Consider the following 144179-nt stretch of genomic DNA (forward strand, 5'->3'; position numbering starts at 1 on the left):
GTGGGGAATGGACACTGCTATCTTGGGACCTGCCGAGGACTCACAGGAGAATTGTGGTGAATTTTATCATGTTTGGGCTACATCCTTTAGTCTATAGTCTTTTTAAACCACTTGGTATCAAAGGAGCCCTTGAGCCTCACTCTCCACCTCCACAAAAACACACAGTTTACTTTAATTTTACCATCTCCAGTCTACCCCACAGCACAAGCAGAGCCCTTGGCTTGTAGACAAATATGCATTCAAACAGTCATTGATCTAACCCAAAACCTACAAGAATTAAAACTCGTAATGTTGACTCTAAGTAATCAGAGGAAAAATCAAGGTCCTGCCGTCCCTGTGTTTGGTCTGTCCAGAAGCCACAGGATAAAGAAACACACAGAGCAACGTCAAACAGTACATTGGATCATTGTAACGCCTGCAGCAATACACTGCATCTTGTCCCAGTGACAACCCATAGGCGTCCAGCTCCGATATTTTAGTCTTGCAAACGTCTTTTCCTCCAAATGGATTGCTCAGCAGTGCTGATTATTCAGAGAAAAGTGGCAGACAGGGTCAGGCAGCAGCAGAATGAAAAGTGAAAACTTGAAAGATGCGAGATGAATATTTATGCGGAGCAATCTTCGCTCTCGCATTATGGTGCATAATGGGATCAGCAGAGCTAACGGAATTCACGCTGCGTGCACTTCCTCTGTGAGAACTCAGTTTAATCTGCACAGAAGACTGACAACCCGTGAACACAGAGAAAACGTTCAGTGGCATGTAAAAACTTCACTGAAATAATGTTTCTGACTACATGAATGTGCCGATGATGACAGAGTAAGTTGTTTTGTTGTGTTTTTTTTTTTTTTTTCTGGGCTGGTTTTAAGTCCATGGGCCACTTTTTTTGAAGCTCCATCCAAATGCTGCCAGCTTAGACTTTGTTCCTTTGTTTTTATGTTGGTTCTGGATATACTTTGGAAGCTGAATGCATCCATAGAGACACAAGGATGAGGGGTTCAGCACAGCCCACCCCCCTCACTAAGCCCCAACCCACCCATCCACACGCGCGGCTGTTTACCTCAGCTAAAAATAGCCGGCGGAGCATGACAACTGCCTTCTGATTGGTGCCGCCTGCGTGCCGCCGGCCAATGGGAGCGAGGGACGCGGCGGGGCGGGCTGCGGGCTGAGCGGGCGGATGAGGGAGGGGAGCGCTGAGGCGCTGAGGCGCTGAGTTGTGGGGTTGTTGCTCGCTGCCTGCTCCGCCGTGAGCGCCGCACCACGGGGCTCTGGGGGCCGTTGTCCCCGGTCGTGCTCAGGATTTACCGCCTGCCCCGCCAGGAGGCGCCGCTGCGCCGTGCGGGGTTCCTCGAACATTGAGCTGGCGTGGGGGTTGTCTGCTGTGAGGGAGCCGAGCTGTGCGGGCGGGTCACTGCGCGCTCTGTGGAGTCTGTGTTGGGATTCTGCGGCGTTCCTTTCCAGATTAGTGTGCCGCAATAACAGGGTTTCGTGTTAAGTTCGGCCTCTTCGCAAGAGTCACAGCGAGGTTTGGGTTGGGAGGGACCTAAAGTCATAACTTCAACCCATCAAGCTGTGCAAAGCCCCATCCAGCCTGGTGATGTGAGAAATTGATTGTGAAGTCAGCAAGGGCCGATCAGCAGGCACAGTATTGAGTCTGGATGTATTCGAGTGCTGTCTGACAGCTCTAGGCCTGCTAAAAGAGGCTTTGGAACTTGTAAAGATCATCATTTTAACATTAGGAAGTATTACTTCTCAGAAAGGGTAGTCAGGCATTGGAATGCACTGCCCAGGGAGGTGGTGGAGTCACCGACCATGGGAGTGTTCAAGAAAGGTCTGGATGTTGTGTTGATGAATATGATTTAGCTGTGAAGTATTGGTAATGGTTGGACTAGATGATCTTCTGGGTCTTTTCCAACCTTGATAATTCTGTGATTCTGTGAATTTTGAGTGACTTTAAGTACAGGTAACCTGCAGTGAAGGAGAAAGATGTTATTTGTCTTGTCCGTATGAGCTGCTGGTGTCAACTTGTAGTTTATATTCTAATTGCGTGCAGTTTTTTTAGCAGGAGAAAAGTTAACTGTCCACAATTCAAAGGGTAGCTTAATTATAAAAGGGAAGAACTCGGTGGCAGCCAATAATTACCTATTGCCAAGTGCCAAAACACGTGTGAGATGAAAGTTAACTGCTTGGAACAGAAGGGAGCTGATTTCCTTGTGCAATGGAAAAAATAATTGTTGTTTACGTCTTCTATTAACTTGAAATGTAGTGGTGCTTTCTGTGTGGTGATGGCAGTCGGGAGAAATAGCTTAGTAACTCTGGTGCTGCTATTTCTAAGGTGATGCAAGTTATATAGATGGGGAATGTTCTCTGTGTGGGTTTAGAGCACTTCTGAGGGTTTGTATCACCCTTGCAGCTGATGAGGCTTTTCCACTGTGCACACAGTCACCCTTCCTGCCTCTGTGCAGCAGCAGAAATGCTGTGGTTTCTAACTAGTTCCATCTGATCATAACCAAAACCTCTCCGGTGTCATCACCTCGCAAAGCAAAGTGAAGAAGTTAAGGCTTTTTAGCAAGATAGATGGCCATGTTTCTCCGAACTTAGCTGGAAGATTTTTCATGCGGGTCATAAATGTGAAACTACTTTAGATTTGCCCTTCTGCTGTATAAGAAAGTCCAGCTGGTTTTGGTTTTGCTGTGTGCAGCTGCAGATATTTCCAAAGTTTAGAGAAGTGCAAAGGCTTGGATATCTTTGTCTGAAGAGCTTCATTCTTACTTTTGATATGACATCTCTACTCTTCTTATCTTTGTGCATCTTATTTTCATCTTCAACCCTGTTTCTTGTAATTTTGTATAAAGCTTCATTCTCCTTTATAACATCTGAATGGCTGATTTATAGTGGCCTGTCTTGCAGCACATGCTTCGTATGTAAATATGATATTTTATGTTGATTAAGGTATACAGTTCTTAAGGGCATCTGTTTAGGGATGCGTGTGTAATTGCCTACAATATTTTATTTAGACATTTTTTGAGATGTCTGTATTAAGTTTTCAATACCTTTCTGCACAACCAGTGCCTCTAGGCTGCTTTTCTGAGGGCTTTAATTGCCCTGCTGTCTCTATGACAATTATATAACTAAATGGCTTTCGTTTTCATTCTGAATTTGGAATTGTTTTGTTACAAGAAAGTGTCTTTCTTATATCCTATTTCCTGTACACTTGTTATTCTATCAAGCAAGTAAACACTCAGAAATGGAGAGTACATTTCATTTGTGGTGTTCTCAAAACCCTGCCCAGTTCCTTGAGTATTCTTTGATTTAGTTCCTGTGAAAACCTGTTTGTCAAAAACAAGTCTAAAAATTAGCAGCTGAGCTCCACTGAGCTCAACAGTAACACTTCTATCAACCACAAAGGGAGCAGCTCAGGCTGGTTTTTCCCAGCTTTATTAAGCACCTCACTCTAAATCCATCGGAGTCACCTGAGTCTCACTGCTTTTAAAAATCAGGTCATTTCTTAAGGCATCTGAGCATGTATTCAGAAGACTGAGGTCCTTATTGTGAAAATACTAGATAATTTTTGCTGCAGTGCTGTGGAATTGAGGTTTCTAGAATTAATATATATATATGTTTGCTCCAGGGAAGATTTGGAATGCTACAAGTAAAATGCATTTTTCTAGCCTCTGGAGTCTGAGTCTATCATACATGTATGTATGAAACGTTATCCATGCAACTATACAGTGCAGGACTTGTGAGTAGAATGGTAGTGACGTCTCTGAAAGTCCAGATGAAAAATGGCTTGAAGCAGTGTGAGGGCCTGATTCAGTCAGAAGTTTCACATACAGTTACACCACCAACATCAGTGGGTATTTAAGTGAGCATTTGTGATCTTTGAGGAGTCTCCGCTTCAACCTGTAGGAGTGTCTGTTCCAGTGCATCAAGTGTATCTTGAGATACTTGCATTTCTATCCGAGTGGTGGGTGTGAATATTTGTAATTTAACATTTATTAAACCCAAAACAAATAAAATTTACATAAAATGTACAATATGTTGTTTGAAGACTCATTTCTAATATACTACCTGTGAAACAGGTATCTTATCTTACTAATCTATAGTAGAGCCTGAAGAATTCTGTATTTGTGTCAGCGTGCTTGTGGATATAGTGTAGAGCTTCATCTTCACCTGGGCAGTCATTCATTGAAGTGATCCTTTTTCCTCATGTGAAATATATCTTAAGAATGCAGTGATCGTAAAGCTCTAATTCTCATCCAAATATAAAACAATAAAATACAGAATGAAAAACAAAACCTGGAATTTAGGGCTTAAATCAATCTCTGAGTTAAACTGAATATCAGAGTGAATTTTAACGTGGTGCTCACAAATGCTTGGTTCCTTAAGTCTTCATAGGATGAAATGGGTCAGATGCCTAATCTAGTAAAACAATTCCACTAGTTTTCCAGGGACTTTCCTGATGAATGCTGGGTTAATTTGAGAAGAAAAACATTAGAAATTTGAGCTGGCAGAAAACAATGTGCACAGTTTAGCACTGTGCTTCTCTAGCTACAAGTCACATAGCTTTGATATGTGGCCCGTGGCTGTGGTGTCTGTTAAATAAACAAACAAGCAAAAGGTAATGCATTCAGTTAAAGGTTTGGTGAGCAAGCTATGTGGAAATCTATACAAAACTTAAAAAAGACTGATGATTGTCCTTTGGCTCCAAAATTTGGGGAAGCTGGTTTGAGGACTGAGGTCTCGTTGGTGTTTTTTTTAGAGATCTCTCCATATTTGTGTCAGGCTACATTCTATCTTGGAAAATTAACAAGTGCAATCAGGTGTTCCTCTAAAGTTTTCTAACAGCCACGTTTTACTGTTTTTTTTCTGATAAATCATACTCCAAATACTGTATTTGTATTCAATTTCTTCCAGCTCACGTTTGCCACTCAACATTCTGTGAGCAGCTGTTGCAGGCAGAGTGCCAGAAGGGTGTCAGTACTAATTCACATCTGAGAAGGCAGAAGATCCCTGAGACATCTTAAGATTCATTATTGATCAGGACTTTGTCTCCACAAGTTGAGGCCATTATTTCAGGAGTCGTACTGCTTTGATGAGGAAGGAACTTGGACCTCATCCAGATATTGATATTTCTAAAGTGATGATCTGGCTCTAAATCTGACCACAGCTATGCGTTGCTTCACCACACAGATCCTATTACATGAGCCTGTCATTAGAAATGCTTCTGATTTTGACTTTGAGTGCCTTGAACGTGGAGCCTAGTGGTTTTAGGTTTAATAGATTTTGTGTGGATGATTGTTCATCCTTTTACTCATATAACGTTGCCACTTGATTGCTTACTTTTCACAGTCATGTGAGAAAGTTGCTGTTTGTGCAAAATTGGCTGCCTGGGGGAACTGTGCAGTCCTAGAATCCTTTTATGTAAAAAGTAATGTGGATTTCTCCAGAAGAGTTTGGAATTTAGTGTTCAGATCAAAATGATGTCATGTTCTTAAAAAATATTTTTCATGTTCATAAATGTCTTTGTATGACTCATTCTGCAGTATTATCTGCAGAATATCTGCTGCTGCACAGAATAATGTAGAGTCACTGGTCCAGAGTTACTTTTAGATGTTGTTACAGCTCTTAGGAATTGATGGAAGTGTCTCTGAGCTACAAAATAAGCAACAAAACCTGGATTTGGTCTGGTGTTTTTCACAGAATCATAGAATCACAGAATCACAGAATCATAGAATGGACTGGGTTGAAAAGGACCACAATGATCATCTAGTTTCAACCCTCCACCATATGCAGGGCAGCCAACCACCAGACCAGGCTGCCCAGAGCCACATCCAGCCTGGCCTTGAATGCCTCCAGGGATGGGGCATCCACAGCCTCCTTGGGCAACCTGTTGCAGTGAGTCACCACCCTCTGTGTGAAAAACTTCCTCCTAACCTCTAACCTAAACTTCCCCTGTCTTAGTTTAAAACTATTCCCCCTTGTCCTGTCACCATCCACCCTCATAAACAGCCGTTCCCCCTCGTGTTTAAACACTCCTTTCAAGTACTGGAAGACCACAATGAAGATGTTGAAGAGCACTGGTCCTAAGGCTGACCCCTGGGGGACACTGCTTGTGACCGGCCTCCAACCTGACACATAACCATTTTTTTGCAGTTTTTGACTGCTGAAGAGCCCTCAGCACACACTAAATCAGCATGCATAGATGTGTATGTGGCACCTGTGCTGAGCTCCAGCAGAGTAGTTCGTGAAAGTCCATTCTCGCCTGCTGTGCTGTGAGGCTGAAGGGCAACCCAAGCAAGGCCTATGTCATGTTGGCTAGGCAATGGATGCTCAGGAAGCCAGGGTATTTTACTCTTTTTTTAGGCATGTACATATGCTCTATTGTCAAGTTGCTGCTCTTGTCTGACTGCTGAGTCAGCCTAGACAGTCAGATAAAGTTGCCTGCCTATATTCCTTTCGTGCTATTTGTACAATGTTTTCCTTAAGTCAGAACTTGACTGCTGAGCAGTATTTGTCACATCATCTGAGATTCTTTGCACTAGCTTTAAATACTTGCTTTACAGGGTCCTAATCTAGATCACAGCTGTCTCATTTTAGTGTACACTTATAAGTTGGACAGTATCTGGTAGATGGTCATATTAATCATTTGAATCCCAACTTCCAAACTAGTGGGGAATATTGCTGCCTTGCTTTTTGCATGCTCTTTTATCAGGAGCACTTTGTTTTGTTCTGATTTGATTCCTGTGAAACTCTTTACTGATGAGCAAGCCTCTTGAAGGGCTTGATTTCCAAGAGAAACACATTCTAAAATGACTCCTTAGGAGTTAGCCAATTTAAGTTGCTTTACATAGATCTCATATCCTTGTGCGGAAAGATATATTATAGATATCATGTTAATTCTGGTCATGATGTATGTTAAAAGAGAAAATGTCAGTAGTTGATTTTGCCATTTTGTTCTATTTGGAATAAGGAACAAAAATCCCCTGACATATTTCTAGTTTTATATACATTTCTTAGCACATCCTATGTACTCAGTATACCCTTTGGGCTGCTTGAAAGGATTTTCTTGTTTGTTCTCCTTCCCTTATTTTAAATGGAGGTAAATTAATGTAATTTAACTCTATTCAGTTGGAACATTTATTAATCATAATAATTCTTTGTATGAAGCCTGAACAATATCTATCCTAGCAATGCCTTACTTCTTGGAGTGTTGTACTTCACTCACTGTAGAAACAAGGATACGGAAGAAATAAAAATCTAATACCAATGAGATAAAAGTAGCACAATGCAAAAGAAGATAATTACATTGCTCAGCTATCACAAGGCCAACGTTAGAAAAAACAAAGTGATTCATCTTCCTTCACATGCACAGCCTGCTCAGACATACGTACATCATTATTTATTTGTATGGTTTTGATTTTTCAGCCAAATGCTGCTACTTTATAATGTGGTTTAACTACTTAAGGATTTTGTTCAAAGTGTGCATTTATAGTTTTGTCACTGAACCACAAAAAAGTATCCTAAGCTCAAATGTGATTAAGTTGCAAGCATTGTCAGTCATTAGATCTTCCTTTGTATGAGTACATCAGTTCAAAGACAGCTCTCCAGCAAAGATAAGATACTGTATGCAGTGAACAGAGGCTCCTTTCTAGGAAGACATATTTCTTACCAAATCATTGTACCCAGCAACAGTATGGTCAAGACAGTAATATAAAAACATTAATAAATAAGTAATTAATATTAATCTTTAATTTTAATGTTAGAGGTAAACGGGCAATTAATTCAGACCCCTTTTTAAATAAATAAACTATGATTTATAAATTATCACTGTTTTTGAGAGTTTTGCCTATGATCTTATTGTATGAATTTGAATTTTCAAGCTGAAAGTGAGTTGTTTACAAACTGTTTGCTTTTACTGATCACCATGTTCTATTAAATATTATTTGCTTCAGTTCAGCCTATTGAATCTAATTAGTCAGTGCCAATTCCAGTATACTCTGTGTTTAGCAGTGCAAATGAGGGGAACCCTTTTGCTTCTCTAACTGACATTGGGAGGTGCTTTGACTAATTGTAATGCACTTACAGACTTCTGCATCATTCTCTTCATTGAAACAAAAACAAGGAAAAGGTTTTTTTGTGTTATTAATAGGTACTATTAGGAAATTTAGTGATCTGTATGAAAATCAAACCAGCGAAGATGGTACTGTGTAAAAGTAAACAAAAATCTTGCTTAGCGGTATCATTTTCTTGTCAGTCTTCACAAATATCTACTTATGGGTAAGCAATGTAAATAGTGACCCACTTCCTAGAACTGAATTTCCCTTCATTTATTTTTTACTAATAGCTTGAGAAAATTAATTCAAAGGAAATAAAAAGGTTGAACATTCTGTAATCTATCTTTAGCTGAGAAAATGGGGCTGTTTAGTCTCAGTTCCCTTCCTAGATAAGGGAAAAATAAGCACTGTCAAAAATCATGTCATCCAGTGCAATAACATGTCTCTGTGATAGGTCTTTTGAGGAGAGCTGTTTTGTTTTTTTAACCTGAGAGACAGAGGTGCAAAAAGAGCTTGCTTAGAAATGATTAAGTTAAATATGATAGAGCCAATGCCAAAAGACATGGCAAGAGGTTGAAACAAAAGAGACACAGACTATAAGTAAAACCTTTTCACAGTAAAGCAAATCTTTCCAGTCTGAATTAGGATCCTATTTCACTCCAAATTCAGACTGTCCAGGCCAAATGTACTGTTTGGTGAGTTGCTGGATCTCCACTGATATCTTTTGTCTCACAAAGTTGTTGAAGTTGTTAGAAAGGAAAGTTACATTGCTGCTATAAAAGTCTTTCCAAACAATATGCTGTTGGAAAATAGTCCAGTCTGGCTGAGAACTCATTACTAGAAATTGGCTTTCCCCATCATTATGAAGGCATGATGTTACAATATAGCTTCATGTTTCTTTCTTTCTCTCTTTCTCTCTTTCTCTCTTTCTCTCTTTTTCTCTTTCTCTCTTTCTTTCTTTCTTTCTTTCTTTCTTTCTTTCTTTCTTTCTTTCTTTCTTTCTTTCTTTCTTTCTTTCTTTCTTTCTTTCTTTCTTTCTTTCTTTCTTTCTTTCTTTCTTTCTTTCTTTCTTTCTTTCTTCATTATTTTCTCTATTATTTTTAACTCGTTTACAGTAACACTAGACCTACACCCTCTACATTTAAATGTGTGTTTTATGAACTGTTTAATACAAATGCAGAGCTGTTGCCTGATTTTATTTAGTCTTTGCACCTGCAGTATCATTATTATCTCAAAGACCAGCTGAAGTAACTCTTTAGATATAGGTTTTGTGACATCTCTTGTTCCTCTCCTCTTTTCTTTCAGATTTCCCGTATTCATCTCTGTTCACTATTGTCAAATTTAGTGCCAGCCCTGCAGTAGATCACAATTAAAGTAAAGCTCATATCCACCTCCCCATAGAAAAAAACAAACAAACAAAAAACCTTAGTTTCCATCCAAAATAATTTGCTAGAAATACATCTAGTTATTTCACTCAGTCCACTAAAGGTATTATTTTTTCTGGAGCTTGTTTTTTTTCCAGAGAGCCAGACATGTTATCTTATATGTATGGCATCTCCCTAATTTCTGTGTGAGAAACCTACTATGTGCATCTTAGCATGCAAAGATGTTAGCAACACAAACAAGCTGTAAGCACCACACTTCAATAGAGGAAACACAAAATGAATTATGAAGGTCAAAATCAAAGTGACAGCTCAACGGGAAATTGTCCATATTCACTTTGTCCAGAGGTGAGAGTTTTCTGAGAGATACCATGCAGTCTTAACAGCCTCGGCTTCATGTACCCCCCCGTGGCGCAAGTGGTAGAAGTGCCGCTCTGCTACACAGGAGGCTCGAATCCCGGGGGTTGGACTCGATGATCTCTAAGGTCCCTTCCAACCCGCACAAGACTGTGATACCGTGTGATACTGTGATACTTAATGACAGCTGAAGTAGAGCAGATAGAGTCAGGGCAAAAAAAGAGTTCTAAAGGTTCAATTCTACCACTCCTTTCATGCACGTTACAACTCGTTTCTCATTTTATGGGTAGCAGAGTAATGAGGGAGGCATAGATGAGAAAGAGAAAAGCTGTCTCATTGCTTGTCTTTCCCCAGAGATATGACTCCTGACTTTCAATGAAAGGTAGTAAATTTTGGTTTGACATCTTGAGAACCTGGAGAAGGGAGACTGAGTCCTGTGTATGTGGGTAACTCTGTGTATTATGCAGGACTATTAGGCATTTTACTTTGCTGATCTCCTGTTGCCCTACTTGCACTTTTCTTGTGTAATTTTATAGGAAAAAGATGGAATCTGGCAATTTTTAAAAAATTATTATTATTTTTTAATATCATCTAAGATCATCTAAAATGTTTGAAAAACATGACAACCACTGATCTCCACAGCCTGGTAAATTTTAATGCTACTAATTATTGATTTGATTGGCTTAGTTTCTAATCACTGTCAATGTGTTCCTGTCACAAGCAACCTGTGCTAATTTCACATTAGATAGAAATGAAACACTTAAGAAGAAAGGCTCAAAGGCTATTAAAATATTTTTGCATAATGGGTCAACAGCTGAGTTTTGCATAGTTAGTTCTCCTTTCAGTCTCCCTGCAGGAACTGGCTGTGTTTATAGTCCCATCAGAGGGCTTTATGTGGAACAAGTCTCTTCTGAAAGTTGTTTGTGCTAAGTCTGCAGGGATTTGTTTCACTTTGTGGAAAAGACACAGAGAAAGACATTTGAAAATGATGATGGAGATTACTGACTTCATATTTGATACTGAAAGCCTATAGAAACTCAAAACATACTTTCTCTTGCACTCCATATCCTCTGTGTCTGCCTTAATTCTAGCTGTTACATCTGATTTTCTGACCACTTTTGTTCTCTTATTTCTTATTGCTGCTATTTCTGGGAGTTACTTGGGGCTTGCTGCAGCACCAAGATGTAACTTCTCCTTGAATAAAGCAGCAGCTGAAAGGTGACTTTAGGCCTAAAGGAATACATCTGGTGGAGTGCCTGCTCCTGGATTAGTATTTGGAGGGCGTAATACTGATTCTCTCAGTGCCTTCAGGCTCAACGCCTGCTGCTTTCATGCGTATTTGGAGGACTGGCATCTGAAGAAATTCTTTGGGACATATGCTCCTTCACACGTGTGATGAAGTTAAAAAATCTGCCGCTGCTGTACTTCCTCTTTCTGATGCAGTGAAGGTTTTTGCACAGGGCACTGTTTTGCAAAATTATCAGAGAGAGGGGGAAAGTTTCCAGTGCCTGCTGGTTTCTACTGTGCTTTAAAAATGTCTCAATATAAGGATTTGCTTTGTTCTGTGCTCTGGTTCCATTCGCATCCAGAGCTCTGCTTACATGCAAAGCCCTGTGAGTTTGCTGGTAGGCAGTAGTTCTGTTCAGGTGTTGGAAGCAATTGATGCTGGGCATTCTATGATTCTTGATTAATAGTTGAGAGGATGTAAAGCTTCATCTCTGACAAACTTCACCTTGCAAAAAAAATGGGACCAAAAATTGCCTTGAGTTTGAGATACAGATTGTATTTCTCTCACTTCTGGTTTATTCATCTGGATTTAGTACTACTGGCCCTTGGAAGTTCAATTTTGCCAAAAGAATCTTAAGAGAACATAGAAATTTAAAAAACTAAGCTGACAGCAATTATTTTCCATTTCCAATAAACATTTCTAAAGATCACTTACAGCCAGGAAATCAAAAGATATTTGAGTCAGAAACAGAAGAGAAATAGAGAATAGAGAAACAGAAATGGGTCTATGTGTAATGTCTGTATGTATTACGTATGGAAAATTTCTCTAGTGTAACCAACAAATTATGGAGACAACCAATAGTTTTGTGTTATAAAATGTAGTATTCAGCACTTGGAATGATGCTTTGTGTCTTCTGGAAGATGAGCTTTTCCATTTTATTCCTTAAATTTGTAGCTGATTTTGTGAGAGTTGTTTATTTTGCTTCACTTTACAAATCCATACAGACCATACTGCTGAAATGGTCTGCTTTTTTTTGCTGAGCCCTGCAAGACATTAAAATATCTAGGGAGTTGGTCTTACACGTATCCCTTGTTCTCTCTTTTTTCCCCTGCAACCCACACTGATTGAGAAGAAGGCCATTCAAGTTGGATGCTTGATGGCTGAGAGATCTGATCTGAACAGACTGGGACAAAGAACTGGAGACAAAGAAACTGAGTCTAAATTGTGGTGGTGCTGGACAAAGAGGCTGGTCATAAAGGCTGGTACATTCTGAGGATGGAAAGACAGACTAGAAACTGGGGGAGAGAATTAATTGCACTGGAAAAGAAAGAAGCAGAGGAGAAAGAAATATCACATAGATGAACATTTGGTAGAGAGTGAAGGTGAACATATGCTTAAAACTGGTAATGTCCAGTCTCACTGAAATAAGATGTCTCGTATTTAACTCTAGTGAGCTTGAAATTGCACAGTAAATGCCCTTGTAAAGCAATTAAGTGAGCATAACCCCCATATACACATACCTTACAATAGCCATATTTTGTGCTTTTCACCTCTACAAATATGTATTGTATGTTAACTGTCCACTTCCACATGTTAAGCTGTAAAATGTGAAGTGGTCTTTCCTGATATATCATGCAATTGCAAGTAAACAAAGCATTGGCAGTTGTAAGAGCTCTGTAGAATAGTCCATTATCAGATTCACTCTTTTTGTTTCCATTGTATGCTTCTGTAGAAAGCTGATAACACATCCAAAAGTTGAATGTAAATTTTTATGTATATACATATACATACACACACACACATATGTATATATAAGCAGTACAATTCGAAATGTGATTTTAAAAGGGGAAACTTCAATGCAGTGCTTTAATAAGCTCAAATAAAATACAAAGACTAACAGAGATAAAAATGTCATGAACTTTTTGGCTACAGAAATCCATAAGCGGCTCAGATGTCGCTGATGTAATGTGTTTGGTCCCTTCATGCTATTAAAGACCTCATTTGCTTTACTACTAAGGGTTTTTTTTTTCATGGGCTCCAATATACCATTTGTTCTGCCTTTTTTTTTTTTTTCTCTCTTTTTTTTTTTTTTTTCTTAACATGCCTTGATCACTAAAGGATATCTCAAATGTTTCATTCTTTCAGATGAGGAACAGTTCTATGGAAGTAAATTCTGAATTCTATTACTGAAAAAAACTGGGAGCCTTGGAATTGGAAAGTTGAAAGCAAAACCTCAGTCGGCTTCTTTCACTTGAATTCAGTCATCTGTCACACGATAAGGAAGACCTGAATTCAGAGTTGAAATAAGGACAATTTGAGAAACACTGGCTTACTGGCCTACTTTCAGGTAGTATCTTCTCAAAAGTAACAGTAATCCCTTTATTTAGTGCATTATCCTTGAAAGAAAGAGCTGAAGAAAATGTAATTGTTTTCTGGGCAAAAAAAAAAAGTACTTAATGTTCCTGTAGTTTTACTTATAATACTCAATAATTTTGATCTTTTGCCTGCTCTTTAGCGTTGGTATTGTAGTTTAATTCAGGCATTGCTACTGTCATCAGAATTCAACAGTAAAATGTTTAAAGAGAATGGCGTAGAGTACAGGGAAATACTGATGTCACTAAGATCTGTCTACACAAGTCTTACACCATGGCCTCCTTGCAACATGCCAGGGGCAGGCCTGTCAGTAGGCCCATGATTGCAAATGACTGCCAGCAATGGCAATCTGAGATGTGGACACCAGACCCCAGTGTATTACTACTGCTTGGATGTGCCTTGCTACTTTCAAAGGGAAGCTGGTAGAATACGGAAGATAGGAGTTGTGCTCAGGTGCCATGTCCAGCTCTGCTGTGGGCTTCCTGATGCCTTCCATTTCATGGCTCAATATTCACTGCTTGGCACAGGCAATAGAAAGGGGAGCCTACCTCATCCCTTTTCTTCTCAAATCTTTTTTTCTGGGGCTCTTTCCAACAGACATAACAGTGCTCATAATAGATGTCTGAGATTACCTCTTATAAATGTCCTTGATTTTAGTGCAGGTCTGTATTGTGTGGTTTTAGTAAAATAGGGATAAAAATGTCATCTTTAGTGTTTCTGAGTGAAAACATAATGTGCTGAGCTCAGAGATGCTGGATGTCATCAGCAGCAAGAAAATACTTCCAGACAGCAAATGGTCAGTCACTGTGAGCTGGAAGTGTATTGTAGAGCAATCCCGCCCTTCTCTTTGAAGAAATCAATATGTCTGTCACCCTGACCTAGTGACATTTTCTGTCTTTTTCATATTGAGCCTAGCATTTATGAAATATGAACATTATCTCTTTCAGTTTTGAAAGGTCTTTTAATACATCCAGGGACAAAAAAAAAAAAAAAAATAATAATAAAAAAATCATGTTATTCATAGTGGTATTTGTGCTTGTAAGTGCAGGAGAAAAAAACAACGGTATAATTCCAGCTATCAACACTACTTCAAGTAAATAAGAGAAAGACAGTGTTGTTTATGAAGCCTTTTGAATGGCAAACTGCTTTCTCAGCAATCAGAACTGCACACTGATGAAAATCAGATGCTTACATAATGCCATTATGAAAGGAGTGTGACAAAGAGCTGGGCTGATTAAGATACTCTTTGTGTGTTAGCACTGTGTTGTCCTTTCACTTTGAAGAAAACAGAGGCAAATTAACTGCTCGAAATGGACCATTCTAAAACCACTCACTATAAGCACATCTCTGTACTCTGCTGACTTTTTGCCCATTGCTTTTTTTTGTTATATATATATACACACACATACATACATATATATTATATATATATATATATAAGTAATATATATATATATATAAAATGAGGTTCTTCACTGAGAACAGCAAGGATCAACCATCTCTTCTCAATGCTGCGTCTTAGGACAGCATTCATATCTCAGATGCTGTGCAGGGTGTCACATGGCTGCAATTAGAACACGGTCTTCTGCTAACATGCTTATGAAAAGGCAGCTTCTAATTTAAGACACATGCTGTGCTTTACTGCACATCCTGACTGATACCAATTATTGCATTTGTTTATCACCTTGAAGTAGATGTTTTTAGATAGATCTATGTCAGGAATCAGGTTAGAATCTAATCTTTATTATTTTATTTAATTAGAACTGCAATAAGTAAATATGTTGTAGCCATCTAAGATTTATTTAAATATCAAAATAGTTTTACTTACTCTTCTCTATGTTCTTCCACTATTATTATTTTGCAGAAATTCTCTGGCAGATATATTGAAAAGCAGATCAAATAGGAAAGGCAGAGCTTTTTTCTTCTATCCAATGACAGTGTAAGTATGCAGTGTGAATTTATTACATATCAGATACTGAATGATATCAATGAACTATTTGTGCACAGTCTAAAGACTGATGATGAAAATGGTAGAACAAACAAATTAGAGACAGTAATATGTATCTTCTTCTAACTACTTTTCAGGTCTGGATAACATGCATAAGCATTAAAGCTGATTCAAACAGATGTAATTATTTTGAGACTGGTTTTCTGCCTGTTTTTTTTTTTATTGTAAAATAATTCTTGCCCTAGTATACAATAATGGGGAATGAATTCAAATAATGTTATCAGGGAGTCAGAATGAAGGCTTGTTAGCTGCTTTGTGATAAAATAGCAGAAACATGAAAAAAATAAATTTGGCAGTTGTGTGAATTGCTACATGTGCTGAATTAGGATAGTTAAAGGCAAGTCACAAGCAGGGGAGATGGTGAAGAAGAAAACATTGTTAATTTGTATTACTTCTTTTTCCTTCCTTCATGTTTCCCCTGATGTCAACAAAACAAGGAATGCAGAGTACTTTTACTGCAAACAAGCAACTAATGAAGTGCTGGCAACTGCCCCAAAGAAGGGAAGGAAACAGGAGGAAAAAAAGCAAAAGAGAAAAAAATGACTCAAAACGTAACATGCATTTATCCAAGTGTTTATACTATGCATTCGGTCAGTGATCAGTATTACTGTTATTTGCATCTTACCTGTAGGTTTAATCTGAGATTCTAGAGATGGCTGTTGAAAAGACATGTATTTAGAAATGAGAGCATGTTTCTAAAATAATGTGAGCATTTCAGACCGAGAGTTGGGAAGAAAAGCAGATCTAACATACCTCAGATTCTGTTTTTGGTTGTGTACTGATCTGATTTTGATTATGGACTGACTGCATGTGAGCAACAGTATATTTTAAATATCTGTTTATATACAAAATGTCTCACCGAATGTCAGAATTCAGATCCGTAGCAGAGCCAGAAATAGAAACCAGATCACCTGGGAAACCAGTTTATTTCCTTATCCTGAGATTAACTTATTATGTATAATGTGGTGATAATTTAGCTGAATGAAATCCTCTTCCAACTCCTCTCCTTTTAACTACTTGGTGATATTAATTGTATTTCCACATTATGAGACCTCATGTATTTATTCCAGTATATTAACAGTCTTCCCAGAGAATTTAATCTCTGCCCACAGGACATCTCCTTGTAAAATAGTGCCCCTAAAAAAAAGTACTATGAATCACAGAATCACAGAATCGTAGAGGTTGGAAGGGACCTCCAGAAATGGTCAAGTCCAACCCCCCTGCCAAAGCAGGTTCCCTACACCAGGTCACACAGTTAGGCATCCAGGTGGGTCTTGAATATCTCCAGAGAAGGAGACTCCACAACCCCACTGGGCAGCCTGTTCCAGTGCTCCACCACCCTCACCGAAAAGTTCTTGTGCACATTCGTGTGGAACTTCCTATGCTCCAATTTCTGTCCATTTCCCCTTGCCTTGTCTCCATACACTGCTGAAAAGAGTCTGGCATCCCCACTTTGCCCCCCACGCCTCCAATAGACCTGGATCAGGCCCCCTCTCAGTAATCTTTTCTCAAGGCTAAACAGACCCAGTTCACTCACTGGGGAGCCCAGAACTCCACCCATCCACCCAGCCAGTCACAACATCATAGAAGGCTACCAGGTTGGTTGAGCACGACCTCCCTTTGGTGAACCCATGCTGACTACTCCTGATAACCCCCTTTTCTTCTAATTATCTGGAGAAGGAGGTTATCAGGAGTAGTCAGCAATAGCAAATAGAGAGACCTTGGTAGCAGCTGTGTCCTGTTATGTCAGATGCATCATCTAACTCATAATGCCAGTTAAATAAATAAATAAATAAATAAATAAATCACTGATATGAGTTACTTTACATCTTTGAATGTACTGCTATTGTAAGTGAAACTTAGATGGAAGACAGTCAAAGTCAAAAGTAAGGACATTCCACCTTTGTCTAAACTTTCTTCTAGTAAAATCACAGATCTAATTTAATTGGGACATTTTAATGTATCATATTTCCCCTTTTTGCATTTAATGAAATATTGAAGCTTTGCTTTTTTATGTGAAATAGACAACATGTTCAGTAGTGGGTGCCTTTGGACACAAGGTACTACTGTGTGTAGCTACTTCTTTTGGTATGCTACTGACAGATATAAATATTTTCATGCCTATAACATGGATGGAAACTCAGGCACTGACTACCTGAAGTATACTGGAAAATGAATAAACAAAGTGTTTCTATGAATGTTGCCTGGAAGTGGGAGGTAATAAAGTAGCAAGAGCATAGCAAAAATTCTACTTTCACATTCCTTCTGCAGCACTGCTTTCCTTCCAGCTGGGCCTTGAGAGAAACCCTGGAAGGGTACAGCTCAAAGACTGGGGACCAGCTCTGCTGTGTTGCAGAGACAAGTTAGCCAAATACACGGCCTGAACAGCTTAAAAACAAGAAAATGACTGGCACCAAACTTAAATCCTATTTGTTGTCATTCTTTAAAGCTGAGTATCTCTGTTGGAGCTGAGACGTGGGCAGAAAGAGAGATGTCATGACTAAAGCTTTTATTGTACATGAATTTCTAATGTTTCCAGACTTCCATTTGCTTTCCATTTCAAAAACCAAGAAATCATATTTTGATTGGAATTTCACTTTGACGAATGAAATTGAACATACACAAAAAGGTTTCCTTTAAATTCAGTTGGTGCCTGAATAACCTGCTTCAGTATTGTGCTTTGTGAACCAAGGAAGTACCATATAAATTGAGATTATAGAAGATATTTTACAGTAGTCTATAAGAGTTATACTTCCTGACTTCATTTGTTTGCAGACTATAGCCTGTCACTTATGCATTTTATCGTGATGCTGCTGTCATTGATATGGCAATGACTGCTAGGAATTTTTGGCTGTACCTTAAGGTTAGCTTTTACCCTAAAATTGATCCTTTATTTATTTGTATGATTATATAATAATAATAATAATAATAATAAAAATTAAGATAGTCATAAAGTGGGTTCTATTTTTTAACGTGCTTTTCTATTCTTATTGCTATCTCTGTCCTCGAAATGAGTCTATAGAAGGAGTTGCTGCTGTTGCAGTGCTGCGATAGCTCAGCATCCAGAGACAGAAATGAGAACTGACAGTGACGCAAGATGAGTCCATTCCCATCCCAGCAGTTCCAATTGTTACAGGAGGCACCACATTTATTTGTTCAGGCTGTGACAGGAATGAGTAATGGGACAAGGGCAACTCCATTTTCTTACAATGTTATGGTTTGAAATGTTTTCAGACCTGAAAATCTGCAACAACAGTTGGTTTATAACACTTTTTCTACCTTTCTCTCTTTTTAACCAAAGTCATCCCTGGGGGGAAAACTAAATATATTTTTCTGTATGGCTCCATCCTTTCTCAAGAATTTCAAATTCTTGAAAAAATAGTGAATCTAACAGAGAGTGTATAGAGAAGACACCAAGGACATGGAAGTCATTTAGAAACAATGTGTAAAGCTCCCCGATCTTCTCACAAATGTAACATCGGCAGGAAAACTTATTTGTGCTAAGAATAGTAAGAAGCTGGATTGAAATGATCCCATTCTTGTCTATCATGTATTGTAAGGATTGTGTGTCTGCATCATCTCCAAATTGTTAAGTTGAATTTTAGGAATTTCCTTGAGTGGTCACATCTTTGGAACAAATTTATGTTTATAGTTACAGATACGTCTACTGTGTTTAGATCCTTTTTTCCTTGACCACTATCATGGCACATGTCAATAGCTAGAGACAGAGTCCTATCCCCATACCTCAGCTCTCTCGCCTTCACAGATAGGTTTTCTGTACTCTTCTTTCAAAAGCATTACATTTAAAAGCCAATGAAAATACCTATGATAATAAGCATACATGCCTCAGGCATCATAGTTTTAAAATGTCATGCTTACACAGACAGCATTGTTTGTTAGAAGTCAGCAATCTCAATAACCCATTATAACATTGTTTACTCAAGGCACACAATAAGTTCTAATTTCATCTCCCAGCCAAATACTCCTTTGCTTAAACCCACATTACCCCATAATGAATTCAGGCTGCCATTCACCTCACAGGCATTGTTTCTGCACACATTTTTTTATGATATAAATTTATACCTCTTGCCAGCCTTGAAACAAAACCATCCTGTGAAACAAAAGGCACAATCACTTCATGGCATTGGTCTGCAATTAATAAACTTTTAATTAACTTGTTCCTTTTGCAAGGGTTCAGTAGTTAGGATCAAGAGAGAAAGTAAATGTTGTGCCTTGAGATACTGAGTGGTAGTGAGACACTGGAGTAGCCACATTTTGAGAAAAGCAAATACTGTTCTTGTAACAACACACCCTGAAGGACCAGAGAACCTCAGGATTCACAGCATTGCAGAATATCCTGAATTAGAAGGAACTCAAAAGAATTTTTAACTCCAACACCTGGCTCCATACAGGACTGCCCTAAATTCAAACATTATGTCTGAGAGCACTGTCCAAATACTCCTTGAACTATGGCAGCTTGGGGCATTATGCACTGCCCTGGGGATCCTCTGCCAGTGCCCACCACCCTCTGCTGAAGAGCTATTTCCACCCGACCTGCTGCTCCCTTGACTCTACGCCGTTCCTTCCAGCCCTGTCGCTATCACACAGAGCAGAGCTCAGTGCTGCCCCTCCTCTCCCTGTGAGGAGTTGCAGCCGCCATCAGGCCTCCATCAGCTCCTCTGCTCTGTGCTGAGCAGACCCAGGGCCCTCAGCCACTTCTCATATGTCTTGCCCTCTAGACCTTTCCTCATCTTTCTCATGTTGTAGCACCCAAAACGGCACCCAGTGCTTGAGGTGAGGCTGCACCAGTGCAGAGCAGAGCGGGACAACCAATTACCTTGACTGGCTAGCAGTGCTTTATTGTAAGGTGGAGTGAATTGTGTGGACTAATTTTGTTAAAGGAGTTGCATATACCATGTTTTTTTTTTCACATCAAGGGAAATAAAATGGAAAACTAGAATTTAATCAGTTGAGTTGCTTTCTGTCCTCCCCTTTCTTATTTTTAGGATAAAATTTTAGGACTCTTATTCAGCAAGAGCCATTTTTACACTCCTGATAATTTGGATTGTTGTCTGGAGCTGTTTTTCATTTGCATCATCCTATTTATGGATATTAAATAAATACCAGGTCATGAATTTTTGCAAACTTCATCATGGCTTATATCTGCAGATAGTTCGTAGTTTCATCATTTTTATAACTACATTTTTAGTTTGCTAAGTGTCAGATGAAGTATTTTGAGGTTTATTTATTTTCTTATGTTGCATAAAATATTATTTTCCCTCCCTCTGAGGAAATTGGAAAGGCAGAGAAAAGTCTGTTCTCAAACTCAGCTGGATCCTGCAGAGAGAGAAGCAGTTAAGAGACTGCACATGGTACTCCTTGAGGACATGACAGCTGGTCATTTAAATCATGGATGACTTCTTGGGAATGATTCACAATTATGTTTTAGGAGCATGCTTGCCTACTATTTTCTTGTAGAAGGGCATCTTTGCCTGTTTTGGACAGTCTCTGTTATTTGCATCATTTTTCATCTCTGGTACAAGTTAGTTCTGAGCGTAACAAAGAAGTGTCTTGTAAAGCTTTTGTGATTTTCAAGCAAAACAAAATGAAGCACATAACAGAGAACTCCATGCTGGAGTGTTTTCACATACCAGTAGTGGCACTGTGACTACCCTTCCTCTTAGCCCATTGGACATGCTACAATTGCTGCTTTTGCACAGTCTACAGCTTTCAGTTCATTCTCCATTAGTTTTCTTTAAAAGAATAACAGTGAACATCCTTACAAGCATAACCAGTTCTCAGGAATATTTCCTCTTCTATTCATGATGAAAAGTCATTTAGAAAGTCACCAATCATTTCCAAACATGAAAGAATTGGAAGCTGTTCTCTGTAATGTTTGAAGACCTCTACTCTTGAGTACATCCTTAGAACATCCTCTGTTCTTCAAGTAGTCCAGAAAGTGGGGTATGTTGAAGGCAGTATATATCAATCGCTTATGATTCACTAAGACAGGAATGTGTTTGCTTAAATTTAGGGGTGACGGGTGATCTGGCATTCTCTTTTTGAGCTGAACTTTTTTATTGCAGAAAACTGAAATGGGGCTTTATGCATCAGAGTATGAAAATAAATAGAAGCTGGGAGGGCATGCATATAATTCATGCTGTGGTTCACCAATTTTGAAAAGCTATTTCTTTACTCATTGAATTTTTGGTGGATATGATGTCAATGTGTCAATTTCAGAAACAATACTCAGGATAATAAGAAGTTAAAAAAGACAAATTGTCACAGTGCTGGATTGATCTTGATTTTTTTTCCATAAAGCATCAACATAATTCCCCAATCTGGTAGAGGGATGAAAACATAGCTCTATGTCACAGCTCACTGGGTGGGGTCTCTTGAAAAAAAACACATCTCCTGGCAGTGGTTTTCAAAGACATTTCGCATTTTATTTCTGTGAAATCAAGAAATCACACATCAGCCATCACATTGTCAGGTATCAAGAGCAAATCCATGTCTGGCTGACGTCACAAGGTCTGTCCTGTAGTTTTATTACTGCCACTAGTTTTATTACAGGGAGGCCGCCGGTAAAAGGGCAGAAGATGACTGATTTGAAGATGCGTGAGCTAAGCCTACCAGAGAACAGTTTTCTTAAGAATGGTAATAGTATCAAACAACTTCTAGCATAAGGTTATGATCCATGTCATTGCATGCCACTTGAAGGCCTACAGATGTTTTCTTAAAAGAGCAGGACAAAAACCAAAAGCAATAACTATATAAAAAATATAGCAAGAAGAAATGTCTCAGGAAAAGTACTTGTTAACAACAAGGAAAAAAAAAAAAGAAATAGACATGAGGAAGGTATAAGACATGGTACTGGAATACCAGGTACATGATAATGAGGAATTCCTAATAGTTTTCACATATGTGAATGGATGGAAACTGTGAAGGCAGAACTGGATTCGGAAAATATGAATAGTCCATAACTGTTCTGAAGCATTAGACGTGTCTCATTTTTCCTGACACCAGAATTCTTCATGATATTATTACCTGTTAGATATTCATCCTACTCTTGTTTGTTTGGCTTTTTTGTAAGACTCAACCAATCCTTCACCGTTTGGTGGCCAAACTTTTGCATGTACAAATTAACAGAAGAATACATATGCTTTATATACCTATGCGTTTATTCTTGAAATATACATGGAATATACTTTAAAATATATAACCATACATGCTACCATTACAAGAAAACATCACATATTATAAGCTTCTTTATGTAATTTCTGATTTTAAAATCAATTTTAAAAAATGTTTCTTTCAACAGTAATGTATCACTGCTCTTGTTATACACACATGTATGAACAACCCAAGGGTAAGCAGGCCAGAAAAGTTTGAGGATAATTTGTTTTCCACTGTGAACCCTTAAAATATCCTGTAGGAGATCCAAACTGATCATGAAGTGCCAACATTGTCATCACTGAAGATGATGATGGTTCAGACAGAAATTTTGCTGCACAAAGATCAGTGCAACATGATGTTTTATAGTAGCTTAATTTAAAAGAGCCCTGAAGCTGTTTTAAATTTATTCCAAAATATCTCTGGATGCCCTTGAGAGTGAAAAAAATGGGAAATGGATAGGAATTCACATTGGAAAGAAATAACAATAAGCCACTGCCTGGTGGAAAATTCAATCTGGCATATCAGAATATGTCTTTAGTTCTCTGCAGAGTCTCCTAGCACTGGGTTAGGAGAAACTGAGGGTTAGAATGAGCCCCCAGAATGGGCACCTTATAGAGAAATTAGAGTCTCTTTTGCAGGGGCTACAAATGTAAAGTTTTGCAAAATACTCAGTGGAGAGCAATCTGGCCAACAACTTGCCAGAAGAAGAAATGTCAAAAGCAGTGAAAAGATCTGTGCTGAACCCACATTTTAATTAGCTGTTCAGAAAACAACAGTGACTAAAAAAGAATACTGCTGTATACTAAATGCTTACTAAGCCCTCAATATTTTTTAAAGGGTACTGCTTTAGTGGTGGAATTAAATTCACACAAGTGCCCAAAACATCCATAGAAACACTTCCTGAAACTGTAAAGCCTGTGCTTAAAGCATCCAGAGCAAAGAGCCTCATTTAACCATACCATGAAAGATGTTTCTGTGGCCAGGAAAGTTTGAATTCATCACTTAGTCCTGGAAGGATATCTGTCAAAAGTCTAGACTCCCACTGTAGTGGAAGGAAAGAAAAAGACATTTCTAGGACATGATTTCTCTCATCCAAAAGTGGGGATCTATGATAGGTCAGATTAGTCATTCTGTTCAAGTACCAATTTCTCTCAATTTTCTATAAAAGGAGCTCAAAAGGAGGCATCTGAATCATAGATACTGAAGCTTTCATGAGATCAGTCTCACCATGTCTGCCTTGGCAAGTCATGTAATTTCAGTGGGAATGTTTGTAAATATATCTGAGAGGAATTTTAGGATAACAGCACTGAAGATAGTGATGCACTCAGGTACTGAGGTAATCAAGCTAGTAGTAGTCTTATGAACAAAATTAAAGAATGATTTGCTTTAACTTAATAGCCTGGATATATTTAATGATGTAGCCTATTGAAACATACTAAAAAATCAAGGTTGTTTTCAGTTATTTTCTTGAGTAAGAATACAAGGGTATGAAAAAAAATAACAAAATATTTTAGTGTTGATGAAATTGGAAATCAAATAATAGACAACTCAGATTTCTTATTTTTCCCTGAGTTTGAATTCATTATACTTTTGTAAAAAAAAAAAAAAAGGTAAATAAATAAATAGATAAAACAGTTAAAATTGCTAAGAAAAGGAAAGGGAGGGGAGAAAGAAGAAAGGGAGGGAAGAAGAAAAACTGTCTGCCTACTAAAGGTAAAATTCATATGAAAATGTCCCAGTCCTCTGAAGTTCTCTTCATAAAATGTGTATGAATTTATGTTGCATACTGTGATAGGAACATCTCCAACCTTCTTAATTTTGATTTCCAGATCTAAACTTCTGAACTCCCAATTGACAGAAACAAACAAATCTAGAGCTGAAAATTAAGCCATAAGATCTTGTCTACAGTAGGTTTTTCACTGAAATAAAACAAAAATGAACTCTCCGCCCCACAAAAAATATTCATGAATTGTAGCCACAAGCACAACTATCCTGACTCAGCTTGGTTTGATTTCAGCTCCTTCATATTATTTCCTTAAGCTTTTCATAGTTTGATTTCCTTTATCCTGCCAAAAGAAAAAAAAAAAAAAAAAAAAAAAAAAAAGAGAGAGAGAGAGAAAGGAAAAAGACATTCTTCCAAAAGAAAAAAAGAGAAAAAGGCATTCTTGTTCAGTCTGTAATGTGAGATTTGTTTAATTTATTACGTCAACAGACACTCCAAAGTGTACCTTGTCCACAGATTGTTGGCCTAAACCACTGACAAAGCATTTTCCTCTTGATTTTTCTGCTTCAAGACTGGTGACTTTTTTTGTTCCATGGATCTACCCATGTACAACAGCTCCTATAATAGCAAAGAATGTTGTAGTGTTATTCTGAGATCTCAAGATTTCTTTGTGACTACTGATTCTGGGATGACCTGAGCTATGCCTCTCCCTTGCCTCAGGCATGTACTGCTCTTGTGTCACCCTATTAGACGCTGCCTAGAGCTGGGTGTTTAATTGTAGGCATGTAGGTGAGTTTTGGTATTTCTCTGTGGATCTCTGCATGGAGGATGCAAAGCTACAAAAGATTATGTTCTATTGTGTGAGATGGGTTGGTGGTTGCCCAAGGCCGTATTTCAAGCAGACAATGTGAACACATATCAGACCATGATGAATTTCATATCTCTCAGAGGTTCTCTGGCTGAAAAATGGTTTTCAGACAGCAGCTAGTAAAAGTTGTAGACTGTAAATCTCTCAATATAAATCACTTGTGGGAAGTGTTAAAAGATGTAGTTGGAAACAACAGTAATTCATCTGAGGTAATTGAATTAGTTCATAAATTTAAAAAGAAAAAAGAAAAAAGAAAACTTCATGACCCATATTGATTTTTTTTTTTTCCTCTTTGGATATAATAGCTGTTGTTTAAATGAAAGAAAGAAAAAGTAGACTTTTTTTGCAAACTCAGAGTGAGAGGACTACAAAAGAACAACAGCAAGGATCAAGATACTGGCAGCCAGAGTATAAGACAGGGACTTTTAGAATTTGTTCACAAGCTTTCTGTGCCAAGGGTTTAATAAGGCAATACTAACTTAAAGGCACAAATCTTTTGTTTTTGGTTAATCAGTACTAGTGAATTCATTCTTAGTCAGATGTCAGTGGTGTTGTCTATACTGTAAAGTAGGTGTACTTAGAGCTCTGCCAAGCATTTCTGGTTGCCCATTTTTACAACCTCTTGGAGGATATCAAAGCACCCCATGTGTCCAAATTCCCTGCTAAAGGGCACTGGAGTGAGTGAAGGTATACTGCCACCAAGATTCACGTACAGCATTATGGAGATTCACATATTTCCCTGTGGTATAAGCACAGCTGCCCTACCATGTAAAATAAACAATTGTCACGTTGTTTTTGCTCATTGTTTCAACACTTTAGTTACAATTTCAGTCTGATTATGTACACTCAGTAATAAGATGATAAAATTAAAATTATGCAAATATTTTTGAAAGTCACTCTGTCCTGAAGTTAGAATTGGGAGTAATGTGCATTTTTGTGTGTATATTCAAGAAATAATATGACCACTTGCTTTAAGTCAAATTGATATGAAATTAATTGGGATTAAGTTAAATTACCTCTTGTTAAAAGAATGTAAAGACAAGTGGTAATGCATGGAGTTCTCTGACCAACAGGCTGAATTTTAGTGGCAGATCCCAAATTCCTTTTGCAACTATACATTCTTCATGATTGCAATTACTGATGTAATGAAAACCTAGTTAAAGTGTAGTTTCTGGTGCCAGTTTGATAAGGGTTATACACTGTGCAGGTTGCTTCTAAAATGCATTTTGAAATCTCCTTATCTTGTTGTCCTTTCTTGTTACCTTCCTGTTTATCTCATTCATCATTTAAGCAACATGTTTTCTTACAGCATTCACCTAACTTTAGCCATCTAAAAATTAATCATCTTGACTAAATGAGAGTAAATTGAGAGTGACAGGAAATTCCTGAGGGTGATTCACTTTATCCTAAAATAGATCACGTAGTCAGATTGGAATAAATTGCCCTCTGGGAGTGGGCCACTCACTTACCTGCAGAGGGAATGCAGAAAACTAGCTTGGAGAAGATGGTGAATCCCAGTTTTTAAGTGGAACTTGTTTGGGAAATAAATTTGGGGCTGCAAGTTAATTTTTCCAAATGTTCCACTGGGAAAATGCAGTGGGATTTAAAATAATAGTAATAATAAAGAAAAAGGAAAAAGACTCTCCAAAACAACAAAATATACACCCAAAAAGACCTATTTGGCTTCTATCAATAATTTTCAATTGCCATCTTCTTGATCGGTTTTGAGAATCTTAGAAAAGCTGGCTTTTTATGTAAAAATATCTGAATAAGGCACAGAAATCTTAGGGCTGTTTGAGACCTGATGAAATTTTCAGGAAGTCCAAGCCTTAAGCATCCAACTGTATTGCATAGTCCCTAGAAATAGATTTCTTCTTACACTGACTTGCTGAAGCTTGTAGTGTGCACATCTGACTTTTTAAATTTATAATGATTTTTGTGCAAATGTGAAACTAAAGATATTCCATAAACATTTTTGTTACATCAGGTGGCTTCTTAAAAGAAAAAAAAAAATAAATTATTTTTGTTAAAGAAAAAAGATTTTTAATTCAAAAATCGTTCTTTCCTTGTCCTTCCAATACAAGGACTCTAAGTTCATTTTAGTTATGAAATCAGAATTTTCAAGTAGAACATTGAATTTAATTATTTGGGTTTTTTTGGTTTGTCAGTTTGTTTCTCAAGGCAAGCTTTTTGAACATGTGCTCATCTTCAGTTGTACGAGCTAAGCTACTTAAACTTACATTTCTCAAACATTTTGATTTCACAAATTACATAGAAAACTGAGCTTCTTTCAGGAAATGAATGTCTCCACTGGCCAGGTTTGGGAAAAACATAGACCTTTTTCACTGCCTCAGAGACTAGAAAGAGTCAGGATGAAGAAAGAGAAAAGATACAGAAATCTGCTTTGAAAATGTAAGCAATGTCTGCAAGAATTATGATGAAAAATTGTGTTTATTCTCTGATTATTTTAGAGGATTATGTCATTACTCCTGTTACAAAGATGCTGTTTTGCAGTGTACTTATTTACTAATCTTTCAGGGTTGTTTCCTTCTAGATTATATACATAAGAGTTAGTAATGAAGAAACAATCTTCTCTAATTTTCTGTGTTGAAAAAATTACAGTGGAAGAATTTTTTTTGATCCTCAAAAGTAAAATAAATATTGCTTCTTACTTCCTTCTTGCATTATGGAGAACATCATTTGTTTAATCCTTAAGCAGAAACTTCTAGAGGCAGAAACATCTATCAAAACCAGTAGCAATTATATTAAACATGTTTATGTTAGTTACAATGTCCCAGTATAATGTACTTGTATGTGCCTATTTCCTGCTCATTGCTTTTACACAGCCACAGGCTCTGAGTGGTGAGACCTTCAAGCAGGGCTGACAGAGGGTGCTCCGTCATCCTCTGCATAGTGCTGAGGACAATGGATGGGACAGGCATTCATGCTTGCATGGCTCTTCTTCTGATCCACTGCAATCCACTCCCATCTTCCAAACCTGGGAGCTAAAGGTTTTTTTGAAAGATTTCATTAAGGCCATTGAACAACAATTGCAATTTCACTCAGCTATTTTCTATTCCTCTAAATTCCTTCTAACTTTCCCCGGCAGTTACAATTCTGTTTTCTACAGGACCATGAGTGTTATCGTTGGGTATTTCAGAATCTATATCTTCCATTCAAACATAAAGGGAATCCTGCAACATGGCACTTTTCAGTGAGAATCCAGCCCCAAGGAATTCATCTGCTATGTATCCCCATGACACATGCACAGTAAACACACAAGATATGACTTTACATAAAAAGTAGTTGTAACTACTTATCACTACAAATTACTTCTAACACTGTAGTGGAAAGGGCAGTTTCCCAGGATGTGTAAGGATCCTGGGCTGGTCGTCTCCTTAGGCTAATAAAGTTCAAAGGCACTGTTCTTGTTTCTGAAGTGGTGACCTTTACCATCATGTTACAAATACTTCTGGATTGGGCAAGCTCCCCTGTTCTGAAGACTTTACATCCAAGACTTCAGAATAAGCAAACATTACAGAGAACCTAAGTCTGCATTCTGATCTTCACAGTTTAAAGTCAACAACCATTGATTAGATTTAAAAAAAAAAAAAAAAAAAAAAAAGCAACCCAAATTCTAATATATAAATCTAGCCATTATAAACAGAGACATTATTCAGGTCAGTTTAACATTCAAGCTTTTATTCTTTTTCTTTCTACGCAACTGTCTAGCTCCAGCAGAAGGGCCAGAAAACATTTCTCCCACCACAGGTCATTTTCTGTCAGGTAACTGAGGTTTTCTTCTGAGATAAAATGTGCTTTTTGAGAGCTCCTGGATGGATGTCTCAGTTATTTGATTATTTCATACAGATGGATGTAAAGAACAGAGGCCCTTACCATCAGGAGAGTCTTCTGTTCCCTGGATCCCAAAGGATGGCGGTATCTCTAAAACCTTGGCTCAAGCATTTTTAGGAATGTGGCTGAGCATTTAAAAGTTAGATGCTACAGTCTAAAATCTGTAAGCATTGAAATCCTTGCTTCACTTAGTTCTTCAACTCCGGTTTAAAATCTGACCCCTGTGAGATGATGTAAAGATATAACACCGGAGATAGGGGTGACACTTTGGCCACATGTCTTTTATCAGCTGTGGGACCTTAGGAACCAGGTTGAAATGGCAGTATCTAATTTTCTTGGAGTTTTTCCCATGAGTTACACCTTTTTGCAGAGCACTTTCAAAATGTTGCCCTCCTTAATTACTGTGGAAAAGTGCTTAAGGAAAAGCACTTAGGGAATATTAACAGTTTTAGAGTGCAGAAAACATGAAAAAATCTGAATGTTGTAGAAATGGATGTGCCGGTCAAGCAAAATGAGTGGATGAAGCCAGGAGGTGAAAAAGCTTTGTTTCTCATTATGACTCTGTCAAAAGGTTCTGATAAAAGGAAATACGCAAAGATACTGTTAGTTAAAGGTGAAGCTGCCTTCATAGAGCAATGCTGTTATTCCCTATATATACGAACAGTGTGATTTGGTTCAGACATTTTTGTCTCAAAGCTCTTGACAGTCTCATACAGCGTTACACAAATTAAATCTTGTCAGTAAAATAATTCATGGATGACAAAATTAAACTCATTGTCTTGGGTAATTCCTTGGCCTTTGTTTTCATTCACTCATTGCAGAATTAGTTTATTTACTTGTAATCTGTTTCCCCTGAACCCAGAAAAAAGTGAGCATACTGTGATCCCATATGCATTACTTTTTTTGTTATTGTTGTTTCCCAGAAACATCAGCATTCCTAGCACTTCTGTGAGAATTTGTACTTTGGAGGTTGATTGAGGCAATTATGAAATGACATCATTTCTTCAACTACTGGCAAGTGGAGTCTGACATTGTGAAGTACTTATGTTTAAGAACAGAGCAAAAAGATGATAAGAGCATTGCCAGGTTCAAGGTTTATAGAACCTTGTTTGAAACACAAGTGACTGAATAGCATATAAAGAATATGATTTGTGAAAAAATGACCTACAAGCATCTGCTGTCATTAATCAAGTTTGTGGTGAAAATCCTAAATTTCTGTAGTTAGCCCTGTTGAAAGCGTTTTACCTACTTTTCCTGTCATCATAAATGTACTATCTGACAGGATCGCTTATCTGCAGAACATCACCTCTCCTCTTTCCCATCACCATATTCGTGCTCTATTGGCCACACAGAATTACTTCCTCTCATCCTTCACTAAATTGAAACATACAAGTACCATGCACAGGCTGACACAAAGATAAGCTGCCAATGAAGAGATTTTTCTGCTAAGCAACCCCTGAAACTAATTATTCATTTAGCTTTTGCTAAATGGGTGACCTCTGCTATGCAGGCCCTAGTTTCATTTCCCAAAGTAGTTATAGCCTTGAGCTCTTCAATATATTTTTCATGTACTGAAACAGCTGTGTATACTCTTGTAGAGTGGCATGAAGGTTAATCTAAGTAAGTTTCTGAGACTTTCGATGAATACTTGGCTTTGATTGATTTGCTTGAATCTGCTCTTAAACAAGATCTTCTAGCTGAAGCTGAATACTCTCAAATGAAATCCCTCAAGAATCCCATAGCTTATACATGATAAGATGTAATTGTTTAAAAACTTATCTCTTTCACATTAGTACTCCCCCCGCATTTACCACATACAAAAGAGAAATCCAGCTGTTCAATTATGAAAAATAATTCCCGTTTTAGAATACAGGTAATATATACAAGGTCAAAAACCGGGCAAGAATAATTTGCAACTAAATTACTCAACGTAATACTTTGACTTGATAGTCCTTAGGAGGAGGCTTTGCATAAGTCAAAGGTCTTTGGAGTAATATGCAAATCAAAATCCTACCACTCTCCTAAATCCTTTTAATCCAGTTGTTAATCTCAATAATGACCTAGTTTTTGGAACCTTTGCTGTGTTCAGCCACTTAATCACATTACCTAGCTTGCCCTTTGCAAACTTTTAGAGGAGAAATACTTGCACATAAATAACATCCTGCTAGAAAATAACTGAAGCCCTGCTGAACAAGTGCATTTATGTAGAAAACATTCTACCACCTGCTGAAGCCTCACATAGTCTCTCACTTCACTGCAGCACTACATTTTTTAGGAGCTAGTAGAGCTTTGAATAATGTAAAGGAAAAAAAGAGGAGGGTAAAAATTCTTAAACTTAGCTGAAGAATGCTACAGAAACATCAAAGTGAAGTATAAGCAGACATTACATAGTCAGAGATGGTTTTTTGTTTGTTTGTTTGTTTGTTTGTTTTTTGTTTTTTTTTCCTGTGTGTTGTATGATCACTGATGTCTGTTTATCTGTAAAAATGTGTGATGAAGAATCACCAAATTCATGTGAGTATTGAAAAAATAGCTGAAAAAAATACCAGCCATGAAAATACACAGAGTAGCTTCTTTTAACTGATTTTCTTGTGGAGAGTGAGAAATGTTTTCTCTTTAGTGCAGGACACATCAGGTATATCAGCTTTGTCAATAAGAGAGGAATAGCTGCGTATTGTGTCTGGGAAAATATGCCAGATGAGTTCTACACATTAGGAGGTTTTTCACTAATGTTTGGTCTTTTTCCAAAAACAAAACAAAACAAAACAAAACAAAAAAACCCTATTAAAAATACATATACATATACATATACATATACATATACATATACATATACATATACATATACATATACATATACATATACATATACATATACATATACATATACATATACATATACATATACATATACATATACATATACATATACATATATAGTAGGTAACTGTTGGGTAAAAAACTGACTCAAAGAAAATGTGACATAGTTACTTTCATGAGGATAATTCTGGGGTCAGGTTTCAAAATGGCCACATTTTCCACTCAGGAAGTTTGTGTGAAAAACAGTTGTAAAAGATGCAGCAGAGAAACAGTCATAGTGAGTGTATGGTAGTCAGCTTGTAGACGTCTACCAGAAATGTTCTATATCTAAGCTAATCAGTCTGATCTCTTTTTATAGCCATATAGTTTGGGAATTATTCATCTCATCATCATCTAGACATATAAGTAGATGGACTTGAAATAAAAACATTTTTGTCTCCTGATTGACCCAAGGGATACAGAAATGAGCCTGAGAAGGATGTGTTTTCTGTGTAATTTCATCAATGAGGTAATCACATACCTGCCTGATTGTCAAATATCTGTCTGTCAAAGATGTTAAGGGCATTTTTGAATGACCTAGTGGAGAGAGAGAGCAATGATTTGTTTTTATTATTTTATATCACTTTGCTTTTGAAAGAAACTTTTTCAGCACAAGCCAGTCACATTTTAAAAAGAAGACGTCCATCTCTGATCTTTTATAGCCACTCTAGACACTCTGCATTTTAAAAATTAAATCATTTTTGAAATTAAATAATATTTCTAGCACTCTCTCTGACTCAGAGAGAATAGTGATGAGTAAAAACTGAACCAGACCCCCATGAAGTTGTCATGAAAACAGAGTAACGTATCCATACTCCATAAATTGTCACAGTGGATAAAAGCATTTGCTAGCTCTCCCAGGTCTAAAAGACCATGACAGGTTTAAGCTTAGGACCTCATCTTCAGTTTCTCTGTTATCCAACAATTAACCACTCCAATGGTGAAGAGTTTTTGTTCCATAATCCACATGAAATTTCCTTCCTCGGGACTTTCTACTGTTGCTTCATGAATGAGTCCTAAATTATCAGTGGAGGGTACAGGCAACTCTAGCAGACAATTCAGCACAGATGATTTTCTAGCTAACGTCTTGCATTTCCTATCTTGGATCAATGACACACTGGAAGGATCGGGTGGCTATTCTTCCAGCACTGACATTTCCCTGCACTACTGCTCTTTCTCAGGAAAAGAAATAGATGCACTACCTTTAGAAATGCTGATACTTCCCTTACCTTTTATAGCAGAATTCTTAAGCTCTGCATTTAAAACACTCAGCCATTCAGTTGTACCTTTTGTGACTGCATTGCTTTTTAGTGCTTTATCTTTTAGAGTCTCTATTTTATCTCTATTTTATCTCAGACATGTTTCACGATTACTTCATTAAAATATGACCCTATTGACTCTACTTTCCAATGCATATTTTCAAGGCTTTATAGAGTTATGCATTCATTCCTGTCTTCAAGTTGGCACTTACTGATGACCCCTTTAAAATAAAAATTTGACTACAAGTTTGTTTTGTTAAAGAAAATAGCATGTTATTGGTGAATCAGTGGAGTATGCTACATGTACACTCTTAACCAGACATTTATCTTCTTGTGTATGACATGGCGAGTCACCTGCAGATTGAATTAGAAAAAAAGGTACCTTAAAATAAATTGATTCACGATCAAGATTCTTCAACTTTGAACTAATTTAATTAAACAAAGCTGTGTTTTTATGAGTAATTTTGGAATTCTTGTGTGTTTGTTTTTTTTCCTTACTTATCATAGAACAAAAATTAAAACAGACCTCAGGGTTATCCAACATCTTTTCCAACATACATATCACCTCAACAAAGAGGATTAGGTCTGGCTGTGTCTATTCAAATGCTCATCAAAGACAAAGAATAGCTTTTGTCTACCACCCAATTAAGCAATAGCAGCAAAACTTTCCCCACAGAATAGTAAATATTTCTGAATGGAAGTGTCTGTGGCAAAAGAAAAAATGCCTGGTTAACAGTGCAGGAGTCAGCCTGCCACCAATCGATAAACTGAAACCCAGTGCTACCAGATTCTAATACAATCTGTCAGAACAAGAAATCTGTGCTGGCTCGTAATGCAGACAGATATGATTCAGACACAGAAAGAAAAAGAAAAGGGGGATAGGGAATCAATATTGGAAAATCTCATCTATAGCTGCCATCTGCAGGTTGGAAAGATTGAGCTTTCTATAACTCGAAACATTAATCTCGATGATGTGCAAAGGCTGGGAAGATGAAAAGGGAGCACTAGATAACAGAATGAAACCTCTTAATTTTATCAGGCCCAGATTGCACTGCCACTAGCATAAAAACTGAAAGGGCTAGCCTTTATATGTGCAGACATTCAGTACTTAGGGCCTTCAGTTTATATAGTTCAGTAAAGTTAGTTTCCTTGTTCAACAAAATAAAAGCTGAGGGAACCTGAAAGAAAGAAACAATTATCACAAATGTCCTTCTGAAAAGTCTAATAATAATAAAGTATTGGCCATTTCACTATCACCAGGGTGACACACACTACAGAGTGCTTTTAGGGTATACTTTTGTGAACACACAGCACTTTTACCAATATATGAATCTTTCCTTATGCTTATCAGAATTCTGCACAGAATGAGCTCTGTGAAGGCAGATACTGATACAAAGAGTAGTAAGAGCTATTGCTGTTTAATATAGAGACAAGATTAATGTATTCAAAATGTCAAAGTAATTTGAAGTATAAAAGGGCAGCAGACCTAAATTTGTAATCATCTCAAATCCTTTATAGGGTGAAAGTCATTCACTCACTGGATGGCTAATTTGAATTGTCAATTGTTTGACTCAATTTTGATTGCATCACAATTGTGTTTTTTATGTGCAAATTTTTCCACTTTTGATTAGTATTCCTACATCCTCCAGGTAGCAGCTATAAATCATAGAACAGTTATGACAAAGTTTGGGTTTTTTTCAATGCCTATTATAATTCCATTTTTCTCATTTATACCCTAGGCAAATAAATCACACTGGAAGTTATCCAAAGGACGGAGCTACAGCAAAGATTATAGTGGTCAATACTTACAGAATTTATGCATGAGTAAGAGTAAAACTGCTTGTGTCTGCAGTCACAGATAAGATAGAAGGTTACTACAAGAAGAGTGTGCCAATGTTCTCAAAGATTAAACCATCACTGTAGAAGCAGATTTCTGAATGTTTGCATGTTTATGATTTTAAAAGCTTAGGTTTCTTCAGAATTAAACCTTGTCTCTGAGTGCTCTATCCTTGAATTGATTACTTGTCTTGCTTGTCATAACTATTTGGCTTTAGTACTTCTGTTAACATTAAAATAGTGTGGGAAATAGACACTAAGATTTGTGTTCAGTAAGAATATTACAGGCACAGAAATATTATGCAGTACTTGATGGTATTCATTGGTTTCACTGTAAAAGGAAATCTCTGCAAGTGTATATTTTAGTTTCAATACACGATGGCAGAATCCATATGATACATTATCAATGCCTTTAACCTCTCACTTATGCTCTGCACTAAGCCATTTCTGCAGGGAATGCAATATTCACCAGTCTGGAACATTTTTTAGTAGAAGTTATTAAAACACTGTATGGGGTACAATAGTCCTGAAGCAAAGACAAACTTTGAGACGTAAGACTTTTTGTTTATTCTTTTGGATTATCTATCTATCTATCTATCTATCTATCTATCTATCTATCTATCTATCTATCTACCTATCTATCTATCTATCTATCTATCTATCTATCTATCTATCTATCTATCTATCGTCTACCTACTTATTCCTGATTCAAATTAATAATCCTAGTTTGCACAGTGGAAAAAAGCAACACAAGATACTATCTTATACAAATTTTACTGAACAAAGGGAGGTTGTTTTGTTGATATATGCATCAAGAAAGTTGGAATATCTGTGATAGAATTGCTACAGTGTCTGTTAAACCTACGCATGTCTGACTCATGTTGATGCAGAGGCTGATTTGCATATGTGCCTGTTTACAAATGGAAATGAAATGAAACACAGAGCTGCAAGACTATAATCCTGTGTTCTGCATATGCAGGCTGGGATCAAATCACTGCACACTGTTATCTAACATTTTAGGAAATCTCTATCATATTGTCTTACTTTGCAACAGCACTGTCTTTTCATTTTTTGGTTATGTTAAAAATAATAAAAATGGCGCACTGTGATGAGAAACACATTGGATTTTTTATTGGCTTTTTTTTTTTTTTTTTTTTTTTCTCCAGTTGCATTATCAGCTTATACCTCCAAGTAAGTCAACAAAAATGGTATATACACATGAATGCTGGTGGGCTCTGATCCTTAAAACCAAATCAATCCTGAGTGGTACCAGAAAAAAAAATATACTGCTTTACCCTTTGGCTCCAGTTTGAATCTCAAGTTCATTCGAAGGACCTTCAGGTTATACTGGATGCACTGAGCTACTCACCTGGTGAAGTTACTAATACATTTACCTACTCTATCTTCTTGAGCAAACTGCCCATCAAAAACGTATTTCTGCCTTAGAGCTGCCCCCTCTTCCATTCTGCTGTCTTTGGAAATACACACATGAAAAGAAGATGAGCCTGGGAGATGCCATAGTCCAATTCTGCACCCTTCAATATGGTTTTAGTTCACTGGTATATTCTTGTGATATGCACCCGTCACATGCTCTTACTTGAAAATAGCAAAGACAAAAATCTGTAGCTGTTTCCATATTTTTGAACTTACAGTATGCTTTCTTCTAGAGGTTACAGTTTTTTGGGTTTTCAAAATTAATGTAAAAATTACATCCTGTTTAGACAGGATTATGAGAATTCTTCAATTTATAGTTCACGTACAGAGCCCACCACAGAATTCCTAGAACTCTAATTCATCATTTAATTTCAGAGAAAATGCTCTTGATATATCAACTTATATACTAGTGAAAACATTGTTGAGCAATAAAAGCATCTATAATTTTGCAAATTAAATTATCTGGCAGTTAACTCCTGGCATGGGAGAAAGATCTACCTTTGAACTGCTCCAAGAAAAGTCCTCATTTTATTGAAAGATGTTGTGGGTGCCTCAAAACTAATGGCTGTAACTCTCAGATTAATGCTTTATTCAATATTCTGAAAAGAAACTAGTGAAACTAGATCTAGAATTACACTAGGTGCAAAGTCAGTGCAATCAGAAGCTAAACATAAATGACCTCACATATATGAGGAAAAGATGGAGAATGGGACTCAGCTGATCAGCTGATGATCTCCTCAGAGATCCCAACTATTAAAAAAAAACACATCACAATTTGCTGCCAATTCCAAAACTGAAAGCTCAGTTGTGATCTTGAAAGTGTTCATGCTGACAGTTAAAAATTTAAAGAGCAAATAAACTCAGTTGGCTTCGATGATCTGCTGTAAATTATGCTCATTCCTAAGGTTTTTGTTTATTTATTCTAGAAGTGGGACATGAGTAATTGAAATCATCCCATGGGTCACTCTCTTGGTCACACAATGACTCATCTGCTGAGCTGGTAACAGAACTGTCTCTGCTGGATCTGTATTACTTTCCCTGTGTTTCTGGCAACAGTCTTACTGCTAGTTCAGTATGATCTGCAAACCTAACATCGCCATCTGCTACCACTCAAGTGGTACAACTCTTTCCCAGCATTCCTGATGTTTGATGTGCCAAAAGCGGAGGTTTTAGAACTTGACAAGTGCTTTACAGTTGGAAAGTGCTGAACTACAACAATTTTATGTCCACTCCACCTCACCACTTGCACACTTGAATTGGATTTTGAGTTTCTCCAATCTGATTCTATAGATACTTAAAAATAAATACAAATAAGAATGCAGAAGTCACTCTAACGGCATATATTTATGATGATTGCCATAAGACACACCACTCTACCCACATATTCTTAGTGACTGCAGTATAACAGAATGACAGAGACAAAACAGTTGACTTAAACCACAAAAAAACAGTGAATCAGATCCTTGCCAGTCCTGGGTGGGAAGGGGTGATATAAACACAGAAGGCTTTAGCAGAAAAGTTAGCATCAGTAAAACAAATGAAATGAAAATGCCATCCATAGAAAGATGGAATACATTCTAGGTAATCCTTCCTGAAGGAAGGCTTAAAAAGACTACACTTCCACTTAAACTGTCCATATGGCAGATTAGGAAGACTGAAAGAACAGAAGAATCTTAAGAAAAACATACCACAATATAGGAAGTGGTTTCTTTTGTTTTGTGTCTACAACTGCTCTTGCTGCCATATGCACAGTCCGTGATGAAGGGGTAAGTGAGTATCTAAAAGCTGTTGACCAAGCTGAGAATAAGGGAATTTCAAAGTACAGCTATATTCTCCAACAAGTGCAAGATCATCCTGTTCATACACTGAAAACATCCCCAGAATGATATCCAGGCAGTTGTTCTACATGTCTCTTCCATCTGACGGGTAAAGAAAGTGAAATGGATAATTATACATTGATATAATAGTTTTAAAATTTCAAGGGAAAGGCCTTGAGCAATGCTTTTGTCTAATGACTGCTTTAACCTAAGAAGAATCCAAGTTACTCAGATACAAAGAAATGAAACAAACATGAATAACAGGCTATAAAAATAAAATCCTACCCTCTACTTGGAGCTACATGTGTTGAAGTGAGTATCAGTATTCAAAATCGCTACTCCTTGAAGAACTGGAAAGTATCTCTAAGTCGACTGGATAAGATCTATAATAAAAGCAACTGGCCCATCCTCAAAGATTTCACCAAACTGGAAAGTGACTTTGTTAATGTCTGATAGGGGATAGGGAAGAAGAGTGGGCAAGCCAGAAATACATTGGTTTTGCTTACTTAGTGTTATGTACAGGTAGCATTTCTGCTTTATGTGAAGATAAAGTGAAGAAAAGCATGCAATTGTAAATAATATAAATGTGCCTACAGCCAAATAAACCTTCTTTGAATGAGTCTGGGCTGAGTTGTAGGTCTAATGTGTGTCTCCATGAAGGAAAGAGAAGAAAAATCTCTAACCATTTGGAGAAGTGAGGGCTTAAATGAAAGGAAAAAGGGAAAGGGAAAGGGAAAGGGAAAGGGAAAGGGAAAGGGAAAGGGAAAGGGAAAGGGAAAGGGAAAGGGAAAGGGAAAGGGAAAGGGAAAGGGAAAGGGAAAGGGAAAGGGAAAGGGAAGAAAAAAGGAAAAGGAAGAGGAAAAGGAGAAAAGGAAAAGGAAAAGGAAAAGGAAAAGGAAAAGGAAAAGGAAAAGGAAAAGGAAAAGGAAAAGGAAAAGGAAAAGGAAAAGGAAAAGGAAAAGGAAAAGGAAGAGGAAAAGGAAAAGGAAAAGGAAAGGAAGAACATTACAGGACCCTGGAAAATCTGATAGTGAATTTAACTTGGCCTTATCTGGCTGGCATCCTTGGGTGTGGGAAGCCCTCCCACAACCATTTTCACTCCTTCGAAGAGGGCCAAGGAGCCAGTCTAACACTCAGCTGTTTAACAAAACACTCAGTGTGCTCAGTATCTGGGGCTGGAACTGGGAATGCAGGTCTTCCATAAGGAGTTCTGATGAGAATTTAAAGTACTTCCAAACAACTGCTTGTCCCACTCTTCCGAACAGCACGGACACAGCAGAATCTGCTGAGGTAACTGGTGGTCTCTGTGGATTGGTTTGTGTTTAGTGGTTTGTTGGTTTTTTTTTTTATTTTTTTGTGGGGTTTTGTTGTTTTTTTTTTTTTTTTGAATGACACTTGCATATGGACATGTAGAAGTGAAAGCCACAGCCTACTGAAGTCAGTGGATGCCTTCCCAATGTTTCCAGGCAATTTTAACACTAATTCAATAGGATGTTAACTTGCTTGGAGAAAGCATAAACTAAAACATCAGCATTTCTGCCCTGGGCTTTGCAGATACAATCTTCCACTCAATGAAATCCTTGTAAACTGCACAAAATCCTTAAGTTTGTACCCTTGCATTTGTTTACTAGTATTCAGCACAAACAGGTCGTGTCATTTAGCTACTACTGCAACACAGAATATTAGTATGGCCATCAAATCAGTCTAAGTTCTAGAAAATCTGAGGCTGGTTTTGTTATTGCCCACTCTTTAAAGTTCATTTTGAATGCTGCATTTTTGCTGCTGAGTACTGCATGCTGTTCACTTTTAACATTGACAGATAGTGATAAAGTGGAACAGTTTCAAACTAAAAGAGATGTTAGGTAGAAATTTTTTACTTGGAGGGCAGTGAGGCACTGGCACAGGCTGCCCAGAGACATTATGTATTCCCCATCTCTGGAGGCTTTCAAGGCCAGATTTGATCAGGACCTGATCAGCCCAGTCTGGTGGCTGGCAGCTCTGCCCATTGCAACAACTTCAGTTGACAACTTTCAGATGATTAAAACACATTCCAAAAAGCGTTATAGCTTTAAAAATTAAAAATTAAAATAAATAAAAGAAAGAAAGAAAAAAAGTTGGAAGAAATTGCTAAACAGATCTTTTACCGAATCTTCTGGGTAAGAAACTTTGATTTATGGTTGGAGATACCCCAGGTTCTTTTCCTCACAATCATAAAATTCAAAACTATGTTTGCCTAAAACTATGCATCTCAGTGATACACAGAAGAGTAATAAGAGACAGAACTTCAAATCTGGTGTTCACTTGTGTGACTTTAGGCTTCAGCTGATTATAGATGCAGCATATAATGCACTGAGTTACCTATGTGAACCTTGTCAGTCCCTTGAAGCTTGTAATTATTTAAATTAGACAAGATCAGGGAATATGCAGTGAGGAAAAAAAAAAAAAAAAGTGGTTTTAGTGCCTTGAGTTCTTGTTTTCATCATATTCCATTGATAACCCAAATTTTGTCATGTCTAGATTTTTCAGCATTGAAATTAAGTGGAAAATACAGTTTGGCAGCTCACTAATGGTTTTCCCATTTGCGAGAAAAGTGGCTCTAGTTAGAGGAAAACAATGTTAATAGTTAATGTTCAGCATGCTCTGAAGAGCAATTTGGCTTTCAAGTCTGGCATGGTTGGTTTTATATTAAACTGACATAATTTTTGCAGATAGAACTAGCATTGTCATAGTTTTCATTTTCCTTTGTTTTTCTATTTATGTGTCTCCATTTTCCATAGTGATAAAAATTGGTAAGATTACATGCAGTACTTTCAAACCTTAAGTGTTTCTTATCAAATTACCAGAGGAAAATTTGTTTTCAGGTAGTGAGTTGATTTTAATAAAAAAGGCCCTGGAAAAATCCAAGCTGGAATGATCCTTTTCCCATGTTCATTGTGCTTTTTACACCTTGCATCTTAAAACAGCACATTGCTATTAAACATTTCTTTATGTCAATTTCTTCTTTTTTTCAATGGAAAAACTTCAAGAACTACAGCTCTGTTTTGACTTTTTTTTTTTTTTCTGATGAAATTTTATGAATATTAGTTAAGAAAAAATGCCTAAGCAATGCATATGGTTAAAATAGTTAATATTTGCACACAACTCATCACTAAACAAGAACTTCATCTTCTCAGAGATGCACTCTCATTTTGCTGCTTGTAGGAGATTCTTCAGCAGCAAAGGTGAGTTGAGATGTGAAGCAGGCAACCCCAGGCAAACCCAAAGAATTAAAGGACTGCTGATAAACAGTGAAACCTGTTGAACCAGAACCTCAAGGAAAGTGATGCTATCATCAATGGTTCCATAGGAAAAATAAATAAATAAATAAAAAACCTGAAACTTGGGTTTCAGCAAATAAATACAGATAACACAATTCTTAAAAGAGGTAAGTCTGTATTCTCAGACATACTGATCTAAAAAAAATATATATATATATATCCTTCTCTGAAGGGCACCCAGGACATAAATACCTGTGAGCATTTTTCCTCTTCTTTTTCATCTTTCTTTCTTTTTTTTTTTTTCCCAAATACTTTCTTTCCTTCTTTGTCAAGGTTTGTCAAACTACCTGCAAAGCTGAACACTAACACTTTATTTATTTTTTATTTTTAAAAGCAAAACAAAGACATTTTAACCAAAGACAGGCAAGTTTTGACACTGTCACAAGGAGTCAGAGAGCAGCCAGCATCTCATATGCAGCTAAGTCAAAATCCAAGAACAAAGGGGGTTTTTTTTGAGACCTCAGGAGTTCAACTCAGAGCTCTGAGATCTCACCTTGAGACATTCAGGCCTTGTATGTAATGCACTTGTCATGCTCTTAGTAAATGCATATATGCTGTTTCACCCCATAATGGCTCAAACATTTATCAAATTGGAGAAAATCTTGAGCTTGTTTCCCCATCATACTAACAATTTCTCTTAGTGAAAGCATTAGGATACAGTGAAGGGAGTTCATATATACTTAAACTGTGTGAACAAGACAACATAGCTCTCCATCCTGGGGGTTAAGTTCAGGATTGGGCAAAACTGAACCTTAGCTTCCTTGACCTCACTGCTGGACTAAATTTAACCTGCAGTAGCAGATTTGAGATGATAGCACCAGCTCAAGTTCTTTTTTATTGTAAAGGAAGAATTTATTATCCTGTTTTCTGGGGCAAATCCTGTGGAGAGCAACCAATAGGTCGAACCACTTTCCTGGAGCTTTCAGCAGGGAGCTAAGTGTGCTTAAGGAGGCAAGCTGTAGAACACATAATTCTCCACATCTTCCAGCTCCAGGCTAAGCCTGCTTTTCTCATGCTGAAACACTCATATTGCCTTTGAACCCAGCTAGCTCTCTGTCACAGGAGATTAAGGTACACCAATGTCTATAGCCATCAACACACTAGGAAATGGCATGTTCAATACTGCATTTATTATCAGAGTGACTGCTGTACTGAGGACCAGTTGTGTTTGCTGGGGAACATAGGAAGCCAAGGAATCTTGTGGGTCTATAACTATAGCAAGACATTTGCTGTAGTTGACAGGGATCTGGACTGGTGATTTGAATTCTAACCCTGGCACAAAGGTAGGTTGTATTAGTTTAATACAATGTGATCTAAGTCCCTGTGTAATGCTATGACCATTACTTCATATTTTTAGTGAAAGAAATACAGACTGCTTCATAGGTGTTACATGTTGTTTGTCCACACTACTTTTGAAATCACAACAACATCCGAATTTCAGAGAACTTACTTTAATCCTGGCTTTCTCAAGGAAGACTGCAGAATTATCAAAGATCATCTATTATTTGAGTTACTGAACATAAAACACAATTTTGGGGGAAAAAAAAAGAAAAAATATTTGGGTTGATATGGTTAGAATTTCCATTCTCAGAGATCCCTCTGAAATCCATGTAGGGAATAGAAGGGAAAAAATCAATCACATTTCAAGTATTTTTATTTTTTTTTTTATTTGAATCTGAGATTACAATTCCTTATTTATTCATTTATTTGAGAGGTGGGGAGAGGAGGATTGTGTAAAATGTTGCCTTAAACAACTTGTTTAATTCCCTTAACAGGCCAGGCCAGTAGACTGGGAAAAATAGTGAAATATAAGATTAAAAACTACAAGTACAAAGGTGTTAATTCTCTGAAGTACAGTGGTTGAGATTCACATCTCTGCTGACTGTTGGGACACCAAGAGAAGAGTGGCTGACATTTTATGCCTCCGCCAACCTGTGAGCCTGCTAGCCCAGCTCCTGAGATGAAGATTCCTGTTGTTCTTGCTTAATGGAGATTAGTAATTGCTCCCCGGGCTGTTTTCTTAGACTTCCAGTTTAAGCAACCAATCATTAACTTGATTTCTTTGGAAGAAGGAATCCAAAATATCAAAAGCTGTCCACTTTAAATAATGACTCAAGCATGGCTTTCTTAACTCCCGTGAGAGCCATGGAGAAGATTCAGTGTATTTCAGGCAAAACAAAATGTCACTTTCAGCACTAATCTGAAATTCCAAGTAAATCAAGTGAAAAAAAATGAAACAAAGAAAACCAATTTTTTTTATTCTTTTTTTTTTTATTTTTATTTTTTTGCCTCAGGATACTTGATAATAAGCATCCTGTGAGGGATACATGCATTTGTAATAACAGTCCAGTGGCCTGCCTTGTGCTCATTCCACATTCAAGCAGGACCTCAGAAATTAGAACTAGCAAACATGAGCGAAGATCTTCAGAATCAGGCATTATTTACTTCTCTCTCTCTCTCTTTTTTTTTTTTTTTTTTTTTTTTTTTTTTTGAGCATTCAGGATTCAGGAGAGGATGAGGTGCATAGAAAAGGGAAAATACTGTGGGGGGCTGTGAAGGTCATCTAAATAAGTAATAAGTGATGAAGCATTTGCCATTACAAATAAATCACTACTTTTTCACTATCCATTTTCCCATTAAATCTCTTCCCAGATACGGCATCAGGTCCAGTCTTTTCCTACCAACACTGATGCTTAACTACTATAAAATGGAAGCACTAGCAGGATGAAAATGTTCAATGTACATTAGTAATAACATTCAGAATCAGTAATCATATTGTTTGGAAATGTGTTACTCTTGATGCGTTCTCATTCCTGCTGACATTTTTACTATATAAAACAAACTATTAACACCTACTTTGCTTTGTACTTTTGGCAAGGTAGCATGTTTCTCTTTACAAAAGCAATTATTATTTGACTTTTCTAAACTTGTATACACTATTAGCAGAAAAATAACACTGTTACAAAGATTTCTAATCCAAGAATTTCAGAGCACTCTAACAATTTATCTTAATTAAAATGTGTCCCTGGAGAAGAATGTTTTCCCTCAAATCACTATTCAAATGTACGGGGTAATGTTATCCACCTCATAATAATTTAAGAATATTCTGCCAATATCTTTGTCTTAACAGTTAATCTACTTTGTCTCCATGTGGATGCTCTTACCTTGTGCCCTTATTGTTGTTTTTGTGATTCATTTCAAATTGCTTTTGCTGAATTATAATAAAGAGTTATATAAAAGGCAATAATTCTGTTTGATCAACTGTTGTTCTTTGTATAACTAGCATATTAATGGTTCTCTTTCTGAGAGGCAGGATATACCCACTTACCAAAAGGATTTGTTTGGATTTAAGTCAGTTATAATACAGAGCACAGAAGTTGGCCCATCACGTACAGTAACACAGAAAGACTTGGGTCTGAAAGTAGATTAAAGATTATCTAGTTCCAACACCCTGCCATGGGCAAGGCTGCCACCCATAGTCTCAGGCTGCCCAGGGCCCCATCCAACCTGATCTTGACTACCACCAGTGACAGTGACACACAGACTCTCTGGGTAGCCTGTGCCAGGGCCTCATCACCCTCTAAAGGAAGATCTTCCTTCTCCTGTCTGATCTAAAACTCCCCTCTTCACCCCTATCCTATCACCATTAGACCGTGTAAAAGACATTTTCTGTCCTGTTTATAAGCTCTTCATAAATACTGAAAGACCTCACTGAGGTCTCTCAGATACTTCTTTTTTTCCAGGCTGAAAAAGCACAGCTCCACCAGCATTTCCTCATAGAAGAGGTACTCTAGCTCTCTGATCATCCCCATAGCCCTTCTTTGAGCCTGTCCCAGCAGCAACATGTCCTTCTTGTACTGGGGGATCTAGAAGCTGAACACATCACTCCAGATGTAGCTTCATGAGGGCAGAGCATAGTAGGACACTCACTTCACCTTTATGTAGTAAGTGCCTAATTGCTAGCATGTGACAGCTGCAGCAACACTGAACACATTAAATAAGAAATGAATCAACACTGGGAACTGTCATATTACATGACTGATTGAAGGAGTGGTTCTGTTCAGTTTCCTTGTATGTATGTACTCTTTGAAACTGCTTATTTCAAGAACTTAAATCCAATTTTAAAAATTACTCATTTTAGATCTGCAAGCAGAGCATAGTTTGCTTGGGGCAAAGAGCTGGGTAGCTTATCTCATGACAGGAAGAGTTAGTGGAATTAGAAGAAACTCACACGGCTAAGGTAGGCTAGGAAATACTTCGGTTTACAGTTTGGTTATGACTGGTTTCTGTTGCCTGATCATTCTGGAGTTCTACCAGAGCCTGGATTTTCTATTTCTGGGGAAACAGATTTGTTCTTACCTACAAAGGGTATAAACTTTACCAAGCAAATAACTTTCATTTTCAGCAGAGCTGTTCACATGCAGGGTTCCTAAACCTTGTCCTATTCTTCTTGTCTGATTCAAAGTATCTCACGGCCTCTTAAGAAATAACTTTGTTAATAGTACACCAGCCCACAACCATCAGTACTTTAGCCCTCAGGGGCAGTGCATCCCACTTCTGATGAACTTCCAGGTGTGAAGCTGACTGTTTACTCTGTTGTCTGTTCTTCCACCTTGGTTGGCACTTTAAGACACACCCTAGATTTATGGCCAAGGAGAGTGACAGCCACAACCCCACACTTTTCTTCAATTTCTCCATTGCATACAGGAGCCGCATTATTTTCCAGAAGACTGACACAGTGTGTGGAAACCTTGTGTGTGTTTTGTTGCTGCACTTGCAAAACACACAAGGCAATGCTAGTAGCTTTTGTGCAGGCTAGGTGATAACAAGACTAACAAATGATATCTAGCTTGGGCCTAAACATCAGTGAAGATGAAATTTAACAGAGCGATTTCTGTAGTTCTGTTCTTAAAGTATGGCTGAAGCTTATACTCTGGATATATTCATGATTCACCTTTGCTCATATACAAAGACAAAATTTTCATTAGCAAGAAAACATGTTGTAGTCTGCTAAAGGAATATACCTCATTGCACTGATAACACTACATAAAACGATTGCACTCAGTGTGTCGGTTAACTGTCTGCAAGAAGAGCAGAATATTCTTTACTAAGCTTGTTACTGTGAAGCTCTGGAAGCCTTGCTTGGGAGCTATATAACAAGTGTTACTTAGCTGTACAATGAGGTTATTTGAAAAACTTACCTAAAGATACTACAAATTGCTTCACAAGGAGTAAAAAAATAAATAATATAATGAGTGCAGTTTATTCTGAACAGATGTAAAGTAAGTAGAAAGTCATTTGGAATCCAGAGCATCAGAAGACCAATGTAAGCATTTCAGAAAAATATTAAACTTCTCTTTTCCACAAATGGATTTTGTGTTCTTTCCCAGAGACTGTTTAGATCATTTCTACCTTAAGTCAGTTTGCCACAGTGTTGTATTTTCAGGGGTATCTTCCACCTTCAAAAGCTCATAGTAACAGATAACCAGCGATCACAAGTCATAAGTTCTGCTTTTCTTGGCTGGAAATGCACCATGCAGTTTCTCTCCTACATTGTATGAAGATCCTTCCCCTGGAACTAATGATGTAAAGTTCATCAGAAGATGGAAATTCAAATCCCTTGCCAGCTTTGATGTTTGAACAATTGCTTTGACTGAAAATGTATACAAGAGTCAGATTGTTATGTTTTCATCAAAAAACATCTAAAATTGTGTTCAGAAAAGTCAACATGTTTCCATCTGCGTCAAGTCAGTGATAAGCTGAATCTTATCATATCTACTGAAATGTCCCAAGGAAGCTGTACATCAAACGTTGAATAGATCTCCTCACCTTTGGGTCAAGTTCCTTAGCTTGATAATATTTTATGTATTCCAGATAGGGACATGGTTTTAGTGTATTGCACTGCCTCAGGGAAAAGTATCTGCTGTCATGAGTCAGGTAGTATCATACCCTGGCCTAATTCACATAAGGTATCCCTGATTTGAATTAACCAATGGAAAGTACTTCAGGAATATTTGTACTTGGAAATATGGGAGAAATACTGTTTTCAGAAACAAGGTAGAACTGATCTGTTATGGAAATGTAAGTGTAAAGCAGTAATTGAAACTGCTGGATAAAATTTCCAAATGCTTGGTATCTATCATATGTTTGGAGCTCTCACCCTTACAAATACCTGAAGTATTGAAGTACCTGTCTCTGGGCCCTGAGATTAAAGACTTGCACTTGAGTTCCTGTCTCCTTTAACCACTGGTTTAGGTTGTACGCATGGAAGTTTAGGCTTGTGCAAAGCAACTTCAGTGGTATTTCAAGGTTACAAGTTGTTCAGTGAGCCTGATACGTCTGACTGGTAAATTACTTTCTGTAAATCAGAAAAAATAAAGTAGTTATGAAATGTGCTTGTGAAACTTGGAGAATGACCCACTCTGACTGACTCACTTCCTTGTTTTATGGTGCTCCCAGGGGCTGTGTTTTGTTTAGAGTTTGGTATTAAGTAGTCTAATTGGGACCGTAGATGGGGGCCTTTTTCATTTACATAATCTTCTCATGGGACTACAGCTGCTAATTTGGTGATTAATTATCCATATTACACACTGTTTATTTGACCATGCCTAGATTAATTTCTCTTTCCAAGCAAATCACATTTAGACATGAATTTGCATATCTTGATTACATTTTAATGCCTTGCCTATCATTGTTTCTTCCCAGGGTACCTCATCAGATTAGAGAAGAGAGCTCAAGCAGAGAATGATGAAATGTCTTAAATGACATTGTGTATCACTGGACAGACCATGCAGAGGACTCAACTTTAATGGAAGGTATGCTCCTTTTGCATTCCTGAGAATCCTTTTGCCATTCCTGAGAATGGTATGCTGCCTTGACTGCAGGTTCTTTGAAAGTTTTGTGGCATCGCTACTTAAAGAAATGTTTCAAGCAGGATATGTTAGCAAGGTAAAACAAAGGAAATAGTTAATATAAGATTGCAAATGAAAAAGATACAAACATTCATAGATTTCATTTGTACTCAAGCTGTTACAAAACTTTTCCACCTTTATAGGAAGAATGAACTTATACAAAAATTTTCTGCAGTTTACTAGCAGCAGTTAAGCACAAGTATAAAATATTTATTTTGAGAATAAGGTACAAAAGGCAACATGGTAAACCCTTGCATATATTTCAATAAAGAGTAAAGAGCCAATTTGTTCCTGACGTGCTTTTGCGAGAGAAGATTTTGCTAGAATTGCATTCTAACACATCAAGAATCTGCTCAAATTACAGGAAAAATTGGATTAGTGTATTCACAAAAAACCTTTCCAATAATCAATTTTGTATCTCAGTGGATGACAGGAAAATTCTCTTTTTAAGGAAAGATGCCTATTCCACACACTTTCAAGTTTATGTAGACTTCATATGATCAGAATTCTGTGTCTCACTGTAGTTTACTTTCAAAACACATGCACTACAGAGGAAATATATCCAGATATTGCCTTAAAAAGAGAGTAAAATTTATCATAGGAAGCATGATTTTTTGTAGTTCTTATCATTAAGGGGATGTTACCTTGTGTACATTTTTCTATTTCATCAGGTCAATGCTACATGATATAAATTATAAAATATAATACATCCTAGTTGTAGTAATTAATTCCATCTTTTTTTTTTTCCTAGAAAACGGAGGCAAAAAAACAAAAAACCAAAAAAAAAAAAAAAAAAAACCTAAAAAAAAAACCAAACAACCCAGAGATCTCCAAATGTTTTTGCATACAACCAGGGGAAACATTATACATGCTAACTTACACAAATCTTTGATAGTAATTCTAGTTGATCTCTTCTGAGTTAAATGTTCTTTCAACACTTCTTGTACCTAGGAAATGAAAGCTAACAAGTGAAACTGTAATTGTTAAAACCTGATAACCCAAATATGTTTCCTTCTTTTGGAAGGGGCTTGTTGGTGTTCAAATTATTTTTTTACAATATGAAAGTCAACAGCTCCTATCTACAAAACATTTCAGGAACTATGTCAAAATATTGGGAACCAAATCCTAAAAAAACCATTCTGTTAAGATCAGTCTGATTATTCATATGAGGGAAGTTACTCACATGTGTTAGTATTTGCTTAGCAGACCCTTGACCTGTGGCTTTACAGGAAGACAACGCAGTTGTCATGATTTCACGATATAAATAGACACTATTAAAAGACCCGAAGTAACAACATAGATTTACTGGGATAAAAACAAAGCTTCATAAATGTTTATGGATGTCACAAAGAAAAGGGCAACTTCAAGTTCATGTGAGCTCGGCACATTTGTTGTTTGAAGTCCAGGTTCACGGGCTGCGGTCCTTCTGGAGAAGTGCCTGCCAACACATGTACGCATATTTCAGCATCAGTTTGATCCTCCTTTAAAAAACAAACTGTGTTTAGTTGCACAATGAAGATGAAAAACAAACCAGAATTAATACTCCCTGAGGAATGAAAACCAGCTTTGGAAATTGCGTACAAACTTTTAATTATTGTTTTACTGTAGCTCATAAAACTTTCAAAAGCCAAATTAACATTTAATAAAGAAGTGGGTGGGTGACTACGTCTCGAAGCCCCCAAACACAATAAACAAAGCAGATCACAAATACAGTGCCTTTCTCCATTCCAAAATAGTGCTCTTTGTGTTATTGTCTTCAGTGAGGCATGAAGGGTTTGGATGAAATTCTTGCCACATTGAAATCAATGGTAAAAATCCTATTTACATTAAGCCAAAGTTTCATCCTTTGTGTTAAATCAAAAAAGAGATGGGGTGCGGGTGGGTGAAGGAGAAGATAATGATTGAAGTGTCCCACAGCACTAAAAGGAGAGCTTGATGTCAGCTGCAGCCTCTGGATGGCCATGTTGTTTGCTCCCCAGGCTCACCCCTGCTCTACAGTGGGTGACTTTGGTCCCTGTTTTTTCTGTGTGGCCCAGAGACTTACACAACCGTGGCAGCCACTCCACCCACTCTCTGGCACAGGGGCTCCAACCAGCAGCAACTTGTCTTTGCAAATGTGCTTTTCTAGCTTGGGAGATCTAAACAGGGAGGAGTACCCTAATGAAGAGATTTACTGAACGTGCAAGTACTTGGCGAATTGTGCTAGACGACCTCAATCTGTCAGGCTGCAAGTCACCCTCAAGGCCCTGGATGCATTTAGTTTGCTCCTGACAGCTGGATGCACAATAGGGGTGGCTCAAGAATGTTTTAGAATGCTAGTGTGTATGTTCTCCTTGTCTAACTGAAAAAAAAACAAAACAAAACAAAACAAAACAAACAAAAAAAGCAACCTCTGAAGAACCTCCTTCACGTTCATCTCACATGGAAGGCAGTGGGAGAGAAATATCATGATAACATCCGTTACTTAAACACACTGCTTTATATACAAAAGGGACTCAGAGAAACTTGGACAGAGGTGGGTTTTCTGTCTGCTTGAAGCTGAGGGATGAATTTTATTTTCCTTACAGGCATAACTCTTCAGAAGACAGGGTATTGTGAACATGGACAAGCTAATCTGATGTGACAAATCTACAAAGGAGTTCAGTAAAAAGTCAATGAAGAAAAAAGGCTGTTATTGAAGAGAGAAGCTGGGCCAAAACAAACAAACAAAAAAAACCAGAAAACAAAAAGCAAAACACAACAATAACAAAAAGCCATTATATGATACAACTCATCTACTTGTGTGAGATTTCTTTCATGGAGTCTCTGAACACTGCTTTTACTGGTGTAATAAATTAGGTGTGTATTTATTACTTGGAAGTGTTCCTTATTTTTACTTTTCTTCTGACTAAAGAAGAGGAAAACTAAAGAAATAGCTGCAAATGGAATAAATTGGGAATGAGTTTCAGAAATTTCTGGAGTTGCTCTCATGAACTAATGTGGAAGTCCTGTTCCCATTGTTTTATTAAGATATGCAGGAAAACTGCCTACGCTTAATAAAGAAGACATGGGAGTACTAAATTTGGCACAGATCACCATGATATTGAATGTCAAAGGGGCTATGATGAAGTTCTTTTGAAAGACTATTGAGCAATATTTTTTTTCTTCACATTAGTGTATACTTCTCTTTAACCAGTAAATATGTACTATACCATTGCTCTGATTCTATAAAAATATATATGAACTCTTCTATCTATGCATTTAATTCCAGCAAAATGTTCTAAAATCTTTGCTTGACAGAAACCCTTAAAGTCCATGAATTTATGCCAATGTTAATGTTGTATGAGAACAACCCATTGTTTGGCTACTAGTTTACATAAGTTGTAGCTGTCCACAACTTTTTGCATATTGTGGGTTGTTTCACTTTTAAACAATAGCTCTGTGTCTAACAGTGTGTTCCCTAAGCTAATACACAGCTTTATAGCCCTTGGAAGCTATCAGATGTATCTTAGTTCAGAAGTATTTCAACAATTTTCTTGTGGTAGTGGATATAGTAAAGAATGGAAAATGAGGAAACATAACTTGTGCCATCCTATTTTGGAGTTTAATTTATTGCAGGCAGAAAGAGAACTTATGACACGAGATGATTTTTTTATAAGCTATTCACAAACGTTAGTCTTCTCATTTATGAGTGATATTGCCAGCCAGAAGAAGCTGATATCTCCCTTAATCAAATTTGCATATGACTCAATATACTAAATGTGTAGAGTTATTTAAAACTGTCAAAAATATTTTTAATGAGTTTCATTTATGAATTACAGTCCTGAAAATCATGATGGTGATTACTAAGAGCATATTTACAGGATTTCTTATATGAACGTAGGAAAATAAATAAGGTTTGTTGTTTGGTACAGATAAACAAATATATTCTAATAAGCAAGCAGGAAGGATGTTTCCTTTCTGCACAGTAACCATCTCAAAAACAAGAACCTGGAAAATTTATGGAAAAGGGCCCTTCAGAAAGAAATGTGAAGTTAAATTTAGTGCATTTGTCATACACCATAGCAGAATGAAAAGGTTAGCCTAGGAACTAATACATGCCTGGCGGGATTATTTGGCATACCTCTTCATCTGCTCTTTTTTAATCAGAGTGAAATTAAATCCTCTGCTGATCAGTATATGACTCAACTGCAGCCTGAGCAGAGCATTTTGCATGACCTCATCAAGATTCCTAGGGAAGAAATTCTCCAATGGCTCTACAACAAAATTCCTAGGTAGGGCCACATCTGCACCTGACCCAGTTTCCCCCACCTTCTTTTGCTCTTCCATCCTGATCACAGTGGTGTGGAGCAGCATTTAGGACCATATCACTGGTGATGGGAGCTAGTGGGAAATTTCTTTGTGTACCAGGGCTTTCTGACAGGAATTTTTTCATCACCTTTCTCTGATTTCCTACGTCATGTACCTACAGAGATGTGCCACACTCTGATGTATGCAACTGTCAACTCACTAACCCCACTGCCCTAAATGTTTACTATTCCTTGAAAGCAAACTCTTGAATAATCTAACATGGTTCAATGGTTCATCAGCACACTGGGCTTATCCACAGACACACACACACACACACACACAAAGAAAAAAAAAAAAAAGAAAAAAAAAAAAGAAAAAAAAAGGGCTCTTGGCCATGTGAAAAAAACAAGTTGCCCGGGATGAGAACTTCTCCCTTTCTCCTTCATTTCTTCTGGCTCCAGGACAGCTCCCATTGGAATAAAAGCGTCTCCACGGTCCTGTGCCTACCTTGGTCCCCAGGAAAGGCCAAGCTGCTCCATTTAGAGGGGCAACTGGACATTCTGTAACTTAACTGGTCATAAATGATTCCCACCAGGAGCCAGCAACCCGTAAAACTGAGGCTGCCTTGGTACTGGAAACAAGTATTGGAAACTACAGCAATATCTGTGGAAAGGTTTTTCAGTCTCCTAGCTCCCCCTTCCCTCCAAAACCTGCAGTCTAGAAAGAGCTGCAGATTGGTGATGATGAGTGGCTCTCTACATCTCATAAATCCACACCTGCCTGCCTCACAGGTAAGATTCTGACTCTGTCCTCCCACAAATAGTCTTCCTTTGGGAGAATTAAGGATGGAGAATCAGTATGCGCATGTTTTTAAAACCCACAGGCAACCTGTGGGCCACAGGACGGAAAAGTGGTGCCTCCCACTGATGCAGAAATTACTCTGTTCATTTTGTCCGAAGTTCCATACACATTCCAAAACTTGAAACATATTTGCCTTGAACTTCTCTTCCTCTGAATTAGCAAAGGCTTTTGTATAAGCATTCTCAACCTGATTCAGCAAGTAATTAACCGTCTACCTCAAGGCCTTCTAAATCAAGAACTTTGTGCTGATGGAAGAGCATTGTAAGCACCTGTGTTAATTTTAACTTACTGTGCACATCAGCATTTCTTTCATGACTTCTCAGTCATAAAGGCTATTAGTTTTTATGTTTTCAGTGCTATGGCCAGTTCCAAAGGTACTAAAATATTTCTCCAAAGAGCAGCATCATAAGGAGCACAAAGCATATCTTTGTGTCATGTTAAGTCCAAGACTGTAATTTGGCTAATCAGTAGCTTGCAAGTGCTAAAGTAGCTGGCAGAGTGTTCATACGTGTAGAGTACGTGTAGAGACCCAGCCTAATACAGGCTAGTTGACATACATATTCAGTAAATTGCATATAATCAATTAAATTGGCTGTGATGTAAAACATTGCCTGTTATGATAAACTAAGAGGTATTAAAAGGCACCAAATATTCATTATTCATACACACTGATAGTACAGTGGAGATGGAGAATTAGATTTTGGAAACTAAACAAACAAAAGATGTTGAAGGAAGTTAGCAAGAGACAGGCAATTCATTTGATTTAAGTATGTAAATTGAATTATTGTATGAGTCATACTAAAAGAGACAAATAGCCTTTTCTGGTTGCTTTATAGAAAGAAATAGTATTTATGTTACATTCCATGAGGCATACAAACTCTAAATAATGCAACTGGTACTGAGATCATATCTATTTCTCAAAAAAATATATATTATATATCCAAAGAAGGCTAGCTTTTTTTAATGAAACACATCAGTGTGTCTGGCATATAGAGATCCACCTACTTGGGTAACTAGGCATGGCTTGCATTAAAACTACCTCAGAAACGAGTGACAAGAGTTTGAATGTTTAAATAGTATTGAGATAAATAACTGAGGGACAAATCTGAAGCACTGGTGACAAAATAAAATTCTTGTCCAAATGAGGTTGAGAGAGTTAGGGTTCTTCAGCCTGGAGAAATCTCCAGGAGGACATTATAGCTTTCCTGTACTTGAAGGGAGCCTATGGGAAAGCTGAGGTGGGAGTTCTTATAAAATCGTATTGAAACAGGATTAGGGGAAATGACTTTAAAGTGGAAGAGGGTAGATTTGGACTAGCTATTAGGAAGAAATTATGTACTGTGAGGGTGGTGAGACACTGGAAAAGGCTGCCCAGAGAGGCTGTGGATGCCCCCTTCCTGAAGGCATTGAGACCAGGCTGGATGGGGCTGTGAGCACCTGGTCTAGTGGGAGGATCCCCTGCTTACAGCGGGCAGGTTGGAACCAGATGATCTTAAAGGTCACTGCAATCCCAAACAATTCTATGATTTTATGCAATAAAAATGTCTATTTATGATAGTCTTAATACAGTCCTAAAAATGTTATGTTATTTATCTGCAGCAAATCTGGATACAAGCCTTACTCTAAACTACAGATATGTTTTGCATGATCATATCGTACTATGTCCTGTACATTTATTTTTCTGATCCTTTTGGCTCATGATCATGGAAACTATGTAGGGAAGAGACTAAAGGGTGGAAGGGCATCACTGTCATGGTCTCCTGTAGGCAGCCTTGTAGATAGGCTTAGAATTCAATATAAAGACTACCAGAAAATAACTAGTTAAGAAACATCAATTGAGCCCATATTTAATTCCTGTGGTAAAAATCATGTATCTCATCAGCTGTAAACAGCCATAATCACATTTGTACAATGAAAAATGTCGTAAACGTTCTGGATTTTGAGAATGCCCAAAAATTAAAATCCTGTTACATTATGATTATTTGATTCAGAGTGGCTCTTGTCAAGTAATTTTATGCTTAATGTGAGTCCTTCCATTCCATTTGTTATCCATTTTCCTTTCATAGGATCTGTTATGGTCTCAGGTACCAATTTAAACTGTCATAAATTATAGATCTTAAAAAAAAAAAATAAAAAAACCATCAATGATATCTCCAGGATTAATGAACACTTTCTCTTAAACAAACAAACAAACAAACAGTTTCAAGGAATTCAGATTGATTTCTGTTTTTCCAAAAGAAAAATCTATTCCAGTGAATTCATACTTTTTCCCTACCTTCAAGGACCAGAAAATGTAGTCAGGATAACCTGTTAAGAACTACATGGTATGTGTGTCACCTCTCCTTAAGTCTGTACGTCAGTGTGAAGTATATCCCATAGATATTTAAGAGTCATACCATTCCCTGTTTGTTGCATCCAAAAACCAATCAGGAGACTGTTGTAGGTTTGTAATTAATTAAGGGAGGGATGCCCAAAGTCATTACAGTGAATGGATATTGGCCAGGAACCATATTCATTTTTTTGCAAATTTCATCTTGTCAAGCTGCATCAGGACACATTTTATTATACTACCTTATCCTTTATGACAGCTGATATGATCACAGCATTACACAATGTGGACTGAACAATGACAAGAAATAGATTGAAATATGATAGAAAATGTGGGCTTTTTGTTAAAAAAATACATTTTTTTTTCTAAATATGAATGTGAAAGGATACAGAATGAAATGTTTGCCTGTAATCTGTAATTTGCATTAAACTGAAATCCCTTGTCTCCCCCACACATGGCATGCATGTGAATAATATGCCAACAAGACAAATGTTGTTTCTGAACCTGCGTATACTGCGACAATCCATGTGAGTGGAGGAGTCACAGAAACTTCCAGTCCAACAGCAGCTACACCTAGAAATGCACTATAAGTCTGCAGAGGTCTATCTAAAAAATGAAATTTATGGTTGCCAATGAACTGAGGGAGCCATAGTTTTCCCTGCAATGCTTAGAACTGAAATGATAGGACCCAACAAGTACCTTGAAACCATACTTTGCCCATGATCTTTGAGCTATAAGCACACACAGCCACCTGGGAAGGAAAGTGGCTCCACTAAGCAGCACCCACACCACTCAAGTAGGTACTGTCCAGCTCTTGCAAATTCATCTCTGTCTTGTGCCTAAGATGGAGGACAATACTGGAACAAGTGCAGATGCAATTCTTGCAAAATTTGGCAGGGATGCAAATACTCATATCCCATAAGACACTTAGCTATCGCTGTCATTCCTTGTGCATAATTCTTCCTTGATGGCAAGTGATAAAGGATGTAATATGTAATATTATCTACTTTACATTGACTACTGATGCCTGACTTGCAGTCACTGAACTGGCATGTGACTGTTCCTCATTCACACCAGGAGCCCACGCCTTTCTTAGGCATCCATTTGCACTGTCTCTTTCAAACTTTACTCCATAAAAACAAAGTTGCTTGAAGAGCATCATTTTTCATTGTGATATGTGAGATTAATATGGTGTACAGTTGATGAAATGCCTAATTTTAGTCACATTAATTAAATACTGGCTCAGTTCTCCTCTGGGAGCCATTAAATGGAATCTTAAGTCTGTATGAAAGAGGCCATCTCACAGCAGTACCCGTATCAGCATCTGACAGAGTTTGTCACAGTTGGGGCTGAGCTTTTTTGGAAGTGGTTTGGCTATGTCTGTGCTTGTGCCACACCACCCCAACAAGAAAGCATTCCTCTTCTCCGCTCTAAAGAGCCACAACCCCTCAAAAGGAAAAAGAAGGCTTTGTTTGCCCCACCCTTGAATTGTTCTCAAGCTTGGTGTGAGGGGAAGCAAAGATATGACTTTTGGGGGCAACAGCAATATGATCCCTGCTTTCTCTCCTGTCAGACGACACACTCTGCTACCCAGTGCCTACAGTGTGCTTACTGTAGCTAAGAAATCCTCCTCCAGGAGATTGATTTGTGCAAATGGAATCATTCTGTGGCAGATGGAAATGATATGCTCAAAACAGCATCCCACCCCCATCAGTAAATGATCCTCTTACATGTGCAAATTCATTATCTCTGTAGGGGCAATGCGGAATTGAGCCATGACATAATCCAAGGTTATCTTTCAGGAGGAGATGAAGCTGCCTGGCGTAATGTATTGATTGATGAAGACAGAGAGTCTAGAAATGAATATATGATCTACTCAAATTAAAAGAAAATTCAATTCACAGGCTAAAATAGCACTGAGATAGCATTACGGGTGAGATAGAAAGAAACCAAACAGTCAGGAAATTCTGCAGTAAAAAGCATGCCCTGTCTTATCTGCAACTTTTCTGGCTTTTGTAACTTTATGCCATAAATGTAAGTATTCAGTTAAAATGTTCACGTGTCCCCATTTTTTCATCTGTGAGACAAAATTTTAGAAAGCATATTTTTAGGATGGAGCGTGTCATCATTACTTCTGGTAAACAGAGCACAATGCATTTAATATATTCTTGACTTGCAGAATACGTACAGTGGGTGATGTTTTTTTGATGTATTCAATAATATTTTGGTGTTAAGTCATTACATAGAAGAAAAATGGAACAGCCTTTTGCAGAAGATAACTCTGCATAATATTTTGATAACCACAAGTGCTTATTTGTTTAACTGCTCTGTATATACACAGATCATGCATTTACCATGCCAGTTCACTACTCACAGAGTAGTGTTTTGGCTTCAGAGGATGCATTATTGCATAAACTGTTTATGGTTCACATGGTGAACGAAGTGTTTTAAATGGAAATTCATAGCTTTAAATTAGGTGTGAAATTTTAAAAGGGGGAAAAATTACTTATTCTGTATCTAATCTTTCCTAGAGTTTCAGCAGTTGCATGCACTCTTGCACACACAGCTGCACACAACCACTCCATTTAATCTTTACTGTGGATAGAATGTTTTCATTAGAACCTTTCCCTGCCCAAGACTGGGAGCCTATTGGTGGGGTTAGTACAGCAGTGGGGTCCAAATAGGACACAGATGTCATCTGTGCATCTAGCCACAGGCAGGGAGCCAGGGCTGCTGGCCTTGCTGAATGGCCAAGGCCTCGGCCAGAGCCCATTTCAGACTTTTGCCATCACTTCCTGAAACAATGTGTGATGTGACAAGGGACTTCAGGTTCTCCAGATGGAGCAGACTGGGGAGCCGAACTCTGAGGACTGCTCTAATAATGATTGTGGATGTTGTTTTGGAGCGCTGACTCAGTCTCTTTGTCTCTTTCTCTGTGTTTTTAACATATGTGTTGGCATGCAGTCATGTTATTGCATCCAGGGGCAAAGACAAGGCTCCAGGATGTTTTTATGACCTCTTCTGAAACTCCTATTGTACAAAAGAGTAACATGCCTGGTAACACAAGGACGTTTGACATCAAAATACCAAGAATGTTTTGGAAATTGAGAATGTATTAAAAAGTGTTTGTTAAGTATTGCATTTTTCTGGTGAAGAATTGCTTCTCACTCCCTCTATTTTTATCTCTTGAACATCTGTTGAATCTAAACTGCATTAGAATTCCCACTTGCTCTAAAGGAGGTCAAAGATATCTCAGGCCTCAAAAGACTTTAGGGATCAGGGTAAGAATGTTCTCCCCCAAGTCAGTTATGCCTGCAGTTATGACATGTTACAGAGAGCCTGTTCTATCAGAGAAAGCCGTGCTGGGGTAAATATCTTGCCAGTGATGAAGGACCTGAATTGTAGCAGACTGTAGAACTGTTGTGAGACTGATTTTTGTTTTCTTATACGTAATGACATTTTTTTCCCAGAACTGTTTCAATTCAAAATTTCTTACTGTTTAAAAAACATGTCTTAGAATGTGCAATTCTGCATACTCTGCTGTATTGATGAAAGGGATTTCATGATAGAAAAGTAATATTGTTATTATTACTATTTTTGGTCATCGGCATAGAAGTGACTAAGGATTTAATGTTGTCAAAAAAGCAGCTGTTCCAAGTGCATATGCCCATTATATTAATTATATTTCTGCTCAAACTCATGCTGAATGAACGTTTTAATCTGATGTGAGAGCTCTAACACTTTCACAAATTTTAACAGCAATAATAAAAATTGTAATCCTTTTATTTACACAATTGTATAAGTCAGGGTCATTAAATTTCAGTCACTGTTCAAGATACTTAAAGGTGATCCTATTCTCATTCATATACTTAGGAGTCCTTTTGAATTAGGTGACTTTTATTGAAATTCCCTTAAGGGTTTGAATACAATAGTATATCAAGTTATACCACATTTTCTTTCAAATGACACATTATGAATTTGCTTATTGCACTATTTCATGTAAAATATGTGTTAACTTGGTTTGCAACTTGATGATCATTGAGATCCCTTCCAACCCAAGCCATCCTGTGATTAACCCATAGAAATGGCTATGTAGCTGCAGGAAAAATGCACTTCAACCTAAAAGTGACATTGAATAGCAAGACAAATGTTGAGAGTGTATTTGAAGTGACAGGCAGAGCTCAGATATATGTCATTCAGATACCAGTATTTTATGTAAGAGCACTACTTGCATAAGCAAGAGATCAGAGCCCCATTACATTTAATGCAGCCCTGCATGGACATGAAACAGTTCCCACCTCAAGAAGAAATTAAGCACCTATTTCTCCTCATTTCCAAAGGTGGTGGGTGTTGGAGCCTGGATTTTGCAGAGCTGACTGTTGTGGTGATCACACTGCTTCAAAGAAGGCAAAAAACTACTTACCCTGAAATGAAAAATGGAACATGCGCTGGCACAATTATCCAGCCAGCTCCAACAAACCAGAAACCACACTGCAGCACGAGCATAATACTTAGTTATGATATTCCCAGCTCCTATTTGGACTCTGAGGTAGGATTTACGCAAACTAACTACAGATTATTGAAAACCTGAAGTCCCCAGTGAGTAAGCTGTGGACAAACATGATGTGAAAAAGAGGCACTTCAGTGCACATCTTACACGGGACATCTTACATCTTACATCTTACATCTTACTTGCTCAGAAACATCTTACCTAAACGTAGAAATTCAAAGCAGATCAGATGAGTTTCCAACTTACAACCAGGTCTATCTGAGTCTTAAAATTAGTTACACTTTCGGTAATATTAACCCCAGCTTGGTACCAAATGAATGTCAGAGTGCCCTAGTCTTCCTTGTGAATCTGCTTCAAAGGCATTTAAACTACTTAAGGGCCAATTTAATATTTATTTCATAAATATACTGCCCATTATTCATTACAAGTAATTCTGTATAGATACAGAAATCTGCATCAGTGTGGTCTTAAATGGACAGTAACATAAAACTTCTCATCTAATGAGTGGTAGGTTGGTTGATAAGGTTTCTATTCCCTTGGTTTTATTTGTTTGTTTTTTAATACCTCTGTCTATTCTATTTTAGGGTAGAAAGTACACTCTTTGGGTGCTATGAACTAAAAGACATAAAGAGTGAGGAGAAAAATCAGTGGTGCATTGTTTTCAAACTTTTTATCCAGTTACATGCTAATAGCATACACACCACTGCAGCACTATAAAAGGGAGCTCCACACACCCTTTCACCCTGCTGTCTATCCATATTTTTGGTTACCTGTTTTTTTGCCTGTCCAGCAGCAGTGGACAACTGAGAACCCCAGATTACATACCTTGGTGCTCAGTTTGCTCAGTGCCCCTCTGAAAATTAGACCCAGTAGAGACCCCATGAGTGCCAGAGCAGGGAGCTGCCTTGACCTATACATCAGGAAACACTGCTGAGGCTTGTGCCCTGTGTTACAATAGGGAAGTCTTAAATGTGGCCAACCTGTAGAGCAGGGATGCTTCTTGCTGCTTAACAGGTTGCTGAACTTTTGGAGACCCAGCCTGGAGAGGTTTCCCAAGACCAGATACCTATAGATCCTGTTGAGTAATTGAGTCTTGTTCACATATCCTGTTTTCAAACAGCAGCAGAGGAATAGCATTCATGCTTTCAAACACTATCTTGCTCGTTATACAGTCCCCAGAGAAAGAATTAGATGCAGGTGTTCCCTTCTAAAGCATCATAATCTGCTTCCTTCTTTGATTTCCTATCTCACTGATTAGGATATTCACCTGAAATACTTGGAAAAGAGGCTTTCCTGCTCAGACAAGAGTATAAACCCAGGTCATCCACTTGCTGGAAGGAAGCCTCAGCAATACTACCACAACATGGAAAACATGGAAAACAAAGACAGAGATCTCTTGGAAAGAGTCCAGCGGAGGGCCACTAAGATGGTGAAGGGCCTGGAGCATCTCCCCTATGAGGAGAGACTTAGGGAATTGGGTCTGTTTAGCCTTGAGAAAAGAAGGCTGAGAGGGGACTTGATCCAGGTTTATAAATACCTGAGGTGTGGGAGCCACAGTGGTGAGGCTGGTCTCTTTTCAGTAGTGCGTGGGGATAGGACTAGGGGTAATGGGATGAAAGTACAGCATAGGAAGTTCCACACGAATGTGCAGAAGAACTTCTTTACAGTGAGGGTGATGGAGCACTGGAACAGGCTGCCCAGGGAGGTGGTGGAGTCTCCTTCTCTGGAGATATTTAAGACCTGCCTGGACGCCTACCTGTGTGACATGGTGTAGGGAGCCTGCTTTGGCAGGGGGGTTGGACTCGATGATCTCTAGAGGTCCCTTCCAACCCCTACAATTCTGTGATTCTGTGATTCTGTGAAAACAACCATCACCACCCCTTCCTTTTCCGAAGTCCTAAAGGCAGAGGGAACTACAGCTACATTTGAACAAGGAAGCTTGCTTGGAGACTTTCCATTCACTCCAGTAACATCTGCAGGATGGAGAAGCTTCACATTCCGTCTCAGTTAGACCTGGCCATACTGTGGCTCTTTATAGGTGCTGAGAGCTTCATCTGCCTGGAAAAGTGTCTCAGCATGTCAGGCAAGCATAAAAGTAGACGCAAGGAAGTGAAGCTCTTTTTGAGCTTGCAGCTTCAGACTTGGTGCAGAGCTACAGTATCTTTTAGATTTGGCTCGAAGTCAGCAAATAATGTTTTAGTTCCTGGTTTGTATTCCATTGTAGCCAACTCTCAGCAACAAAATCCTCACTAGCTTTAACTAGAGGAGGCTAAACTCTCATGCAGACTGTCACTAACTGAAGGGAGCTTACAAGCAGAAGGGAGACTGACTTTTTACGTGGTCTGATAGAAACAGGACAAGGGAAATTGGCTTTAGACTAAAATAGGGGAGAATTAGGTTAGATGTTAGGAAGAATTTTTTATTCAGAGTGTGGTGAGTTACTGGCACAGACTGCCCAGAGAGCTGTGGGTGCCCATCTCTGGAGGTACACAAGACCAGTAGGGATGGGGTCCTGGGCAGCTGAGCTGGTGGATGGAAGTCCTGTCAATCCAATCTAAGCCATTCTGTGATCTTATGATTTTGATTATTGCTGCATATTTCAGTGCGTTTACATTATGGATGGCCTTACTTCACAGTCTCAGGGAGGGAAAACAGCACATTTACTCTGAGCCACCATTAGCAGAAATGCCTACTAGACAGGACAATATTTTCCAAACCAGGCTTTCTTGGAGTCTAAATAAATAACAAATAAAATGAGCATATCCCTTTGTTGCATAAAACCAGAATGGAAAAGAAAGCAGCCCAACTGGTGGCTGTTATGTTTGGTCTCTCTGGAGTTATTATGCTTGAGGGAAAAAAAAAGAAAAGCCTATCAAAACCAGAGCTGCTTAATGGTCTTTCGGTTATGTTGATTACAAAGAAAGATATGAATCACTGTTGTTTTACTACCCGTGAATTGGACCATTAGTTTTAAAACCTTATAGAACAGTTAAATAACAGTCCTTTCTGTTTGTTTTTTGTTTGTTTGTTTTTTTAATGAATCTTACAGATAACATTTTTGTATTGTGTGATAAAATAAGCTAAGGAAACATCTAAAAGAAAAGAGGAACAACACAAATTTGAAGAAACATAGAAAAAATACTGAAATTTCTGAAGTTCTTTATCTCATTAAATTAAAGTTAGGAATGATTTTTTCATTCTCTTTATTGACATGATGTAATGAAAAAGAAAGGGATCAGAATAGTATGGTCTATCTTTAGAGATATCTATTTCATTTTGCCTTGTATGGAAAAGCTGAACAGAAGGGGAGGTTCCTGGCTGTTGTCACTGAAGTTTCAAAGTAAGAGTGAATAAAAGCCCAGCTGCCAGAACTGATACATCGATGCCTAAATCTAAAGTCCAAATATTTCATTTTCTCATTAAAATGTGTTTTTATTGCCAGTGGATGTAAATAGGCTGGGAGGTCCATTTCTTCCTGTCTGGAGAAATGAACAATGGAAAACATCATTTCAGTTTCAGAAGCAATATAAATACATCATGGGTTCTATCTGACTGCTGCAGATAGTGCATTGGTGCTGGTCCAGAGTTCACTGGCACTGCACAGGGGCTGAACGTTGGGAAGTTCTCAGTAGAATTCCCAACAGAAATGCCTTAAATGCAAAAGACTTGTCAGTGAATCAGAATTATCACTATATTTTCAACGTCCTTAAGTTTCAGCTTTCCAAAATGTGGAGTAAAAATATAGATCATAGTCAGTACTTGCTTATCTGATTTTTATTTTTTATTTTTTAGGAGCTTGTGTAACAAAGTTAACAATAGAAATATGTGACTGACAAGCCCAAATTGCGACTTAAATGGTCAAATTTGGCCAAGCTAATTTAAGGTTAATCTCTGTTTTTATTCTACAGTAAACCCCACAGGGGTGATCTTTAAATGGTTTCAAAATGAATTGCCTGGCTGAACTATTGGCCTGCCCCACAGGGATTGAAGGTTGGGACTGCTCTTCGTATTGGCTGCATGCAGAACAGGACCGAGGTGTCTCTGATCTAAGCACTTCACTATCATATCTTATATGTAACAACCAGTTCCTAGCTGGGAACACAGAATTAGATGCCTGCAATCATTGAGGGAGAATTATGTGACTCAGACTGGCAATCTAATCAAGCCTACAGACTGAGCTCCTAGGGGCAGGAAGCAAGCAAACGTACTTTTCCAAGTTTCTTCACACTCACTTCTTTTCTTAACTTATTCAGGTTTCATGAAACAGCTCCACACATGGTCACCAGCATACCTTTTACTGGTGGATGCTCAGAGTCTTTGAAAAACTGTGTGTTCACTGTGACAGCCTGCTGGTAGTAGTTGATTTCCACTCACAGCTGGGATGCAAGCTGCCACCAGACCTGTTCTAGGCCAGTACAGCCATGGGACTCCACACAAACACTGGAAAGCTGCAGTTGAAGACCTATGGATTGGTCATCTCTGTACAGGTTGTTCACCTAAGGCAGGTGCCACTAGTGAACCTCTCTGAAAATAAATATCACTTCTGTCACTTGAGGAAAAAAATGTGAGAAGCATGAATAGAGATGTTTTACTGTTGAAATGAATAAATTCATCATTTAACCTAGCTCAAGGTCTCTAAATACACTGTTTGCTTTTTGTCCTGTGCATGTTTTTATATTTTGTGAGGTAAAACTAGCTACCTGCTCTAAGAATACTGTAACTAATTCACCTTTGAGATGGATGTATCTCCCTTGTATTGCAGGCATGAAAGATTCTAAAATAGCAATGTACGTCAAGAACTTAGACAAATGGCCCATGTTTGTCTCTGTGACCTTAGATCAAAAGCTACACAATTATCCCCCTAGAATTAATGCTTGTTTTTGTTTCTTGACTTAGGAAGAGAGATGGGAGGAGAAAGGAGAAGGGGGAAAAAATAATCTAATTTTTATATATTTAAGGTCTTTCATAATTATATTTTGTTTTTCTTTCAAAATATTTTCCTGGCCCTCCTCCAAACTGAGGGTATGGGAAGAATGAATTGAAAGAAGAGGAACAAACTATAATGGAGACAGTAATGAAAAAAGTTAAGCAGGCTTTTAATTCTGTATCCCTCAAACATCAATTGCTATTTACATTTCACTGACCTCAGAGAATACTCACATCAAAGGACACAAACTTTTAAGTCAGGTATTTATTGCAGTTTTTTCCTTTCAAAATGTTTGAAGAATTCTCTTCACATTTTATACAATATCAATAGATAATAGGAATAAAATAAAACTTGGGAAGTTGTTTGAGATTCCAAAATTCAATGAGATAAAAACAATGAGATGTTAGAAAATTATTTAAAGTTCTTGCAGCCAAAACTCACGTATTTTCTCAATAGAGGCATCAATGACATTACCTTGTCAGATTGAAGCAAGTTACTACAGAATTTCACCTCCAGCATTCCTTCAGTTACCTGCTTTGTGAACAAAGGCTGCATTATTTTCTCTCTCTGCACATACCCCTACCATCCCCCCTTTTCCTTATATCCTTCAGCTCATGAATGACACTCAGACATAGAAACTGTTTCGGTTTTCCCTGAACAATTTGCAATTCCAGTTCCAACAAACAAACAGCAACTTCATAGTCATGTGACAGCCAGAGAAGACCTCACCTGGAGCCAGAACTGAGTCATCCTACACTTAGATAAACTAAAGGTCATCCAACACTAAGTCTAACCATACCCCACAAAGTCACAAGTAGGTATAAACAGGACAAAAGTGGTCATCACAAGCAGCGCCACCTGCTTGATCTCTATGGATTAACTAATAAAGAAACTCGCCCAGGACCCCCCAGACAGCTCCCATTTCAAGTCCTTCTACTTAAGGTTAAAGTTTAAGTTAGCTCAAAGCTTTCTCAGGGTCTCTTGAGTACCACAGAGGTCCCTGGTGAGGTCTGATGGCCCTACTTCAAAGAGAAGCTACTGTTACCCTCTTGCAACCCTGCTCCCAAGTGAAGGGAGCAGTTGAGCTTAGTTAAACAGTTACCAAGCAAAAGTCAGCTTCTTGCGCTGCTGTACAAAAGGTTGTTCTAAATATTATTTTCACTACTTATTAAACTTCACTAAAAGGGGAAACAGTCTCTTGACAATAATCCTTTGACTCAGTCAGTAAATAATGTATTTTGAGTATTGCTGGGCTATCTTAAGTAAGATTTATAATCTAGGTCTTCATTCATTAAGCCTGTGGGTTTTGCTTTATTGTGTTTTACTTTTTTTTTATCTATTTATTTATTTTTAATGGAAAGAAACTACATGCTTTTATAATTCATAGACTTACAAATAATTTATAAAACTATTTTCTATTTTAAAGCCTACCTCATGGCATATAAAAATACCTCTTCATGATTTTGTAAAGTTATTATTTTGTCATAACAAGAAAGTCATATTTTGGTAGGAAAAATCCTCTGTGATTAAAACTAATATTAAAAGTTTTGTGTTACGAAGTCTGTTTCTTATTTATTTCAGTTTGATTTAAAGATCTTTATCAGACTGTTCCATTCATCTTGTGCCTGCCTGAAGCCATAGATTTAACTTAATGAAAAATTTCTATCTCATGTACTGTCCCAATTTTGGACAGCCTTTTTCATATCTACCTGGATCAGGATTCTGGAAAACAGGTTACATGATCCTCATCTGGGATAATTCTTTTAGCACTCCATGGATATCATAGAAACTACGGATACCACTGGAAGACCTTCATCTGTGTTTTTAATGATTTAATATTCCTTATATCTTTCAGCTCATGAATGACACTCAGACATAGAAACTGTTTCGGTTTTCCCTGAACAATTTGCAATTCCAGTTCCAACAAACAAACAGCAATTTAAGCAAAACAAAGCATGAACAAGTTTATGTTCTACAGAAGACCATGAATCTGGCTTTCCCCCAAGATAACTTTTTTAGTCTTAACATATAAGGAAACCCCATCATCTTGAACTTTAACACAGAAGGATATTTGAATTAGCTGACTCATATATTGCAGAATTCTATTTTAGATGTTTCAGTTCCTGTTTAGATTTGGTTAAACTTAGCCTCACATTGGCACTAAGGAACATTACCAAAGTATTTGTATCGAGAGCTGTTTATTATCTCTCAAATACTCATTTTCCAGTTTGAAGAACAAGGAAAAGGTCTGAGTATGCTCAGAGTGTGTGTCTGTCTCCCTGTCCTTTCTGGAAAGGAGAGAAGGAAGTGAAAATCAAAAGGACTGAAAAGAAGTCCAAGAAGGGCAAATTAGTTACTTGATATAAACTATGTCACTGTATCACTGACATTTTCCAGTTCTTCCTGCTTGTCTGTAATCCTTTGACTGTTGAAGAACACCCAGTAATGGTAGCGTGTTAGTTATGATTGATGAAAAGCACTAATAAATTCAGTTATTATGCTTTCTATTGTCATTTACCCAGCAAAGAGCAGACTGGAGAATGACATAGTCCAAAAGCACTAACACATTGTATTGATAAAAGGAATTCGAACGCACACTGAAAAATCAGTCTTTAAATCTTTAAATTAAGCTTTAGTGACTGATGTCTGCTTCTGTTACAGTTTTCACTGCCCTCAAATGTACTAATTAGGTTAGTTATTGCTATGATGCTTGAAAACTTTTGTGGTGAATGGCTTAGTGGCTTTATAAATCATCATCGAGCATTAAAAAAAGCCCCATTCATATTCAGAAATCTGCAGCAAAATGCTATCACAAAGCTCAAACAGAAAGTATTCAAGGCTGATAATGTGTTTTGATTGTTCCCGCTGTAAGAACTGGCAAGACCAGTGGATCCTCAGTACTGAAGGTCCTGACAGAAGAAGGAACTACAAACAGAATTAACATGCGCACAGTTTCAAAATTCTGTATGTCAGACACCCTAAAATAGTAATTGGTTCAATAAGACAGTTGAGTGACTTGTATCTTTTGCTTCTGTTTTCAATGTGACTATACACTGAGCCCTTAGAATGTCACAGATCTGTGTTGACAGGTACTTACAAGACCTGAAAACAGGACTTTTAAAGAACCACTTGTTATGACAAGATCCACAGGACAGTTATAAAAGGCAGCAACCTTCAATTCTTGCATTTTATTCACACCTGAATAATTATTTTGCTGTGTGATTTTGTGCAAGTTTTCCATTCCCTAATGATGGGAGGATTAAGATTAAATATGGAACATCTGTGAATGGTAATAAATTCAGAATGAGCCTGAGGAGTCATACAAAATATGTCAAGAAAAAAAAAAAAGTCAGAAATTTTAATATCAGAGGAAATAGTTCATTCAGACTTAACCAAAAACATAGGAAAATAATTATTTTAGATAGATTTTTTGAAATATAGACATAAATGTGATACCTTTTTATTTCCAGAATATGGACTAGCAATTGAAATATGGAATGGAATGAACACAGGGCATTCAAAGAAAACAGATTCAATGAAAAAGTCTCAGTAAAGAAGACAGGAGAAAAAAAAAAAAAAAGAAAAAAAAAAGAAGGAAAAATGTGCAATTGATCACAAAAGGAAAAGCAAAATGTGTACTGTAATTAAAGTGGCAAGACAGCTACTTGATCTTAATTGCAAATAATTTCTCAGTGTTTAGCAGCTCTTCAAAGGCTGTAACAAATATGGTTGTTCTCTAGATTAAGAATGTTTTCACCATTTAACACAGACATTTCTGCCAAGTGACTAGAATTCTGCAGTCCCAGCCTTTTAGAAATTAAAGTAGCAGATGTGTTGCAGCAGTCAGGGATTGTATGAACTGAGATACACTTTCTAGAATAAAGCTGAAAACAGATTTAAAAGCAGTTGAAAAATAGCATTTTACTTGAAACTAGGTCAAGAATCCATAAGGATCTCTCATTTTCTTTGAGTATGTTATCCTATTATCTCTTCCTTTGGTTTTGGAATCTATAATTTTGACCTGGTTTCCTAGTAGTTGGTTTATTTCTACAGAATGTCATTTCTGCACCACTGGGGCAACTACAGTTTTAACATGAAGATTTTTTCAGAGTTCCTCAGTGGTGATCCACAAAGCCTGCAACACTCAGTTTATTTCATTTTGCACTGTAGTTCTGCAGTATTCAGAGCCTGGATATAAGACCAAAAGCAATGACAACAACAAAACAAACAAGCAAAAAACTTCCTGCTGTGATCTGTGAGTCACTGGTGTTATTTTGCCACAGTTTTACTCCTCAGTATTACCCTGCAGTATTTTGTCTTTTTTTTTTTTTTTTTTTTTTTCACCCTTTATTAGGCTATGGAGAAACCCAATGGGAAATTTGGGATGACTTTGTTTCTGACAAAATCATGCTTTAAACTTCAGTTTGTGTACTTGAGAGAGAATGAAGGCTGCAGAATACACCAATTTCACTGCTTTGAAGGATAGTGGAACAATATTAGAAGCCAAGTTCAGTGATTCACCTCCTAAGGGAGGCAGAGAGGACACAGAGAATGGTTTTAGACTGCTCTTGCAGTCTATCTAGGGACTGCCCTACACTCTGGGCTTGAGAGATTACAGAACATTGCCCACTCTCCTCTTCTGTCCTCTGTCTGTTTCCCCAGAAAATCCTTGTTCTGGGAACAGCAAGAGAAGGCAATTTCATTTTATTTAATAGATCATTTTTCTATTGTGTCAGCTCACCACAGGGGAGCTACTTGGGGCTCAGAAGACATTTGAGATGCTCGTAAATATTTGACAGAAAAAAACTTAAACTCAGAATTGTGCTGTTATCAACACATAGCTTCTGGGGCATCTTATGAAAGTGTCTTTTATTACAAGGAACTTCAGTGAAGGCAAGTAGGCCACCACTGAATGCATCACTGGTAAATCCTTTGACATGTATATTCATAATGATGCTCCTCAGTGTGTGGGAGCAAGGATGCATTGGCTTTCTCAGGGACACAATCTCTCAAACACAGACTGTGAAGCTCATCAGATCAGTGGTGTGGGTATAGCTGAAACTGGGTCGGTGCTCCTCAGGTCTTCCCTGCATGAACCTTACTACACAAGGGACCATCTAGGTCCCCGTGATGTGATTGATATGCGTATGTTCACTACAGATGAGTTTCACTTGACTGAAAAAAAGCTGAAATTCACCTTTATAGTTGCAGTAGTCACAGGAACCATGAACAACTCTATTAATTATGTCAGCACAGCTGGACATCTTGCTTTTCCAACTCTAGTGACTATATCTGGGGTGTCACAGTCAGTGGAAAGTTGGAAATTTCAGCTACAATAGCAGAAGGTACTTAACTGTTCTGAACTGCTAATCTTTTCCCCATAGACCTAGCATACCTAACTCCCAAAGGATGATACTGCTTTCTGAAATCATTGGACTAGAAAAAGAGTTACTGCTATTCTTTACCCCATACCAGCTCCTGGAACAAAGTCATGTGAACAGCTTACTGAGGCTCACAACTGGAAGACAGTAGCTCACAGTTGGCATGGAGGCCAGCAGGCAAACATAGGATGATATCAAGGTGAAATGGGGCTGATACATACTGCATAGGTGACTAGATTCCTTCCAAGGGATCTGGGGGAACTCAGGAGTATGGCTTATGTTGATGCCAGTTGTAAGGATATATCTGTGAGAGGTGATACTGGGCATGCATACAAGGTCCTCCCCTCCTGAAAGCAGGCAACATTAAGGCTGTGTAGTACAAATATGATTTGCTCTTTTATCCTTTTGGGATGAATATCTCTCCCATAAAACCATTACTAGGACAGCCTTTGAAGTAATTCAGACATGTTAGAGTAACAACTTTAGTCTATTTAGTAGTAAATTCACTAGAGTACCGTTAAAATGATTGCTAGCTCAGGAGCAAACTTGTTACATTTGGTAGGGCTCATGGTCATCTTGCAAGTAAACATATTAAAGCATTGGAAAATACATTTTAATAAAGACTTACAGTGATTTTTATTTGTAAATAAGTCACCATACTCAAAACTTAATTAAAAGCAGGACTGATATATCCATCATGATGGACTCAAAAGTCTCCCTGTAGCCTTGGAAAACAAATAGCTTTCATTTCATACAAGTAATGCTATTACAGTTGTCTAAAAATTAGTGGTACTCAATGTAAACACTGACACTTTTAAAATCTGTATACTCATCAAATACCTTGTAAGCCATTACAAATCCCATGCTTCTGTATAGCATCAGTTACTCATTTCTATAACTAATGAATCCAGCGAACTGAATGAGTAATGAATGCTGTATGAGACAAGGTATGCTGTCCACTGCTTTATTTGTATAGGACTAATTACTCCAATATAGATTTAGGAATTCAGCTTAAAAGGATGTTGAACATTTTCAGATCTCTCTGTTAGTTGATTTCACATAAGGCTTCTCATTTAGTTTCCCTTCTTCATGTCTTCGTATTATGCTGATGTCACATCCAGAAAACATACCACCAAGGAAAGCCTTTACATTTTAAAAGGCTGGAAACTTCTCACATTGCAAATCTAAAATTATGGAATTAATTAAAAAATTGGAAAGAAATTCTTCTTGCTCCAATTTCACTGGGTTGGTTTTTTGTGGGGGTTTTTCCAGCTTTATTCTCATGCTGGTAAAATATGGTAAATTAAGTATCATATTTTGGCATTTTACAAATATTTTAATGGATTCCATCCTAGAATGAATATGTATGGAATAATCTAACCATTTGAAGACTTCTCCTGGGCTCACCCAGCATTCTTGAAAACCATGATTACTACTGTTCTTTTATGCATACAGATGCACATTATGCATACGTTTGGGGCTAATGCCATAAACTAGAGGATAATACCAACTGATTTGGCCACAGTTTACATAAAAGCAGTTGTGGTTATTGCACAGAATTGTACTGTCTTGAATGAATTACCAGTGTGCTTGTGTATGGATCCAATAACTGGTCAGTTGCCCTGATCTCTGTTTCTGTGTGACTGAAGAATCCAGCCTGGCTTTTCTTTGTTTTTAGCACACAAGTTTTTGTCCAATTTATTTCCACTGATTAAAAACATTTGTTGGCATATTATTCATCGGGGGCTAGAGTTTAATTCAATGTCACTACAAGGCATGTACATTCAATAAATTAAACAAATGAATGAATGTAGAAACCTTAACAGCTCTGTGAAAGATTGTGTACCATTGTGCTGTACAGAGTCATGTCAACCTAAAAAATCTTTTTCCTTTCACAATATTCAACTTATACCACCCAAGGTTCATAAAGTACAATTTAGAGATAATGGAAAAAATACAGGATGGAACATGTTTCTGGCTGATACTATTGATTCCAGGTGTTCTGAGAGAAAATTAATTCAGTCATATGCTCCAACTATAATACTGCTTACCCCTTTTGTGGATGCCTGTTGAAACAACTCCTAATATACTGCAGACCCCAAACCACAGATGAAAACTAATTACAAAAATTAAGCTAATTGTTTAAAAGCTTGCAGTGGAGTATGGATTAGAGACACCAACAGCTGCACAACACAACCTGATTCTTTCCTCACCCACGTGGAGTCTATGAAAGGAATGAGACTCAGCTGAAACTTAATAAATTTAATAGATATGTTTCGAAAATGCACCTTATTAAACTTCTCCCAGGCTACTATACTTGTACTCTTGGAGACTAGCTAATTCACTACTGTACTCTCCTGTTTTTAAATTTACACGTACCATATGTCAGCAGAGGCAAAACATTTCCATTTCTTTCAATTGATACATTAACCAGACCACTGGTTAGTAGGGCAGCTCGATTATTCATTATAGATGCTGACCTACTTGTCTGCGAATCTTCAGCAACTTGATTCACATTTGTGCAAGTGTAAGAAATAGCATTTGCCAAGCAGTTCATTTGTTGCCAAATCTTAACTTACGGCATGCTTGTGAACTACTCTTTGGCTACATCACTGACAGCTTGCTTTGGTATTCATCATGCCCAATTTGTCATCTCCTGCCATGTGAAGTTATACTTGCCTCCCAACTAACCGACATTGTTTATGAGTGAGAACATCCATACATATGATGGCCAATGAATATTTCATACTGGAAATGAGTCCTTGGATGAAACTACATTTCTGTTGAATAACACAAAGATTTCAAGGCTACCATGTATTCTGTTAAAGTATTTCTATATTATTTCCAAGTATTTAAGAAAATACATGACTCATTTTTAGAAGACTGAAAGGTTTAATCATATCTGACTGTAGAACCAGTGTAATGAACAAGAACTGTTGTAAAAGCTACCTTTGCTTCTGGAGTCAGGGCTATATACAGCCAAACAATGGAAATATAATGGGCAGGGAAAAGTTATGGTTGTCTTATGCCATCCATAGCAGAGTGCATCTCTCACAAAGCTCTTTCAGAATTATAGCTATGAGTGAAAGTACAACTGTGTTAGCCATCAAGCACACACGGATTTTCCAAAACTGGTTTCCTATTGTGCTTAAAGAAAAAAGATTGTTTCTCAGGTATTGCTTAATTAGAAAGGCAATCTTGAATCAGAATCTAAAAATGAATAAAACAAATCTGGGATATACATAAGCATTCAGTCTTTGTTTGCATTCACTCATGCTGGCCCTAAAAAGGGTAATTGACAGTGATATACCAGGTGGTGAATCTGAGTTTCCAGGGTCTTCTGCATAGCAAGAAAGTAAGCACAGTTCTTATGCCATGCTGCCAGAAAGATCTAAAAAAGCAATCTGACAACAGAGCTATTTCCAAGGTCTTTATTTCCAGATTATTTAAGTACATATTGCCTTGTGAGACATAATTCTAATTCAAACTTAATTCTATTTTAGTTTTGCTATGAGACTATTTTGGAGCTACTTCAGAGACAACTAAGTTGCTTGAAATTAGCAAGCAAATTCCACAGCAGAGAAAACAAAATAAGCTATTTAGCTTGTTTTTTGTTTTTTGTTTTTTTCTTTTCTCTCTGAAACTCTGTGGCGCTACTGTTCTGTATCCCTTTCCAATTTGTATTAGAAGTCATCACAAATACTTCTCAGATATTTACATCTCTTTATCAAGCCTATCTGAGAAAAGTGCATAGCATGTATCCATTATCATGGGAGTGAAACTATAAGCAACTCCTTAAAAATTTCCACTCCCTGTATAGGATTCAAGCCTGGGGTCATAAATGGACCCCAGTCCTGCACAGAATTTCTTTCTCCTCATTGGGCTTTTTTTCTGTTACTCTGTAACTCTAAGCCAAACGTGCAGATACTTAAAAGGCCTTGTGCAAATAAATGAAATATATGCAAATAGCAGATGTAGTCATCCTTCACAGAGGACAATGGAAGGTGAAAAACTTGAAATTCACCTTTTTATTTACATTCATTGTTCAAATAATTGAAAATATGTGGACAGAATTTACTGGGTTTTCTATTTATGAATCCTAATAGGTTGCAGGCAAAACCTTTTGAAAACAAACCAGCCATTAACAACTGGAAGAACAATGCTGGTCTCGGTACTGTGTAATAATTTGTATATCTTAACTAGAACAAATAGCCTTATCCTTCAGTATGGAAACTTTAACTGTATTAATACTCAAAGGGAACTGAATTTGTTTGTACCAGGTTTAGAAACATACAAAGCGTACCACCTAAAATTTATCTTAAAAATAAGAAGGTTTAATTCATATTTATTAACAAAGGTAGCTAAGATTAAAAATATTTATATAAATACCTTTTCATGTCAATCCTGTATTGAGAATGGGCAAGCCAGTATCCAAAATATTCACTTTATATCAGTTGTTTCCAAGTATTTAATTGAAAGTTGCATAAAGCTTCCTGTAAAGCTTACTCTAAATAGTATGTATTTTGAATGAAAACAAGTGAATACAAAACTGTTCACTATTAGGATGCCATTGGGAAAAATAAAATTGCCATCGGGGAAAGGAACTCCTAGTGATTCTGAATGAAGTTTGTTTGCTGAGGAATGAATTTCTGCAGAGTTAATAAATGAATATATTAGTATATTTCATATCAGGAAGTTTCTCTGCGAAAATTACATTATGCCAATAACAGCATTGGCTCTCCCCTAATTATTACTTTGTTTATCATACCTGTGGATGACTTTTAAATCAATCCATCACATCAGACTAGGAGCACAAGTATCTTCATTAATTCAACAGCTGAAATAAAACTGAGTTCTCAGGTCTTCTTGTAATTAAATTATGAAAAGTTGGAGGAAACAGGAATGCCATCTGATGTAGGAAGAGGGTGTTGACTTACTGTAGCAAGGAGCCTTACAGGTGGCAGAGGGTAAGATGCGGGGATGGATAACGACAAAGTCCTGACCACCTGTGCATTTTTTTTGAAAAGAGCTACTATTCCCAGCTCTGAAAATCTGAGTTCAGTGCCTGTATCAGTTGTGTGGAGACAACACTCTACGTGTTTGTACCCACTGAGGTCCTTATCATCCAACTAACCAAGTCCCCATTTATTTTATTTATTTTTTTTTTTAGCAAAAGAAATGTAATATCAAAGTTCTGAGAGTGAGGCATAGAGACAGTAACATCCTTCAAGCTATATCCATCTAAAAGCTATACCCCTTGTGTAAAGCAATTGGTTTGCCTTTCTACAGCCATGGCAAGGATGACACCTTGAAAGGTCACTTAATTCCATTCACTTCAGACATACCTTAGCTAGATAGATCATCCTCCAGAGCACTCCCTCTGCTGAGTGCAAGACGAGCATCAGTAACTAATTTACACTAGATGTCTAAGTTCTAAATTGCTAAGGTTGGTGAGCTGAATCCCATTTTGGTTCCACAGTTCCAGAAATGTTGGGAGATGACCTGATTGATCATTTGCACACTGATTTTGCCAGTGCTGGCTCTGAGCAGATGTTTCTATTGAATTGTCCACAATAACTCCAGAGCTTCTCCAGAGCTTCTCCTAAATGTTGCAGTTATTTTAAGTCAGTCATGCATGTGCAGTTTAGATTTTTACTCCCAAAAGTCTGTTATCTTTGTGATGAATAATATTTATCTAAACTAGTATACATATGCTTCAATTTATCTAAATTTCTGAGGAAACACTTAATGTAATAATCTAAGTCTGACTAATAACACTAAAAGCTATGTTTTCTAGCATTTATGGGAGAATTTCTTAACATAGATTTTCAAGAGGTATCCACAAAGGAAAACAAAGATACAGATTCAGATGACGTAATTAATAGATTCACAATTAAATAGTTGGCAGTCTGACCCAGAAATTCTGAAGAACATCTCTGTCATTAAATAGTGTTATTTCAAAGTGTATAAACTCACCTTGTTTTCATCATCAGACCCCAGATAAAATATTATCAAGGCACACAAAGCATGGCCAGATGGAGCACAATCTCAAGAGAGAGTTAACAGATAAATTAGTTACCATTCAAATTACAATAATTACAGTTCTGATTGCATACAAATATTTAGCTGTCAGATCTAAGCTTTGTTTGGAAAGACTGCATTTGCCCATACTGATGGATGGAAGAATCAGAGTAACTATTGATTAGAAAGCTCAAAGTCTCTTAAGCACATGCATCTTTGGATTCCACCCTTTGTTCACATACACATCGGAGTGACATTTGGTTAATAGCTTGGTCTTGATAATATATTTAGTGTAATCTCTCCCACAATGTGATTAACTGTACTGGAAATGCAGATGAAAAGGTGTATTCAGTGTTTTGCAGAGGGTCGCAGATGGGAAGCATTATTACCTTGAACATTTGTAGCTATCTAGGCATGGAAGAGATAATCCATACTCAGTGGCAGACTTCCAGGACTTTTCATTATTAAATGTAATGACCATACATAATAGAATTGAGAATAAAAACTAATCTTCTCATCATTCAACCAAGAGACAATAACAATCCCTAATAATTAAAGGGAACCAATAACTCATTATACAATGCTTAAGATGAAGAGTTGGAAGATATAATTACCAAGAAAGAAACCTCGCTTAGGTTCAGCCATTTATACTTAGTGGTCAGACAAGTATGAATAACCTGGTTTTGGAAAGAGGTGTTTACATTTAAATACTCATGTGCTCATGCACACAAACACATGCACAATCCTATTGTGATCCACTGTATATGGCATAATTGAAGTCAATATACCTACTCACAGGGTCTATTAAATGTTACTTATTACATTATTATTTCCCCTGTATTTTTTCTTGCTCCACTCTATTTTAAGTACATTTTGATATCAAGGAAAATGAAAGTTTGTTAGTTTTTTTGTTTTAAATTACTGATCAATAATCAGTAATTTCATGCACCAGGAAGGCTTCCTCTCCCTTCATTTTCTTTCCAATAATATGCATCATTTCAGCAGTAAAATAGAAATGAAATTTAGGGTCTTTTTCTCTGGACTTTCCATGAAACTATCCAAGCACAGAACTGCTGATGTGGTGTAGGCAAGATGGTCTGTGCTTTGAGACAGCATGTTTTGCAGTCCTCTCCCACATCCACAGTGCTAACCATGAGTAAACCATCAATAGTCACAATCAATGCATGAATAACTTACCACATTCACGAAAATATTTTTTCAGCTTATACATGGTTGGACCCTCTTGTGGAAATATTATTATGATGGTTTGCTATTTGTGGGCTGGATGCAGCAAAGACTTGGAAAATGGTCACATTTCCTCTCATATGGAGAGCATACATGAAGTAATATATCTGCCAAAGCCATAGATTGAATCCACTTGTCTTCAGAATGGAATAATGAGCATACTGGTCTCAATTTAGCTTCATAGGCAGCAGTTTAGTTTGCTGTCACATTTCCTCACCAGAGAGAGCAAAAATTAGAGTGCTTTGCTTATAATGCTATAACTTCCCAGTTGGGGCAGGGTTTCAGTATTATTGAGCTGTGTAAACATGATTTTGTGTGTGTTTACATGCTTAAAACTATAAGTTATTCCCATACTGGGAGGGGAATAAACTACTAGTGTAAGCATACTTATGAATCTGAACCTATGTCCATCCCAGTGAAGCTGTGTTAATAAAAATACCAACATGTCAGCATACAGAAAAATAGGGTAAAATTCTGGCAGATTAATAAATAGACATAAGTAATTTTGGATATGCCATAGCTGTCATAACTACAATGGAACATATGTCAACTTACACCGCTTTTGATGGAGTTTAGCCAATTACATTACAAGGGGATTGGTTAAGCATATGCACATGGTCAGTTGGAGGAGCTGAGATGAAGAAATGGAAACTGGGTATTCTGTGGCAGCTGGACTGTTCCAGGCACTCACTTGCAGTTCTGCATTGTCCATCAAAAGGAACCACTAATGCCAGATTTTTGCCTAGAATTGTTCCAACTGCATAGAAAACACTTTCAGTGTACTTTGGAGCTAATCAAGACTTCTCAAGTCTTCAGATTACAAAAATGAACATCTCCAAAAACTGGATATCACTGCCAGAGGATGAAAGCTCAGAGGCTTGGTGATAACAGTTTAAATGCTTTATTTATTAATTTTGATCCCAGTGGAGTAGCAAGTAAAATATTTGTAAGACCAACACAATATACTCTAAGCATGATTTTATATATATAGACTTAATATGAATTTACACACATACTTTATTAATGCACACACACACACATATGTACATATGCACATACTTAATTCAGTTCTAAACACTATACAGTTCATTGACTGTGGTAAATGTAGCTGTCATTTTCCCACAACAAGAACACCTCTGCATGACATATTAGGAGGCAATATTTGATAACACTGACTTCTCTTTGCAGGTGTTAATGCACTTAGAGGTGCTACACTACCATGATTAAATTTGCCCTCAGGAAGAAAGGAAATATTTGTTCTTCATTATCATTTTTACTAGATGGTATTCCACAATCTAGCCTCAGGAATATATAAGGCATTTTCACTCATCACTGCAGATACAGAATATTTGTAAAATAGATGTTAAGAAATGTAAATTAAGCAAAAGCTATTAAAAAAACATGCAGAAGGAAAAAATCCCAAGCTACTGATAATAAGAGTGCCACTCCTCTTTGGCAGCACGCTCTCCAGGAAAAGCTCACAGTTCAGGGCTTCAAGCAACCACCCTGACTTCGCTTGTCTGGCAGCAAGCACAAATCCCTGCAGTCTAATGCCTGTGTGATTTTAATAATCTATGTAGGTCTCTCTGAAAGTAATGCCTCTTATTTATTTCCATGGAAACTACAACAGATACAAATAAGACAGTAACACTCTGATAGAGCAAATCCTCAGCTACAAAATACTATTTTTCAACATTAGCTGGTTCACATGGATGAGCTGATTGAGCAGCTTTTCATTTCATGGAGTGATAGCTGTGGATAGTCATCCAGAATGTGGTTTGTCATTCACATCACTGCCATCACTACTGAAATGCATCACCCACCACCTCACTGTGCTTATGTCCACTACTTGGTCTCCCTAAATGTTCAGCAAGCATCAGTGGATATCAATGGGTGACATTTTTTCTGCATGGAAGAATTAAATTTCATATGTTTACTTCATATACACTTCTATGTCAGATGCCATTCTGTCACACTGCCCCTCTGCTGCCGTTTATCACATGGCAACAAAATATAATGGAAAATATGTGGGAAGGTTCATACTCAAGTGCTATACTATCAATATGCACTTCTAATGTAATGGATCAATGCAATAAAATGGAGGAACTACTTTTGGAGCAGTGCTTGCGTATGAAGCAAGCTACTGCTTTCTGTTTTGGTGTCTCATTTTTCCCAATGGAAATTCACCACACTTACCACCCTTATGGTCTTAGCAGAGAAGACAGTTTGCAGTGGGATAAAAACTGAACAGCTCCTGGGTGGTGTTCGAGCTTGCATTATGATGATAATGTGGTGAATATTTTTTTCATAGCAAAGCATATCTTCAGTTGTAATACATCCAGTCTGAAAGGCTGGTAATCCATCCACCACTATGGGCAATATGTTCGTTTGATTATGTTTCCAAGCAAATAAAGATCTCTGTTGGCTGAGTCATCATTCTCCTGTCTCCCTCCCTCCCCTCAGCATTTATCGATAATGGAAGGGTCCTTAAGTATGGTTAAGTAGGTTCTTCAAAGAAGAATATTTACATTTATTGAAGAAAAAACAACCAAAAAAAACAGGCTTCATCATGTCATGCAAAGTACTAAAGCAAAGTCTGAGTGTGGAATCAAGGATGGCAGGACTCACAAATTACGATTCTGTGGGGCATATTAATATTGTTGTATATGCCTTCCTTCTGATCAAAACTTTCCAGAATACAAAGTTGAAAAAAATAAATACTGCTTAAAGATTATTTAAGTATTTATTTTCCAGGAAGAAGCAGCTTTTATTTATGTAGCACACAGTATATTGTGGTATACTGTATAGAGGGCAATGTACTTGTATAATGGAAAAGTCTAAATGAAAGGAGATAGAACTAAAAATATGGCAATTTTTGTGTTATTATAACAGCTCCTTGCAAAAAAAATAAAAATAATAATAAAAAAAAAATTACCCTGGAGGATTCCATCAGAACTGATGTATTCTCAAAATATTTCCATTTCAATGAAATTCTGTTTTCTGATGGAGTACAATTTTCCTCACCTTTTAATCACCTCTCTCCAGCTCTTTGTTAAATGTGAAAACATGTTGCTCAGTCTTTTCCTCCTGGAGGCAAGTGCTCAAGTTGCAAATACATTTCCTTTGTTAAACTTAGGGATATTTATAATATTTCTCAGCTCATTTTATACTTGCATTGTCAGAAAGTGGCTGCAGTAAATATATTTTAAAAAGCTATTAGTGAAGAATTTGTATTTAATGAAGCCTCCACATAGTTACTTTAAGCACTACACTTGCTGCCTCAGTTTTATGTGTTTCACATGGGTAACTTCTGAATTCCTTAAAAAACTGAGATTCATAGTTCAGACTACTACTTCTGTTGCCTGCCACAGATATATGTGTCAGATGGAAAATTAGCACCATGTTGCTAAATGTTTCCTTTCATCACACTCTCATGAAATATTGATAATATGCCCTGAAGAGGCTAGACCTTGTTTCTGTGCAATATTTTTTTCTGTGAAGCTGTCAAAAAATTCTTTTCTCTTACTCCATTTTCTCACTGGTAATATCCTGGCCCTGCTGTTTATTTTTCATGCATTCATGCAGTTTTCTTTCATTAGACATGGTTCAGCCCTCCTGCAAAGGTCAGTCCATGGCCCACTGCTAAGGAAGGAGAAGCCAGTGTACAGGTACTTGCCACATTTGCTTTCTTCATCTAATCTCTGTGTTCCCATTGCCACTGCATGGAATGTTTGCCTCTGTCTCAGAAGTACCTGTGGCACTCAACTGGCCGTGGGGTCACTGAAATAAAGTCTAATTTCAGGAGGTTTTTCTTTTAACCATCTCTGTAACATACAGCGTGGTCGCATGTCACTTGAGAGGGTGAGGCAGAGAAATTAGTAGTGTAATAGATGGGAGATGAATGAAACTTCATAAACAAGCTTTGCTGCCAAAACCAGGCTGACACTAGACTATTGCTTCAGGCAACTGTGCTAATGTGGTAATTGATAGTTTACTAGAATCAGGGCTATAAGTCAGCTATTTCATCTTCAGTTTTGTGTTTGACCAGTCTCAAATGATAAAGGGCAAATAAACAAACCAATCTTTTGCCCAGACCTGATTAAAGTCAAACATTTAGCTGGTAGAAATCAGATGGGCCAAGGGACCTATCTTCTGCTTTTGGAAGAAGTAGCACAGTCTTGTGAAAAAGAGAAAAAACAAAAAAACAAACAAACAGACAAAAAAAAACCAGAAATAGAGGCAGGTAAACAAGGGAAAAGTCAGAGCCCTCTTTAAGCCAATGTTAGCTAGAAGAGTGCAGAAACATCACACTGGGCTCTGCTCCTCCCTCTGTAACAGAACATAATTACGTCAGCTGCCATATCTTCACTTACAACTCTTCCAAATTACCTACTTGCTCTGAGTATTGTTAATGGAGAATAAGCATGTGGATTCAAAACCCCAGCAACCCCAGAGATCTATCTAACACAGCTGAGGTGACTGGCTTTTTGCCACCTTTTGTGTTTGTCTGGTCTCCAAGCTCATATGTGTCTGAAATGCCTGTCTTTCTTCAGACAAAAAGTATTTTAACTTCTACAAGGTGACTCTGGGCTGGACTTCATTATAATGGATGAAAAATGAATTAATTGCTGGACCAAAAGTGAGTAGTTGCATAGGGGGTGGTAATCACATATTGCTCAAGAAGTAGGTAATAGAACTTTCAGAAAAGGAAGGCAAAAAGGATTATTTTTGGAAATTGACGCCAGGCAGTTCAAAACAGAAAATAGGTACTAATAATTAGCAAGTTCATCCATCAAATATCCTCTACTGTCTATTTTTCACCCACTGCAAATCCTTCATACTTGAGAAACATTTATAAATAAAAAACTAGGAAAAAGTTATTTGTATTCATTAGAACTCAAAACTTCAATGTAATGAATTGCAATTTAGAAGAGTTAAGGGGAAAAAAAAAGAAGAAAAACAAAATAAAAATGAAAGCAGTAAACAGCATTTTCTCAAAGCTAATTTTATGACAAAATAGTCTGAAATGGCATGCCAGAATCTGTTTGCCTGTCAGCTCCACTGCTATGAAACTTACAAATACGCTATTAGCATTTTAGCACCTCTTGCTAGCACTTACTTTCATATAAAATTAGCCCTGCATACAAGATGTACACACATGTCTTTTTGTGACATAGCAACGCTGATTTAAAAACTGGAATTCATAGTAACCCAATAAAAATGAGGGCTGTAAATTAACCGGGCATAATGCAGTCTTTGCACTTCTCCAGAGTCCTTGAATAAATACAAAAATAAATGAGGAAGAAATGCAAGTGAAAAGAAACAGCCTTTTCTTCAGCTGGTCTGCATTTCTAATTGAAAATTTTGGCTGGCATTAGTTGGCTGGAGTATAGAACACACAACACGAAAGGTCAATAAATGAGTCCATTACATGGAAAACGTGCCTTACTGGAGAGCTGATAGATACCATCAGTTTTAGATTTACACAGCTTGCATGTTTACCTGTTTCAAAGTCCTTTCTAGCACATTTGTGACACAGGTGTATCACATTGACTGTCAGGGATCTGATCACTTCCAGTTGCAAATTAGGAAATAGTTAGTACTTAATGCCTATCTTGTTCACATAGCTGGCAACGAACCCATATTTGTGAAAGGAATAATGCTGAAGAGAAAATACACATCTCATTCAGTGGCACTAATAGGTTGCACCAGGGGTATTTTAATGGCTTGGAAAATGTTGGCATGGTACAAGAAGAGACAAATTAAAAAGAAGCCTTACAAATTGTACCTGAATCATGGTGACACTTCACATTCATCCAGTGCTGTTTTATTTAACAGTTCACAATAATTGTATTTTAGACTATTTTGTGTTTAGCCTCAGGGGAATTCTCTACTGCCTTGTACAATACAGAATGAATATAATTACATAGATGGCTAGGCCTCCAGAGAGGAGGACTGTCTCTTATTGTGTGTCTTCTACCAGGTCTGGCAGAGTGGATTTTGTCTTGATGTTGTTGCAATACAAACAGGTAACGTATTTGAAAGAAGGTGCACTGCAATCACCTGTTTTGATTTCCTAAACAAAATGACAGGGGTTTAGAAAAATCCAACTCCTTCTTGCTTTGGAAGTGATTATGAAGTGTGCAGAGTGAGGACTTTAATGGTTTACTACATGATGAACAGAGGTAATCGTGCCTAAGAAGTAGAATATGAATCCTTTCACATTCACTTCTCTACCCCAAGCCACTCAGTAATAATAATCATAATGAGGAATAATGATTAATAGCATCAGAAGCAAGTGAAGTATATTTAATTTCCTTCCATTTCATGCTTCTGAGAAACTCAGCAGTGGCTCTTTATAAAATTGGATGTTTACATTAGGCTGCATTTTAAATAGTGTTTAAGTTAAATCTGTCAGATGGAAGCTGAAAGGCCATTTTCAATGATGGTAAAATGGACGAAAGTACAAAACAGGAATTTAAGAAGCCAAGGTCTTTCAGCATGGCCAAGGCTTTGCTGTACTTATAAAAGCAAATTTTTCAGATAACCTTTCTCTTCATTTTTCAGTACACAGCTTTGATCTGCTTTATCTGATACTTTCAGTGTTTAAGTTCTCGGGGATTCATTGCTTCAGATTAGCAAGAAACACTGCAGTTACTGAAGCATAGGGAAGGGTTTTGAGCAGGGGATCAGCACTTGCTTTGCAGCTTTCAGTGGAGTTTTTCTTCAGCCATCAGAAGAGTAAGGAATGTGTAATGCAAAACCAGAAACTGCCATCAGAATGAGCAGCATGATTCTACACCAGCAAATTCCTTGTCAAAAAGTAAGTTTCCTTGGTAAGATGTTAAGTAACCCCATTTGACTAAGAAACTGACACTGCTAACTCTGCTTTCAAGGGTTGGTCCTCTCGAATGCCTCGTCAGCTTTTTCATGGTTTCTCTTCTCCCTCCTCTTTACCATCTCTGTGGTTAGTTTAGGCTGTAATGGTGTTACTGTCATTCCTAGAACTGCTGAAATCATCAGGTTTATGGTTCTGCCCATCCACTGCTCCAAAGGGAAAGCTTTCTTAATCCCACAAGAATCACCTATTGGTTCCCAGATGAATGAACCACATTTCTTGTATAACCCAGGTATTCCAGGATTAAGTTGCATCTATGTTGCGCATTCTCAAGGTTATAATTTTATTTCTGTATCACTTATGTTTTGTCTTTATTAGAGCTAGCCTGACTTGCCCAAGGTTTGGAGAATCAGTTTATAGGAAAGTTGGATCTTCACAGTGCCAGTTTCATTCATCAGAGTATGTGATCATGGATATGGAGGAAGGGGATCATAAACTTGCAATGACCTACGATGAATTAATCAGATTATTTGCTTTCTAGTTCCCATCATGATAATACTGACTTCTTCTAATTGATTGCAAGCTTTGGGTGATCAATTCTAAGAATGTCCCTTACCAGCCTTGCATGTCAGCAATATAGGAGAAATACGAGAATGAGAAACAACAAGGTAAAGAGAAGCATGTTAGCCTGGAGGAAATGAAGGAGGATCTGCAAGTGGCTATGTCCATCTGGCCCAGCCTGCGTGGCTGGCAGGTTAGGTGAAGACATGGCAACCCTACTGCCATGCACTGCTTTCACCAAGATCTGGTGGAAAGACATCCTTGTTCCAAGACTCAGATGACAGCTGGAATTTGACCTAAAAAACAGTACTTGTTCTGTGTTTGCACAGATTGAGAATCATCTTCGTCCAGCCTGCCTATATTCAACAAGCTGAATTTCTGTGCAATAAAACACTGTCTGTTTACTATAGAAGAATTTTGCTTTACAGTTAATGTAAGCAGTAAGTCACTTCAAAATAGCAGTGGATGGATTGTGGGTATCAACATTTAAGTGCTGCTTGTTCAGGCTTGTGCTGGTATTTGGTGCTGAAAAGAGCTTTTAGTGATATCTGTGGGAAACTTCAAATAACAGCTTAAAGAATTTGCCTGACAATGAGCTAGAGAAAATACCCTGGAAAATACCCAAGATCTTTTCCATTCAAACTAATCACACACTAATCATATATATTATTGTAAGAGATATCACTTCTTCACTCAATAAAATTTGGTTTCTGTATTTCTAACACTTACACTCAGGCTCAAGTCACCAGTGGTGAATACTATTTACAGTTATCATTCGCTGTAGCTTTTCAGTCAGAAGTCTTTCTTTCAACTTTGGTGGAATGAATAAGGAAAGTATATATGCGCTCAGTAAATGTACCTGTTTGGACTGTCACTCTGTCAGAAAGAAAAAAGAAAAAATAAAAAGCAAAAATATCTGGGAAGAAAAAAGCTAGATATTCCAGATCAAATCAAAAAACTATTTTCTATGGCTTAAGCATGGGATTCAGCTAATTTAATTACTGCTTACCATGTGAGCATCTACAATGGTAAGCAATTGGTTACTTCGGATCTCTTTTCTTGTCAGTGGACAGTGAAGTGAATTATATGCTTTTACATTGTAAAAATCCAAACTATTCTACTTATCAACTTGAAGAAGTAATGAATTTTTTCCTATGGTGTAGTAGACATATACTTATAGAATGACTGGTTCTATTTGAATGGACTAAAGTAAAACTAAGCTCTATTGAACACAAACAATGGGGTTTGTAAGTGTTTGAGGTATTTCTTTGTTGATTCTTTCTTTCTTTCTTTCTTTCTTTCTTTCTTTCTTTCTTTCTTTCTTTCTTTCTTTCTTTCTTTCTTTCTTTCTTTCTTTCTTTCTTTCTTTCTTCTCTTCCTTCCTTCCTTCCTTCCTTCCTTCCTTCCTTCCTTCCTTCCTTCCTTCCTTCCTTCCTTCCTTCCTTCCTTCCTTCCTTCCTTCCTTCCTTCCTTCCTTCCTTCCTTCCTTCCTTCTCCTTCCTTCCTTCCTTCCTTCCTTCCTTCCTTCCTTCCTTCCTTCCTTCCTTCCTTCCTTCCTTCCTTCCTTCCTTCCTTCCTTCCTTCCTTCCTTCCTTCCTTCCTTCCTTCCTTCCTTCCTTCCTTCTTTCCTCCCTCCCTCCCTCCCTTCCCCCCCTTCCCCCCCCTTCCCTTCTCTTCCCTTCCCTTCCCTTCCCTTCCCTTCCCTTCCCTTCCCTTCCCTTCCCTTCCCTTCCCTTCCCTTCCCTTCCCTTCCCTTCCCTTCCCTTCCCTTCCCTTCCCTTCCCTTCCCTTCCCTTCCCTTCCCTTCCCTTCCCTTCCCTTCCCTTCCCTTCCCTTCCCTTCCCTTCCCTTCCCTTCCCTTCCCTTCCCTTCCCTTCCCTTCCCTTCCCTTCCCTTCCCTTCCCTTCCCTTCCCCCTCCCTTCCCTTCCCCCTCCCTTCCCTTCCCTTCCCTTCCCTTCCCTTCCCTTCCCTTCCCTTCCCTTCCCTTCCCTTCCCTTCCCTTCCCTTCCCTTCCCTTCCCTTCCCTTCCCTTCCCTTCCCTTCCCTTCCCTTCCCTTCCCTTCCCTTCCCTTCCCTTCCCTTCCCTTCCCTTCCCTTCCCTTCCCTTCCCTTCCCTTCCCTTCCCTTCCCTTCCCTTTTCTTCTTACTGTCTAGAATAGTCCTCTTAGGCTCTGGAAATGTGGTTATTTTTAGAAAATAGTGCAGAATAGTGGTGCAGAACTTTTGGGCCTGTCAAGCAGCATGTGATAAAGAAAAGAGTGTTTTAAACCTGAAAAACTTTCCAAATGATGCCTAGGGGGTTTTATCACTTAATTATTGCTTACCGTGTGACAAAATCAGCTTACCTCGGTGTCTGAGATCCAACATTCAATCTTCATGTAACAGTTGGTGTAACTTAGCCACTAACAGCTAACACAAAAACCTTTCGAAGGATGATCTTTAGTGTTAATTTTATGAGGAGCAGAAAGAAATTTAAGCCTTACACCAAGTGTTCAGGTATCAAAGCATTGTGTTGAGGAGAGCACTCAAAACATTATCCTCAGCAGTGGATTTATGGCTCACAGGTCACTGAAGAGCTCTAGTTAAATCCCACAGAGGCCTTTAGCATCAATCTGCACCTGAATTTCTGTCTATAACAGTAGCAGATATATTTCCTGATATGAGGTCTATGCCCAAATGTACTCATGTACTCTGTCTGTCACCAAAATCCTAGGAGAGCCAAGAAGGGATGTCTGGGAACACTGGAAGTGGTGATGATGACTTAAAGTGACCTGATACTCCACAGTGGGTTAGAAGTAGGTTAGGCAGGAGTCTAAGACAACACTGACAATCGTGTATAGGACCCAAAAGCCCTAGACAGGGATTTTATTTGTCTATGAGTTCCTGATCAGAAACAGAACATTTTTTCTAGTACAGGAGCTACATCTGACTGCCTGTGAGATACATGCACTCCTGCACAGTCCCTGACACTGGTATCAATTGGGCAGCATGGGAAAGGAAGGGTATTTCATAGTGACCTTAAGCACTGATACCTGTATTCTTCTCTAAGACATGGCAGTAAATATGCTTCAACTTCTGCTTATATATCCCAAAGTTTGAAGCCTCACACAGAATGGAATACTGTTAAAGTTGAGACCTGAGACGATTTCCCTTCTACTAAGTGTCTTCCTCCTCTCCTGAACAGTAAATGAAGAAGTGAGAGATAGTATATTATATTTTATTAATACTTTTGGTTGGCTTGTCCATTCCTTTTCAACATTATACCTTGTGTTTGTGATTTATTATATGTGTGCATAAATGTTCTGCTGGGAAATTGCCTTGATATGACAGTTCCATCATATCAAGAAGGGTTTTACTCATAGATTGAGGCCAACCATGAGTCTGGAACTGAATTGGTATTTTCATTGTTTCTGGAGGAATGGAAAATTTGCATGGCAAAATTAGTGATGGTTTTATCATTTCTAACCACATATTTTATTAGACTACAGAAGTGAGTGTTTGATATTTAGTGCTTATCTGTAAGAAAAAACAAAAGGTCACTGAAATTTTTGAGATCTCAACATTTTCTCCACAAAACTCAGGAAGAATCAAAAGCATTTTCACAAATTCAAATTGCATGTATTCATCTATCTGTCTATCTAATTAATCATTTGATGGAAATAATTAAAAAATATTTTACCTAAAAATCTTTTACAATGCTTTAGTTTTTAAAACTGCTGTCTGCAAATGCATTCTTATATCTGGGTTCATACAATTTAAATTTAGGGTTTCTGATTATGCTGCATTTATGCAATGCTTTAAGACATTTAAGGCTACTTTTTCTGATTAAGTGATTAATCTATTTGATTAACTATGGAAGTAAAAAAATCATCCTTCCTGTTTAAAGGGAAATTAACTGTCAGTCTTCCTCCATGTTCTTTTTGCTCTTCAAATATACACAGCATAGTGATTTTGTACATAGGTGTCACCAGGAACAAAAGGATTTTACAAGGAAAAAATTACATCTGCTTGGTTGAAGCCTCTTAACTTGAGTAACCATTGCATTTTTAGCTTTAACACATTCTAAATGGGTGGAGGTTGCACTTCCTGCTTAATAGCTATTTTTTTAATTTAAAGTCTGGGACAACTATAGTCTCATGCTCAGCTGCCATACTTGTTCTTCCTAAACAAGTATTTCCAGAATGATGGTACTGACCTTAAGTGATGACACTTCGTCTCTTTTCCTTGTGAATCTTACAAGGAATGCAAGCTCAAGAAGATTCAATTGCAAAAGTAAGGCTCCAAGGCGGAAGTGAAAGCAAAGTTTGTGAGAGAGGGAGTACAACTGAAAGGGGGTTGCGTTTCCATTAACACCAACACATTGGTGTTTCTTCCCCCAGTCCCTACTTTGCAGACTTGGTAGCAGCTTCTATTTCTGCTGTTTCTTTTCTGAAGGAAATTCTGAGAAACTAGAGCCAGACTATGAGCATGGATAAGCAGCAGAAGAAAACTATAAGGTCTCAGTGAGGAGAGAATTTGTGACATCAGTAAGGACATAGCATGGACTGGTCAAATTTCTTTTATACTCTTCCAAGAATTTTTTGGATGAAATTCATTCTCATCAGGAAATCAAATGTTCTTTAAAGTAACTTCTGTGTGGACTAGCTTTGGTATCACTATCAGTGGCTGCTGACACTCATTATAGACAAATGTTATTAACATATATACTTTACTAGAATACATCCTTTTTGTGACTACAAACTCAATTTAAGACCAATCTAATTACAAGACTGGGAAGATTCTGTGTATGAACAGCATTTATTTTTATGGGTGGTAAATGTTCTTTCACTTGCCTGAACTTAATTTAATATTACCTTTGGGGGGGACCCTTCAATTAATGCTGTTCCTTTGAGATTAAAAATATCTCTGACAACTCTGAAGTTCAAGGATACGTTCTCAGCTGGTGTGAGGTACTTGTCTTTAGTTTACTGTCTTTTGGCAACATCGATTTCCAATGTGGCTTATAACCAAAGCACGAAAAGAATCAATACAAAATGTTCTTATTTCATAGATATTAGCCCCATGGTATAAATTCTGTAAAAATAAAATTATTGAAACATAACTTGAATTTTCTTTTGTCATGCTTTATTGAAATCATAAAAAAAAAATTCTTCTAGTTAAGTTATATTTCCATTATGAAATCTTTGGCTCAGTTCACCTCAGAAAGTGAGAGACTGTTCAGAAGTTGGGTAAAGATACCCTTTGGACCATGATTCTTTATGCTTCCAACACAATAATGTAATTTGCAGAGAAAAAGAAAGATTGAAAGAAGGCAGGGAGTAGGGGAATTTTGTCAAAGAAAGAATATTTACATGATCTAGCATAGTGAGGACTTGAGGTTTAACTGTACCCTGCATTACTTTTGATAAAGCGGGAGGGATATTAGTAAAAGAATGATTCTTAAAATCCTGTAACTGTAAAGAGAATGTTGAGCTGAGGAGGTATCACTTCAAAATAAATAAATAAATAAATAAATAAATAAATAAATAAATAAATAAATAAGGAAATATTTTAGAGATCTGTTAAACATAATAGCATGCTCTATGGATAAAGCAGTAAGCTCAAAGTATTTGCAAAATCATGTACTGCATGCTCTGAATCAATGCAGTGTTTGTACATGGACTGGCCAGTACAGAAAGTTGATTTTCCTTTTGAATTTTATTCCATTGTAGACATATTTGAAAACAGTCTTTCTAGAGGGTGAATGAATCTCTCTTTTGGATTCTGCTAATACAGTTCTGTTGTACTGTTCTTAAAAACACAAGGTGCTAGGCTTTCATATCCTTTTATTTATATAATTTTTAAAGTGCATCTCCTGTAGGATTATGGTCAGTGCTACAAAGCTGGAGTTTTTGATACAGCATGCTGCATGGGAGATTGAAGGTAGAGAACTACAAGAGAAAATAGCAAATGAGTGGAATGGATACTAGTGGTGGTGTGAGAAATGGTCCCTTCCTTCCAGAACAGTAGCAAATTACAGGGAGAAGAGGGACCTACTACAGACCCTCAGAATGAGATCAATACAATATGATCAGTCTCTGATATTTTTATTGCAAGTCATGTGAGAAGTAGCAATTTCTTTTAACCTTAAGTACACAATAGCAATCACAAATCTAACTTCCTCATTTTCTTTTAATTAAGGTTTTAATTCTGCCTGTGTTTTAACATGGAGGCTTAAAAATATAGGTCTAGAAAAATAGAAGACAAAACACAAAAGCACAGAAAATGCTGGGTTTTAAATGGCATTATTTTTGAACTATTTGGTGATTTTGAAAGCAGAAGTTGACAGCATTGCCTGTGACATAAGTTGGAAAACTAAACAGCTCTGACAGCTTTGTAAAATTTTTTCTGCAAAATTATCCAATTTTGAAAACCTATATATTTGACTTGGTAATGCCAAATTATCCTGCATATATTGGCTATTTTTTTCCTTGATATATATGCACTAGTTTCTTCATTCAGTTTGGTTAAACATATAATAACAATCTTCATCCTCTTTTTTTTCAGGAAGATTCCCTATCAATTCCTTGCTTTTATACTTAACTACTATACATTCTGTCAAAACAAATACAAGAAACAAGAAAAAAAAGTGTTAAAAATTCTTCTGTTAATACTGTTCTTGTCTTTATCATTATTGTAACAACAAAAGCTGCCCTATCAGGGTATTTCTGTCTGTGAGTGTAGTCTGTGCCTTATTTTTGCTCCTTCCTGAAAGAGTTTGTTTTAAACAGTCCCATTCATGAGACGTCTTACATTCAAAATCTTCTATTTTAGTTCTCCTTTCAAGGGAATTACTGTGATTTTAACCTGCTTCTTGCTCCCTTTGCTGTGTGATTACAGGGGAAGGGTGAAGAAGCACATCAGCTCCATCTCTTAATAATCTTATAAACCCTAACAGATTTTGAAGATGAAATTTGGCAAATGTTAATTGTACGCACAGAATTCATGCTGAGAAAATCTCCTTAAAAAAAAAAAAAAAAAAAAAAAAAAAAGCACAAGTAAAAAGCTGAGTGCACAGCCGGTCTGTTATGTAAGATGTTTATTTCCATCAAATGCATCCCGGTGGACGCTATGTGGAAAATAGGCCAAAGCTTGCAGAGCAGTAGTAACACCATATCACCCAAAAGGTCAAAGAAAATATTGGTGTTCTAAGAAATACTGCTCCGTAATTCTGCTCAGTTTGATCTATACATAATATCATTTTCCTCTTACTGGAATTAAACAGGCTGGGTCTCCAAAGAATATGCTTGTGACTGTACATGGGAACTCAGCTGTTAGAGCTGCTCAGTGCTTTGATGATAAAATTGAAAACCAAATTTAAAAAAACAAAAAACAAAAAACCAAAAAAACAAAGAAACAAGAACAAAATAACCAGTAGAATGTAGAAAGTCACATTTTGATAACATTTTATTCTGGAATTTTGCTTTAAGAAATTGAAACATTTCCCATTCAGAAGATCTGATTAAAACTATTGATTTATTTAAAAAAAATTAACTCTTAGTTTACTCATTCAATTCAAGATCAAAAACATGAGTTGCTTTAAATGCCATGAAATTTATTTCTTCTGATGAACAAACTCATGATTGGGAACATTTCCACAGTTCTCACTGCATTATTGTCAGGCTCGGAATAACACTGATGCACAATTACTGTTCCGTTCTGTCCTGCTGTGTTTTGTCTTCTATTATTCCAGCCTTATATTTTTTAAGTTGCCAAGCCTTATTCCGCAAAACATGAGTGAGATTAGAAGATTAATTAAAAGAAAATGCAGTAGCTGATATACATGGTTGCCATTGTGCACTTAAGATTTTAAAGGATGTATTTACAATTTACCAAGGTGAGCCATTACATTTGCATGAACAGTCCCTCTCATGAAAAGCCTAAAATGAGAAAAATTCATGATTAAGTGCATAATATTTTCTATACAGAAAAAAAACCAACACAGTTTTAAATCTAGATTTATCTTAGCTTTCATGACTCTTTATACATGAGGCGTGTCTGAAACAAAAACACTCAAATTTATATCAGATAACTATATTCACAAAAAGATGTTGTATAAAATGATAATTCTAAATAATTATTTACATATTTGTTAATGCCTATGCTTGTTAATGCTCATATATTAAACGGATTTGATTTTGCTATATGCTTTGATTATTCGTAATAAATATAAAATACCAGGATGGTTTTAAATGCTCATATGTCCATATTTCTGTTTTAGAACAGGAGAAGACACTGTTGCGAGAGTTTCACCACTACTGATAACTCACAGAAAAATCCTTTTTTATTTGAAGACATCATATGATGGCCTATCCCTATAAGTCTCTATCTCCACTTCTATTGAGCATTCTAGTACTACAACAGTACTGGGACAGGGCAAATAATAATAGATAACAATTTTTTTTGTGCTTCTGAAATGAGGATTTCAGGAAGGATTTATTTGCCATCACTTAGGTCTCTCTGTTTCAGTTATTTTGTGTTTTATTCCCTGTGTGGAGTAAGCTATTTCAAGAAAAAATATTTTTTATTAGTAGGCTAGTGTAGCAGAAACACAATTAGTTTGACAGCACAGGGAAGTCAAAAGAGGTGCACGTAGTTTTGAGGTTCCATGCGACCATTTCTCTAGAGGTAAACCCCTTGCTGATGGTTTTATCAGTGTCAGGTAGACTTCACAGGAAGAAGTGGAGTCACTTGTTATATCCACTGGATGACTTGCTCAAGAAATAATTAACAGTATTAAACTTGTCCAATATTTATAGCTATGCAGACTGGGTGGCAGTCTTCTGCAGAAACTCCAACTAGGAATTTGGCAGCCAGCCTTAATAACCAATTCTATTTACCTCACCTTGTCTATGCAAAGGGAGGTAAAAGTGTCAAGGCTGAGGATTCCTCTGGTCTAGCATAGATACCTACAGTATAGTTGCCACATCGGCTATTCACCAACATACAAAGAAAGAAATAGACATGGTTAGAAAATTTCAATCCTGAATTAGATATCCAAAACCAGTCAGATAAATCACGCCAAAAAATATCCACGTAAATTTCTCCAGAAGTAATAACTTGTATTTTATTTTATCTGCCCATGACATCAGAGGTAGATGGTGGTGGTATGGCAGTAGAGGCTGAATCTTTTCACCAATATTCTTCTACATTTTGTAGCTGTGCAACAGATGGTAGCAGAGGGACAGAATGACAAAATGGAAGTGAGGATCACAGGATGAAGCAAAGGTGTGTCACTGAATTTCTCCATGCCAAAAAATTGGCACCCCTTGACATTCATCAGTTCTTGCTGAGTGTTTCTGGAGACCAAACAATGAATGTGAGCACAGTAAGGAGGTGGGTGGTGTGCTTCAGCAGTGGTGACAGTGATGTGAAAGACAAGCCATGTTCCAGGTTTCCATGCACAGCTGTTACACCATGAAGTGAAGACCATCTACATAGCTCATATTTGTGAGTAGGCTAATGGTAGTGGGTATGTTAAAAAAATGTGCTTTGTAGCTGAGAGTTTATCAAATAGTGTTACTTTGCTCCCCTAATCTGTTGTAGTTTCCATGGAAATAAATTAGGCATTATTTTCTATATATGTATATTTATTGTGTTTACATTTTTCTACTCCCTTTGAGTCCTATTTCTGTGATGTCTCAAAGATAATACTTAGTTGTTGAAAAGTTCCTTTGCAGATTCACAGAATCTCATTTCATCAGAAAATTTAGTCTGAAAAACCTAGCTTTCCTAGGTACTATTTCTTTCATAATTCCAGCCTGAATAAAAGTAATTGTTCTTCCTGAGATTTAGTAAAAAATATGTCTTCTGCAAAAAAATTTGGACTTAAAGTTGAGCATGATTCACATTTTGACTCTTTGGCAAATGCAGATTTCTCTTCTACAAATTCCCTAATATTTGTTAGTTCAGTTGTTTGTATTCATGCATAATCACTGGTTATATGTGACAGTGTTCTAACTAAACAACATCAAGTACTACACTCTCTTTTCTTATTATTACTGTGATTAAATTGGTGGTCACAGTTAAATATTACTATGCTAGTTTACAGAAATTCGTTATTAAAAAGGGTGTCAGTGCTGGTCCAAAATGTTCAGATGGGTAGGGCATTTCCTGTACCCACTCACTGCAAATGCTGGAGTGAGGTTACCTCAGATGGTCATGAAAAGAATGGAGTGTGCAAACTGAGAGTTAGGAGATGGCCTCTCAGGAGAAGAAAAACAAAACAAAACACAACAAATCAAAAACCACAAGATGACATCAACAACAACAACAAAAAAAGAAACTAATAAGGTCTTTTTGAAAGGAAAATATTATTTGAAGTTATTAAATCATAAGATCATAGAGTCTGCAACTGATGGCCATGTATATTTCACATGTATTGAAAAGTGACATTTGTTTTAGACATCTATGCATACAGCACTGACCTCAGTATTTTCAAATGTTTCATAAAAATCATGCTAGACTTCGAAATAATGGGGTGTAGTTGAGTTTTTAATAGCAATTTCAGAATATAAAAACACTAATCATAAATGAATGATTGCACTATCAGAATATAGAATCTTCTTGTTAATGCTATCACCAATTTTAAATTCAAAACTTGGAGTTGAATTTGATATTCATTCGCAAGTAGAAATTAATTCCATGGTAAAATATTAATTCTTAGTGAGCAATATGCTACCAAAAGAACTGAAATCTCAGGAACAGAAACCCAGTAACAGTTAGCTTAATAGCCATATGTAGGTCATGAACTGGATACACTGAAATTGTGTGTTGCATTTGGTCTATTCTGGTAATCCCTGCGTTCTCAGACATGAAATTCATCTTGATCTTTTTTTTTTTTTTTTCCAAAATAATGAATTTGACTTAAAATAGAAAGTATGTGTGGGAGGAGACTTCTAAAGATAGAGCTAATAATATTCCAATACATTTACAAATCAGAAATGTTACTTGTAATTTTGGGGGGTGCTAGAAGTTAAATATATTCATTAATTAAATAAGACTTTTTTCTGCAAACCATCTGCTGTTCTTTTCCAGCCTGCCAATGAAGTCATGATACAGAAACAGCAATATCACAGGTATTTCTTTGCCAAGAGATGATACCCTCAAAATCATATATTGTGGCATCACTGCAAATTTCTTTTATAAAAAGACATTTATTCCTAAAATTTTTGTTTTGTTTTGTTTTGTTTTGTTTTGTTTTGTTTTTCCTAACATTTTCACTTATTTATTCCTTTTGACGCAAGGAGAATATTAGACTTTTCTACTACAAATATTTTAGACTGGATATACATAAATGTCCCCTAAATACTGAGACCATTCAGACAAAGGTTTGCAAGGAAGGTATCATGAGTTTATATATAAACCACAAAGTATGGATATATCTGCATCACATTTTTTTGTGAGTTTACACTGTCTGTGAAACTAATCTGCTATTAGCTGTAAACTGTCAAATTACTGTAGTAATGCAAGGGTATTTAATAAACAAAATGTTAAGAGTTGGTGCCAAATTCTCATTTTATTTGTGAGGATGCAAATTTGAATTAGATTCACCCATCTTAACTGTTTCAGTGGTGAAACCTTAAAGAATTTCACTCATAAGTTCAACATTGTTGCCTATGCAAGTTATGATGGATTTCACAGAGCAAACAACAGTGAAGGCTCCTGACTTTAGAAGACCAAGTAAGACATACTTGGAGAAGTTGCCATTCAGTGCTTTAAAGAGAGAGTAAAAAGGTGAACAAGAGCAGTAAAAGAGAGACTGGAAACCACAAAGATAAGTGTCAATTGAGAAAGTGTCAATGATCTCTTTATATTGTGAGGACTACACTATAGATCATAGAATGGTTTGGATTGGAAGGGACCTTAAAAGTTCTTCTAGGAATATCTTACACTAGGTCTTACATTAGATCAGACGGTCAGTCATCTTGGCAGTGAACACTTCCAGGGATGAAGCATTCAGGGAGATCTGAGTGTGGCCTTTCAGTACCTTAAGGGTTGCTGTAGGAAGGAAGGGAACAGACTCTAACAGAATCTGTTGTGATAGGATAAAGGGAAATGGTTTCAAACTAATAAAGGGGAGATTTAGACTGGATAAATGAAAGAAGTTTTTGTATGATAAGGGTAGTGAAGTGCTGGAACAGGTAGTCCAGAGAGATGATCTGTGCCTAGTTCCTGGAGACATTCAAGCTCAGGATGGATGTGGCTCTGAGCAACCTGATCACCTGTAATTGTCCCTGTTCCTTGCAGGGGTGTTATGTTAGATGGTCTTTAGAGATCCATTTCAACTCAAATGATTTTACGATGACTCTGAGACTTGTTTCTTTCAGCTTCGTGACCATGGTATATATCACATGAAAAGATGGGTGTTTGTCTCCTCTTCTTCAGCTTAGTTCACTTCCTTGCAATGATAAGAAAAAGCAAATTCAAGATCACCTACAAGAAAGATTTGACAGAGTAAAAATGATGAAATATTCTTTGCACTTAATTCCTTAAATTATAAAGCAAAAATATTTATATCTCAGTGCTTTTTTTTTCTTGTTTTCACATAAAAAGTTAATTAAACCTTTGACCTCATGCCCCTGTTGCTCCTTGGTACATGAGGAGTTTACAGCACTTAGTTTCCTAGGAAACTATCATGTAAGTCCCTGTTATTGTTCCAAGTTATTTAAATTTCCTTGATTTTGTACTGAAAAATACAAATTACTATGGTAGACATCTTGTTTTCTGATACTTATACCTTTCACATAAGTGAGAAAATTATCTTTGCCTGTTTTGATGCATCTCTTGAGATGCTATAGTTAGTTCTTAGGGGAAAGAAAGCCTTTATACTTAAAGGTTTTATTTAACTACCTATGAGATATTTTTCTCATGATTCTCAAATTCTCGCAATTTTCCTACTTTTTTTTTATATTGTAACTTAGTATGCTTTTCTTTCCATTGTGGCTTTATCCTTTGAAAGAGATACCAGCCTTTTTCTGAGTGAATCAATGAGACAGTTGAGTGACTAGAGTAGACAAGAGTGAGATTTCATATTTGAATCACTTGAATATCTCACATTTTAAAAACTGAATAGTAACATTTTCTGAGGCTGTTATTCTCTACTGCAAGCATGTTAAGCTCTAAGAAGAAATACTGAAGTACCTCACACTAATTTTACGCTTAAAGAATTCAACAGGTTAAGAACAGAAGTAAATTAGGGCAATAAAGTGTGCAGCTACAGTGAATCTTCCGCCTTAGTTGCAGCAGGCAGCAGCATACAATCTTGCTGATATCTTCAGTTTGCACTTGCTGAATTTTAGCTCTCTAGTGTCAAAATAACAAGGGATTTTTATCTGAATATCAGATCAGATCCTTTTGGAGTTGATGAAAATAATGGTAGAGAAAATAGATTCTATTGCTGAATGAATTTTAATATCAGTCAACTGATTAGAAAACACGAGTCACCACAAAAATAAAATGTTGATTCAAAATTATCATGTCTTCTAACAGCTATCTAGCTGAGTTTATCTCCAAGTTTGTCTTCAAATGACCAGCCACGTCTTTCAATAACTTCTATTGCTCAGCTGAATTATGTTGTACAGTTACATGTCCCTTAATTAGCTTTACATCAACTGTGTATTTTTATGCATACTTACAGGGAAGAGCTGTACTACACGGAGGAGTGTTTGTCAGTAAAATGCTTTCTAAAAGTATTACAGTTCAATGAGTTTTCAACTGCAATAAATCACAAGAATCAAGATCAGTAAATACAGCACATATGAATTTTGATCTCTTCTATAACATTATATTTCTTTGATTAAAGGATGTAGGAGAAGGTTTTATATTTTGCTCTGATAGAATAATTAACCAAAGGAATACTGAATTAAATGGGCCATATTTCCATGAATACATTCCAGAAAGACAACTAGTCCTCTGGACCAATTCATGCATTTACTTTGTAGGTTTGGAAGTATACATTTCCTAGTGTAATTCTAAGCAGTTTATCATCAGAATACAATTCAGTCAAAAGTCAGTGTTGTGAGGTAGAACTTTCACTATTTTTTATTTACAATAGACCCACTCTTGATTTAAGAAATTAGAAAATGGCATGACTAAGAAAAATCAAATACTTGTACTAAATCTTTGGTTGGTTATAGGCAGGTGTATTGAAACATACATTGAATATCTGGGTGAAGACTTTACCTCAGTTTCTTCAGATCATGTTACTATTCAAAAGGGAAGTACTAGAAAGGGAAATTTTATATTGCTTTTTTCATGATTTATCTTGCATGTAACAGTACTCATGGTCTTAGGCAATCATCCTATGTTTTATAAATAAATGAACAAGATATAATGAACATGACAAGTACTGGCGTCTGAATTCTATGGCTGGTGGCCTCAGACATACTCTTTCTTTTGTGAGAGTATCTCCCTGCTCCCTCTATGGCTGTAAACTGTGTAAGCTCTTAAAATAACTTTTAAATAAGCAGGATTACTGTAGTTTTCATCTGCCGCTATAAATATAGTTCTGGGAACTACGTTCATGTGATTTACCACCACCATTAAATGTAGAATCTTGTGAAATCTCTGCTCATTTTCCCTTGTATGGTTTAAAATGCTCTCAGTATTCTGCTTGAAGAGACAATAATTTGAGGGGAAAAAATGCACTTCACAGGAGTATGTATTCTTTAACCAGTGATCTACATTACCTTTTCTTTGCTAATTCTGTGTAAAATCTGAGGACTCTTTTACTTTTAATCTTCTTATATTCTTAGTGTTCCTACGTATTTTTTCCTTTTCCTCTGAGCAGTTGATTGTTATTTTACATGTCAAAGCTTTGTATTCCTGCATTCATATTTTGTGTTTTATACAGATACAGGTGGGTGTGGGAAGTCTGGGCTCAGTGCTTAGCCCTGGAATTCAAAATGTTTACTCAAGATTTGTCTGGATCTGCAGCTGTCTAATCTCAAGTTAAAGCTGGAATGTGAAGCAGGATTTAAAGTTTTCATCTTTTTCTATTTTCCAAATAAACAAAGTTACTCAATTATCTTATTTTAAAATAACATTATGCATCTATTGTTAAAGCATCATAATCTGTTCATGCAAGCAATAAGAGGGTTGAAGCAAGGGCAAAGGAATACTTTTCAAAAGTCTTCCTAAAAGTATTTCAGGAACTGATCCCTAAAACTTACTAACGATGTACTCTGCTTAAGAAAACTTTCTTATTTTTGTAAAAACTACAAGTTTTCTGTTTGAAATACATTTTGTAGGGAGGATTATCATTATGGAGGCATGCTGAAATTGAATGCTGCAACTCTATTACCTTTTATGAAAAATGTATAGCAAGATTTGGTGGTATATTCTTTCACAAAGGATTTCATTTCTTACACATCTAATTTCCTAAATAACTCAAAACAGATACTTAGAGTTTGGGTTGGTTTTTAGTTTGTTTGTTTGTTTGTTTCCATGCCTTTCATTGTTCTCTTCCAATTGCATTAACAGCTTCCAAGCTCTGGGATGCCAGGATAATAGAATTTGAATTTTGGCAAGAAATGAAACAATAGTGAACATAGTTTGGACTCTGTAGGAGTGATGTTCTTTAATGTCAGCAGAGACTGAAACTGCTTTCCAAGCGACTGAGGCTTTGTAAGATTGTTTTCCTTTAATTACTTTCTGTTTCTCAAAGGACACTGATTTAAATTGCATGTCACATAAGCAGTGACTCCTCTTTCTAGATCGCATTGATATTTCCAGAGCAACCTGCTGGTGCACATTGGGCTGGGTTCAAATTTCATTTTTTTTACTTCTAGTTTAATTTAATTTTACCTGACACATCCCTTCCACAACAAAGGAATCTTAAGTAAAGTTAATAAATCTTTAAAAAAAAAAAAAAAAAAACACACAAAAAAAACCACCAAAACACTAGTTTAATTTTAGCCTCTGAGACTAGTCTTTTCCATATAAATGTGCCTTTGCACAGAGAATAATACATTAGGCTACACATTGCTTATCATGATCAGATATGCTAAGGATTAAGTAAAACTTAAAATTCCAGCTTCTCCAGATAAGCAACATCACTTTGTAGCTTCTTTCTTCCTCTGAAAAATGAACTGGATATATTGCCTAACTCTTGGGTAGATTAAGGGATATTCCTTATCAGTGGCATAGTCAATGGGATCGAGTGTACCCTCAGCAGGTTTGCTAAGCTGAGCTGTGAAGCTAGTAAAATGAAAGGAAGGAACACCATCTAAAGAGATGTAAACAGGCTTGAAAATTGGGCCCATGTGAACTTAATGAGGTTCAACAAGGCAAAGTGCAAGCTGTTGCACTTGGGTCAGGGTAATCCCAGACATGTCTACAGACTGGAAGAAGAACTCATTAAGAGCAGCCCCACAGAGTAAGACTTGGGGGTCTTAAGAGGAATGGCCAGCAGGGAGAGAGAGATGATTGTCCCTTTATGAGGTCCTACTTGACGTACTGCATCTAGGTCTAAGGATCCCAGTGAAAGATGTGGAGCTGGAGGAGGGCCATGAAGGTAATCAGAGGGCTGGAACACTACTCCTATGATGGAAGGTTGAGGGTGCTGGGCTTGTTCAGCAAGGCTGTTGTTCAGGGTTCTGGGGAAGAGGAGGTTTTCGGAAGATCTCATTGCAACTTTTTAGTACTTAAAGGGAGCTTATAAAGAAGGAGCAGACTGACTTTAGCAATAGAACAAGAGGGATTCATTTTTAACAAAAAAAGAGGGGAAAATTAGATTAGATGTTATGAGGGAATTCTTTATTCAGAGGGTGAAAAGGCACTGGAACAGGTTACCCTGAGAAGTTATGGAGGTGTTCAAGGCCAGGTTTGATGAGAGCATGGGCAGCCTGATCTAGGTTGTTAACCTTTACTGGAGCAGGGTAGTTGGAACTAGATGAACTTTCAGGTTCCTTCCAGCCCAATCCATTCTGTGATTCTATGATTCAGTGATTCTATGATACACAACCTAAACAAATACTTCAGAATGAGGACAGAATTTCACATTTGCCATTCAGTTAGCTGGAAAGCAGTCAGAGAGTAGAGTTTAAAATCAATCAATTGCATCTGTTTCATTCCTGTATGACCATTGTTTGCCAGGAGGCAACACTGTATTGAACAAAAATTTTCAATGAAGAATAAACTCGATCAGGGCTGGAAGATATGCTGGATGACCTCTATTCCACCTGCCTGACCTATGGCAAGGTCATGTATTTTCATCCTTAGCAATGAAGACTACAGTTTTGTCAGACTTTACTGTCCTTCATGAACATGGATTCAATAGACTTAAATAATAGACAGCCAAGTCCCTATTAATCCTTTTAACCCTATTTGAGTACTGATCAGCTGAAATACCATTTGTTGCAAATGGGTCCAATATGATATCCCATAAATCTGAAATGACCCGTCTTTAGCCAAAAACATCTCATAATTCTTGGAAAAAGCATACCTTACATTTCTACCATTCCTTCTCTAAGGGATAAAGACATAGTTTAATTTGTTTTGCTATGTCTTCTAGCAAACACTTAACTCTTCTCTGCTCTCCTTGTTGAAATATAGCATCCCTATCATAGGTGTTCTGCAGTACTGCTACCAGAGTGGCAGCTGGCACTGTGATGATTCACAATTTATGACTTTAGTTCCCAATTATGAAATTGCTGCTATCCTGTCCTCGACGAGTGACAGTAAGTCTGTGTCAATGTGCAGAGCTCGTGTGTGTTTCTTCCTGACTGTAGTCTCACAGTGTTTCATGAAATATGTTTTATCTCAGCAGGAACCTCAGCCTTTTTGCTTTCCTTTCCCATTACATGAAGCTTATTTACCCTTACAAGAAAATTAATGCTCTATTGCTATGGAAGTGCCTCCAAGGAATTAAGTCCTTAGGAAAGACAATTAGAAAAACAGAAGTTCATTTTACTCCCTAAGAATGTCCTGCGGCATCTTGAAAGTCCTGCTTATTGCATGCTTTGATTTTCAAAAATCCATAATTTTCATAAGATTGTTGTTGATTTAACATTGTTCCTTCTGAAATTAGAAGTAAAGGTTATACTAACCACAGAGAGGATAGAGCCAGGAAAACCCTGGCCACTCTTGGAAATCCCATTCACAACTATTATCAGCCTGGAACAGTAGTAGATAAAATCCAACAACAAAACAATGAGTTGGAATGGAGGACTCTTTTAAGATTGTAGGCTAGATAACCCCTGTGTTGAGGCAACATTTCTCTCTTGCAATGAAATAATTTAATAAACTAATATGAAATAGTTCTTAGCATCTGTAGATGTAAAATTTTCTCCACAAGCAAAATTGAGAATTGCATATTCATACAGAAGGGCTTCTAAGTTACACTGAAATATTCATTGCAAAGTTCATTGATTATGAACTTGAGGTTTCTACCTGTGGGTCCTGATCTTCCTGCTTAGTTATTACACAGGGATGAACTGTAGGTATATTTGCATGCCAAGCAGAAAGATAAATGCTCTTCTTACTGATGCAATTAAGTTCCTATGCCTTTTAGTTTAAATGTAGGCATCTACTTTGACTAGTTTTATAACTAAAACCTGGATGTACCACTATCTTCTAAAGGAAATATACTTTGTATATAGCCGATTGTATCAAATGTCTTGATATTTCCTAATATCATAAATTCTGCAAACTGTATTTCCTCCAAGGAGCTGTGCTATGATATATGCAACCTCTTTGTCTTCCTCTGAGAACAGCACTTTATCTGGCAATGTATTTCTCTTGGTCTGGTAGCACTGACAAAAATGCTTGCTTGTCAGTATGCAAAATTATATAGACTCTCCTGCTTTCCCTGTTCCGCTGTTTGAATGATATGCTTCTGACTCATAGAATGTACCATAGGATGCGGAGAAATTCTCTGACAGAGGGCCGTCAAATATTGGCAGTGCATTACTGTTGCCATAGAAAAGAAAAGGACCCAAGGCACTAATAAGTACTGTTTATTGAACTATTCATATTTTCTTTTTAACTTTCACCAACATTTTCTGTCATCCAGGATTTCCCTGAAAAGTCTTCCCTGTCTTTCCCTTTTAAATTTTTTCTTGGTTGTCCTCAAAAGATGCTTCTCCCTCAGGGGGAATTAATTCCTCCTACAATTCCCGTACAGATTTAAATCAGTTGTTCTATGCTAGTTTACCTTATTTTATGCTAAACTGCAGATTTTAATTGTGGCTGTGCAGCCAGTCATTTCAAATTGAATTGGAGCTCTGATCATTGCCAGGGTTACGAGACTTTACAAACTCCTAGATTTGTGGCAGGAAGATTGGACTCCTCCAGTTTTGTGGATGCCAGTTCAGGTTTGCTTGCTAGGGGCCGTGTTCATATTAGAGTATGCTGGTTGCCCAAATACACTGGCTTTTAGTATGACTCTGTTCCACGTAGAGGAGCTTAGGCCTCTGGCAACTCAGAAACTCAGGAAATAGGAAATGGAAAACAAATAGATTGTCACTTTAATGCCAAAAGGAACTCAAAACAGCAGTATGTCCACCTCTACACAAATAGTACAAGACAAGGCAATTGGATGTGTGACTTCTAGTGAAAGTACAGGTCAGAAAAATATTGGTGGAGGGAAAGCAATTAACAGGGCACTATATTATGAAGGCTGAAGTGAACTGTGCCAGTGGCAAATTATTGCTATATGCTACACAGAGCCTAGAGCCAAATCAAATTAACACCCTAGCTGCTTCAGTGGAATCTGTATGGATTTATCTGCATGGAATGCAGAATCAGTATGGATTGAAGTCTGAGGCCTTAATAGAGAGAATATATACTGGGTCTATAGTATTGATGGCTCAATCTGGTTGGCAACATTGACTGTAATGTGTGGACATAAATCAGGTCAAAGAAGCAGAAAGGGCAGAAAACATGACTTCTTTGGATTCTTTCAATTACCTGCATTCTAATTGGGCAAATATTGCCAGAAAACATGAAGCAGAGCTGAAATGCTTAGATTCTTTCTGTGACTGCCAGTTGAGCTGATGGCTGCAGTGCTCACAAGAAGAGGGAGCACCCTTGCCTTGATGTCAAGATATGCTCAGAATCTGATTAAAAAATAGGGATTTGGAATTGCTTCTTTGTAACAGTGGGCATGAAAGTACACAGGCCATGCTACAGCAAGATTCTTACAGTACAGATCCACTGCAGCCAAATATTTAAACCTTATCAAGCACTTCTTGACACTGGAAGCACTGTTTAAGGTGAAAATTGAGAAATGCTTAGAAGTGAGCCTTTTAGAAGGCCGTTTCCAAAGGAAGATTGTAGAAGATCTTTCAGTTTGGGAAAGCAATGGCTTAGAGGAGAAATAACATTGTCAAACAAAACATGTAGCACTGGAGGAATGTTGACTGTTTTCATTGCTTCCAGTCAAAAACCACTGACAATCAAATGGATCCAGCAGAAACCAGCTTCAAAAGTGACAAAAGGAGGTAGCTCTTCAGCCAATAGATAGGCACTCCATTGAATTCTTCACCAAAAGGTCTTGCTAGTACAAAAATTTAAACACAGTTCAAGTGGAGACCAGACTTGAAAGAATATTCTGGGTTACTACATATAGAAACAATAGGCTCAGGAAGTCTCTAACTGACTGGAGATGGTAAAACTGCTATGGAGAAATATCAGATATCTACTCTTAGTCTTCCTTAGGCACCTGTTTATGTTCGGTACTTTTTTTCCATAAATACATAGTTTATTGTGCCAGGCAAAACATTGTTTAGTTTGGGGAGGCCCACAAGAGGACCAGCAAGTCACAGGAAGAGTTTATTCTGCCCTTTTTACATAGGAGATGGTTATTCTTAGAGACACAATACTGGCATAGACACAAAGGAGAGTTTGCAGTGCATATACTGTCCCAAACCAACACAACAGTTTTACAAACCCATAAGGAAACTGGTTGTAATTGAGTTTAACAACCTGCCACTATTAGCTGGCTATTAGCTGAGACCTCAGAGGCATCATAAGATACCTGCAAACAAATCAATATATAAAGAGAAGGAAAAACAAGGGAGAAAAGAAAAGAAAAGAAAAGAAAAGAAAAGAAAAGAAAAGAAAAGAAAAGAAAAGAAAAGAAAAGAAAAGAAAAGAAAAGAAAAGAAAAGAAAAGAAAAGAAAAGAAAAGAAAAGAAAAGAAAAGAAAAGAAAAGAAAAGAAAAGAAAAGAAAAGAAAAGAAAAGAAAAGAAAAGAAAAGAAAAGAAGAAGAAGTGTCCTTTTGATGAATCTACAACTTCTGGGAAGAAAAATGCAGGGGAGATTTTCTGATCAGCTGTATACAATTCACTGTGTAGACTTTCAGAAAGCAGAATTTCTGCAGCTTCAGCAAAGAGTGAGTAAAGGAGTTTCAGCCTCTGAATCCAGAGCAATAGCTTTAAAAGTGCTGGTAGTCCTTCAAAAATATTTGCTTATTTATCTGGAGTAATAAATTCAAAGACAGCTTTGTGCAGTATTTCAAACCAATTCATATCAGAATTGCTGCTTAGAATATTTTTTTTCATAAGTTCCATTAAATTTTCCTTAAATTGATTGAAGTATCAATATATACTATTATAACAAGCTTACCTGACTATGCATAGAATTCAATAATTGAGCACTAACTCCCAGATAATCTAAGAATGTTCTTAAAAAGGGTGGAATCAGTAGTGTTCTCTAAAAATTAAACTTTTGGTTGGAGAATATAGACATCAGCGTCTGTGCTACAGTGTTTTATATTTACCTTTGAAGTTGTAAAGGAGATTATAATTTTCAATTAAACTTAATGAGGATCCGAGAGTCCATAGAAAAGTTCTTTTTTCTTTTAAATTGAAACCTGTAGTGATCAAATATCAGACCACACACTAATTTGGTTTCTCAAAAAGCTATCTTGCATCCCAAGGCCTGGCGAAACAAACAATGAAAATGAGTATTTACCTCTTGTATGTTTTACTTAATTGTTTTGTAATAAAGCAGTCTGCATAAAAGCCTGACCTTTAAATTACTTCAAAGACTCAATGGGCAAGTTGAATCTGATATTTATGTACTTCTAAGAGCTCACTTCTTTACTAAGAGAATCATGAAAACCAACAAAAGCATTCAGCAATGAGATCTGACATGTTCTCTTGTTAATTATGACATGAATATAATTATCAATCTTCGTGAATGCACAGATTTACATTCTTTTTTATGAGAAAGCAAACATCAGTCTCTGACCACACTTCATAACGTTATCTGTAGGGCTTTTTCTTTACCGATGCTGATTTAAGTAAAAGACAAACTATTAGAGATAAAACATTCAAGAAATGAACCTCTCAAGAAAAATACTTCATGTTAATTACTGTACATCTGAACTGGAGGGAATTAAAGAAAACAAAGCTCTAAATCTGTTTTATTACTTTCATCATATGAAAGGAGATCCTTATAAAGGCTATAACCATATAAAGGCTCCTCTGTAGTCTTTATAATCCAGTTCTCCTTAGATGAGCTGGTAAAACTCACAGTAAATTCAACTAAATTCCTGCCAAAATCATATGCCATAAAATATGAGATTCAGTTTGTAATTACCACTGATTTTGCTGACCTATGTTTTTAAAGAACATTTTGTACACGGAAGATGTTATCTTTTCCTTCTATTCCAAAGGAAAGATGCTTTTAGTTTTTAATATACTTCCATGTAACACATTAGGACAAATTGAAATTCCATAGAAGTAAATGGAAATGATTCCACTGCCTTCAAAGACTTTCGACTAAGTTTGTGGTTTGATATCACTAAGATAAATGTTTTAAAAGTTTACAGTCATGAATACAACAAAATGATCCATGAGACAACAAGAGAGCAAAATGGATACAGAGTGAAGAAAAAAAATTACCCACTAAATTTGTAATGTCCAGATTCTCTCCCAGTTAGTCACACTAATTAGAACCTGATTGTTGAATAGACAAATTCATTTCTTTGAGATTATTCAAGCTGTTTATAGTACTCCTCAGTAATAAAGGCAGCAGAATCTCCAAATAAAATTAGCCTGGAGAAAAGAACCTGCATTTTTGCTTTTATTGAATTAACTTTCCGTAAACACTTATATGAGCAGCACTTTGTTTTCAAGGATGTCTGCAGTTAGAGAGTCTGAAGAATAATCACCTCGCTGTTCTGTTCTCTTGCAACTTTATGCAGGCAAATTTTGCAGTCCATGAATGAATGCATGAATACCATCCTTTTTGATTTAACAACAGGTCTTCTGAGGTTAGAAAGGTACACTCATGTCTAAACAGGTAGATTCTTTCCCAACATTTTATCATATTTCATTCAACTAAAAAATTACAATATACGTCTGTTAGTACAGCAAATACTGTCCGTTAGAGACACTACGTGAATTTCATTACTGAATTTCAGATATTTTTTTAGATATTGTTTCAAATTTTAAAATGTAGTCTTTTATTATCACCTAAGCACAAATTACTATTTCTAAATAAATAAACATCATGGAAACACTCTCTGGCTGAAGCACATAGTAAAATTCAGTCCAGCTCAATCTCTCTAGAATAACGAAACCATTGCCAAGGATTTTTACGGCTACTTATTTCACCTGCCTAGTTTGGAAGCACTTTATGCTAGAATCCCACAGGATGAGGTAGGATTTAAGAAATCTGCTGCTTCCAAAACTTGGCTCTCACACAACACCCCTTTCTCCACTGTCCCTGAGTCTTGCTTATAAGCCTATATTTCTGTGAGGATATCTGCAAACTCTGGAGGAATTTTAAGGCTCCACAAGCTAGCCTGGGGAGAGCTGGTGCTGTGATTAGGCAGTAGCTCACAATAGCTTCAGTATGGGTCTGGTAGCTAGAGCACAGTGCCCCCAGTGAGGCCATCCTTGGGACTTCACCATCATGCTGAATAGGGTAGAGTGGAGCAGACAAGGAACAGAAGGAGAAAGAGCTCTTTGTATCCCATGTTTGTAGGTGCAAGAGCCAGTAGACTTATGGCACAATAACTGTTTTGAAGCAGCATATTTCACCTCTCACTGGTTCAGTTAGATACACTTAAAACTACCCTTTCCAAAAGAACCATCTATTCCATTTGTTACAAGATTTCCATCCTTACCCAACCTGTATTCGATCTCCTCAACATCTTTTGAATGCTTCCCACAAATAAACACTGAGAGCTGCTGAAGAAAACTCAGCTGAAAGTTCATGCAGCCACGTGCTGCTGAAGGGCGTGCTACAGGCACTGTGGAAGATGTATGCAAACTTGCTCTGCTTTCTTAGAGGAGCAGACAATCTTGTCTGAGGACATTTGCATTAGTTTCTTGCAGATGCATCAGTTCTGCCCATAGTGTATATGCAGTGATATCTTCCACACCAGGTGCCTTCTGCTTCCTGCAGCCTCAGTCTGGGTGTCCTTGTCAGATTTTGTCTTAATGTCTTCGCTACATTCATGACACTGCTTGTTCCTGTCTGCTGTATAGTAATGCAGACCATCAAAGAAAGGCCTTCTTTGGCCTCCAATTCTGCTGCACACCCTTCCAATCACCAATGTTTCTTTGAAGTTGAAATCATAGTCTCCTGAGAATCTTCTTTTCCCAAGACTTAGATCTCAAGTTACAAACAGATCCAAAATTATATAACCCATTTCTCCAATCCGTTACAGAGGTTTCATAAATACATTTTTATGTCAACTCATACCTTTCAAAACACCCTTTCAGGGAGCATTATATTTCCGCAGCAAATTTTTCTGGCCAATCATCTTTTTAAGGAACAATAATAACAACAATCAGGATTCTGTTGCCTTACTTTTCCTCACCAGCTCAATTCTTTATCATTTTATGCCTGCTTCTGCTGTTATTCCTTCTTTCTTAACAAAACCTGGGTGATACTATGTCACATTCTTAGATGGGATTCAAGAGATATCTAAACTACAGACAAAAAACAGCATGTGTTTACTGAATCAAAAATGATAGAAAATGAACAGAACAGTAATAAAAACCCTGAAGCCACCTTTCAGTGATGGCACTAATGAATTTCCCCAAAATCTGCTGATTTGAGGCAGATTCTCCCGGACTTGCACTGGGCCTACGAGACTGAAAAATAATTTCCTAATTTTCCCTCAATAACTTTCTTTAATACCTGCTTCTCTCTTACCTTTGGCAGCACTGAGCAGCCCAGGAGATGAGGATTTCATGATTTATAGACCAAATGTAACACCATATGAAGAGTATAGCTCAGTAGCCATTTTCAGAGCATGACTACTGGAAAAGACCCTGAAATGCATCTGTTCATCTCAGATTATGTTGAGAAAAAAAGATAGGAAGAAGAAAAACCATAAAACAACAAATAAGCAGCCACCAAAACCTACCCTAGCTTTCCACATATTGACCAAATTAGGATTCTTTTTCTGTGTCACGTAACATTTGTCTTTTTATAGAGCAGTGACAATTATATGGCTTTTCCTTTGTCTCGTCTTGGTTAGACCTTGTTGATTTGCAACAAAACTGGTGTTTATATATTCATTCTCACTCCAAAAGCAGAGTGCTGCTGTGTCTGAAAGAAATGTTTAAACTTCTCACTTGCCATTTTTCTATGGTTTTTGGTTGGATATTTTTTTTTTGCTTTTTGTAGTTCTTTTCTTTGTGTCTTTTGTTGTTGTCTGTCATACTGGCTCCCTACTTCAGTATTTATTATTCTTTACAGTTTTGTTTTGTTTTGTTTTGTTTTCTTTCCCTACAGTTCGACATTTCACCTCAGATGACTGTTTGACCAAAATGTTTCTCTGTAAAAGATGTATGTAGCAGTTTTGAAAAGTCTACTTAGGTCTTACCATGTGTTTTATCAGCTAAAATGCTGATGGTTATGCCTGGATTTCATACATCTGTATATACACAATCGATGCGCCTTCCTTTCTTTTTAGTGACAGAATTAAATCTAATAAAAAGGTAAAACTTAGATAATTTGATGAACCATGTGTTCAAATGCCTATAGCCAAAATACTAAACCATCACATCATTTGGTTCAGGGAACTAACATGTATGACAAACTCTGAGAAGTCATCTCATTTGATGGGAAAAAAGTACTTACATTTTTGCTGAAATGCATTACATACAAATATTGTTTAAAATGTTTATGTGTGTATACTCTATGCATACTTTGTTTATATATCTGCGTGTAAGTGCGTATGTACACGTATATGCTGAAACATCTTGTCTGTGTGCATATGCATATGCGTGTGTATGCATTCTCATGCAGGGTGAGCATATTTTGGCAAATTCTGAGACTGTTTGAAAAACATAGACTGCAGTTCATGTACATAAATCCGCCATCTGAGATACATGTTTTATTTGATTTTAGCAAAAAGCAGATTCTGAGCTGTGTGTTCTCTTTCTTAGCAGGAATTCATTTTCTAGTAGTTTTCCTGTCTTCAAAACACAGGCTTCTATTCACGTTACACATTTAATTTGAGTTCAAATCTGGTAAGAAATGTCCAAAAATAAAGGCATTTTCTGCTTAACTTGAAATAAGAAATTTCCAGAACATACCTCATTACAAGCCTCTTCCTTTTCTTTTTTCTTTATTTTATTTTATTATTTTTTTTAATTTAATTTTATTTTATTTTTTAATAATAGTAAAGTATACAAGCACAATAACAGTACATATTCACAAGCACTTAGGAAAAACATGTATTTCTATTACAAGCAGTTGGACTTTCCTCATAAAAAACAGTTTGGAAATATTGTTCAGCTGCTTTGAAATGTATTGATTATGTATGTCAACTAATTCTGAGGAATATATGCAAGTTACCAAATGCTTGTTTTGTTACTAGAAAACCTCATTAGCAAAGGAATAAAATAGCTCATAAGTGAATCTCATTATTTTGTCTGTCTCCTTCTGCCATGCCAATAACATTTAAATTTGCAAATAACATATTCTGATGTGAGGCACGCAGCAGGTGTGTGTGTGTGATGGGACTACTGTTGGATGTTGATTACTCTCTGTGTAATGTGAAAAGCTTTCTATTCCCACAGCTTTATGCAATATATCAATGGTAATGGATTCATAATCATTATCAAGCTTGATAGAGGCTTGACTACCGTGACAGATGTCTTCTCAATTTTCCTGTTGCATATGTTCTTTTCCCTCTGGAACAATGCTTACATAAAATTCCAGTATTAATGTATCTCTTTTATGTTGTTTTGTATCAGTTGCTGACTGCAGTGATCAATCTTTTAATTCAGATGAATAGGTAATTACAACCAAATGTCAAACACATCAGCAGAAATTCAGCAACTGTCAAGCAAACCATAGTGACCAGAATTACTGGTCTGTTGTAGAGGTTTCACGGGGATGTTACTGCAGGATCATACTCCTGAGCAGTATTTCCATTGGCAGCAATAATACATTTCTGATACTTTGTCTTCGCAAAAGGCAGTAGGTAAATTTGTTCTTTCTCATGATTGTCATGATATGAGTGTGTAGCGCTGCTGACCATGTGCTGTATCCTCACTGGGACAAAACGTGAGTTTTTTCCTAACCTTGCTCTATTTTAGACTAACCTAGAAACAACCCCAAAGTAATGGGAGACAGGAAACAAGAAGGCTTAATTTTTACAGTAAATGCTATCGTGTTTTTTCCAAGAAGTTGTAAAATACTTGCAAAGAGCTACCTGTGTGTACTCATGGTTCTGTTCTGGTACAACAACATCACAGAAAATTAGGACCAAAGAGTTTACCTAATACATTCCTCTGCTGCAAGGCAGAATCAGCTGTACCTCAATGATTTCTGATATATAGTGATCTAAATTGTTAAAAACTTTTGCTAATGGTGCAACCATTACATTCTTGGACATCAGTTGTAGTGTTTTGTAATCCATCCATGTAAAGACTTCTAATGTCTAACTCTGACATTTGTTGCTACAGTTTAAACTTATCCCTTTGTGCTTTTTATCAGTCCTCTACAAGGAGAAATGTTTAGCAATAATATTTACATGTTAAGTCCATTTTTTGTTGTTTTTCTTCCCTATTTTTCCATTAGCTCCAGTTTTCTTTAGGCCAGAAAGAACAAATTATTTAAATATTCAAACAAAAATCAAGATGAGCAGCCTTTAGTCTCTTGATTCCTTTATAAAAAAAGCACTATGGTTGTACTTACCTCATCTTCAAATATGTCATCATTTCTCATCTCTTTTCAAAGACAGTAACTTTGTGAGTGCTTTAGACAGTGCATATCCTAAAATGTAATTTATCCAGTCTGATCAATTTGAGAACTCCTAAATTATATATGAACTCCATTACCTGCTTTTATTCCTTATTCTTCCTCTTATTTCCCCGCATCTCCTTTTTACACTAATTCAGTAAAATTTTAAAAGGGAAATTTAGCCCACACAATGTAATTGACTCTGTACCTCATTGCTAGATTGCATACTCAAACCAGGTAACATGCCAACAGAATTCTCAAATCAGGCAGTGAGTTGCCTGGGGAGTGTAAGTAGCTCCAGGGTTAAGCAGTCCTGGAGAAGAGGCAGGTGTGGCTCACAGGGAATTACTTGCAATCCAAGCACCTAAACTCATTTGGGTAAAATCTGAGGACACTTAATCCCTGTACTTTCTTTACCAAGCAAGATACTTTTCAAAGTATCTCCTAAGAAAAGTAATAACAACAACAACAACAGTAATAATAATTATAATAACATTAGGGAAATAAATAAATGTCATCTGCACATAGGTCTCTCTTTTAGAAACTATAGTACTCATTCTAAAAACTGACTAGATAAAACTAAACTGAAAAAAAAAATACTATAACTCTACACTTGGAATGAATACAAGATTTTTACTGCTGGTAATTGTTTTAACAGGGTTAGTTTCAGACTTGCTGATATTTCTAAATAACTGCAGACCTGGAAAGGTTATAAACGTTCAGAGAGACAGGGCTGAGTAAAGGTGCAACTTTGAAGTGATGGTGGCCCTGAGGATTTTCAGGTAAGTAGGCAAGGTTTACTGTCAACCACTACCAAGTCCCATAAACAATGAGAGAAAATAAACAAGATACAAAAGGAGAGTATGGGAAAATAACAAAGGAGCATCATCCATTTCATGAAATCAAATCTATTTCCCTGTTGCAGTTTTTCTAAGATTGTTCTTTTGGAGGATGTAGAGATGTGACAGGAAAGGGTTCAATATTTATTAACTCTTGGTTGATTTGAAGAAACTCAGACTGTCAGAGCTGAAGATAAGGAGCATTTCCGTCTGGAGCTGGGCTCTCTTTCAGGGAGAGAAAAGAAGATTTGGACACAGATTCCAACTCAAAGAAACCCAACTTGTGCTCAGAGATGGTAACTCAGAAAACAGTAAATTCAGTGCTCCTTGGGTTGGAGCTACTGAGCATGCACAATGGATCTGATGGGCAGCCACTTGCCAGACCATATTCCTGGCCTGCCAGGGAGGGATATGCTGCTTCTTGAGGGAGTGATAAATTACTCTCAAATTTAATTCAACTTGTTCAAAAAACAAGCAGAGGCTACAAGAAGACTTACTATCCCCTTGATGAAAATCCATTACAAGAGAGATTGTGTTTCTGCATGGCCTCCCTCCTCCTTCCTCACGAAGTGGCACTTTCTGGCAGGAAGGCTGGCAACATCCTCTTCAGGGTGTTGGTGGGACAAACCCACCTTTCCAGCACCAGCAAGGATGCACTCCACCCCTATAAACAGCTGGATGCCAGAATGGAGGTTTAAAGCCCTACCACTCATCTGAGTCTGGGTATATGTATATACAAACAGGTCTACAGGTTGTGACACAGTTTTCATTTAGTTATTGAAATCACAAAATATACTTTTAATTAAATACATATACATTCAAAAAAATTCAAATGAATTTTAATGAATTATTCCTCTCATCCGTAATAAAACTGTATTCTTCATTAGTACAATGAATCTTCACTTCCTGTTCAACTGTAAGAGGGCATGTGCTATTCATTTTGTTTTATTTTATCTCTTCCTAATCAGCTTTTCATATTTCTTTAAGAAGTCGCTGGCATATTCCAAAAGAGACTGGTGAGACAAGTGAGATCTTAATGTTTGAATTGAAAAAGTAGTTTGTTTCATGGTTCAATCTGAAAAAAAAAAAAAAAAAGAATGAAAAACATTATCAGTCATAACTGTCAAACCATCAGGAGCCTTCCAGTTTGATTGCTAGCAGGGACAAAATGATGATCAATGAACTTTCCCACAATACATCTAAATTAAATTGTAATTAAACTACTAGGTTTAAAATAAGGAGGAAGTCTAGAATTTGCTGTATAGTTATCTACTGGTTACTAGTCTGTTGTACGTGTTGGAGATATATGTGTAGCCTTCCCTGGGGCCACATCACTATTAACTGAAAATGCAGTTCTGAGCACTAGGTTGTCCCACTGCTTCTTCGTTTCTGATTTGCAGTTCTAACAGCTCTCTGGACTCCTAACACTAGATTATATCAAGGAAAACTAGAGAAGAAAATACGACATTATTCCCTTACACAGTTTTAACAAGCCCACAAGTGATTTTTCATGCATTTCCAGGACTAGGGATTTTTGATTTAAAATGTTTTTTGGTTGTTTGTTTGTTTGTTTGTAATTATTTTGTTTTTTAATCACAAGATATTTAGGATATATCAACAAAAGAACAAAGAAAAAAGAAGAAAAGAAAAAAAAAAGCATGATTTTGGTGTTGTAATGCTTAGCTCTACAGTGGCTGAAAATTAGGTGCTGGCCTCAGATTGAAATTCATGATGCAGCATACAGTGCCTAGGGGTGTAGTTCCACACTGCAATATCTCTGTTGGCAAAGCTGGTTTGAGAGGTTCCCAACCCCGGGGTTCAGTTCCCACCACCACCCTCCTGAGATTTCCTTCTGCTTGTCTGTGTTGATTAAGCTGTTTGTGAAGCTGTGCCATGAAGCGGTATGAGCAATCAAGTGGCAGCTACAAAGAGCTGCACATACCCAGGTTCAAGGGCAGGCGTGCAGGAGTAAGGAAATGTGGGACGTTTTGTAAACAGGTTTATCCCTAGAGGCAATGGGTAGGGCAATCAATACACAAGTGGTAAACGCATGTTCACTGCAAGGAAGCTGGACTAGATGACCTATAAGGGTCCCTTCCATCTCAAACAATTCTATGGTCCTGTGGTGCAATGCTGGAAGTAAGACATAAGGTAATTAAGAATTACCATATGTCAAGGAATGTAAAATACATATATATTTCTTCTCCTCAGAGACTTCCCTAGAAAGATCAGTTCCCTGATGTGGTTCACATCACAGCATGAGTGGTAAGGACTTGGGTAAGTAAACAGTACAGGCAATACAGAGGGAGGAGTCCCTTAAGCCAGCATTGCAGCTATGTTTCAGATGGTGAAACCATGGGGCAGGCTCACCATGGGAAGTGGGAGCAGAGCAAACCATCAGGAAAAACAGCTTCATCTCACAGCCCACCGCTGGGATGACAAGCAGGGAAGGACCACAGACAATCCTTCTCCAAGCTGTTCTGCACCTTGCACTGAACTGAGGGTCAAAACTTGTGGATCGTCCTTCTGAACTCAGGCATCCAAATTCTGTCTCTGTCATATTTTAGTGCAGGGGACAGGGTTGAGTCCAGCTATTACGAGTCTTTTGGGATGTGATCTCATTGACAAAAGCTGTAAAAGTGGTTTTCTAATACAATAGGTGGGTGTTCATATTATTATGGTGCTTAATCACAGTTTACACGACAGTTTATTGCACTTGTAGCTATTATCTCAGATTCATAATTTAAAAGTGCCATATGTTTAGAAGGATTAAATTAGCATTTAATTAATGCAAGGGATAAGGTGTGAGGGTTTGGGTTTTTGTTTGTTTTTGTTTGTTTTTGTTGTTGTTGTTGTTCTTTTTAGTATTTACTTGGGGAAAAATATGCAAAGCTTTGTTTTTAAAAAAGGAACAAAAATATACATTACAAAACTCTTATAGGCTATTTCTTATTTTTCAAATCTCTCTCCAATAAATAACTAAATAAATAAATAGAAGAAATCAAAGTCTTTTCTCCTCATTCATTAAGACAGCCATCCCCTAAAAGAAAATGAGTGAATATTTAAAAAATTCAAACACAAGAGCTTATAAATATGCCAGGCCAAATTTCAAACAAATACAACCTAAGTGAAATAAAATCCAATTAAAAAATTCAAAACTCAAACGAACCCTTTAATTTGCAATATGGAAAAAGTATGCTGACATCTGATGAATACATTTCAAAATCCTCAACCTGTTACACTGACGTTTGCTCAAATACCATGGAGAACAAAAATTATGCTTATAACTGCAGTTTCAAGATAGTGGCAAAATAGACAATTTAACTGATTCTTGGATTCCAGCACTTCTGAGTTTTCCTGGAAGTATTCAGTAACTTGGCAGTATTCTGGGTCAGAGGTGACACAGGTATCACCTTAAATTTTGGAACACTTTTTTTGCATATACAAGTCTATTTTCTCTTTGAGACATAGGCTGTGGTCTTCTCATCAATGAAAATGGAATGTCTGTCATTACAGAAGTTGATGGAAGAATTCTGTTTCCCCTGGCAATTCTGTGGAAGATCCATATTTCACCAAAGTTTTACCAAAACCTTTCAACACAGATGTGATATTTTGACCTGTAGAATGATCCATGGGCTTGGTGGCACAGCAGATTCCTCTTACTTTTCAGTCTGAAAGAAGTTTCATGAGCAGCTGGAAATATCAGGTTTTTTACTAATGTTCAAAATTTGCTAATGATCTTCGGAAGATCTGAAACCAGATGATTCTTATGTCCCAAATCCCAGCTAGACAGTTCTGCTCAATAAAATATTTCTGTATGTACTTAGCTTTATAAATATAAAACGAGAACTTTGCCTTTCCTAGCCATGTTTCTTTACCTAGATTCACTGGGTCAAGACCTAACAAAGGCTGGTGGAAGAAGAGCTAAAGCAAAAATCTAGAAAGTTGAGTTGGATGGTCAGATCTTGCAACCAAAATTGTTTTTTAAAAGTTTGGCATCAATAGATACGGTTATCTCTAGAAGCAACAAATGTCAGCATGACTACTTGTAGATCAGAGTCCTTGGGATCCTTTCAAAGGGCCTCCGACTTGAATTGTAGATCAGCATTTTCTTGCGTTCATATACTCACAACATCTTTAAGCTATTTAAATCCAGATTAGTTTTCTCTTGATCCTTAATTATATCCCTTCAAAACAAATTTCCATCTGTTCTTCTTTAAAGATTTCAACATATTATCTTGGAAAAGAAGCAGAACAAAATGCATTCTATTTCCTCAATAATTAAATAAAAATGATTAAAATAAATAAATAAAATAAAATGTATCCTTCTAGGTTCAGAGAAACTGCATTTCCTCAATTCTCAGGAGATTTACATATCAAGAAACAAGACATTTGTGATGCTTATGAAACTCCAGTTTTGATAACAGATAAATACAGATTTTTCTCATACAGTTGGCTTTTCTTTGGACCTAAACTGAGAACAAGTATGTCTAAATACAATCAACAAAATCTGCAGATTGATCTTAGTTATTAGCCTGGTTGCTTCCAGATTCCCTTTCGAATATATATCTTCAAAATATGTCTAACTTGTAAAGAAATATAGAAATCTGGAAGGTAATAGCTCTTTTCACACTGTGGACACCAAATAACTTCTTTTATTTTATAACTGCTATAATTTGGCCCTCCTTAACAAAAAGCTTTTCACAAAATACATATTTATGTAAGTTACAGAAGAATAAAATAGGTATTTCAGTGGCAAGAGTGTGATAATATTATATTTTATGGCAATATCTTGACAGATTAATGCAGAATAATGTGGGAACTGAAGAAGGAGTAATTGATGTAGATATTCTTAAGGGGCAAGTCTACATGTAGAAATGCTTAGGGGGAAAATCTACATGATGCAATAGAAGTCAGTTTTAGAGATGCAGGCCCAACAGCTGCCCTGTTGATATGATGAGAGAAAATATTAAAACACTATGCAAAAAAACAGGCTTTCAACCTGGATGCAGAATATTTGCATCTGCAAAGTACTGCACCCATGCTAGTAAAAACAGTCTCTCGGCAGATTTAATGAGTTTTCTGATAACCATTACATTGACTTAATGTATTGTCTTTTACCATTGCAGTGACCTTAGTGAAGAAAATATTTAGGCTATCTGAATTCAGTTGCCTGTTGTAGGCTGGCCTGATATGGGTTAACAGGGGGCATAGCACTATGGTAATGAGCAGCGTCAACTTCCATATTGATTTCAATGAGGTCTTAATTCAGTTGCCCACTGATAATGATCAAGGATTAACACTTCCAGCAGTTCTAACCTAGAGGGCATGGCATTTATCTGCAGTTTACAGTAGGCAAACTCTCAATTTTTTGCCACATTGTGGGAATGTTTTGGAGGTACTCGATCCATTGTTCCTCCTCCAGGAGAGAAGCACAGAAATTCTATCAGAAACTAGGGACAGATTCAGGGTCTGCAGACTACTATGACTGATTTCTTATTTATTATGTCTTGAAGAATTCGTATTTCCATGGTAATAGGTAAACTCAGAAAAAAATAGAAGTCTCCATATTTCCCAAACTTTTAACTAAAAAATTTTGAAGCCAAAAGAATTCCAGAAGAAAGATCTATAAAATCTTACTGAAACTGAAAATAATTATAATTAGTATTTTTCTAACTACCATGCTTGTCAAGCATATTGTTTAATCTGAACTACTGATTACACCATTTAAATAATAGCTTGTCCAATTCTAAAAATACATGTAGACTATGTTAAATGTTTGGCAGAGAGTCAGGCATACCTCATCTGGGCAAAGTATGTCCAATCTTGAAATTATATTTCATGCCAAAAAAGCCAATCTATATTGCAAGTCATTTATTTACCGATGAATCAGGTATATTTTTATTTCATTCTCAGATAGGGAACAAACTCTATTTTTCAGTTTGGTTGTTGTTCAAATCAGTCAGATCCGAAAGCACAGCAGATGCAATACCCCTAAAGTCTGCTTTGTTTCAAGGCTCTAAGTCAGAGGATGCTGTGTCTGGCTCCCAAAGTTGGGAGGTAAAGTTCAGAAAATTTACTGTTCACAGTCAACTTGAAAGTATTTTCAGTGGCCTTTGAAATGCAATGCATAATTAGAAGCTGAAAATACACACGGATAGATCTTCTACTGAAGTAAACAAACATTTCTCAGAGGAGCTATAATGCATGGCTGATGTTTCAGGGTTTGGTTTTATTTTTAAATTGTGCTGTCAAGTGAATGCTTCCTCCAGCATTCTCATACATCTGAAAAACTGTCTCATTATGATGAGTCACCTTCATGAAACTGTCCCTTACTTTCAAGTTTACAAAACCTTGATGAGCACGGTATGGACTATGGCTGTACCGCACTGATCAGTACGAGTGTGCTGGCACTGTGTGCTGAAGAGAGATGTGCGGATATTCACTGTAAATCATCTGTGTAAAAGCAGGAATTGTGAGGTGATAAAGGTTGCTGATGGCAAAGTTATTCAGAATAATCAAATCTACAGTGAGCTGTGAAGAGCTGCAGAAAGCTTTCATATTACTGGAGAGACGAGGTGATAAAATTGCAAATGAAATTCAATGTTGATAAAAGCCAAGTGCTGTGGAAAAAATAACCCTAACTCTACATTTTCTAGTGGTACTCTACTTCAATGATGCCAGCTGTCATTTTTTTTCAGAAATGATCTAATTGACACATATTTGACTAAACTATGAGCAATTGGTCTCCACTTGCTTGTAGCTTTGAAAGCTTCTGTTTCTCTTTCATATCCAAAGGTTTTATGTGCCCAGAATCTTGGGTTTTTATCTTTAAAAATATACCAATATTATAATGAAGGATATTGCTTCTGCTTATAGATCTCATCCTTCCTAACTACGTATACATAATAAGCTCTTCTCATATATCTCTCAAGGACATCCTTGTTTCATTTAGATCCAATCAGCACCTAGTAATGAACTTCATGCATTAATGATTTACACATGTTTGCATAAAATATGGCTATAAATCTTCATGTTTGTATGAAACATCAAGCCTGAAGAACTGCAAAGATTCACAAACATATTTGTGTAGTGGGTTCCCAGTGGAAAAGATTTCATCCTTCATATGTTAAGAATTTAAGTATTCTAAGGAAAGGACAGTATATTCTAGCAGACAGTTTATAGTTCAGGGAAAGACAGACCAAACTACATCTTAAGTAAGTTATGGCTAAAAGATATTTCTTCAAGACATTAGTCCATAACACACTGTTAAAGAATATACAAAGATTATGAAAATAGTGCCATGTCAGCTGCACAAAAGTCAGAGTCTATAGAAGATCCCTTCTTTTACCAAAAAAGCTCTCTGCTCTCCAGCCATGTAATGGAGAGTATAACTGAATCCAAGTAGTCCAGGAAAACCTTATGAAAACCCTAATTTTGTTTTAGCACAATCAGAAAAGTGGTGTTAGTTCATTGAAAATAGTTCTCCAAAAGGGCCAGCTCAGTGCTCGGCAGCATCCAGAAAAGCAAATAATATATATTATGAATTACTGGAAAAGGAATAGAGGACAGAGATCATTGTTAGGCTACTGCAAAATATCTGATATGCTCATAGTTAGAAAACTACAAAGTTTTCCATATCTCATCTGCAGTTGGGTTTAATGATCTTTGGAGGTCCTTACAACTCAACAGTACTATTCAATATTCTGTGCTAGTATTTAAAAACAGGGGAATATATTCAGGAAGATAAGGGATGTGGAATAACTACCATTTGAAGAGAAATGAAAACTCACTTCAGAAATGTCTGAAAGGAAATATGGACACACCATAGATAAAAAACTGCATGGAAAGTTAAATGCAACAGTGTGGGTACAGCCTCCTACATGAGATACCTTTAAATCACAGATTGTTGGAAGGAGGAGTGAACTTGCTAGTCTTTACTGTAGTCATTATTAATGTATGCTCTTTGTGCTATCCAGAAGAGTGTGATGGTGGTAAGAATGATTTCTATATGCATTTCCTACAGCTTTATGGACTAAAATAGTCCTATTATGCATCATTAACAGATGGCTCCAGGTACACAGGAATAATAAATTAGCACCTAAACAACAACAGCAAAGGTTAAATATACATTGTCTCAGAAATATTGACACTGAATTCTACTGTTGGGCAATATACATGAGCCACATGAAAGAACAATAATATTCACAAAGCTTTGAGTTCTGTGATTTACACCGTCCCACTGGAGGTGTTTGAAATGAAACACACACACACACACACACACAAAAAAAAAAAAAAAGAGAGAGAAAGGAAACCACAGCAGTAATTAAGGCCTCCAAATGTTGGAAGTTTATTGCTTGAACACCATAAAGAGTTCATTCATGAAGCTTCTGGCATTCACAGAATAGCCTGTGAAATTATTTTACAACATTTTACACATTATTTTTCTCTGTTCTTCCAGGATATTTGTGTCTTTTTTTCCCTTTGCCCTCTGAGGGGGAAGGGCAGGTGGGCCACTCCATTTATATGATATAGGTGTGCTGGGGCGACAGATGCAGTACTAATATGCCCCCTACTCACATTGCTGGTGTAGTCTGACCTATGTAAGTGCAGACTGTGAATCTAGAAAAGGTCTAGTTTTCCTTTGCTTTCACACAACACCGTGCTCATCAGGACATGGAAACTTAAGTATATATCACTTTCTCCTTCACACATATTTTACATAAAATTAAGCTCACTGTTTTTTCATACTCTTGCAATGAACTAACGCCTTGACTTAAACTAAAAAATGGAATAGTTTAAACAGTACGAAATACTCGGTTTATGCTAATGTATTTAGAAAGATCATATTTGCCTGAGATTGTTCTCTCACACTCACACACACCTTTCTGGGGCTCGGCAAGAAAATACAACATTTTTAATGTATCAGCAGATAGCAGGAGCAGGCCTATGGCTTTTAGACAGAGGTAAGCTCCATGGACTGATTGAGACTAAGTAGGAGAGGAGCCTGTTGTTGTGTCTACACTGATGTGCCTCCAAGCAAGCTCAGAGCATACATACCTTAGCATGCAGCCAGGCATTCCAGAGCTGCATCCAAGTCTTCCATCTCTTCCCGTTAGCTCTGGTTGGACAGTGGGCAATTCTTGCCATTGGTCAGGCAGCTCTGGGAGAGGGAAGTGTGAGTCACAGCCTGGCCTGGCAGGCAGCACGCATCCTGCAGGGCCATGACCAACTGCTCAGCTCCCAAGGGTGATGAAGGGGTTCCTGTACCAGCTTGCGTCACGCTGTCCTGATCAAGGGATTTGGGAGGGTTTCAGCTCAGAACTGGGACCTGAGCAATGATGCAGGGGTCACATCAGCTGCTCTGGCCCATTCCTCTGGGAGCATTACAGCTCAAAAGCAAAAGTTATAGACACGTTTCCATTTTGAAGCTGGCCGTGCTTAGAGCCCTTGCAGAGCTCCACAGGAGCTGAGCCATCCTGTATTCCCTAATCTCCTTCTGAAGTCAAATTTCATTCAGACCTTGAAGTAATTCCAGTCTGCACCTTTATCTGAAACGTCTGAAGTGAAACAAGAGCAGAAAACTTCTGGTGGGAAGTACAAATCCCAAAATTTAATGTACAGTTCCTGATCAGAGACATACCACTAAAGATTCATTTGTGTAAAGTAGTTTTTTTTGGCTTAAATTTACAAGCTTTATGAAGATTACAATGCTCAATCTACTGACTTGAAACAATTAAGTTGTACAACTTAAATTAGCTATTCCCAATTACATGTGATCCATTCTCACGGCAGTGCAAAGTATAAGTTCCAGAATAAATGTACTAAATATCCTATAAACTAATGGTGAACCAAAAATCATGTTGCTACTAGGAAAACAACTTTTACTGTTTTTCCCTTCACATTTACAAACTAAGTATTCTCCCTCTTAAAACAATCTCTTTGACTGGATTATCCTGGGTAATAAATGCAGGCTTTAACTTCTAAGGAGGAGTCCTTAGCAATTACTTTCATTTTACAGATTTTTATCTGTTGTTTTAATAAAATAAAAGGAAATTATTTTATTCCATCTCTTTTTATGCTGTCATGTTGAAATTATTTTATATGCCTTTCGTTTAACTACTGGTGTATTCTCATCATAAGATTCATAATGCTACAGGTTTTCCTGCACAGGTATTAATTTTGTTTTTGAGCAGCGTAACCGTCTTCTTTTCCCTCCGTAGCTTCTTAGCTGTTGCCAGAAGGAATCAGTAATCTCCACCTCCAGATTAAAATAATAATAAAATTGCAGACTTTTATATTTTCAGTTGTATTGCAATTTCCACTTCCCTCTCCAAGTGTGTTACAATACATGTTGTATGTCTTGAAAACTTTGTTTTAAATATGTATAAATTAACAGTATTTAGAAAGGAGAATTCTCTAAAACAAATTGTTTGGAGGGACTAAATCAAACACCCATGGAGGTTCATGAGAACAGCTGTCGTGGAGTTCAATAGGCTTTGAGTCATGGGCCATAGGACACTGGTGTATGAATAAATAAAATGGGGAGGTGATGAAATGCATTGAATGCATCTTTCTAGAGCACTTCAAGGTTTGCCTTCAGATGTACCAGCCAACTGGAATACTGTGGAAGAGCCCTCAGGTTCTGCTCACACCCAGTGTTTTAAGAGGCACCACCCTCAGCTGTTATTAAATATGCAGTCCCATGGAAGAATCTTTTAAATGCAAGAAGCTGATTGAGAGCCAGATTGTGACATTTAGCTAGAGGCCTAGATGGGTGTTGGTGCCCTTCCCAGGACACAACTGTGCCTAAAGCACTTCACTGCCTTCTCTCAGCTGCTCCCTGTGCAGGGTGGGTTGCAAGCTTTGCACTGTGGATGAACTGGTAACCTGCCTGGCATCCAGTTGTACTTTTTCTTGCCCAAATTTCCAAATAAAGCAGTATTTAATACCTTTTTTTTTTCTTTTTCTTGGCTTTTGTATTGGACATTAATGCCCAAAGTGAGGATCTGAGGAATATGTATATTATTAGCAAATTCTGCCTGACACTGATTACTTCCCAAGCTGTGTGCAGCAATGCTTTGACTGCCATGCAGAATAAGAAGTGAGGAAGGAGGAATGCACTTGCCTTTTCCACTATCATTTTTCTCCATCTTGAGCTAAATCCACAGGAATTGACAGCAGAAATCCTTACAGCTGTCATGAGGAGAATGATGGAAGTTATTAAATCTGATGATTGCCCACTCTAATGAACCACTCTTGGAGACAGTACCAGTAACTTTAAAACCTTGGAGAGAAAGGAGAAGATGAGCAGTAGGGTATGCTGGGCAACACTATCATCATTTGATAAAACTATTTAAGAATCTTCTAATTAAATCTCCTAATCTGACTTCTAATCTTCCAGACTGCCCATTTTAGAGAATGAGTGGAAAAATATGGAAAAAAATAATCAGACCCAACCAAAATGAAATAGATATCTTCTAGAAAATTACATATATTGAATAGGGAATGTTGGTTTCCTTACAGTCTTAATCTCAAGGAATAGAAGACTACTGGAAAACCTGAGAAAAACAGAAACAAAAACAAATGAGTAATACTTAAGCATTTTCTTCAAAGTTATGTAAAGGGTGCCTGATAAGATCTGTAGTATGTTTCGACTACTGAGGAGTTGGGTCCTCGAACCCAGAGAATCTGTCACAAGAGAGCTGTGAGGATTGCTCTGAAGATGAGAAGGGTTTTGTGGGAAGGGTCAGATCTGTTTCTGAGAGCCAATGACGGGTCACAATTTATTAAAGCGCGCAAAAGAACCCTGGAAGTGGATAAAAGAAAACAAGGTCAAAACTGAAGAAAAGCCACATAAAAGGGTAGCGTTAGTCTGCTCAAGACAAGAAATGGCACACAGACCACTTCGGGGACCTCAATCCAGCATCACTGAGCTGGATTTCTAACTTTAGGATCTAAATTAAGCCTTTGCAATTCCGTACTTGTTTCTGATATGCTGTTCATATAGATATACAGATAATTCTTGATCCCTCTCTCTAGAATAGTGAAGTACATGAATGTTCCCATTTAGAGCAGTGAGTGTATTTGCATGCTTAAATGCTTTATTTGACAGGTTTTAGGAAACCAATCCAGCAGCATCCAGTGAGGACAATGAAACTCTTTCCCCTGACATGAATGGATAGTGGTTTGGGTCTGGTGAAGATAACTATTTATGCTTGCCTCGCTGCTATGGGAAATAAGCTCCATCCTTTTACAAGAAGGAAGTACAATTACACCATACAAAGAAACCAGGTCCCTGAGGCTTTCAACATCCTTCCCAATGAATGAAGCCTTATAATTACCACCCCTACCTGTGAGAGCTTGCTAATATTGCATAGGTAAGACTTAGAGCTTAAAATCTCTCCTTCAAAAAAGCAATAACAACAACAAACAAATACCTGTGAGAAACCTGTGGCTTAGAAATGATGCTGTGTTCCTGTTGCTTTTACCTTACATGCAAATCTTTTTCTCTGCTTTGCTGTGTTTTGTTTTTTTTTTTACTTCGTTTGCTCAACTGGCAACATGAATATGTAGATGATCTAATACAAATGGCTCAGCTGTCCCTGTAGGCATGTCTCACCACAGCTTAGGGAAAAGGATCAGAAGGGGATAAAACCTTTATTTAATCCTTAAGAAGTACATTACTACACCTGGAAAATCTGAGTAAAGGACTGAGAAACCTTAGTGCTCAGTCAAGCCACTTTCTTTTCCAGATGATCTGGGAACACAGTATTTTCCCTCACTGTCTGAAAGAAATGCTGTATTAATTATCATTTCCTCTCAGACGAGATGCTATTATGAATAAAGCAACCTCTGTAGGAGATAGAGTAATTTTACTTATTGTATCCTTGTTAGAAGTTTATCGATGTTATGATTCTAGTCTTCATTTGTTCAATAGTATTAGGTTAATGGTACTTTGGTGGCATACATCCTTTAATTTTTGGCTTTACCTCACACTTCAGCATCATGCACAGTAAACTCTTCATTCTGGTGGCCTTACTCATTTTTACAAGCCAAGATTAGCCCAGCTAATCCATAAAAGGCATAAAAATGTGAGAAGTTTTGTAAATTAAACTGTAAATTAAACATATTGAAATTTCCAGCTGTTTTCCTCACTTGCTAACAAGGAACTACAACCCTGTGTTCAGTGTCACTGAACTGGACCCTCAACCATACTTTAGCAAAGTTGGCCAGTGATTGCCATAGACACAATCTAGTACTGCATAAGCCATCTCACACTAGATTACAATAAAACCTATGTGTTGCTTTTTGAACTATCAGTACTTGACTTTGTAGCCTTAAATTTGTAGACTTTTTTCTGTTTCTCTTCACTCTGACCTTGAAAATCTGTTCATTCTGGAAAAAATGGAATTGCACAAGCTTTACAAGCTGTCAAGTTCTTCTGCAGAAAAAATGCTTTTCGTACTGTAGGACTTCTGTTAAATGTCCATTGCTTTCCTTTGGTCTGCACAGCACTGCAGTTTAAAATAAGAAAAAAAAAAAAATTATGAAATATATTGTAGGGGTAATTTATCTTCCTCCTAGATAATTGCTCTGTCATGGATTTGTTTTCCTCTGTTAGGTAGGTTTTCTTCTCTTTGCAAGGTTACTAACACCAACTCAGGTTTGTACTTCAGTATTAGTCTTTTAAAATATGGACTGACTGAATCATTCCATGTCCTGTGAACTACCTCTGTAGGTAGTGGGAGTTCATCTGAGAATAAAAATAGAAATTTTAAGAGGTTCTTTTCTTCACAGTGCTGGCAGGTACATCTGGGAAACAGATATATCCTGAGAAGGGTTTTAAGAGTTTGGTTTCTTGTAAGAGAGAAGGTGGTGCTTGGCTTTTCCCTCAAACTTTCTTACCAAGTTCATGGATTAAAATTATTTTTAAGAATTACACAATTAATTGCTAACTTTTATATTGTTTACCACTTTAATTAAAATACTGAAATTTTTAAAAGGATTTCCTTATTCTTTTAAGGAGTTGTTTCCACAGCAGATGTGCCCATAGCAATTGGTAGTACATCCTTTGGTACTGATGCTTAATGTTACTGATTTATCACTTACTGCTGAGGGTTAGCACAGGTAAAAGGGGCTGTGCCTCTCAGCTTGCTGCACAGAGCTTGTAAATTGTAGGGAAGCCCATTGCTGAGCTCAGGCATTAACAGAGAGGTGTGCCAGCCCTGCTGCCATCCATGGAAATGTTGAATGCCTATCAATCCTGTCCATTTGCTGAATCTCATTTCTCAGTCTTCACATCCAAAGCAACGACAAGACTCCAGGAGTTCCCTGTTTGCAAAGAGGTATGGTGGCAAGCTGAGACATAAGGGATGTAGTCCTGAATTCTTGCAAGGAAGTGGAATAGAAATGCCACCATTAGTGTCTACTCTCATGACTAAACCATTCTTCATAACAAAATCCCCATGCAGTTTTAAGCTCAGATAACTTTATTTTAGCTTTAACTAAACTATTTTCCTTTGTTTGATCTTTATTTTCTTACCAGAAAGCCTGTTACATGGAAGTCATAGCTATTTGCTAGGGAAAAAAAAAATAAATAAATAAATCATAGAAACCGTTGCAGGTGTGCTAAAAAAAGGTGCTGGCAGCAGTGGGAGGGGTGGAGCTGGAAACAGACAAAATACAAGATTAGGACTTTTCTTATCCTCATGTATATCCAGAATTCCATTCACGTCACTGTGTTAACGCTTCACTTTCCATGGAATTAGCCTGGCCTAGACCTGCAGAAACACATTTTTAAGGATTACTCTCCAGTACAGCTTTTGACCTATGACTCCTCAAGACTGAACTCACAGATGTGCAGCCCTATCACCAGTCCCAATGCTGAAGAAGGGGAGGAGGGCTAATGCTGGTATCCCAGCCATGTCTGGGCAGAACAGGTTGCAGCATGATACCATCCTCCTGGAACCCCCACTCCTGCGGCTTCCCCAGGGTGGACACCCTGCATCAACTGCCTAGGGCTGGCAGTGCCTGTTGGAAAATAGGTACTTAATTTTCAGCTCTGCTGCATGTTTAACAAAGCACTGTAGACCTCTGTGTCCTGAGGAAATGGGTCACCCCAGCAGGAAATGGGGACTGGGAGCCTCAGTCTGGTGGGGAAAGGGGACAGCCAGCATTTTTACATTGCCTCCTTGCTCCCTGCAGTGCTGAGCACGCCTCTTTGCTGAGTTCATACACACCTTTGAGCTAAAGATATCAGTTTTACAATGAGACTTTATAAATGAGCAAGTGCAAAATATATATTTTTAACCTCCCTTTTAGTCGTTCCCCCCATACCTCCCTCCCTTTTCCAGAATTTTATGAGGAGCACATTTTTTAAAGGATAAAATGGTCTTAAATAAAGGTATTATACCTAACCCCACCCTGAGAGGCATGATGTTAGATCCCTGTAATGAAAATAGGTATTATTAGCTACTGTCCAACCCACTTGAAAAGCTCTAGAGTATTCTCCCAGTGTGGATGGTTTATTGAAGATGGCAATAAGAAAACTTTGCAGCTGAAGCATTTTCACCCTTGGGACTTAAACTTCCATTTAGGTTTTTATTTGCTACAGTCCCAAAGAGCCTGCAACGTCAGTGCCTGAAGAAATGAGGCTTGAGAGGTGATTATAGTTTTATGTGGTACAGGAGCTGTTAAGAATCAGAAGACAGATGCTAAAAACAGAGTCAGATAAAGGTAGCTACTTTGCACTTGCAAGATAGCACAACGCCTTCTGCTGTGTTGCGATCTTTTAATCTCTGTCAGCACATCTTGTACTACAAAATAAGTGTGGATCATGCATATGGATATATGGGAAATATTTATTTTAAGAAGTCTACAAACTGCCATACATACATGTAAAATGTAATTTTAAAGTTCACTATAAAAAAAAAAAATTCTTGAAGATTATAGGAGCTTAACAGTATTAAACTATCATATGTCCAAAATATCTTGCTATCTTCTGTAGATGACTTTCTGACTTATTTGTACAATATAACCTAAGTGCTAGTAATGTCACTTTTTTTTTCTTTTTTTTTTTCTTTTCACTGAACACATTTCTGTAGATTTGCTCAACTTTAATAGATGTAAAATTTATCCATCTACTGCTTTTTGATCACAGATCTATTGACCTTCAGCACCAGATTTCAAAATTTATACCAAGATCTCTCCAAAGGAGAGAAGAAAATCAGACAAAATAGATAATCTCAGAGGTAAAGAAGAGAGTGGCAACAACATAGAAGACTCTTCTATTTCTCTGCATGTGCACTCACTAAGGAACTGTCCTATGGGCAGAGCCATGTGTTCAGGAGTGCTTAGTGAGTACCATTGTGAAGTCAGCACTTAGTGATAAAGATGCACGAGAGCCATGGGCTTGCACAGCATATTTGAGGGCTATAGGTTTTTGAAGATGACTCTTCAGGCTCATGAGAGTTGTTATGGGTGGTGAACACAGAATGGAAGAAGCTTTGTTTAGCCACCAGAACCCAGAGAAAATATCCTGGGTGTCGAATCAGCTTCTGATATCAATGCTGAAGTTACTCTGATAACCAAGTAAATGTGTTTATTGGAGGAGAACAGAATGAATGTTTCTTCTACACAACAGTTCATCACAAAAACAACAACAACAAAACCCCCTGCATTTCAATGTTGCTGACACTGCCACACTTTTATTACATAATCACGCTTGCCCAGGATCAAATGATTCCCCCAAGCTACAGTAATATTAACTGTATAGTTGGAGAGGTGGAAGGACATTTCATTTATCAACATTTTCCATTTGCTTCTATCTGTGGGTTCTGCAACAGTTCTCTCTCAGATGTCAGTGCCAGGGTTCTTACAGATTTGGATGAGGACTATGAAACAAATCTGAGAAAAAAAACTGTCAACACTTCACAAAGGTTGGAAAAAGATCTCTGTAAAATACCACCTCATCCTACCCACCCCTTCCCAACAGAATAAAGGAAGACAAATGGGGATTAGACACACTCTAAATCTAGGAAATGCGAGAGTAAATGTGTCTGTGAATACTTAATTTGAACTAGGATCCTTCTTGCAATGTCTTTGTCACTGTCCACACTCCCTTTGTGGATTACAGGTCTCTAGCAAGAAACAGGCATTTCCAAAGTGTAATGCATTTTCTCCTCACAGACTCATTCAAAATGGATCAGATAAATTTCCTTTTAGAAGTGTCTGTTTCTCTCTTGTGACTATCAATGGAGTCTAGACACTTAGCTCAGAGACAGGAGTCTGTGCTGTAAACTTCTAAATTAGGAGTGAGGAATCTCACCCATGTATCCCTCGGACAGACTCTACATTGGGCTGACCTTTACTTCCAACAGCTCCTGTTTTCCTGACAAAATCAGTCACTGCTGTGGATTACAACCTACAGCTTAGATGAGATTCCCTGTTCTCAGTAGTCACCTCAAACCTTACACTTTTCTGAACTCCCACTTTAGATACCTAAAGTCTTTTCAGATTTTGGCTTCTGCAGTCTCAGCAAACTACCACACAAACAGGACCAGACGCAGCCTATGTGGGTGCACTATTGCCTTTGACTTGGTGAAATATCACACAATAAATTCAGTTTCTTTGCAGTTGAACTTGGCAAAAAAAATAATGTCACCAATATGGATGATCTTCTGTGAGAGGTGGTTTTCATTTTGGCTTTGATCAAAGAGTCTCAAGCAAGAGCTCACTGTCTTGTGACACAAAATATATATACATTCTGGAAAAAAAATATTCAGTGCAAACATTATTTTCATTTGCAGCGGTGCCAGTACAGAGCACTTTCATGAACTCCCACTCTTCATGGACAATAATGACTACATTTCTGCCAGAATAGTGGGTGTTCATCATTGCAAGGTTCAGGGATAGTGCAAGCATCCACACTTTAATCCACATCACATCTCTGGTGCTACATACAGTGCAAATTAAGATATCAGTGCAATAGAGCATTTGATTAATAGCTTTTAAGCACAAAAATTGTTGATCCAAAAGGAATACCTCCTATTAATTTTCTATTAATTTTAATATTACAGTTACAGATACAAAGAGCACAATAACACTATTTGATAGAGCAATTTTTTAGCTACAAAATACTATTTTTTACAACACAGTCACCACCATTAGCTATGCAGTTTTTGCTGGTGATAAACAATATCCTGCATTCCATGCTCATAAAAATCTGCTGTAGCAGAGGTGACCTACTGCCACTGTCGTCACAGCTGGAATGCACCACCCACTGCCTCACTGCTCATATCCACTGTTTTGTTTCCATAGATGTTCAGCAAGCATCAGTGAATGTCAGTGGGTGCCGTTTTTCCCACATGGAGGAATTCAGTGAAATCCCTTTGCTTCATCTGCACTTCCATGCCAGACGCCATTTTGTCACACTGCCCCTCTGCTGCCATCTGTCACATGGCAACAAAATAAACCAGAATATTGGTAGGAAGGTTCAGCCTCTACTGCCATACCACCACCATCCACATCTGATGACATGGGGCAACATAATAAAATAGGAGGCATTACTTTCAGAGCAATCCTTACAGTTGTGTGTTCAGCAGGGATATTCATAGGAACGCATGTGAATAAATGCTTTGCTGGTCTGGTATCTATAACCCCAAAAAGGTAAAAAGATGCAGAAGGCATCAGGAATCCTTGTGGGAAAGGATGAGCTACAGCTAAACAGCTGAAATTCATGTAAGGCATCAGATAAGGACCACTGTGCTGACACTCATTTAATAGCAGATAGTAGATACAATATGTGAATTTAATTAGAAGTAATATAGGAAAGAAAAATTAGTAGATGAAGCTCATATGTTGTTAAAAAGAAATATCGCCAGTGGTATGACTCACAGTAGTCAATGAAATGTCAGCTGGTGAGAAAACAGTCAGTACAGGTTCTGGGGTGTAAAAGAACATCAGCGGGGTTAGCGTGTGGAGCACACAAGAAGAGTAGCATAAAAGCCACAGGGACAGAGAGTAGTAAAAATAGACTCAGCAGATGCTGTTACCAAGGAGAACACCACAACAGGACAGCAGATAATACAATGCAGGATCTATGGGAGCACCTCTGCTTTCTTCAGATAGGCATGCTTCCTCATCCTCACTGTCAGCATAATTTGCAGTCAAGTGGACATGGATCTTTGATTTTACAATGCCTGTTAATGCCAGCTTTGTCCTCCTCGACATCAGAATGTTTTTACACAGGTGGAGTTCCAAAGCCACTTTTTTTTTCTTTTTTATTTGTATTTATTTTTTCCTAATCCTGTACCTTATGGCTTCAGATAAAATGCTCTGGAAGCTGATGTAACTGCATAACTTTCCAGAACAAAGTGCTTCAGACATATTTTACCGTGTTTGTTGTTCTGTCACATGTATGTTTCAGCCTCAGTTGTTTGCACTGCATGCTCCCAGCAGCGGTATCACTTCAGCTTTCAGAACACACAGATTGGCAAGGTCTGGTACAGACCACCTACATAAGGTCAAGCCACATCCTTTTCTAATGATAGAGGTGATGACGACAAATCAAACGCTTTCAAACACTGTCAAAAATGGAGAGATGTCTGAGAAAATACCATGATAAACACAAATAAACAAATTGAATAAAATAACTCTTGTTTATTTCAGGACAACTGTGCTTGTGACTTTTCAGAATGCCCATATGCTTCTTCTCAGCCTCTTGCAACAAGATGCACAGATAAACACTCAGGTGTGTGTGGTTTTGTGCCTCCAGGATGTGACGCCTGCTTTATCTGTTAGCTGTGTCGAGCTGTGAGAAACAGCAAGATTGGCAGAAATGCTCTGGATAAACAAGATTATAAAATACACATCTCTCCTACAGCAATGCTAATGTAGTTCCAGTGGCTGCTCTTTAGGATTATGATGCTAATACTGGAGCCTAAGAACACTCAACTAGGAGTTTGGCTATGGCAGCGGGGGCATATTTTCCATCGGGTAGGCTGTCCAGGAAGCCCAGCTACTTGTGGTTCTTTACAGCCTCCTCTGCTGTGCCAGCCCAGATGCTCGCATAGATGTGCATAGATGCACCATGAGTAGAGCTAGGGTGGGAAGCAGGCATTGACCTGGAGTGGCAGGGAGCAGGGGGTAGGCAGAGGGAGGAAGTATTGGAAATAGATGAGTGAGTATTTCTTATAATGCAACAGTCCTACCTGGCAGAAGAGATTTAGGGCTTGCTCCTGCTCACGTAAAATGGAAAGAACAGACTTAAAAACTGGGCTATTGCTAAACAAAGCTGATGAAATTTAGCAAATGTAGTGCATTTTGGATCTTCTTCCTTAAACAGGTGAAGTTTTTCTTTTGTTTAACTTAAGAATTTGTCATTTAAAGTGCAGACAGACAACAATGTGGAGTATGAAAGTAAGATATTCATGTCACAGTTGTTCTGTTTTCTCATGCTATTCCTCTTTCTCTTGGGCTGTCATTGACTACTCTTGGTGTGAAATTGCAGAGAAGCTTGTAAGCAGCTGCTGATGTGTGCAATATGCTACATGCAGCAAGAATGCACATTGTGAGTCACCCACACCCTGTTTTGTCATCTTGGTATTTCCCTCAGACTGCACCCAAGTTGTTGGTTTTTTTGTGTGCCCCTATCCCCCGCTTCTTCCCCCCCCCCCCAAAAAAAACAACCAAACAAACAAAAAACAGCTTTTCCAGGGAAAATAAATATATCTTGAAAATGTCAAGTGGTTGCTCAGGATCTGCTCCAACACACTACTTGAAACCCTTTTCAGAGTGAACTGCATCCCAAACAGCCTGTTCCTGTAATGGAAATTGTAGCAGAGCTGTAACTATTACTAATGCACTTAATACGTTAAGAGCTCAATTTTGAATGCCTTGAGCACTAAGTCTTCCCACTAAAGTGGATCGGAGCTGTGGTGGTGTAGTGTAACGGGGGCAGTCCCATAGTCTTTGTGACCTTTTCTGAGCATCTGAAAGAGATTGCATTTAATGGTTTTAAAATGTCAAGGCCCATTTCAGACAAAAAGAGAAATCAAATTGCGTTTCTGCACTCTGTAAGCTTTTGAAATGAGTCCATGGACTTTTCCAGACATAAGACACTGGGCTGAAGTGTCATGGAGGTTGAATGCATTACATTTCAGAATCAGGTCTCAGACACAGTAATTTCAAAAACCAGGCCTGCAGAATAATAACATTACAGCACATGCATGCCATAATTTGCTTTTTAGTTCATTCTGAATTACCTCAGAACAACCAAGTAATACATCAGTGCATGAAGCACTCAGGGACTGGAAGTGTGAATTATGCACGCAAGATTATTTTGCTCTAATGTTCTACTGGATGTGTGCTTTTGTGTGCAGTGTACATCAGAAAGCTGCACTAACAGACTCTGATGATAGAGTGATGGTTTGTAGGCTACATGTGGTCTTGTATTATTTGAAAGCATGGTCAGCTGTGATATAGCTCTAGTAAGAAAAATGCATCAATACTATAAATAAATAATGGATTTAAAATATGAATTATGCCATAAATAAATTATCTTTGCCTCCATAGAAGGCTAGTTAACCAAATGTGTTATGTACTATCCATAGACATCCTGGCCAAACACAGCTATTTACATCACTAACAGGAATGGATAAACCAAAGAGAGTAAACCTGCCATGTAACCACTAATAAAATATGTGTTGATGGCATAATTTGTCTGGCTGGTGCTGGCATGTCTTGAGTTTGAATGAAATTCTCTTGGGATTTAAAATAAGGATGGAGAATTAGACTTTTGAAGAAGAAATCCAAGTTAATAATCATAATTAAAGATAATAATGAGAAGTCATTTGTGATGCATTATATAATAATCACATGTTAACTAGTTAAAATAAAGCTAAAGCTGCAGATGTGTTGGTGATGTGACTGCCTATTAATTTTTCAAGAACACTAACAATGAAAGCTACAGAAAATATGGGAAATACAGAATTAACATGTTACTTCTCTGAAGAGTTGCCCTGACCATCTTAATTGTGGAGCTGGTTGAAGAGCAGAACTATTGTATGGAAGAGCTCTAAGAGTTCAGAATTATTTTTGTTTTATAAATTCTGAAGGGAGTAAGGGAGTTATATTTTTATACTATTTCAGAAATATGTGAAGATACTACTTGATTTAGCAGACTTCTGGCTTTTGTTGCTTTGTGTGCATTTTTCCTTTATCAGTTCTACCTTGTAAAGTGGGGTGATTCACAGAGACATAAGGAAAAGAGCAAATACATCTTTCTGTTGTTGGCTGATAACTGTATTAAGAAGCACAAGAAATTAATTTCAGAATAAAATGTGGGCATTACACAACAGGTTTGTTACACCTTAAGTAATTCCGACCTTTAAAAAGCACCCTGTAAGAAAATAAAGTGTGGTAGATTTTCTTGTTACATATTAAATCATCTTAACCTTGGAATTAGCAATGCCAGTTTTGAGAGCAAAACATTTCTGTGAATTCTAAGGAGTAGAAAAATATTTCAGCAGTAAACAGCTTTCTGCCTTAGCAATTCAAGTGCTATTTTCATTCACTTAAAGAGCAATGTTCCTTATTGAATAATATATGGTAAGTTATTTCTTTAATCTGCTGGGTTGTATACTCCCAGAATCTGAGTCTCGAATATTGACTGTTAAACAAAAATGCAGATTCTCAATTTATATGGTGCTGGGATTACTGCCAGAGGAAAATTAAGGGAACATATGAGGGATGTTGGAAAATCAAGAGCAGAAACAAGCACTGCCCAACTTCCCAACCCCAAACCTGCAAGGTGTGGGGAAAAAATATATATGGGATGTGTACCAGACAGCTGCCAAAAATAACTAATTGCTCATGTGCTACCATCAAGAAGACAAGTAACTTGGTGTTTGAAACACAGCCATTTCCCATAGCCCTGGTACAATTATTCATTGCAGGAATCACTGCTGAATGGAGAGCCTGCCCATGAAGGTCACACAGACCAAGATAAACATCTCAGTAGTTAGTGGTAAGGCAGATACTCCTATACTGTTTCCACTTTTAGCAGGCAGGAAGCAGACTGCAATGATACAAGGGGACACAGACATCATTCCCTACACATACCCACATCAGTTATTGCTGACTGTAGTGGTAACTTTCTGAATGGGGACCATAGATAGAAACTGTTTGTGCTGTTTTCACCATCACCTCCAAATAACTGCCGAGAAGTTCAACAAATGCCAGACTCACCCATTCTTAGTTATTTAAAGCAAGATAAATAACATAATTTAACACTTTTTGTTTGTTTGTTTGTTTTGGTGTTTTTCTGTTTTTTGTTTTTTTTCTGGAAAGGGTAGGATTTGTCTAGCCTGCTTTTAGCTACCTGGAAGTCAGGAGGATCGTGGGAGCTAACTGCCTAGATACTCTCCCACAGGCAATGAGTAGACATGGGTTTATTCCCTTCCTTGTATGGAACATCTAACTCTTCTCAGTCTGACCTAATGTCTGAATTTCTGTAGATAGTCTGATAAATTTCTACCCTTATAATGCCATGTACATTAGCAAGTATATTTAACAATAGATACTGCAGAAAAAGTATTTTAGGTCCTACACTGTTCAGCTAGACTCTGTAAGGGAGCTGGTTACTTTACTCCTTGACTTCTAACAAGGACCCACATTAGACATAAGTACCCCAGCATAGAGAAGTCACAAGCTGTGGCTGCTCCTTCCTTCTGCATCTGGGGTCAGAGCTGTCATTTGGCTGAAGACAAAGAGACAGAGGAGGCTGCTGCTTCCAATACTGAAAGGCAGCTTGACATACGCTGGCAAGATGAAATTCTGTTCTAATTCCCTTCTTCTCTGATCTGGCCTAACAGCAGAGCAAGTGAGAGATCAGCTTGGGGTTGTTGTTCCAAAAGGGACGGTGCAAACTGCTGCACACTGTGCTCCTGCCCAATCGTTGCCTTCATCATATTTCTGTCAGTCAACCACCAGAGTGCACAAAGTACACAAGTCCTCAGACATCCTGACCCTCAGCACAACGACCCCTCCATCACTGAAAGTCAGAGGTGAAAATCCTGCAAAGAAATCAATAGGTTTTAATAGGTATTTGCTGAGGTTTATTAACTATCAAACAGGAATGAGACGTCCATTTATTGTATATGGCTGCCCTCATTATTGCTTGTTGGTTTTTTTTCCCCCCTCTTTTTAATGAAGGCAGATGTGTTTGTCACTGGCAGACTTCTCATTAAAAAAATATTCACTCTCATGAATTACGATGAACACTTCATACTATGTCACACATCAAATGCTGTTATTTTTACTAATGAAGTACTAATTCTCTGATAAAGCAGTTGTAGGTTTAACTTACCTCTCAAGTTTCAATGTTTTTCACCGAATAAAGCAGCATTCAAAGAAACCAGTTCCATGGAGCTGTGACAATTCACTCCAGCTGAAGATCTGCCCCCTGCTCTGGAGGTAGACATGGACTAGATAAAAGAGCTGTCTGGCTAATACAAGCACTCTAAAGCCATTGTCAAAACAGTTTTTATTCTCATCCGAGGCAAACCTCAAGCATTATTACAGGGTTTCATGGAACAGATGTTCTTGAATTTGCATAATGACAGACAGACTGCCTTTTCTTTATGAAAGGTCACTAAAAAACAGTGCTACTGTTCAGTTAGCCCAGCCTTCATTAAACAATTTCAGGACAAAACTTCTTTGTCTTCACTCGCTGTTTTTGTGACCACTGCTTCACATACTTTAATCAGATGAAACCGCCACCAAACCATTGCCTTATGTCACTCCACATGGCTGTCTAACTTCCCCCAACTCCTAAAGTGGGGTATTCTTGGATGACTGTTCAAATAACACAGCAGCAAATCCTCAGCTGCTGTGGGACAGAGTTGACAGTGGTGAAGCTGGCCTGACTGATACTGGCAAGGAGAACAGCTCTTCAGGTTATCATCCCCAAACTGGGTGCTAAGCCTCTGTTTAAATACAATTCTTTATTTTATGATTTTTTCTTTTTTGTTTGTTAGTTAGTTTGTTTGTTTTACAGTGACAATATCAAATTGGTGTGATGTTTCTGAACAGAACCATGAGTTCTCATAAAGTTGCTTTCTGTTTAATAGTGTGAATGTCTGTATATACACAAGTTAAGCTGTTCAAAACGTTAGCCTTCTTATGTTTGTTATTTGTACAGGTTCATCAAATAGCTGACAAAGCTTTAAGTCGTCTACACCTAATGTTCTAGTGACTAATTCCATCATGGGTATTCCCAAAGAGAACTGAATTTTTACCTTTGAGGCAAAAATGGAAATTTGGATTCTAGGCAGCATGCAAGTGTTATTAAAAAAGCCATTGTGGATCCTCACAGACATGCTCAGGTATGGGCAAAACCAAGATAAACGAGACTCATCACACCATGTAGTACCATCAAATCATGCTGGGGTACCTGAGACAGGGAAGGGAAACTTTTTGCCTAAACAAGATAGACACAGTCTCAGACTACAAAATCCCTTTAACTACCAAATAATGGAAGATGAACCAGAACCTTTATTTATTTATTTATTTTTCCCTGGATAACAATTTTCAGTGAGATATGTAATTTTCCATTACATTTTCTTTTTCTTTGAGTTGCACTCTTCCTTTCACTCTTGCAGTGCCTCCGGATAAGTTAGATGTGGATGTTAAGGAACTACAGAGAAAAAATCTGTATCTGGCCATTTTGTTCCACACTCCTTCACTTGACAATTCAGTAAGACCAAGATGAAGGGAATGATGCCCCGTGCAAACTGAAGTGGATGTTGTTCCTCTGCGTACACAAACACAAAACTGCTCCTTTTCATTGAATGCCCAGCCCCCTTGGGCAACAGGGAACTTTGTCTTCCTTTTTTTTTTCTCCTGTCATCCATTGCAGTTCTGGTGAATCCAGCTGAGACAGTTGGGGGCATTGTGGGGAAGGCAGCTGTGTTTCATTCTGTGTAGAGGAAAGAATGCAAACAGCAACCCTCCCTATGTCTCTGGAGAGGAGGTATGAATACTTTGGTCGTTTTTCTCTTGGCAAAAGGTAATAGATGAGGCACGATCATGCATCATTTAGAGGATCCGCATAGGATGTTTTTGCTTAAAGATCAGATTTCCTAATATAACATCCTAGGTCTTCACTTCTCAGACTTGTAAAGTTCACACTAGCAAGACGCAGAGTGAAGTTCTCTTTTCTGAGTTATGCTTTTCTCACCATTCCCCAGCAGTTCATTTCTCATTACCATCCATGTCTATTCGAAATTCCAAGCAACCTTCCAATTCAGTTCCAGGAATGGCATATTTGAATGATGAATGGCACTGAAATCTAAAGCTCAGCCCGGTTTAGACTTGAATTCATGGAAAGATCTCCATTTTCCCCCAGCTTAATATGATGACAAGTCATCACAAACATTGACACTGAAGTCAGGTGAGTTATATGTGAGTGCATAGAAGGAGCTGCTTAGACCAAGGCATGAAATTTGCTTCTATTCCTGTCCAATGTGCCTGAATTTGTTAACCTTCAGGGAAATCTGCAGAGCTCCAGAGAAAAAGAGCAATAAGTGAGGCTTCTAATGCTAAGGTCAAACTTCTGCTGCATTATAGCTTTAAAAGCTGTGTAAATGAAACACAGCCATCTCATCTAAACACAGATTACAATAGGAGTGAGATTGACCTTCATGTCAGAAAGTGTGACAGATACCCACAGACACCTTGAGATGCCCAAAGGCAGCAGTGGGGCTGGCAGTTAGACAAAATTGAAAGAAGATTGATGGTTGGAAAACTGGAGTTAGGAAGGAGAAGATGTGCAATGCAGCACCCCACAGGTGATTGTCTTTGCTAGTAGAGCAGGAGAAGTGACATCTTCCATCCATGTTCTCTGCAAAGCACAAGTTGTCATTTGATGGCTTGGTAAAAACTCAGGCTGTAGAAGTAGCTGTTCAAACCACAGAAAATACTAGTATAAATTACATTAGTTCTGGCTTTGCAAAAAATATATGAAGACAGATCAAATTAAGACAATCTCAAAAGTGCCTTAATTCACGCAAAATGCCTTGCTTAAAAATATGTAAGTGCACATTAAGCCATTAACCACATCATATGTATGTGTATTTAATGCCCAACAGTGCAGTGACTTTTATGACTGTTCATTAAAGCATGTACAGGTTACACTTGTTTCTCTAGTACAAGTGGAATTTGTTTGTGCTGCTAATAAGATAGATTCCAATAGTAGATCATTGACTTGCATGATAAAACTTGAAGTGGAAAACCTCGGGATTTTCTGGTCTCTCTTTTAAAGAGCTGATAAAGTAGTGAGAAACTGAATTTTAAAATTTTACTTCAAATTTTTATTTTAAATGACCATTGCCTATTAGATGATGATTTAGTTTCCTTCCAGTATTTGTTTTCTGGTATTTCTTCTCTATTAAAGAGCTCATAAGGAAGTAAAAGATAGAAAGCCCATGACCACTTCAAAGATAAAACACTTCATGACACCGTGCTTGTAAGTAGTGTCCTCTGGTAGGTCAGCACATACCCTTGGGTTAAAAAAAATAAAAAATAAATTTTTAAAAAAAAAAAAAAAAGGAGAGAAAAAAAGTCTTATTTCAAGACATAGCTTGTTTGTTTCTTCTTTTTTAACTGCATTGGTTGACCAAACAGTGAATAAAATTTGTGTTTAAAAACTCTGTATTCTGCTCTGAAGTCCTCTTGGTTACAATATTAATACAAATATCTCATTTTAGAAATAAAACTGTAGTGGGAACAAAGCCTTTATATTGATTAACTCATTGTGAACAAAAGGAAATATTCTTCTGTTTCAGTGAGCCCATTCATGTTTATCATTAATGAATATATTGTTCTCCAAAAAGAATCACAATCCCATAATAAGGGGAGGCATTTGCAGCATGCAGCAAATTGCAGTTTTCTGTGGAGTGAAAGAAAATGCAAACTCTAAGTAAAATATTCATCGCTATTATGATAACATATTTCTTTTGAAATTGGTTCTTAAAAGTGCCAAATATAGATGAGTTGTGTCAGCACTTGACAACAGAGGAGGCAGAAAGCCTACTCTAACTGTGCCATAAGAAAACTATGCCTACCGTATCCCACAAAAATTATTTACAACCAGAGAACTTTGTGGTTTGTTTTTTTTTTCCCCCCAGGATCCAGCCTGAATTATTTCATTCCCTGAACATTCAGCTCTGACTTCTTACACTGCCTGAAATCAGTCTCTATACTCAGTTTCAGGCCAGAAATACTTCACCTATGAGTGCCAAATACAAGATGTAGAGTTTAAAAATGGCACTGTCCACTGGCAGAAGAAAAAGGAAGTGAAAGCAATTATTTACATTTTTGCCATATGGCAGATGATCTCATAAGCTAAATCCCTGAAGGGTAAATATGAATTTAATTTTCCAGTGTCTACAATTTCTCAGCTGACCGCTCACTTTAGGTTCCCATTTCAGCTACTGAATTCATGCATCTTTTCCAAGATATTGATGTCCCTTTAAAATCAAGCTTCTATAAAATTTCTTAAAAATAGATCTCAGGAATGTGATTTTAGACATGAATGTGGCACGTCTTACTTGTAATGCACATTCAAGTCTAACTAACTTTTAAGTTTCTTTTAGATTTATTAGAAATAACCAATATTGGAGGGCAGGCTTGGGGGTGAAACAGTGAAATAGCAGCAACATGCAGGTAAGAGAATTTAGCAATACACAGAAATAGCCAAAAGGTGACAAAGAAACTTATGTGCAGGACTAGAATATTATGGTTCACAGTATTCTTAATTGAAGAATCAAAAGAATTTTGATCTTCTAAGCTCACAGTTGCACTTTTTTCAGGCCCCTAAAAAAAAAAAAAAAAAAAAAAAAAAGTACAAAATATTTGGGGCTTTATGTAGCTTCACAAAACTTGTAGCATAAAGTTAAAACATTCATAGCATGCATGGAAACTTAAACTGATGCTGTTAGCAAGAATCATTTGACATATAATTCAATATTTGTGCACAAGCTTATTTTAAGACTAGGTTGATAGTTGAAACATTCTAAAAATGTAAAACTCAGTACCCACAGTATTTTAAATTCAGAAATAAGCATGTCTGCCCATTTCTTTCTTTATCACAGTTAAGAAAAATTGCTCTTGAATCAACAAAAAAGCAGGCTAACTTCCCATACAAAATTAACCTTAAGAGAGCCAGGATGTTAAGAGTAAATTCAAGCTATCAGAGCTCCAGTACTCATTGTTAAAAGTTTCAGACTGCAATGGTAGGTTTTCTGATAAATTACTTGAAACAACTGCTTGAAATCTAAAACTGGCACCAAAATAGACGTTGAGCATGAGTTTTGTTTGCTTTCCTGTTGCTTTCCTGAGGTTACTAATATCATTTAAAGTATAAGTTGTTGCCAAACTGCAGTTTTTTCCTCTTTGGCGGAGTCTAGATTGTGAGAAAATAAATAAAATAAAATAAAATAAAATAAAATAAAATAAAATAAAATAAAATAAAATAAAGGAATCCATCTTTTTCACCTACATTTCACTGACATACAGACACATTTCACATGTCCTTGAACCCTCATTTCAAAGTTACTTATTAACATCTTGAAGGATGCTTAAATATATTGGCCAGGAAGGTTTTCTAGAAGGAGAAGCTCTAAAACTCAGAAAAGATGTTTTGTTCAGTGCACGCTCAGTGGCAAAACAGTA

The 144179-nt window shown here is 37.3% G+C and overlaps 1 long non-coding RNA gene across 2 annotated transcripts; it reads left to right on the top strand.

The window, feature by feature from the left end:
- Positions 1-274: 274 nt before the first annotated feature.
- Positions 275-38461, top strand: LOC107311508 (uncharacterized). Of its 2 annotated transcripts, none has more exons than XR_001554105.3 (4): positions 275-816; positions 13167-13368; positions 15259-15333; positions 34882-38461. It is a non-coding gene; the product is annotated as an uncharacterized LOC107311508 (long non-coding RNA). The 2 variants fall into 2 exon arrangements; XR_001554103.3 differs by lacking the exon at positions 34882-38461 and adding an exon at positions 15840-18356 and having other exon boundaries at positions 276-816.
- The last annotated feature ends 105718 nt before the right edge of the window (positions 38462-144179 follow it).

This window comes from Coturnix japonica, chromosome 1 (assembly GCF_054131305.1).
Source record: "Coturnix japonica strain WE chromosome 1, WE-NBRP24, whole genome shotgun sequence".
NCBI classification, from domain to species: domain Eukaryota; kingdom Metazoa; phylum Chordata; class Aves; order Galliformes; family Phasianidae; genus Coturnix; species Coturnix japonica.